Source organism: Scyliorhinus torazame, chromosome 3 (genome assembly GCF_047496885.1).
Source record: "Scyliorhinus torazame isolate Kashiwa2021f chromosome 3, sScyTor2.1, whole genome shotgun sequence".
In the NCBI taxonomy this organism is placed as follows: domain Eukaryota; kingdom Metazoa; phylum Chordata; class Chondrichthyes; order Carcharhiniformes; family Scyliorhinidae; genus Scyliorhinus; species Scyliorhinus torazame.
This window is the reverse complement of record NC_092709.1, coordinates 347,481,183-347,623,573: the sequence shown is the minus strand read 5'-3', so window position 1 is coordinate 347,623,573 and position 142,391 is coordinate 347,481,183. Positions and strand designations below refer to the sequence as shown.

Genomic DNA, 142,391 nt, shown 5'->3' with positions numbered 1-142,391 from the left:
GGGAGTGTTGCACTGTCAGAGGGGCAGTGCTGAGGGGGCGCTGCACTGTCAGAGGGTCAGTACGGAGGGAGTGCTGCACTGTCAGAGGGTCAGTACTGAGGGAGTGCTGCACTGTCAGAGGGGCAGTGCTGAGGGAGTGCTGCACTGTCAGAGGGTCAGTACTGAGGGAGTGCCACACTGTCAGAGGGTCAGTACTGAGGGAGTGCTGCACTGTCAGAGGGTCAGTACTGAAGTAGTGCTGCACTGTCAGAGGGTCAGTACTGAGGGAGTGCCGCACTGTCAGAGGGTTAGTACTGAGGGAGTGCTGCACTGTCAGAGGGTCAGTACTGAGGGAGTGCCGCACTGTCAGAGGGTTAGTACTGAGGGAGTGCTGCACTGTCAGAGGGTCAGTACTGAGGGAGTGCCGCACTGTCAGAGGGTCAGTACTGAGGGAGTGCTGCACTGTAGAGGGTTAGTACTGACGGAGTGCCGCACTGTCAGAGGGTCAGTACTGAGGGAGTGCTGCACTGTCAGAGGGTTAGTACTGAGGGAGTGCCGCACTGTCAGAGGGTCAGTACTGAGGGAGTGCCGAACTGTCAGAGGGTCAGTACTGAGGGAGTGCCACACTGTCAGAGGGTCAGTACTGAGGGAGTGCTGCACTGTCAGAGGGTCAGTACTGAGGGATCGCTGCACTGTCAGAGGGTCAGTACTGAGGGAGTGCTGCACTGTCAGAGGGTCAGTACTGAGGGAGTGCCGCACTGTCAGATGGTCAGTGCTGAGGGAGTGCTGCACTGTCAGAGGGTCAGTACTGAGGGAGCGCTGCACTGTCAGAGGGTCGGTACTGAGGGAGTGCTGCACTGTCAGAGGGTCAGTGCAGAGGAAGTGCTGCACTGTCAGAGAGTCAGTACTGAGGGAGTGCTGCACTGTCTGAGGGTCAGTACTGAGGGAGTGCTGCACTGTCAAAGGGTCAGTACTGAGGGAGTGCTGCACTGTCAGAGGGTCAGTACTGAGGGAGTGCTGCATTGTCAGAGGGTCAGTACTGAGGGAGTGCTGCATTGTCAGAGGGTCAGTACTGAGGGAGTGCTGCACTGTCAGAGAGTCAGTACTGAGGGAGGGCTGCACTGTCAGAGGGTCAGTACTGAGGGAGTGCTGCTTTGTCAGAGGGTCAGTACTGAGGGAGTGCTGCGCTGTCAGAGGGTCAGTACTGAGGGAGGGCTGCACAGTCAGAGGGTCAGTACTGAGGGAGTGCTGCACTGTCATAGGGTCAGTACTGAGGGAGTGCTGCACTGTCAGAGGGTCAGTACTGAGGGAGGGCTGCACTGTCAGAGGGTCAGTACTGAGGGAGTGCTGCCCTGACAGAAGGTCAGTACTGAGGGAGTGCTGCACTGTCAGAGCGTCAGTACTGAGGGAGTGCTGCGCAGTCAGAGGGTCAGTACTGAGGGAGTGCTGCACTGTCAAGGGGTCAGTAATGAGGGAGTGCTGCACTGTCAGAGGGTCAGTACTGAGGGAGTGCTGCACTGTCAAGGGGTCAGTACTGAGGGAGTGCTGCACTGTCAGAGGGTCAGTACTGAGGGAGTGCTGCACTGTCAGAGAGTCAGTACTGAGGGAGTGCTGCACGGTCAGAGGGTCAGTACTGAGGGAATGCTGCACTTACAGAGGGTCAGTACTGAGGGAGTGCCGCACTGTCAGAGGGTCAGTACTGAGGGAGTGCTGAACTGTCAGAGGGTCAGTACTGAGGGAGTGCCGCACTGTCAGAGAGTCAGTACTGAGAGAGTGCCGCACTGTCAGAGGGTCAGTACTGAGGGAGTGCTGCACTATCAGAGGGTCAGTACTGAGGGAGTGCTGCATTGCCAGGGGGTCAGTACTGAGGGAGTGCCGCACTGTTAGAGGGTGAGTACTGAGGGAGTGCTGCACTGTCAGAGGGTGAGTCCTGAGGGAGTGCTGCACTATCAGAGGCTCAGTACTGAGAGAGTGCTGCACTGTCAGAGGGTCAGTACTGGGAGAGTTCTGCACTGTCAGAGGGTCAGTACTGAGGGAGTGCTGCACTATCAGAGGCTCAGTACTGAGAGAGTGCTGTTGTTTCAGATTCAGTAACGAGGGAGTGCTGCACTATCCGAGGGTGAGTACAGAGGGAGTGCTGCACTGTCAGAGGGTCAGTACTGACAAAGTGCTGCACTATCCGAGGGTCAGTACTGAGGGAGTGCTGTACTTTCCGAGGGTCAGTACTGAGGGCGTGCTGCACTGTCAGAGGGTCAGTACTAAGGGAGTGCTGCACTTCAGAGGGTCAGTACTGGGAGAGTGCTGCACTGTCAGAGGGTCAGTTCTGAGGGAGCGCTGCACTGTAAGAGGGTGAGTACTGAGGGATCGCTGCACTGTCAGAGGGTCTGTACTGAGGGAGTGCTGCACTGTCAGAGGGTCAGTACTGAGGGAGTGCTGCACTGTCAGAGGGTCAGAACTGAGGGAGTGCTGCACTGTCAGAGGGTCAGTACTGAGGGAGCGCTGCACTGTCAGAGGGTCTGTGCTGAGGGAGTGCTGCACTGTAAGAGTGTCAGTTCTGAGGGAGTGCTGCACTGTCAGAGGGTCAGTACTGAGGGAGTGCTGCGCTGTAAGAGGGTCAGAACTGAGGGAGTGCTGCACTGTCAGAGGGTCAGTACTGAGGGAGCGCTGCACTGTCAGAGGGTCAGTACTGAGGGAGTGCCGCACTGTCAGAGGGTCAGTACTGAGGGAGTGCTGCACTGTCTGAGGGTCAGTACTGAGGGAGTGCTGCACTGTCTGAGGGTCAGTACTGAGGGAGTGCTGCATTGTCAGAGGGTCAGTACTGAGGGACTGCTGCATTGTCAGAGGGTCAGTACTGAGGGAGTGCTGCACTGTCAGAGGGTCAGTACTGAGGGAGCGCTGCACTGTCAGAGGGTCAGTACTGAGGGAGTGCCGCACTGTCTGAGGGTCAGTACTGAGGGTGGGCTGCACTGTCTGAGGGTCAGTACTGAGGGAGCGCTGCACTGTCAGAGGGTCAGTACTGAGGGAGTGCCGCACTGTCTGAGGGTCAGTACTGAGGGAGTGCTGCACTGTCAGAGGGTCAGTACTGGGAGAGTGCTGCATTGTCAGAGGGTCAGTACTGAGGGAGTGCTGCACTGTCTGAGGGTCAGTACTGAGGGAGTGCTGCATTGTCAGAGAGTCAGTACTGAGGGAGTGCCGCACTGTCAGAGGGCCAGTACTGAGGGAGTGCTGCACTGTCTGAGGGTCAGTACTGAGGGAGTGCCGCACTGTCTGAGGGTCAGTACTGAGGGAGTGCTGCATTGTCAGAGAGTCAGTACTGAGGGAGTGCCGCACTGTCAGAGGGTCAGTACTGGGAAAGTGCTGCACTGTCCGAGGGTCAGCACCGAGGGAGTGCTACACTATCAGAAGTTCAGTACTGACAAAGTGCTGTACTTTCAGAGGGTCAGTACGGAGGGCGTGCTGCACTGTCAGAGGGTCAGTACTGAGAGAGTGCTGCACTGTCAGAGGGTCAGTACTGGGAGAGTGCTGCACTGTCAGAGGGTCAGTTCTGAGGGAGTGCTGCACTGTCAGAGGGTCTGTACTGAGGGAGTGCTGCACTATCAGAGGCTCAGTGCTGAGGGACTACTGCACTGTCCGAGGAACAGTAACGAGGGAGGGCTGCACTACCAGAGGGTCAGTACTGAGGGAGCGCTGCCCTGTCAGAGGGTCAGAACTGAGGGAGTGCTGCACTGTCAGAGGGTCAGTACTGAGGGAGCGCTGCACTGTCAGAGGGTCAGTACTGAGGGAGCGCTGCACTGTAAGAGTGTCAGTTCTGAGGGAGTGCTGCACTGTCAGAGGGTCAGTACTGACAAAGTGCTGCACTGTCAGAGGGTCAGTACTGAGGGAGTGCTGCACTGTCAGAGGGTCAGTACTGAGGGAGCGCTGCACTGTCCGAGGGTCAGTACCGAGGGAGTGCTACACTGTCAGAGGGTCAGTACTGAGGGAGTGCTGCACTGTCCGAGGGTCAGTACCGAGGGAGTGCTGCACTATCAGAAGTTCAGTACTGACAAAGTACTGTACTGTCAGAGGGTCAGTACTGAGGGTGTGCTGCACTGTCAGATGGTCAGTACTGAGGGAGTGCTGCACTGTCAGAGGGTCAGTACTGAGGGAGTGCTGACATGTTAGAGGGTCAGTACTGAGAGAGTGCTGCACTGTCCAAGGGTCAGTACTGAGGGAGTGCTGCACTGTCAGAGGCTTAGTACTGAGTGTGGCGCTGCACTGTCAGTGGGTCAGTACTGAGGGAGTGCTGCACTGTCAGAGGTTCAGTACTGAGGGAGTGCTGCACTGTCAGAGGGTCAGTACTGAGGGAGTGCTGCACTGTCAGAGGGTCAGTACTGAGGGAGTGCTGCACTATCAGAGGCTCAGTACTGAGGGAGTGCTGCACTGTCAGAGGGTCAGTACTGATGGTGTGCTACACTGTCAGAGGGTCAGTACTGAGGGAGTGCTGAACTGTTAGAGGGTCAGTACTGAGGGAGTGCTGCACTGTCCGAGGGTCAGTACTGAGGGAGTGCTGTACTGTCAGAGGGTAATACTGAGGGAGTGCTGCACTGTCCGAGGGTCAGTACTGAGGGAGTGCTGCACTGTCAGAGGGTCAGTACTGAGGGAGTGCTGCCCTGTCAGAAGGTCAGTTCTGAGGGAGTGCTGCACTGTCAGAGGGTCAGTACTGAGGGAGTGCTGCACGGTCAGAGGGTCAGTACTGAGGGAATGCTGCACTTACAGAGGGTCAGTACTGAGGGAGTGCCGCACTGTCAGAGGGCCAGTACTGAGGGAGTGCTGCACTGTCAGAGGGTCAGTACTGAGGGAGGGCTGCACTGTCAGAGGGTCAGTACTGAGGGAGTGCTGCCCTGACAGAAGGTCAGTACTGAGGGAGTGTTGCACTGTCAGAGCGTCAGTACTGAGGGAATGCTGCACTGTCAGGGGGTCAGTACTGAGGGAGTGCTGCACTGTCAGAGGGTCAGTACTGAGGGTGCGCTGCACTGTCAGAGAGTCAGTACTGAGGGAGTGCTGCACTGTCAGAGAGTCAGTACTGAGGGAGTGCTGCACGGTCAGAGGGTCAGTACTGAGGGAATGCTGCACTTACAGAGGGCCAGTACTGAGGGAATGCCGCACTGTCAGAGGGTCAGTACTGAGGGAGTGCTGAACTGTCAGAGGGTCAGTACTGAGGGAGTGCCGCACTGTCAGAGAGTCAGTACTGAGAGAGTGCCGCATTGTCAGAGGGTCAGTACTGAGGGAGTGCTGCACTATCAGAGGGTCAGTAGTGAGGGAGTGCTGCACTGTCAGACGGTCAGTACTGAGGGAGCGCTGCACTGTCAGAGGGTCAGTACTGAGGGAGTTCTGCACTGTTGAGGGTCAGTATTGAGGGTGTGCTGCACTATCAGAGAGTCAGTACTGAGGGAGCGCTGCACTGTTAGAGGGTGAGTACGGAGGGAGTGCTGCACTGTCCGAGGATCAGTAACGAGGGAGGGCTGCACTGTCAGAGGGTCAGTACTGAGGGTGCGCTGCACTGTTAGAGGGTGAGTACTGAGGGAGTGCTGTACTGTCAGAGGGTGAGTCCTGAGGGAGTGCTGCACTGTCAGAGGCTCAGTACTGAGGGAGTGCCGCACTGTCAGAGGGCCAGTACTGAGGGAGTGCTGAACTGTCAGAGGGTCAGTACTGAGGGAGTGCTGCACTGTCAGAGGGTCAGGACTGGGAGAGTTCTGCACTGTCAGAGGGTCAGTACTGAGGGAGTGCTGCACTGTCAGAGGGTCAGTACTGAGGGAGGGCTGCACTGTCAGAGGGTCAGTACTGAAGGTGCGCTGCACTGTCAGAGGGTCAGTACTGAGGGAGCGCTGCACTGTCAGAGGGTCAGTAACGAGGGAGGGCTGCACTGTCAGAGGGTCAGTACTGAGGGTGCGCTGCACTGTCAGAGGGTCAGTACTGAGGGAGCGCTGCACTGTCAGAGGGTCAATACTGACAACGTGCTGCACTGTCAGAGGGTCAGTACTGAGGGAGTGCTGCACTGTCAGAGGGTCAGTACTGGGAAAGTGCTGCACTGTCAGAGGGTCAGTACTGAGGGAGTGCTGCACTGTCAGAGGGTCAGTACTGAGGAAGTGCTGCACTGTCCGAGGGTCAGCACCGAGGGAGTGCTACACTATCAGAAGTTCAGTACTGACAAAGTGCTGTAATTTCAGAGGCTCAGTACTGAGGGCGTGCTGCACTGTCAGAGGGTCAGTACTGAGAGAGTGATGCACTGTCAGAGGGTCAGTACTGAGGGAGTGCTGCACTGTCAGAGGGTCAGTACTGAGGGCGTGCTGCACTGTCAGAGGGTCAGTACTGAGAGAGTGCTGCACTGTCAGAGGGTCAGTACTGGGAGAGTGCTGCACAGTCAGAGGGTCAGTTCTGAGGGAGTGCTGCACTGTCAGAGGGTCTGTACTGAGGGAGTGCTGCACTGTCAGAGGGTCAGTACTGAGGAAGTGCTGCACTATCAGAGGCTCAGTACTGAGGGACTACTGCACTGTCCGAGGATCAGTAACGAGGGAGGGCTGCACTACCACAGGGTCAGTACTGAGGGAGCGCTGCACTGTCAGAGTGTCAGTATTGACGGAGCGCTGCACTGTAAGAGGGTGAGTACTGAGGGAGCGCTGCCCTGTCAGAGGGTCAGTGCTGAGGGAGTGCTGTACTGTCAGAGAGTCAGTACTGAGGGAGTGCTGCACTGTCAGAGGGTCAGTACTGAGAGAGTGCTGCACTGTCAGAGGGTCAGTACTGAGGGAGTGCTGCACTGTCAGAGGGTCAGTACTGAGGGCGTGCTGCACTGTCAGAGGGTCAGTACTGAGAGAGTGCTGCACTGTCAGAGGGTCAGTACTGGGAGAGTGCTGCACTGTCAGAGGGTCAGTTCTGAGGGAGTGCTGCACTGTCAGAGGGTCTGTACTGAGGGAGTGCTGCACTGTCAGAGGGTCAGTACTGAGGAAGTGCTGCACTATCAGAGGCTCAGTACTGAGGGACTACTGCACTGTCCGAGGATCAGTAACGAGGGAGGGCTGCACTACCAGAGGGTCAGTACTGAGGGAGCGCTGCACTGTCAGAGTGTCAGTATTGACGGAGCGCTGCACTGTAAGAGGGTGAGTACTGAGGGAGCGCTGCACTGTCAGAGGGTCAGTACTGAGGGAGCGCTGCACTGTCAGAGGGTCAGAACTGAGGGAGTGCTGCACTGTCAGAGGGTCAGTACTGAGGGAGCGCTGCACTGTCAGAGGGTCTGTGCTGAGGGAGTGCTGCACTGTAAGAGTGTCAGTTCTGAGGGAGTGCTGCACTGTCAGAGGGTCAGTACTGAGGGAGTGCTGCACTGTAAGAGGGTCAGTACTGAGGGACCGCTGCCCTGTCAGAGGGTCAGTACTGAGGGAGCGCTGCACTGTAAGAGTGTCAGTTCTGAGGGAGAGCTGCACTATCAGAGGCTCAGTACTGAGGGAGTGCTGCACTGTCAGAGGGTCAGTACTGATGGTGTGCTACACTGTCAAAGGGTCAGTACCGAGGGATTGCTACACTGTCAGAGGGTCATTACTGAGGGAGTGCTGCACTGTCAGAGGGTCAGTACTGAGGGCGTGCTGCACTGTCAGAGGGTCAGTACTGAGGGAGTGCTGCACTGTCAGAGGGTCAGTACTGAGGGAGTGCTGCACTGTTAGAGGGTCAGTACTGAGAGAGTGCTGCACTGTTCGAGGGTCAGTACTGAGGGAATGCAGCACCGTCAGGGAGTCAGTACTGAGGGAGTGCTGCACTGTCAGAGGGTTAGTACTGAGGGTGGCGCTGCACTCTCAGTGGGTCAGTACTGAGGGAGTGCTTCACTGTCAGAGGGTCAGTACTGAGGGAGTGCTGCACTGTCAGAGGGTCAGTACTGAGGGAGTGCTGCACTGTCAGAGGGTCAGTACTGATGGTGTGCTACACTGTCAGAGGGTCAGTACTGATGGTGTGCTACACTGTCAGAGGGTCAGTACTGAGGGTGTGCTGCACTGTTAGAGGGTCAGTTCTGAGGGAGTGCTGCACTGTAAGAGGGTCAGTACTGAGGGAGTGCTGCACTGTCAGAGGGTCAGTACTGAGGGAGTGCCGCACTGTCAGATGGTCAGTACTGACAAAGTGCTGCACTGTCAGAGGGTCAGTACTGAGGGAGTGCCGCACTGTCAGAGGGTCAGTACTGAGGGAGTGCTGCACTGTCAGAGGGTCAGTACTGAGGGAGTGCTGCCCTGTCAGAGGGTCAGTACTGAGTGAGTGCTGCCCTGTCAGAGGGTCAGTACTGAAGGAGTGCTGCACTGTCAGAGGGTCAGTACTGAGGGAGTGCTGCCCTGTCAGAGGGTCAGTACTGAGTGAGTGCTGCCCTGTCAGAGGGTCAGTACTGAGGGAGTGCTGCCCTGTCAGAGGGCCAGTACTGAGGGAGTGCTGCACTGTCAGAGGGTCAGTACTGAGGGAGGGCTGCACTGTCAGAGGGTCAGTACTGAGGGAGTGCTGCCCTGACAGAAGGTCAGTACTGAGGGAGTGTTGCACTGTCAGAGCGTCAGTACTGAGGGAATGCTGCACTGTCAGGGGGTCAGTACTGAGGGAGTGCTGCACTGTCAGAGGGTCAGTACTGAGGGTGCGCTGCACTGTCAGAGAGTCAGTACTGAGGGAGTGCTGCACTGTCAGAGAGTCAGTACTGAGGGAGTGCTGCACGGTCAGAGGGTCAGTACTGAGGGAATGCTGCACTTACAGAGGGCCAGTACTGAGGGAATGCCGCACTGTCAGAGGGTCAGTACTGAGGGAGTGCTGAACTGTCAGAGGGTCAGTACTGAGGGAGTGCCGCACTGTCAGAGAGTCAGTACTGAGAGAGTGCCGCATTGTCAGAGGGTCAGTACTGAGGGAGTGCTGCACTATCAGAGGGTCAGTAGTGAGGGAGTGCTGCACTGTCAGACGGTCAGTACTGAGGGAGCGCTGCACTGTCAGAGGGTCAGTACTGAGGGAGTTCTGCACTGTTGAGGGTCAGTATTGAGGGTGTGCTGCACTATCAGAGAGTCAGTACTGAGGGAGCGCTGCACTGTTAGAGGGTGAGTACGGAGGGAGTGCTGCACTGTCCGAGGATCAGTAACGAGGGAGGGCTGCACTGTCAGAGGGTCAGTACTGAGGGTGCGCTGCACTGTTAGAGGGTGAGTACTGAGGGAGTGCTGTACTGTCAGAGGGTGAGTCCTGAGGGAGTGCTGCACTGTCAGAGGCTCAGTACTGAGGGAGTGCCGCACTGTCAGAGGGCCAGTACTGAGGGAGTGCTGAACTGTCAGAGGGTCAGTACTGAGGGAGTGCTGCACTGTCAGAGGGTCAGGACTGGGAGAGTTCTGCACTGTCAGAGGGTCAGTACTGAGGGAGTGCTGCACTGTCAGAGGGTCAGTACTGAGGGAGGGCTGCACTGTCAGAGGGTCAGTACTGAAGGTGCGCTGCACTGTCAGAGGGTCAGTACTGAGGGAGCGCTGCACTGTCAGAGGGTCAGTAACGAGGGAGGGCTGCACTGTCAGAGGGTCAGTACTGAGGGTGCGCTGCACTGTCAGAGGGTCAGTACTGAGGGAGCGCTGCACTGTCAGAGGGTCAATACTGACAACGTGCTGCACTGTCAGAGGGTCAGTACTGAGGGAGTGCTGCACTGTCAGAGGGTCAGTACTGGGAAAGTGCTGCACTGTCAGAGGGTCAGTACTGAGGGAGTGCTGCACTGTCAGAGGGTCAGTACTGAGGAAGTGCTGCACTGTCCGAGGGTCAGCACCGAGGGAGTGCTACACTATCAGAAGTTCAGTACTGACAAAGTGCTGTAATTTCAGAGGCTCAGTACTGAGGGCGTGCTGCACTGTCAGAGGGTCAGTACTGAGAGAGTGATGCACTGTCAGAGGGTCAGTACTGAGGGAGTGCTGCACTGTCAGAGGGTCAGTACTGAGGGCGTGCTGCACTGTCAGAGGGTCAGTACTGAGAGAGTGCTGCACTGTCAGAGGGTCAGTACTGGGAGAGTGCTGCACAGTCAGAGGGTCAGTTCTGAGGGAGTGCTGCACTGTCAGAGGGTCTGTACTGAGGGAGTGCTGCACTGTCAGAGGGTCAGTACTGAGGAAGTGCTGCACTATCAGAGGCTCAGTACTGAGGGACTACTGCACTGTCCGAGGATCAGTAACGAGGGAGGGCTGCACTACCACAGGGTCAGTACTGAGGGAGCGCTGCACTGTCAGAGTGTCAGTATTGACGGAGCGCTGCACTGTAAGAGGGTGAGTACTGAGGGAGCGCTGCCCTGTCAGAGGGTCAGTGCTGAGGGAGTGCTGTACTGTCAGAGAGTCAGTACTGAGGGAGTGCTGCACTGTCAGAGGGTCAGTACTGAGAGAGTGCTGCACTGTCAGAGGGTCAGTACTGAGGGAGTGCTGCACTGTCAGAGGGTCAGTACTGAGGGCGTGCTGCACTGTCAGAGGGTCAGTACTGAGAGAGTGCTGCACTGTCAGAGGGTCAGTACTGGGAGAGTGCTGCACTGTCAGAGGGTCAGTTCTGAGGGAGTGCTGCACTGTCAGAGGGTCTGTACTGAGGGAGTGCTGCACTGTCAGAGGGTCAGTACTGAGGAAGTGCTGCACTATCAGAGGCTCAGTACTGAGGGACTACTGCACTGTCCGAGGATCAGTAACGAGGGAGGGCTGCACTACCAGAGGGTCAGTACTGAGGGAGCGCTGCACTGTCAGAGTGTCAGTATTGACGGAGCGCTGCACTGTAAGAGGGTGAGTACTGAGGGAGCGCTGCACTGTCAGAGGGTCAGTACTGAGGGAGCGCTGCACTGTCAGAGGGTCAGAACTGAGGGAGTGCTGCACTGTCAGAGGGTCAGTACTGAGGGAGCGCTGCACTGTCAGAGGGTCTGTGCTGAGGGAGTGCTGCACTGTAAGAGTGTCAGTTCTGAGGGAGTGCTGCACTGTCAGAGGGTCAGTACTGAGGGAGTGCTGCACTGTAAGAGGGTCAGTACTGAGGGACCGCTGCCCTGTCAGAGGGTCAGTACTGAGGGAGCGCTGCACTGTAAGAGTGTCAGTTCTGAGGGAGAGCTGCACTATCAGAGGCTCAGTACTGAGGGAGTGCTGCACTGTCAGAGGGTCAGTACTGATGGTGTGCTACACTGTCAAAGGGTCAGTACCGAGGGATTGCTACACTGTCAGAGGGTCATTACTGAGGGAGTGCTGCACTGTCAGAGGGTCAGTACTGAGGGCGTGCTGCACTGTCAGAGGGTCAGTACTGAGGGAGTGCTGCACTGTCAGAGGGTCAGTACTGAGGGAGTGCTGCACTGTTAGAGGGTCAGTACTGAGAGAGTGCTGCACTGTTCGAGGGTCAGTACTGAGGGAATGCAGCACCGTCAGGGAGTCAGTACTGAGGGAGTGCTGCACTGTCAGAGGGTTAGTACTGAGGGTGGCGCTGCACTCTCAGTGGGTCAGTACTGAGGGAGTGCTTCACTGTCAGAGGGTCAGTACTGAGGGAGTGCTGCACTGTCAGAGGGTCAGTACTGAGGGAGTGCTGCACTGTCAGAGGGTCAGTACTGATGGTGTGCTACACTGTCAGAGGGTCAGTACTGATGGTGTGCTACACTGTCAGAGGGTCAGTACTGAGGGTGTGCTGCACTGTTAGAGGGTCAGTTCTGAGGGAGTGCTGCACTGTAAGAGGGTCAGTACTGAGGGAGTGCTGCACTGTCAGAGGGTCAGTACTGAGGGAGTGCCGCACTGTCAGATGGTCAGTACTGACAAAGTGCTGCACTGTCAGAGGGTCAGTACTGAGGGAGTGCCGCACTGTCAGAGGGTCAGTACTGAGGGAGTGCTGCACTGTCAGAGGGTCAGTACTGAGGGAGTGCTGCCCTGTCAGAGGGTCAGTACTGAGTGAGTGCTGCCCTGTCAGAGGGTCAGTACTGAAGGAGTGCTGCACTGTCAGAGGGTCAGTACTGAGGGAGTGCTGCCCTGTCAGAGGGTCAGTACTGAGTGAGTGCTGCCCTGTCAGAGGGTCAGTACTGAGGGAGTGCTGCCCTGTCAGAGAGTCAGTACTGAGGAGTGCTGCACTGTCAGAGGGTCAGTACTGAGGGAGTGCTGCCCTGTCAGAGGGTCAGTACTGAGGGAGTGCTGTACTGTCAGAGAGTCAGTACTGAGGGAGTGCTGCACTGTCAGAGGGTCAGTACTGAGGGAGTGCTGCACTGTCAGAGGGTCAGTACTGAGGGAGTGCTGCACTGTCAGAGGGTCAGTACTGAGGGAGTGCTGCACTGTCAGAGGGTCAGTACTGAGGGAGTGCTGCACTGTTGAGGGTCAGTATTGAGGGAGTGCTGCACTGTCAGAGGGTCAGTACTGAGGGAGTGCCGCACTGTCAGAGGGTCAGTCCTGAGGGGGTGCTGCACTATCAGAGAGTCAGTACTGAGGGAGTGCTACACTGTCAGAGGGTCAGTACTGAGGGAGTGCTGAACTGTTAGAGGGTCAGTAATGAGGGAGTGCTGCACTGTCCGAGGGTCAGTACTGAGGGAGTGCTGTACTGTCAGAGGGTAATACTGAGGGAGTGCTGCACTGTCCGAGGGTCAGTACTGAGGGAGTGCTGTACTGTCAGAGGGTCAGTTCTGAGGGAGTGCTGCCCTGTCAGAAGGTCAGTTCTGAGGGAGTGCTGCACTGTCAGAGGGTCAGTACTGAGGGTGTGCTGCACTGTCAGAGAGTCAGTACTGAGGGAGTGCTGCACTGTCAGAGAGTCAGTACTGAGGGACTGCTGCACGGTCAGAGGGTCAGTACTGAAGGAGTGCTGCACTGTCAGAGGGTCAGTACTGAGGGAGTGCTGCACTGTCAGAGGGTCAGTACTGAGGGAGGGCTGCACTGTCAGAGGGTTAGTACTGAGGGAGTGCTGCCCTGACAGAAGGTCAATACTGAGGGAGTGCTGCACTGTTAGAGCGTCAGTACTGAGGGAATGCTGCACTGTCAGGGGGTCAGTACTGAGGGAGTGCTGCACTGTCAGAGGGTCAGTACTGAGGGTGCGCTGCACTGTCAGAGAGTCAGTACTGAGGGAGTGCTGCACTGTCAGAGAGTCAGTACTGAGGGAGTGCTGCACGGTCAGAGGGTCAGTACTGAGGGAATGCTGCACTTACAGAGGGTCAGTACTGAGGGAGTGCCGCACTGTCAGAGGGTCAGTACTGAGGGAGTGCTGAACTGTCAGAGGGTCAGTACTGAGGGAGTGCCGCACTGTCAGAGAGCCAGTACTGAGAGAGTGCTGCACTGTCCGAGGGTCAGTACTGAGGGAGTTCTGCACTGTTGAGGGTCAGTATTGAGGGTGTGCTGCACTATCAGAGAGTCAGTACTGAGGGAGCGCTGCACTGTTAGAGGGTGAGTACGGAGGGAGTGCTGCACTGTCCGAGGATCAGTAACGAGGGAGGGCTGCACTGTCAGAGGGTCAGTACTGAGGGTGCGCTGCACTGTTAGAGGGTGAGTACTGAGGGAGTGCTGTACTGTCAGAGGGTGAGTCCTGAGGGAGTGCTGCACTGTCAGAGGCTCAGTACTGAGGGAGTGCCGCACTGTCAGAGGGCCAGTACTGAGGGAGTGCTGAACTGTCAGAGGGTCAGTACTGAGGGAGTGCTGCACTGTCAGAGGGTCAGGACTGGGAGAGTTCTGCACTGTCAGAGGGTCAGTACTGAGGGAGTGCTGCACTGTCAGAGGGTCAGTACTGAGGGAGGGCTGCACTGTCAGAGGGTCAGTACTGAAGGTGCGCTGCACTGTCAGAGGGTCAGTACTGAGGGAGCGCTGCACTGTCAGAGGGTCAGTAACGAGGGAGGGCTGCACTGTCAGAGGGTCAGTACTGAGGGTGCGCTGCACTGTCAGAGGGTCAGTACTGAGGGAGCGCTGCACTGTCAGAGGGTCAATACTGACAACGTGCTGCACTGTCAGAGGGTCAGTACTGAGGGAGTGCTGCACTGTCAGAGGGTCAGTACTGGGAAAGTGCTGCACTGTCAGAGGGTCAGTACTGAGGGAGTGCTGCACTGTCAGAGGGTCAGTACTGAGGAAGTGCTGCACTGTCCGAGGGTCAGCACCGAGGGAGTGCTACACTATCAGAAGTTCAGTACTGACAAAGTGCTGTAATTTCAGAGGCTCAGTACTGAGGGCGTGCTGCACTGTCAGAGGGTCAGTACTGAGAGAGTGATGCACTGTCAGAGGGTCAGTACTGAGGGAGTGCTGCACTGTCAGAGGGTCAGTACTGAGGGCGTGCTGCACTGTCAGAGGGTCAGTACTGAGAGAGTGCTGCACTGTCAGAGGGTCAGTACTGGGAGAGTGCTGCACAGTCAGAGGGTCAGTTCTGAGGGAGTGCTGCACTGTCAGAGGGTCTGTACTGAGGGAGTGCTGCACTGTCAGAGGGTCAGTACTGAGGAAGTGCTGCACTATCAGAGGCTCAGTACTGAGGGACTACTGCACTGTCCGAGGATCAGTAACGAGGGAGGGCTGCACTACCACAGGGTCAGTACTGAGGGAGCGCTGCACTGTCAGAGTGTCAGTATTGACGGAGCGCTGCACTGTAAGAGGGTGAGTACTGAGGGAGCGCTGCCCTGTCAGAGGGTCAGTGCTGAGGGAGTGCTGTACTGTCAGAGAGTCAGTACTGAGGGAGTGCTGCACTGTCAGAGGGTCAGTACTGAGAGAGTGCTGCACTGTCAGAGGGTCAGTACTGAGGGAGTGCTGCACTGTCAGAGGGTCAGTACTGAGGGCGTGCTGCACTGTCAGAGGGTCAGTACTGAGAGAGTGCTGCACTGTCAGAGGGTCAGTACTGGGAGAGTGCTGCACTGTCAGAGGGTCAGTTCTGAGGGAGTGCTGCACTGTCAGAGGGTCTGTACTGAGGGAGTGCTGCACTGTCAGAGGGTCAGTACTGAGGAAGTGCTGCACTATCAGAGGCTCAGTACTGAGGGACTACTGCACTGTCCGAGGATCAGTAACGAGGGAGGGCTGCACTACCAGAGGGTCAGTACTGAGGGAGCGCTGCACTGTCAGAGTGTCAGTATTGACGGAGCGCTGCACTGTAAGAGGGTGAGTACTGAGGGAGCGCTGCACTGTCAGAGGGTCAGTACTGAGGGAGCGCTGCACTGTCAGAGGGTCAGAACTGAGGGAGTGCTGCACTGTCAGAGGGTCAGTACTGAGGGAGCGCTGCACTGTCAGAGGGTCTGTGCTGAGGGAGTGCTGCACTGTAAGAGTGTCAGTTCTGAGGGAGTGCTGCACTGTCAGAGGGTCAGTACTGAGGGAGTGCTGCACTGTAAGAGGGTCAGTACTGAGGGACCGCTGCCCTGTCAGAGGGTCAGTACTGAGGGAGCGCTGCACTGTAAGAGTGTCAGTTCTGAGGGAGAGCTGCACTATCAGAGGCTCAGTACTGAGGGAGTGCTGCACTGTCAGAGGGTCAGTACTGATGGTGTGCTACACTGTCAAAGGGTCAGTACCGAGGGATTGCTACACTGTCAGAGGGTCATTACTGAGGGAGTGCTGCACTGTCAGAGGGTCAGTACTGAGGGCGTGCTGCACTGTCAGAGGGTCAGTACTGAGGGAGTGCTGCACTGTCAGAGGGTCAGTACTGAGGGAGTGCTGCACTGTTAGAGGGTCAGTACTGAGAGAGTGCTGCACTGTTCGAGGGTCAGTACTGAGGGAATGCAGCACCGTCAGGGAGTCAGTACTGAGGGAGTGCTGCACTGTCAGAGGGTTAGTACTGAGGGTGGCGCTGCACTCTCAGTGGGTCAGTACTGAGGGAGTGCTTCACTGTCAGAGGGTCAGTACTGAGGGAGTGCTGCACTGTCAGAGGGTCAGTACTGAGGGAGTGCTGCACTGTCAGAGGGTCAGTACTGATGGTGTGCTACACTGTCAGAGGGTCAGTACTGATGGTGTGCTACACTGTCAGAGGGTCAGTACTGAGGGTGTGCTGCACTGTTAGAGGGTCAGTTCTGAGGGAGTGCTGCACTGTAAGAGGGTCAGTACTGAGGGAGTGCTGCACTGTCAGAGGGTCAGTACTGAGGGAGTGCCGCACTGTCAGATGGTCAGTACTGACAAAGTGCTGCACTGTCAGAGGGTCAGTACTGAGGGAGTGCCGCACTGTCAGAGGGTCAGTACTGAGGGAGTGCTGCACTGTCAGAGGGTCAGTACTGAGGGAGTGCTGCCCTGTCAGAGGGTCAGTACTGAGTGAGTGCTGCCCTGTCAGAGGGTCAGTACTGAAGGAGTGCTGCACTGTCAGAGGGTCAGTACTGAGGGAGTGCTGCCCTGTCAGAGGGTCAGTACTGAGTGAGTGCTGCCCTGTCAGAGGGTCAGTACTGAGGGAGTGCTGCCCTGTCAGAGAGTCAGTACTGAGGAGTGCTGCACTGTCAGAGGGTCAGTACTGAGGGAGTGCTGCCCTGTCAGAGGGTCAGTACTGAGGGAGTGCTGTACTGTCAGAGAGTCAGTACTGAGGGAGTGCTGCACTGTCAGAGGGTCAGTACTGAGGGAGTGCTGCACTGTCAGAGGGTCAGTACTGAGGGAGTGCTGCACTGTCAGAGGGTCAGTACTGAGGGAGTGCTGCACTGTCAGAGGGTCAGTACTGAGGGAGTGCTGCACTGTTGAGGGTCAGTATTGAGGGAGTGCTGCACTGTCAGAGGGTCAGTACTGAGGGAGTGCCGCACTGTCAGAGGGTCAGTCCTGAGGGGGTGCTGCACTATCAGAGAGTCAGTACTGAGGGAGTGCTACACTGTCAGAGGGTCAGTACTGAGGGAGTGCTGAACTGTTAGAGGGTCAGTAATGAGGGAGTGCTGCACTGTCCGAGGGTCAGTACTGAGGGAGTGCTGTACTGTCAGAGGGTAATACTGAGGGAGTGCTGCACTGTCCGAGGGTCAGTACTGAGGGAGTGCTGTACTGTCAGAGGGTCAGTTCTGAGGGAGTGCTGCCCTGTCAGAAGGTCAGTTCTGAGGGAGTGCTGCACTGTCAGAGGGTCAGTACTGAGGGTGTGCTGCACTGTCAGAGAGTCAGTACTGAGGGAGTGCTGCACTGTCAGAGAGTCAGTACTGAGGGACTGCTGCACGGTCAGAGGGTCAGTACTGAAGGAGTGCTGCACTGTCAGAGGGTCAGTACTGAGGGAGTGCTGCACTGTCAGAGGGTCAGTACTGAGGGAGGGCTGCACTGTCAGAGGGTTAGTACTGAGGGAGTGCTGCCCTGACAGAAGGTCAATACTGAGGGAGTGCTGCACTGTTAGAGCGTCAGTACTGAGGGAATGCTGCACTGTCAGGGGGTCAGTACTGAGGGAGTGCTGCACTGTCAGAGGGTCAGTACTGAGGGTGCGCTGCACTGTCAGAGAGTCAGTACTGAGGGAGTGCTGCACTGTCAGAGAGTCAGTACTGAGGGAGTGCTGCACGGTCAGAGGGTCAGTACTGAGGGAATGCTGCACTTACAGAGGGTCAGTACTGAGGGAGTGCCGCACTGTCAGAGGGTCAGTACTGAGGGAGTGCTGAACTGTCAGAGGGTCAGTACTGAGGGAGTGCCGCACTGTCAGAGAGCCAGTACTGAGAGAGTGCTGCACTGTCCGAGGGTCAGTACTGAGGGAATGCAGCACCGTCAGGGGGTCAGTACTGTGGGAGTGCTGCTCTGTCAGAGGGTTAGTACTGAGGGTGGCGCTGCACTGTCAGTGGGTCAGTACTGAGGGAGTGCTGCACTGTCAGAGGGTCAGTACTGAGGGAGTGCTGCACTGTCAGAGGGTCAGTACTGAGGGAGTGCTGCACTGTCAGAGGGTCAGTACTGAGGGAGTGCTGTACTGTCAGAGGGTCAGTACTGAGGGAGTGCTGCCCTGTCAGAAGGTCAGTTCTGAGGGAGTGCTGCACTGTCAGCGGGTCAGTACTGAGGGTGTGCTGCACTGTCAGAGAGTCAGTACTGAGGGAGTGCTGCACTGTCAGAGAGTCAGTACTGAGGGAGTGCTGCACGGTCAGAGGGTCAGTACTGAGGGAATGCTGCACTTACAGAGGGTCAGTACTGAGGGAGTGCCGCACTGTCAGAGGGCCAGTACTGAGGGAGTGCTGCACTGTCAGAGGGTCAGTACTGAGGGAGGGCTGCACTGTCAGAGGGTCAGTACTGAGGGAGTGCTGCCCTGACAGAAGGTCAATACTGAGGGAGTGCTGCACTGTCAGAGCGTCAGTACTGAGGGAATGCTGCACTGTCAGGGGGTCAGTACTGAGGGAGTGCTGCACTGTCAGAGGGTCAGTACTGAGGGTGCGCTGCACTGTCAGAGAGTCAGTACTGAGGGAGTGCTGCACTGTCAGAGAGTCAGTACTGAGGGAGTGCTGCACGGTCAGAGGGTCAGTACTGAGGGAATGCTGCACTTGCAGAGGGTCAGTACTGAGGGAGTGCTGCACTGTCAGAGGGTCAGTACTGAGAGAGTGCTGCACTGTCAGAGGGTCAGTACTGAGGGAGTGCTGCACTGTCAGAGGGTCAGTACTGAGGGCGTGCTGCACTGTCAGAGGGTCAGTACTGAGAGAGTGCTGCACTGTCAGAGGGTCAGTACTGGGAGAGTGCTGCACTGTCAGAGGGTCAGTTCTGAGGGAGTGCTGCACTGTCAGAGGGTCTGTACTGAGGGAGTGCTGCACTGTCAGAGGGTCAGTACTGAGGAAGTGCTGCACTATCAGAGGCTCAGTACTGAGGGACTACTGCACTGTCCGAGGATCAGTAACGAGGGAGGGCTGCACTACCAGAGGGTCAGTACTGAGGGAGCGCTGCACTGTCAGAGTGTCAGTACTGAGGGAGTGCTGCACTGTCAGAGGGTCAGTACTGAGGGCGTGCTGCACTGTCAGAGGGTCAGTACTGAGGGAGTGCTGCACTGTCAGAGGGTCAGTACTGAGGGCGTGCTGCACTGTCAGAGGGTCAGTACTGAGGGAGCGCTGCACTGTCAGAGTGTCAGTATTGACGGAGCGCTGCACTGTAAGAGGGTGAGTACTGAGGGAGCGCTGCACTGTCAGAGGGTCAGTACTGAGGGAGCGCTGCACTGTCAGAGGGTCAGAACTGAGGGAGTGCTGCACTGTCAGAGGGTCAGTACTGAGGGAGCGCTGCACTGTCAGAGGGTCAGAACTGAGGGAGTGCTGCACTGTCAGAGGGTCAGTACTGAGGGAGCGCTGCACTGTCAGAGGGTCTGTGCTGAGGGAGTGCTGCACTGTAAGAGTGTCAGTTCTGAGGGAGTGCTGCACTGTCAGAGGGTCAGTACTGAGGGAGTGCTGCACTGTAAGAGGGTCAGTACTGAGGGACCGCTGCCCTGTCAGAGGGTCAGTACTGAGGGAGCGCTGCACTGTAAGAGTGTCAGTTCTGAGGGAGAGCTGCACTATCAGAGGCTCAGTACTGAGGGAGTGCTGCACTGTCAGAGGGTCAGTACTGATGGTGTGCTACACTGTCAGAGGGTCAGTACCGAGGGAGTGCTACACTGTCAGAGGGTCATTACTGAGGGAGTGCTGCACTGTCCGAGGGTCAGTACCGAGGGAGTGCTACACTATCAGAAGGTCAGTACTGACAAAGTACTGTACTGTCAGAGGGTCAGTACTGAGGGCGTGCTGCACTGTCAGAGGGTCAGTACTGAGGGAGTGCTGCACTGTCAGAGGGTCAGTACTGAGGGAGTGCTGCACTGTTAGAGGGTCAGTACTGAGAGAGTGCTGCACTGTCCGAGGGTCAGTACTGAGGGAATGCAGCACCGTCAGGGAGTCAGTACTGAGGGAGTGCTGCACTGTCAGAGGGTTAGTACTGAGGGTGGCGCTGCACTCTCAGTGGGTCAGTACTGAGGGAGTGCTTCACTGTCAGAGGGTCAGTACTGAGGGAGTGCTGCACTGTCAGAGGGTCAGTAATGAGGGAGTGCTGCACTGTCAGAGGGTCAGTACTGATGGTGTGCTACACTGTCAGAGGGTCAGTACTGATGGTGTGCTACACTGTCAGAGGGTCAGTACTGAGGGAGTGCTGCACAGTTAGAGGGTCAGTTCTGAGGGAGTGCTGCACTGTAAGAGGGTCAGTACTGAGGGAGTGCTGCACTGTCAGAGGGTCAGTACTGAGGGAGTGCCGCACTGTCAGAGGGTGAGTACTGAGGGAGCGCTGCACTGTCAGAGGGTCAGTACTGAGGGAGTGCTGCACTGTTAGAGGGTCAGTACTGAGGGAGTGCCGCACTGTCAGAGGGTCAGTACTGAGGGAGTGCTGCCCTGTCAGAGGGTCAGTACTGAGTGAGTGCTGCCCTGTCAGAGGGTCAGTACTGAGGGAGTGCTGCCCTGTCAGAGAGTCAGTACTGAGGAGTGCTGCGCTGTCAGAGGGTCAGTACTGAGGGAGTGCTGCCCTGTCAGAGGGTCAGTACTGAGGGAGTGCTGTACTGTCAGAGAGTCAGTACTGAGGGAGTGCTGCACTGTCAGAGGGTCAGTACTGAGGGAGTGCTGCCCTGTCAGAGGGTCAGTACTGAGGGAGTGCTGTACTGTCAGAGAGTCAGTACTGAGGGAGTGCTGCACTGTCAGAGGGTCAGTACTGAGGGAGTGCTGCACTGTCAGAGGGTCAGTACTGAGGGAGTGCTGCACTGTCAGAGGGTCAGTACTGAGGGAGTGCTGCACTGTTGAGGGTCAGTATTGAGGGAGTGCTGCACTGTCAGAGGGTCAGTACTGAGGGAGTGCCGCACTGTCAGAGGGTCAGTCCTGAGGGGGTGCTGCACTATCAGAGAGTCAGTACTGAGGGAGTGCTACACTGTCAGAGGGTCAGTACTGAGGGAGTGCTGAACTGTTAGAGGGTCAGTACTGAGGGAGTGCTGCACTGTCCGAGGGTCAGTACTGAGGGAGTGCTGTACTGTCAGAGGGTAATACTGAGGGAGTGTTGCACTGTCCGAGGGTCAGTACTGAGGGAGTGCTGTACTGTCAGAGGGTCAGTACTGAGGGAGTGCTGCCCTGTCAGAAGGTCAGTTCTGAGGGAGTGCTGCACTGTCAGAGGGTCAGTACTGAGGGTGTGCTGCACTGTCAGAGAGTCAGTACTGAGGGAGAGCTGCACTGTCAGAGAGTCAGTACTGAGGGAGTGCTGCACGGTCAGAGGGTCAGTACTGAAGGAATGCTGCACTTACAGAGGGTCAGTACTGAGGGAGTGCCGCACTGTCAGAGGGCCAGTACTGAGGGAGTGCTGCACTGTCAGAGGGTCAGTACTGAGGGAGTGCTGCACTGTAAGAGGGTCAGTACTGAGGGACCGCTGCCCTGTCAGAGGGTCAGTACTGAGGGAGCGCTGCACTGTAAGAGTGTCAGTTCTGAGGGAGAGCTGCACTATCAGAGGCTCAGTACTGAGGGAGTGCTGCACTGTCAGAGGGTCAGTACTGATGGTGTGCTACACTGTCAGAGGGTCAGTACCGAGGGAGTGCTACACTGTCAGAGGGTCATTACTGAGGGAGTGCTGCACTGTCCGAGGGTCAGTACCGAGGGAGTGCTACACTATCAGAAGGTCAGTACTGACAAAGTACTGTACTGTCAGAGGGTCAGTACTGAGGGCGTGCTGCACTGTCAAAGGGTCAGTACTGAGGGAGTGCTGCACTGTCAGAGGGTCAGTACTGAGGGAGTGCTGCACTGTTAGAGGGTCAGTACTGAGAGAGTGCTGCACTGTCCGAGGGTCAGTACTGAGGGAATGCAGCACCGTCAGGGAGTCAGTACTGAGGGAGTGCTGCACTGTCAGAGGGTTAGTACTGAGGGTGGCGCTGCACTCTCAGTGGGTCAGTACTGAGGGAGTGCTTCACTGTCAGAGGGTCAGTACTGAGGGAGTGCTGCACTGTCAGAGGGTCAGTACTGAGGGAGTGCTGCACTGTCAGAGGGTCAGTACTGATGGTGTGCTACACTGTCAGAGGGTCAGTACTGATGGTGTGCTACACTGTCAGAGGGTCAGTACTGAGGGAGTGCTGCACTGTTAGAGGGTCAGTTCTGAGGGAGTGCTGCACTGTAAGAGGGTCAGTACTGAGGGAGTGCTGCACTGTCAGAGGGTCAGTACTGAGGGAGTGCTGCCCTGTCAGAGGGTCAGTACTGAGTGAGTGCTGCCCTGTCAGAGGGTCAGTACTGAGGGAGTGCTGCCCTGTCAGAGAGTCAGTACTGAGGAGTGCTGCACTGTCAGAGGGTCAGTACTGAGGGAGTGCTGCCCTGTCAGAGGGTCAGTACTGAGGGAGTGCTGTACTGTCAGAGAGTCAGTACTGAGGGAGTGCTGCACTGTAAGAGGGTCAGTACTGAGGGACCGCTGCCCTGTCAGAGGGTCAGTACTGAGGGAGCGCTGCACTGTAAGAGTGTCAGTTCTGAGGGAGAGCTGCACTATCAGAGGCTCAGTACTGAGGGAGTGCTGCACTGTCAGAGGGTCAGTACTGATGGTGTGCTACACTGTCAGAGGGTCAGTACCGAGGGAGTGCTACACTGTCAGAGGGTCATTACTGAGGGAGTGCTGCACTGTCCGAGGGTCAGTACCGAGGGAGTGCTACACTATCAGAAGGTCAGTACTGACAAAGTACTGTACTGTCAGAGGGTCAGTACTGAGGGCGTGCTGCACTGTCAGAGGGTCAGTACTGAGGGAGTGCTGCACTGTCAGAGGGTCAGTACTGAGGGAGTGCTGCACTGTTAGAGGGTCAGTACTGAGAGAGTGCTGCACTGTCCGAGGGTCAGTACTGAGGGAATGCAGCACCGTCAGGGAGTCAGTACTGAGGGAGTGCTGCACTGTCAGAGGGTTAGTACTGAGGGTGGCGCTGCACTCTCAGTGGGTCAGTACTGAGGGAGTGCTTCACTGTCAGAGGGTCAGTACTGAGGGAGTGCTGCACTGTCAGAGGGTCAGTAATGAGGGAGTGCTGCACTGTCAGAGGGTCAGTACTGATGGTGTGCTACACTGTCAGAGGGTCAGTACTGATGGTGTGCTACACTGTCAGAGGGTCAGTACTGAGGGAGTGCTGCACAGTTAGAGGGTCAGTTCTGAGGGAGTGCTGCACTGTAAGAGGGTCAGTACTGAGGGAGTGCTGCACTGTCAGAGGGTCAGTACTGAGGGAGTGCCGCACTGTCAGAGGGTGAGTACTGAGGGAGCGCTGCACTGTCAGAGGGTCAGTACTGAGGGAGTGCTGCACTGTTAGAGGGTCAGTACTGAGGGAGTGCCGCACTGTCAGAGGGTCAGTACTGAGGGAGTGCTGCCCTGTCAGAGGGTCAGTACTGAGTGAGTGCTGCCCTGTCAGAGGGTCAGTACTGAGGGAGTGCTGCCCTGTCAGAGAGTCAGTACTGAGGAGTGCTGCGCTGTCAGAGGGTCAGTACTGAGGGAGTGCTGCCCTGTCAGAGGGTCAGTACTGAGGGAGTGCTGTACTGTCAGAGAGTCAGTACTGAGGGAGTGCTGCACTGTCAGAGGGTCAGTACTGAGGGAGTGCTGCCCTGTCAGAGGGTCAGTACTGAGGGAGTGCTGTACTGTCAGAGAGTCAGTACTGAGGGAGTGCTGCACTGTCAGAGGGTCAGTACTGAGGGAGTGCTGCACTGTCAGAGGGTCAGTACTGAGGGAGTGCTGCACTGTCAGAGGGTCAGTACTGAGGGAGTGCTGCACTGTTGAGGGTCAGTATTGAGGGAGTGCTGCACTGTCAGAGGGTCAGTACTGAGGGAGTGCCGCACTGTCAGAGGGTCAGTCCTGAGGGGGTGCTGCACTATCAGAGAGTCAGTACTGAGGGAGTGCTACACTGTCAGAGGGTCAGTACTGAGGGAGTGCTGAACTGTTAGAGGGTCAGTACTGAGGGAGTGCTGCACTGTCCGAGGGTCAGTACTGAGGGAGTGCTGTACTGTCAGAGGGTAATACTGAGGGAGTGTTGCACTGTCCGAGGGTCAGTACTGAGGGAGTGCTGTACTGTCAGAGGGTCAGTACTGAGGGAGTGCTGCCCTGTCAGAAGGTCAGTTCTGAGGGAGTGCTGCACTGTCAGAGGGTCAGTACTGAGGGTGTGCTGCACTGTCAGAGAGTCAGTACTGAGGGAGAGCTGCACTGTCAGAGAGTCAGTACTGAGGGAGTGCTGCACGGTCAGAGGGTCAGTACTGAAGGAATGCTGCACTTACAGAGGGTCAGTACTGAGGGAGTGCCGCACTGTCAGAGGGCCAGTACTGAGGGAGTGCTGCACTGTCAGAGGGTCAGTACTGAGGGAGTGCTGCACTGTAAGAGGGTCAGTACTGAGGGACCGCTGCCCTGTCAGAGGGTCAGTACTGAGGGAGCGCTGCACTGTAAGAGTGTCAGTTCTGAGGGAGAGCTGCACTATCAGAGGCTCAGTACTGAGGGAGTGCTGCACTGTCAGAGGGTCAGTACTGATGGTGTGCTACACTGTCAGAGGGTCAGTACCGAGGGAGTGCTACACTGTCAGAGGGTCATTACTGAGGGAGTGCTGCACTGTCCGAGGGTCAGTACCGAGGGAGTGCTACACTATCAGAAGGTCAGTACTGACAAAGTACTGTACTGTCAGAGGGTCAGTACTGAGGGCGTGCTGCACTGTCAAAGGGTCAGTACTGAGGGAGTGCTGCACTGTCAGAGGGTCAGTACTGAGGGAGTGCTGCACTGTTAGAGGGTCAGTACTGAGAGAGTGCTGCACTGTCCGAGGGTCAGTACTGAGGGAATGCAGCACCGTCAGGGAGTCAGTACTGAGGGAGTGCTGCACTGTCAGAGGGTTAGTACTGAGGGTGGCGCTGCACTCTCAGTGGGTCAGTACTGAGGGAGTGCTTCACTGTCAGAGGGTCAGTACTGAGGGAGTGCTGCACTGTCAGAGGGTCAGTACTGAGGGAGTGCTGCACTGTCAGAGGGTCAGTACTGATGGTGTGCTACACTGTCAGAGGGTCAGTACTGATGGTGTGCTACACTGTCAGAGGGTCAGTACTGAGGGAGTGCTGCACTGTTAGAGGGTCAGTTCTGAGGGAGTGCTGCACTGTAAGAGGGTCAGTACTGAGGGAGTGCTGCACTGTCAGAGGGTCAGTACTGAGGGAGTGCTGCCCTGTCAGAGGGTCAGTACTGAGTGAGTGCTGCCCTGTCAGAGGGTCAGTACTGAGGGAGTGCTGCCCTGTCAGAGAGTCAGTACTGAGGAGTGCTGCACTGTCAGAGGGTCAGTACTGAGGGAGTGCTGCCCTGTCAGAGGGTCAGTACTGAGGGAGTGCTGTACTGTCAGAGAGTCAGTACTGAGGGAGTGCTGCACTGTCAGAGGGTCAGTACTGAGGGAGTGCTGCACTGTCAGAGGGTCAGTACTGAGGGAGTGCTGCACTGTCAGAGGGTCAGTACTGAGGGAGTGCTGCACTGTCAGAGGGTCAGTACTGAGGGAGTGCTGCACTGTTGAGGGTCAGTATTGAGGGAGTGCTGCACTGTCAGAGGGTCAGTACTGAGGGAGTGCCGCACTGTCAGAGGGTCAGTCCTGAGGGGGTGCTGCACTATCAGAGAGTCAGTACTGAGGGAGTGCTACACTGTCAGAGGGTCAGTACTGAGGGAGTGCTGAACTGTTAGAGGGTCAGTACTGAGGGAGTGCTGCACTGTCCGAGGGTCAGTACTGAGGGAGTGCTGTACTGTCAGAGGGTAATACTGAGGGAGTGTTGCACTGTCCGAGGGTCAGTACTGAGGGAGTGCTGTACTGTCAGAGGGTCAGTACTGAGGGAGTGCTGCCCTGTCAGAAGGTCAGTTCTGAGGGAGTGCTGCACTGTCAGAGGGTCAGTACTGAGGGTGTGCTGCACTGTCAGAGAGTCAGTACTGAGGGAGAGCTGCACTGTCAGAGAGTCAGTACTGAGGGAGTGCTGCACGGTCAGAGGGTCAGTACTGAAGGAATGCTGCACTTACAGAGGGTCAGTACTGAGGGAGTGCCGCACTGTCAGAGGGCCAGTACTGAGGGAGTGCTGCACTGTCAGAGGATCAGTACTGAGGGAGGGCTGCACTGTCAGAGGGTTAGTACTGAGCGAGTGCTGCACTGTCAGAGGGTCAGTACTGAGGGAGTGCTGCCCTGACAGAAGGTCAATACTGAGGGAGTGCTGCACTGTCAGAGCGTCAGTACTGAGGGAATGCTGCACTGTCAGGGGGTCAGTACTGAGGGAGTGCTGCACTGTCAGAGGGTCAGTACTGAGGGTGCGCTGCACTGTCAGAGAGTCAGTACTGAGGGAGTGCTGCACCGTCAGAGAGTCAGTACTGAGGGAGTGCTGCACGGTCAGAGGGTCAGTACTGAGGGAATGCTGCACTTACAGAGGGTCAGTACTGAGGGAGTGCCGCACTGTCAGAGGGTCAGTACTGAGGGAGTGCTGAACTGTCAGAGGGTCAGTACTGAGGGAGTGCCGCACTGTCAGAGAGCCAGTACTGAGAGAGTGCTGCACTGTCCGAGTGTCAGTACTGAGGGAATGCAGCACCGTCAGGGGGTCAGTACTGGGAAAGTGCTGCACTGTCAGAGGGTCAGTACTGAGGGAGTGCTGCACGATCCGAGGGTGAGTACTGAGGGAGTGCTGCACTGTCAGAGGGTCAGTACTGAGGGAGTGCTGCCCTGTCAGAGGGTCAGTACTGAGGGAGTGCTGTACTGTCAGAGAGTCAGTACTGAGGGAGTGCTGCACTGTCAGAGGGTCAGTACTGAGGGAGTGCTGCACTGTCAGAGGGTCAGTACTGAAGGAGTGCTGCACTGTCAGAGTGTCAGTACTGAGGGAGTGCTGCACTGTCAGAGGGTCAGTACTGAGGGTGTGCTGCACTGTCAGAGGGTCAGTACTGAGGGAGTGCTGCACTGTCAGAGGGTCAGTACTGAGGAAGTGCTGCACTGTCAGAGGGTCAGTACTGAGGGAGTGCTGCACTGTTGAGGGTCAGTATTGAGGGAGTGCTGCACTGTCAGAGGGTCAGTACTGAGGGAGTGCCGCACTGTCAGAGGGTCAGTCCTGAGGGGGTGCTGCACTATCAGAGAGTCAGTACTGAGGGAGTGCTGAACTGTTAGAGAGTCAGTACTGAGGGAGTGCTGCACTGTCCGAGGGTCAGTACTGAGGGAGTGCTGTACTGTCAGAGGGTAATACTGAGGGAGTGCTGCACTGTCCGAGGGTCAGTACTGAGGGAGTGCTGTACTGTCAGAGAGTCAGTACTGAGGGAGTGCTGCCCTGTCAGAAGGTCAGTTCTGAGGGAGTGCTGCACTGTCAGCGGGTCAGTACTGAGGGGGTGCTGCACTGTCAGAGAGTCAGTACTGAGGGAGTGCTGCACTGTCAGAGAGTCAGTACTGAGGGAGTGCTGCACGGTCAGAGGGTCAGTACTGAGGGAATGCTGCACTTACAGAGGGTCAGTACTGAGGGAGTGCCGCACTGTCAGAGGGCCAGTACTGAAGGAGTGCTGCACTGTCAGAGGGTCAGTACTGAGGGAGGGCTGCACTGTCAGAGGGTCAGTACTGAGGGAGTGCTGCCCTGACAGAAGGTCAATACTGAGGGAGTGCTGCACTGTCAGAGCGTCAGTACTGAGGGAATGCTGCACTGTCAGGGGGTCAGTACTGAGGGAGTGCTGCACTGTCAGAGGGTCAGTACTGAGGGTGCGCTGCACTGTCAGAGAGTCAGTACTGAGGGAGTGCTGCACTGTCAGAGAGTCAGTACTGAGGGAGTGCTGCACGGTCAGAGGGTCAGTACTGAGGGAATGCTGCACTTGCAGAGGGTCAGTACTGAGGGAGTGCCGCACTGTCAGAGGGTCAGTACTGAGGGAGTGCTGAACTGTCAGAGGGTCAGTACTGAGGGAGTGCCGCACTGTCAGAGAGTCAGTACTGAGAGAGTGCTGCATTGTCAGAGGGTCAGCACTGAGGGAGAGCTACATTGTCAGAGGGTCAGTACTGAGGGTGCGCTGCACTGTCAGAGGGTCAGTACTGAGGGAGCGCTGCACTGTTAGAGGGTGAGTACTGAGGGAGTGCTGCACTGTCAGAGGGTCAGTACTGAGGGAGTGCTGCACTGTCAGAGGGTCAGTACTGAGGGAGTGCTCCACTGTCAGAGGGTCAGTACTGAGGGAGTGCTGCACTGTCAGAGGGTCAGTACTGAGGGAGTGCTGCACTATCAGAGGGTCAGTAGTGAGGGAGTGCTGCACTGTCAGAGGGTCAGTACTGAGGGAGCGCTGCACTGTCAGAGGATCAGTACTGAGGGAGTTCTGCACTGTTGAGGGTCAGTATTGAGGGTGTGCTGCACTATCAGAGAGTCAGTACTGAGGGAGTACTGCACTGTCAGAGGGTCAGTACTGAGGGAGTGCTGCACTGTCAGAGGGTCAGTACTGAGGGAGTGCTGCACTATCAGAGGCTCAGTACTGAGGAGGTGCTGCACTGTCCGAGGATCAGTAACGAGGGAGGGCTGCACTACCAGAGGGTCAGTACTGAGGGAGTGCTGCACTGTCAGAGTGTCAGTATTGACGGAGCGGTGCACTGTAAGAGGGTCAGTACTGAGGGAGCGCTGCCCTGTCAGAGGGTCAGTACTGAGGGAGCGCTGCACTGTAAGAGAATCAGTACTGTGGGAGTGCTGCATTGTTACAGAGTCAGTACTGAGAGAGTGCTGCACTGTCAGAGGGTCAGTACTGAGGGAATGCAGCACTGTCAGGAGGTCAGTACTGAGGGAGTGCTGCACCGTCAGAGAGTCAGTACTGAGGGAACGCTGTACTCTCAGAGGGTCAGTACTGAGGGAGTGCTTCACTGTCAGAGGGTCAGTACTGAGGGAGTGCTGCATTGTCAGAGGGTCAGTACTGAGGGAGTTCTGCACTGTTAGAGAGTCAGTGCTGAGGGAGTGCTGCATGATCAGAGTGTCAGTGCTGAGGGAGTGCTGCACTGTCCGAGGGTCAGTACAGAGGGAGTGCTGCACTGGTAGAGGGTCAGGACTGGGGAAATGCTGCACTCTCAGAGGGTCAGTACTGAGGGAGTGCTGCACTGTTGAGGGTCAGTATTGAGGGAGTGCTGCACTGTCAGAGGGTCAGTACTGAGGGAGTGCCGCACTGTCAGAGGGTCAGTCCTGAGGGGGTGCTGCACTATCAGAGAGTCAGTACTGAGGGAGTGCTACACTGTCAGAGGGTCAGTACTGAGGGAGTGCTCAACTGTTAGAGGGTCAGTACTGAGGGAGTGCTGCACTGTCCGAGGGTCAGTACTGAGGGAGTGCTGTACTGTCAGAGGGTAATACTGAGGGAGTGCTGCACTGTCCGAGGGTCAGTACTGAGGGAGTGCTGTACTGTCAGAGGGTCAGTACTGAGGGAGTGCTGCCCTGTGAGAAGGTCAGTTCTGAGGGAGTGCTGCACTGTCAGAGGGTCAGTACTGAGGGTGTGCTGCACTGTCAGAGAGTCAGTACTGAGGGAGTGCTGCACTGTCAGAGAGTCAGTACTGAGGGAGTGCTGCATGGTCAGAGGGTCAGTACTGAAGGAATGCTGCACTTACAGAGGGTCAGTACTGAGGGAGTGCCGCACTGTCAGAGGGCCAGTACTGAGGGAGTGCTGCACTGTCAGAGGGTCAGTACTGAGGGAGGGCTGCACTGTCAGAGGGTTAGTACTGAGGGAGTGCTGCCCTGACAGAAGGTCAATACTGAGGGAGTGCTGCACTGTCAGAGCGTCAGTACTGAGGGAATGCTGCACTGTCAGGGGGTCAGTACTGAGGGAGTGCTGCACTGTCAGAGGGTCAGTACTGAGGGTGCGCTGCACTGTCAGAGAGTCAGTACTGAGGGAGTGCTGCACTGTCAGAGAGTCAGTACTGAGGGAGTGCTGCACGGTCAGAGGGTCAGTACTGAGGGAATGCTGCACTTACAGAGGGTCAGTACTGAGGGAGTGCCGCACTGTCAGAGGGTCAGTACTGAGGGAGTGCTGAACTGTCAGAGGGTCAGTACTGAGGGAGTGCTGCACTGTCAGAGGGTCAGTACTGAGGGAGTGCTGCACTGTCAGAGAGTCAGTACTGAGAGAGTGCTGCACTGTCCGAGGGTCAGTACTGAGGGAATGCAGCACCGTCAGGGGGTCAGTACTGAGGGAGTGCTGCTCTGTCAGAGGGTTAGTACTGAGGGTGGCGCTGCACTGTCAGTGGGTCAGTACTGAGGGAGTGCTGCACTGTCAGAGGGTCAGTACTGAGGGAGTGCTGCACTGTCAGAGGGTCAGTACTGAGGGAGTGCTGCACTGTCAGAGGGTCAGTACTGAGGGAGTGCTGCACTATCAGAGGCTCAGTACTGAGGGAGTGCTGCACTGTCAGAGGGTCAGTACTGAGGGAGTGCTGCACTGTCAGAGGGTCAGGACTGAGGGAGTGCTGCACTGTCAGAGGGTCAGTACTGAGGGAGTGCTGCACTATCAGAGGGTCAGTACTGGGAAAGTGCTGCACTGTCAGAGGGTCAGTACTGAGGGAGTGCTGCACGATCCGAGGGTGAGTACTGAGGGAGTGCTGCACTGTCAGCGGGTCAGTACTGAGGGAGTGCTGCCCTGTCAGAGGGTCAGTACTGAGGGAGTGCTGTACTGTCAGAGAGTCAGTACTGAGGGAGTACTGCACTGTCAGAGGGTCAGTACTGAGGGAGTGCTGCACTGTCAGAGGGTCAGTACTGAGGGAGTGCTGCACTGTCAGAGTTCAGTACTGAGGGAGTGCTGCACTGTCAGAGGGTCAGTACTGAGGGAGTGCTGCACTGTTGAGGGTCAGTATTGAGGGAGTGCTGCACTGTCAGAGGGTCAGTACTGAGGGAGTGCCGCACTGTCAGAGGGTCAGTCCTGAGGGGGTGCTGCACTATCAGAGAGTCAGTACTGAGGGAGTGCTACACTGTCAGAGGGTCAGTAGTGAGGGAGTGCTGCACTGTCAGAGGGTCAGTACTGAGGGAGCGCTGCACTGTCAGAGGATCAGTACTGAGGGAGTTCTGCACTGTTGAGGGTCAGTATTGAGGGTGTGCTGCACTATCAGAGAGTCAGTACTGAGGGAGTGCTGCACTGTCAGAGGGTCAGTACTGAGGGAGTGCTGCACTGTCAGAGGGTCAGTACTGAGGGAGTGCTGCACTATCAGAGGCTCAGTACTGAGGAGGTGCTGCACTGTCCGAGGATCAGTAACGAGGGAGGGCTGCACTACCAGAGGGTCAGTACTGAGGGAGCGCTGCACTGTAAGAGGGTCAGTACTGAGGGAGCGCTGCCCTGTCAGAGGGTCAGTACTGAGGGAGCGCTGCACTGTAAGAGAATCAGTACTGTGGGAGTGCTGCATTGTTACAGAGTCAGTACTGAGAGAGTGCTGCACTGTCAGAGGGTCAGTACTGAGGGAATGCAGCACTGTCAGGAGGTCAGTACTGAGGGAGTGCTGCACCGTCAGAGAGTCAGTACTGAGGGAACGCTGTACTCTCAGAGGGTCAGTACTGAGGGAGTGCTTCACTGTCAGAGGGTCAGTACTGAGGGAGTGCTGCATTGTCAGAGGGTCAGTACTGAGGGAGTGCTGCACTGTTAGAGAGTCAGTGCTGAGGGAGTGCTGCATGATCAGAGTGTCAGTGCTGAGGGAGTGCTGCACTGTCCGAGGGTCAGTACAGAGGGAGTGCTGCACTGGTAGAGGGTCAGGACTGGGGAAATGCTGCACTCTCAGAGGGTCAGTACTGAGGGAGTGCTGCACTGTTGAGGGTCAGTATTGAGGGAGTGCTGCACTGTCAGAGGGTCAGTACTGAGGGAGTGCCGCACTGTCAGAGGGTCAGTCCTGAGGGGGTGCTGCACTATCAGAGAGTCAGTACTGAGGGAGTGCTACACTGTCAGAGGGTCAGTACTGAGGGAGTGCTGAACTGTTAGAGGGTCAGTACTGAGGGAGTGCTGCACTGTCCGAGGGCCAGTACTGAGGGAGTGCTGTACTGTCAGAGGGTAATACTGAGGGAGTGCTGCACTGTCCGAGGGTCAGTACTGAGGGAGTGCTGTACAGTCAGAGGGTCAGTACTGAGGGAGTGCTGCCCTGTGAGAAGGTCAGTTCTGAGGGAGTGCTGCACTGTCAGAGGGTCAGTACTGAGGGTGTGCTGCACTGTCAGAGAGTCAGTACTGAGGGAGTGCTGCACTGTCAGAGAGTCAGTACTGAGGGAGTGCTGCACGGTCAGAGGGTCAGTACTGAAGGAATGCTGCACTTACAGAGGGTCAGTACTGAGGGAGTGCCGCACTGTCAGAGGGCCAGTACTGAGGGAGTGCTGCACTGTCAGAGGGTCAGTACTGAGGGAGGGCTGCACTGTCAGAGGGTTAGTACTGAGGGAGTGCTGCCCTGACAGAAGGTCAATACTGAGGGAGTGCTGCACTGTCAGAGCGTCAGTACTGAGGGAATGCTGCACTGTCAGGGGGTCAGTACTGAGGGAGTGCTGCACTGTCAGAGGGTCAGTACTGAGGGTGCGCTGCACTGTCAGAGAGTCAGTACTGAGGGAGTGCTGCACGGTCAGAGGGTCAGTACTGAGGGAATGCTGCACTTACAGAGGGTCAGTACTGAGTGAGTGCCGCACTGTCAGAGGGTCAGTACTGAGGGAGTGCTGAACTGTCAGAGGGTCAGTACTGAGGGAGTGCCGCACTGTCAGAGAGTCAGTACTGAGAGAGTGCTGCACTGTCCGAGGGTCAGTACTGAGGGAATGCAGCACCGTCAGGGGGTCAGTACTGAGGGAGTGCTGCTCTGTCAGAGGGTTAGTACTGAGGGTGGCGCTGCACTGTCAGTGGGTCAGTACTGAGGGAGTGCTGCACTGTCAGAGGGTCAGTACTGAGGGAGTGCTGCACTGTCAGAGGGTCAGTACTGAGGGAGTGCTGCACTGTCAGAGGGTCAGTACTGAGGGAGTGCTGCACTATCAGAGGCTCAGTACTGAGGGAGTGCTGCACTGTCAGAGGGTCAGTACTGAGGGAGTGCTGCACTGTCAGAGGGTCAGTACTGAGGGAGTGCTGCACTGTTGAGGGTCAGTATTGAGGGAGTGCTGCACTGTCAGAGGGTCAGTACTGAGGGAGTGCCGCACTGTCAGAGGGTCAGTCCTGAGGGGGTGCTGCACTATCAGAGAGTCAGTACTGAGGGAGTGCTACACTGTCAGAGGGTCAGTACTGAGGGAGTGCTGAACTGTTAGAGGGTCAGTACTGAGGGAGTGCTGCACTGTCCGAGGGTCAGTACTGAGGGAGTGCTGTACTGACAGAGGGTAATACTGAGGGAGTGCTGCACTGTCCGAGGGTCAGTACTGAGGGAGTGCTGTACTGTCAGAGGGTCAGTACTGAGGGAGTGCTGCCCTCTCAGAAGGTCAGTTCTGAGGGAGTGCTGCACTGTCAGCGGGTCAGTACTGAGGGTGTGCTGCACTGTCAGAGAGTCAGTACTGAGGGAGTGCTGCACTGTCAGAGAGTCAGTACTGAGGGAGTGCTGCACTGTCAGAGGGCCAGTACTGAGGGAGTGCTGCACTGTCAGAGGGTCAGTACTGAGGGAGGGCTGCACTGTCAGAGGGTCAGTACTGAGGGAGTGCTGCCCTGACAGAAGGTCAATACTGAGGGAGTGCTGCACTGTCAGAGCGTCAGTACTGAGGGAATGCTGCACTGTCAGGGGGTCAGTACTGAGGGAGTGCTGCCCTGACAGAAGGTCAATACTGAGGGAGTGCTGCACTGTCAGAGCGTCAGTACTGAGGGAATGCTGCCCTGTCAGAAGGTCAGTACTGAGGGAGTGCTGCACTGTCAGAGGGTCAGTACTGAGGGTGCGCTGCACTGTCAGAGAGTCAGTACTGAGGGAGTGCTGCACTGTCAGAGAGTCAGTACTGAGGGAGTGCTGCACGGTCAGAGGGTCAGTACTGAGGGAATGCTGCACTTGCAGAGGGTCAGTACTGAGGGAGTGCCGCACTGTCAGAGGGTCAGTACTGAGGGAGTGCTGAACTGTCAGAGGGTCAGTACTGAGGGAGTGCTGCACTGTCAGAGGGTCAGTACTGAGGGAGTGCTGCACTATCAGAGGGTCAGTAGTGAGGGAGTGCTGCACTGTCAGAGGGTCAGTACTGAGGGAGCGCTGCACTGTCAGAGGATCAGTACTGAGGGAGTTCTGCACTGTTGAGGGTCAGTATTGAGGGTGTGCTGCACTATCAGAGAGTCAGTACTGAGGGAGTGCTGCACTGTCAGAGGGTCAGTACTGAGGGAGTGCTGCACTGTCAGAGGGTCAGTACTGAGGGAGTGCTGCACTATCAGAGGCTCAGTACTGAGGAGGTGCTGCACTGTCCGAGGATCAGTAACGAGGGAGGGCTGCACTACCAGAGGGTCAGTACTGAGGGAGCGCTGCACTGTCAGAGTGTCAGTATTGACGGAGCGGTGCACTGTAAGAGGGTCAGTACTGAGGGAGCGCTGCCCTGTCAGAGGGTCAGTACTGAGGGAGCGCTGCACTGTAAGAGAATCAGTACTGTGGGAGTGCTGCATTGTTACAGAGTCAGTACTGAGAGAGTGCTGCACTGTCAGAGGGTCAGTACTGAGGGAATGCAGCACTGTCAGGAGGTCAGTACTGAGGGAGTGCTGCACCGTCAGAGAGTCAGTACTGAGGGAACGCTGTACTCTCAGATGGTCAGTACTGAGGGAGTGCTTCACTGTCAGAGGGTCAGTACTGAGGGAGTGCTGCATTCTTACAGAGTCAGTACTGAGGGATTGCTGCACTGTCAGAGGGTCAGTACTGAGGGAGTGCTGCACTGTTAGAGAGTCAGTGCTGAGGGAGTGCTGCATGATCAGAGTGTCAGTGCTGAGGGAGTGCTGCACTGTCCGAGGGTCAGTACAGAGGGAGTGCTGCACTGGTAGAGGGTCAGGACTGGGGAAATGCTGCACTCTCAGAGGTTCAGTACTGAGGGAGTGCTGCATGATCAGAGGGTCAGTACTGAGGGAGTGCTGCACTGTCAGAGGGTCAGTACTGAGGGAGTGCTATATTGTCAGAGGGTCAGTACTGGGAAAGTGCTGCACTGTCAGAGGGTCAGTACTGAGTGAGTGCTGCACTATCAGAGCCTCAGTACTGAGGGAGTACTGCACTTTCCGAGGATCAATAACGAGGGAGGGCTGCACTACCAGAGGGTCAGTACTGAGGGAGCGCTGCACTGTCAGAGTGTCAGTATTGACGGAGCGCTGCACTGTAAGAGGGTCAGTACTGAGGGAGCGCTGCCCTGTCAGAGGGTCAGAACTGAGGGAGTGCTGCACTGTAAGAGAGTCAGTTCTGAGGGAGTGCTGCACTATCAGAGGGTCAGTACTGAGGGAGCACTGCACTGTCAGAGGGTCTGTACTGAGGGAGTGCTGCACTGTAAGAGTGTCAGTTCTGAGGGAGTGCTGCACTGTCAGAGGGTCAGGACTGAGGGAGTGCTATACTGTAAGAGGGTCAGTACTGAGGGAGCGCTGCCCTGTCAGAGGGTCAGTACTGTGGGAGCGCTGCACTGTAAGAGTGTCAGTTCTGAGGGAGTGCTGCACTGTCAGAGGGTCAGTACTGACAAAGTGCTGCACTGTCAGAGGGTCAGTGCTGAGGGAGTGCTGCACTGTCAGAGGGTCAGTACTGAGTGAGTGCTGCACTATCAGAGTCAGTACTGAGGGAGTGCCGCACTGTCAGAGGGTCAGTACTGAGTGAATGCTGTACTGTCAGAGGGTCAGTACTGAGTGAGTGCCGCACGGTCAGAGAGTCATTACTGAGGGGCGCTGCACTGTAAGAGTGTCAGTACTGAGGGAGTGCTGCACTGTCAGAGAATCAGTACTGAGGGAGTGCTGCCCTGACAGAAGGTCAATACTGAGGGAGTGCTGCACTGTCAGAGCGTCAGTACTGAGGGAATGCTGCACTGTCAGGGGGTCAGTACTGAGGGAGTGCTGCACTGTCAGAGGGTCAGTACTGAGGGTGCGCTGCACTGTCAGAGAGTCAGTACTGAGGGAGTGCTGCACTGTCAGAGAGTCAGTACTGAGGGAGTGCTGCACGGTCAGAGGGTCAGTACTGAGGGAATGCTGCACTTACAGAGGGTCAGTACTGAGGGAGTGCCGCACTGTCAGAGGGTCAGTACTGAGGGAGTGCTGAACTGTCAGAGGGTCAGTACTGAGGGAGTGCTGCACTGTCAGAGGGTCAGTACTGAGGGAGTGCTGCACTGTCAGAGAGTCAGTACTGAGAGAGTGCTGCACTGTCCGAGGGTCAGTACTGAGGGAATGCAGCACCGTCAGGGGGTCAGTACTGAGGGAGTGCTGCTCTGTCAGAGGGTTAGTACTGAGGGTGGCGCTGCACTGTCAGTGGGTCAGTACTGAGGGAGTGCTGCACTGTCAGAGGGTCAGTACTGAGGGAGTGCTGCACTGTCAGAGGGTCAGTACTGAGGGAGTGCTGCACTGTCAGAGGGTCAGTACTGAGGGAGTGCTGCACTATCAGAGGCTCAGTACTGAGGGAGTGCTGCACTGTCAGAGGGTCAGTACTGAGGGAGTGCTGCACTGTCAGAGGGTCAGGACTGAGGGAGTGCTGCACTGTCAGAGGGTCAGTACTGAGGGAGTGCTGCACTATCAGAGGGTCAGTACTGGGAAAGTGCTGCACTGTCAGAGGGTCAGTACTGAGGGAGTGCTGCACGATCCGAGGGTGAGTACTGAGGGAGTGCTGCACTGTCAGCGGGTCAGTACTGAGGGAGTGCTGCCCTGTCAGAGGGTCAGTACTGAGGGAGTGCTGTACTGTCAGAGAGTCAGTACTGAGGGAGTACTGCACTGTCAGAGGGTCAGTACTGAGGGAGTGCTGCACTGTCAGAGGGTCAGTACTGAGGGAGTGCTGCACTGTCAGAGTGTCAGTACTGAGGGAGTGCTGCACTGTCAGAGGGTCAGTACTGAGGGAGTGCTGCACTGTTGAGGGTCAGTATTGAGGGAGTGCTGCACTGTCAGAGGGTCAGTACTGAGGGAGTGCCGCACTGTCAGAGGGTCAGTCCTGAGGGGGTGCTGCACTATCAGAGAGTCAGTACTGAGGGAGTGCTACACTGTCAGAGGGTCAGTACTGAGGGAGTGCTGAACTGTTAGAGGGTCAGTACTGAGGGAGTGCTGCACTGTCCGAGGGTCAGTACTGAGGGAGTGCTGTACTGACAGAGGGTAATACTGAGGGAGTGCTGCACTGTCCGAGGGTCAGTACTGAGGGAGTGCTGTGCTGTCAGAGGGTCAGTACTGAGGGAGTGCTGCCCTCTCAGAAGGTCAGTTCTGAGGGAGTGCTGCACTGTCAGCGGGTCAGTACTGAGGGTGTGCTGCACTGTCAGAGAGTCAGTACTGAGGGAGTGCTGCACTGTCAGAGAGTCAGTACTGAGGGAGTGCTGCACTGTCAGAGGGCCAGTACTGAGGGAGTGCTGCACTGTCAGAGGGTCAGTACTGAGGGAGGGCTGCACTGTCAGAGGGTCAGTACTGAGGGAGTGCTGCCCTGACAGAAGGTCAATACTGAGGGAGTGCTGCACTGTCAGAGCGTCAGTACTGATGGAATGCTGCACTGTCAGGGGGTCAGTACTGAGGGTGTGCTGCACTGTCAGAGGTTCAGTACTGAGGGTGCGCTGCACTGTCAGAGAGTCAGTACTGAGGGAGTGCTGCACTGTCAGAGAGTCAGTACTGAGGGAGTGCTGCACGGTCAGAGGGTCAGTACTGAGGGAATGCTGCACTTGCAGAGGGTCAGTACTGAGGGAGTGCCGCACTGTCAGAGGGTCAGTACTGAGGGAGTGCTGAACTGTCAGAGGGTCAGTACTGAGGGAGTGCCGCACTGTCAGAGAGTCAGTACTGAGAGAGTGCTGCATTGTCAGAGGGTCAGTACTGAGGGAGAGCTGCATTGTCAGAGGGTCAGTACTGAGGGTGCGCTGCACTGTCAGAGGGTCAGTACTGAGGGAGCGCTGCACTGTTAGAGGGTGAGTACTGAGGGAGTGCTGCACTGTCAGAGGGTCAGTACTGAGGGAGTGCTGCACTGTCAGAGGGTCAGTACTGAGGGAGTGCTCCACTGTCAGAGGGTCAGTACTGAGGGAGTGCTGCACTGTCAGAGGGTCAGTACTGAGGGAGTGCTGCACTATCAGAGGGTCAGTAGTGAGGGAGTGCTGCACTGTCAGAGGGTCAGTACTGAGGGAGCGCTGCACTGTCAGAGGATCAGTACTGAGGGAGTTCTGCACTGTTGAGGGTCAGTATTGAGGGTGTGCTGCACTATCAGAGAGTCAGTACTGAGGGAGTGCTGCACTGTCAGAGGGTCAGTACTGAGGGAGTGCTGCACTGTCAGAGGGTCAGTACTGAGGGAGTGCTCCACTATCAGAGGCTCAGTACTGAGGAGGTGCTGCACTGTCCGAGGATCAGTAACGAGGGAGGGCTGCACTACCAGAGGGTCAGTACTGAGGGAGCGCTGCACTGTAAGAGGGTCAGTACTGAGGGAGCGCTGCCCTGTCAGAGGGTCAGTACTGAGGGAGCGCTGCACTGTAAGAGAATCAGTACTGTGGGAGTGCTGCATTGTTACAGAGTCAGTACTGAGAGAGTGCTGCACTGTCAGAGGGTCAGTACTGAGGGAATGCAGCACTGTCAGGAGGTCAGTACTGAGGGAGTGCTGCACCGTCAGAGAGTCAGTACTGAGGGAACGCTGTACTCTCAGAGGGTCAGTACTGAGGGAGTGCTTCACTGTCAGAGGGTCAGTACTGAGGGAGTGCTGCATTGTCAGAGGGTCAGTACTGAGGGAGTGCTGCACTGTTAGAGAGTCAGTGCTGAGGGAGTGCTGCATGATCAGAGTGTCAGTGCTGAGGGAGTGCTGCACTGTCCGAGGGTCAGTACAGAGGGAGTGCTGCACTGGTAGAGGGTCAGGACTGGGGAAATGCTGCACTCTCAGAGGGTCAGTACTGAGGGAGTGCTGCACTGTTGAGGGTCAGTATTGAGGGAGTGCTGCACTGTCAGAGGGTCAGTACTGAGGGAGTGCCGCACTGTCAGAGGGTCAGTCCTGAGGGGGTGCTGCACTATCAGAGAGTCAGTACTGAGGGAGTGCTACACTGTCAGAGGGTCAGTACTGAGGGAGTGCTGAACTGTTAGAGGGTCAGTACTGAGGGAGTGCTGCACTGTCCGAGGGCCAGTACTGAGGGAGTGCTGTACTGTCAGAGGGTAATACTGAGGGAGTGCTGCACTGTCCGAGGGTCAGTACTGAGGGAGTGATGTACAGTCAGAGGGTCAGTACTGAGGGAGTGCTGCCCTGTGAGAAGGTCAGTTCTGAGGGAGTGCTGCACTGTCAGAGGGTCAGTACTGAGGGTGTGCTGCACTGTCAGTGAGTCAGTACTGAGGGAGTGCTGCACTGTCAGAGAGTCAGTACTGAGGGAGTGCTGCACGGTCAGAGGGTCAGTACTGAAGGAATGCTGCACTTACAGAGGGTCAGTACTGAGGGAGTGCCGCACTGTCAGAGGGCCAGTACTGAGGGAGTGCTGCACTGTCAGAGGGTCAGTACTGAGGGAGGGCTGCACTGTCAGAGGGTTAGTACTGAGGGAGTGCTGCCCTGACAGAAGGTCAATACTGAGGGAGTGCTGCACTGTCAGAGCGTCAGTACTGAGGGAATGCTGCACTGTCAGGGGGTCAGTACTGAGGGAGTGCTGCACTGTCAGAGGGTCAGTACTGAGGGTGCGCTGCACTGTCAGAGAGTCAGTACTGAGGGAGTGCTGCACGGTCAGAGGGTCAGTACTGAGGGAATGCTGCACTTACAGAGGGTCAGTACTGAGTGAGTGCCGCACTGTCAGAGGGTCAGTACTGAGGGAGTGCTGAACTGTCAGAGGGTCAGTACTGAGGGAGTGCCGCACTGTCAGAGAGTCAGTACTGAGAGAGTGCTGCACTGTCCGAGGGTCAGTACTGAGGGAATGCAGCACCGTCAGGGGGTCAGTACTGAGGGAGTGCTGCTCTGTCAGAGGGTTAGTACTGAGGGTGGCGCTGCACTGTCAGTGGGTCAGTACTGAGGGAGTGCTGCACTGTCAGAGGGTCAGTACTGAGGGAGTGCTGCACTGTCAGAGGGTCAGTACTGAGGGAGTGCTGCACTGTCAGAGGGTCAGTACTGAGGGAGTGCTGCACTATCAGAGGCTCAGTACTGAGGGAGTGCTGCACTGTCAGAGGGTCAGTACTGAGGGAGTGCTGCACTGTCAGAGGGTCAGTACTGAGGGAGTGCTGCACTGTTGAGGGTCAGTATTGAGGGAGTGCTGCACTGTCAGAGGGTCAGTACTGAGGGAGTGCCGCACTGTCAGAGGGTCAGTCCTGAGGGGGTGCTGCACTATCAGAGAGTCAGTACTGAGGGAGTGCTACACTGTCAGAGGGTCAGTACTGAGGGAGTGCTCAACTGTTAGAGCCTCAGTACTGAGGGAGTACTGCACTTTCCGAGGATCAATAACGAGGGAGGGCTGCACTACCAGAGGGTCAGTACTGAGGGAGCGCTGCACTGTCAGAGTGTCAGTATTGACGGAGCGCTGGACTGTAAGAGGGTCAGTACTGAGGGAGCGCTGCCCTGTCAGAGGGTCAGAACTGAGGGAGTGCTGCACTGTAAGAGAGTCAGTTCTGAGGGAGTGCTGCACTATCAGAGGGTCAGTACTGAGGGAGCACTGCACTGTCAGAGGGTCTGTACTGAGGGAGTGCTGCACTGTAAGAGTGTCAGTTCTGAGGGAGTGCTGCACTGTCAGAGGGTCAGGACTGAGGGAGTGCTATACTGTAAGAGGGTCAGTACTGAGGGAGCGCTGCCCTGTCAGAGGGTCAGTACTGTGGGAGCGCTGCACTGTAAGAGTGTCAGTTCTGAGGGAGTGCTGCACTGTCAGAGGGTCAGTACTGACAAAGTGCTGCACTGTCAGAGGGTCAGTGCTGAGGGAGTGCTGCACTGTCAGAGGGTCAGTACTGAGTGAGTGCTGCACTATCAGAGTCAGTACTGAGGGAGTGCCGCACTGTCAGAGGGTCAGTACTGAGTGAATGCTGTACTGTCAGAGGGTCAGTACTGAGTGAGTGCCGCACGGTCAGAGAGTCATTACTGAGGGGCGCTGCACTGTAAGAGTGTCAGTACTGAGGGAGTGCTGCACTGTCAGAGAATCAGTACTGAGGGAGTGCTGCCCTATCAGAGTCAGCACTGAGGGAGTGCTGCACTATCTGAGGGTCAGTACTGAGGGAGTGCCGCACTGTCAGAGGGTCAGTACTGAGGGAGTGCTACGCTGTCAGAGGGTCACTACTGAGTGAGTGCTGCACTGTCAGAGGGTCAGTACTGAGGGAGTGCTGCACTGTTAGAGGGTCAGTACTGAGGGAGAGCTGCACTGTCAGAGGGTCAGTACTGAGGGAGTGCTGCGCTGTCAGAGGGTCAGTACTGAGGGACTGCTGCACTGTCAGAGGTTCAGTACTGAGGCGGTGCTGCACTGTCAGAGGGTCAGTAGTGAGGGAGTGCTGCACTGTCAGAGGGTCAGTACTGAGGGAGCGCTGCACTGTCAGAGGGTCAGTACTACAAAGAACAAAGAACAAAGAAATGTACAGCACAGGAACAGGCCCTTCGGCCCTCCAAGCCCGTGCCGACCATACTGCCCGACTAAACTACAATCTTCTACTCTTCCTGGGTCCGTATCCTTCTGTTCCCATCCTATTCATATATTTGTCAAGATGCCCCTTAAATGTCCCTATCGTCCCTGCCTCCACTACCTCCTCCGGTAGTGAGTTCCAGGCACCCACTACCCTCTGCGTAAAAAACTTGCCTCGTACATCTACTCTAAACTTTGCCCCTCTCACCTTAAACCTATGCCCCCTAGTAATTGACCCCTCTACCCTGGGGAAAAGCCTCTGACTATCCACTCTGTCTATGCCCCTCATAATTTTGTATACCTCTATCAGGTCGCCCCTCAACCTCCTTCGTTCCAGTGAGAACAAACCGAGTTTATTCAATCGCTCCTCATAGCTTATGCCCTCCATACCAGGCAACATTCTGGTAAATCTCTTCTGCACCCTCTCTAAAGCCTCCACATCCTTCTGGTAGTGTGGCGACCAGAATTGAACACTATACTCCAAGTGTGGCCTAACTAAGGTTCTATACAGCTGCAACATGACTTGCCAATTCTTATACTCAATGCCCCGGCCAATGAAGGCAAGCATGCCGTATGCCTTCTTGACTACCTTCTCCACCTGTGTAGCCCCTTTCAGTGATCTGTGGACCTGTACTCCTAGATCTCTTTGACTTTCAATACTCTTGAGGGTTCTACCATTCACTGTATATTCCCTACCTGCATTAGCCCTTCCAAAATGCATTACCTCACATTTGTCCAGGTTAAACTCCATCTGCCATCTCTCCGCCCAAGTCTCCAGACAATCTAAATCCTGCTGTATCCTCAGACAGTCCTCATCGCTATCCGCAATTCCACCAACCTTTGTGTCGTCTGCAAACTTACTAATCAGACCAGTTACATTTTCCTCCAAATCATTTATATATACTACAAAGAGCAAAGGTCCCAGCACTGATCCCTGTGGAACACCACTGGTCACAGCCCTCCAATTAGAAAAGCATCGCTCCATTGCTACCCTCTGCCTTCTATGGCCTAGCCAGTTCTGTATCCACCTTGCCAGTTCACCCCTGATCCCGTGTGACTTCACCTTTTGTACTAGTCTACCATGAGGGACCTTGTCAAAGGCCTTACTGAAGTCCATATAGACAACATCTACTGCCCTACCTGCATCAATCATCTTAGTGACCTCCTCGAAAAACTCTATCAAGTTAGTGAGACACGACCTCCCCTTCACAAAACCGTGCTGCCTCTCACTAATACGTCCATTTGCTTCCAAATGGGAGTAGATCCTGTCTCAAAGAATTCTCTCCAGTAATTTCCCTACCACTGAAGTAAGGCTCACCGGCCTGTAGTTCCCGGGATTATCCCTGCCACCCTTCTTAAACAGAGGAACAACATTGGCTATTCTCCAGTCCTCCGGGACATCCCCTGAAGACAGCGAGGATCCAAAGATTTCTGTCAAGGCCTCAGCAATTTCCTCTCCAGCCTCCTTCAGTATTCTGGGGTAGATCCCATCCGGCCCTGGGGACTTATCTACCTTAATATTTTTTAAGACACCCAACACCTCGTCTTTTTGGATCACAATGTGACCCAGGCTATCTACACCCCCTTCTCCAGACTCAACATCTACCAATTCCTTCTCTTTGGTGAATACTGATGCAAAGTATTCATTTAGTACCTCGCCCATTTCCTCTGGCTCCACACATAGATTCCCTTGCCTATCCTTCAGTGGGCCAACCCTTTCCCTGGCTACCCTCTTGCTTTTTATGTAAGTGTAAAAAGCCTTGGGATTTTCCTTAACCCTATTTGCCAATGACTTTTCATGACCCCTTCTAGCCCTCCTGACTCCCTGCTTAACTTCCTTCCTACTTTCCTTATATGCCACACAGGCTTCGTCTGTTCCCAGCCTTTTAGCCCTGACAAATGCCTCCTTTTTCTTTTTGACGAGGCCTACAATATCATTCGTCATCCAAGGTTCCCGAAAATTGCCGTATTTGTCTTTCTTCCTCACAGGAACATGCCTGTCCTGTATTCCTATCAACTGACACTTGAAAGCCTCCCACATGTCAGATGTTGATTTGCCCTCAAACATCCGCCCCCAATCTATGCTCTTCAGTTCCCGCCTAATATTGTTATAATTAGCCTTCCCCCAATTTAGCACATTCATCCTCGGACCACTCTTATCCTTGTCCACCAGTACTTTAAAACTTACTGAATTGTGGTCACTGTTACCGAAATGCTCCCCTACTGAAACATCTACCACCTGGCCGGGCTCATTCCCCAATACCAGGTCCAGTACCGCCTCTTCCCTAGTTGGACTGTTTACATATTGTTTTAAGAAGCCCTCCTGGATGCTCCTTACAAACTCTGCCCCGTCTAAGCCCCTGGCACTAAGTGAGTCCCAGTCAATATTGGGGAAGTTGAAGTCTCCCATCACCACAACCCTGTTGTTTTTACTCTTTTCCAAAATCTGTCTACCTATCTGCTCCTCTATCTCCCGCTGGCTGTTGGGAGGCCTGTAGTATACCCCCAACATTGTGACTGCACCCTTCTTATTCCTGATCTCTACCCATATAGCCTCACTGCCCTCTGAGGTGTCCTCTCGCTGTATAGCTGTGATACTCTCCTGAACAAGTAGCGCAACTCCGCCTCCCCTTTTACATCCCCCTCTATCCCGCCTGAAACATCTAAATCCTGGAACGTTTAGCTGCCAATCCTGCCCTTCCCTCAACCAGGTCTCTGTAATGGCAACAACATCATAGTTCCAAGTAGTAATCCAAGCTCTAAGTTCATCTGCCTTACCCGTAATGCTCCTTGCATTAAAACATATGCACTTCAGGCCACCAGACCCGCTGTGTTCAGCAACTTCTCCCCGTCTGCTCTGCCTCAGAGCCACACTGTCCATATTCCCTAGTTCTCCCTCAACGCTCTCACCTTCTGACCTATTGCTCCCGTGCCCACCCCCCCTGCCATACTAGTTTAAACCCTCCCGTGTGACACTAGCAAATCTCGCGGCCAGGATATTTATGCCTCTCCGGTTTAGATGCAACCCGTCCATCTTATACAGGTCACACCTGCCCCGGAAGAGCTCCCAGTGGTCCAGATAACCGAAACCCTCCCTCCTACACCAGCTGTTTAGCCACGTGTTTGTCTGCTCTATCTTCCTATTTCTAGCCTCACTGGCCTACTGAGGGAGTGCTGCACAGTCAGAGGGTCAGTAATGAGGGAATGCTGCACTGTCAGAGAATCAGTACTGAGGAAGTGCTGCACTGTCAGAGGGTCAGTACTGAGGGAGTGCTGCCCTGACAGAAGGTCAGTACTGAGGGAGTGCTGCACTGTCAGAGAGTCAGTACTGAGGGATTGCTGCACTGTCAGAGGGTCAGTACTGAGGGAGTGCTGCCCTGACAGAAGGTCAGTACTGAGGGAGTGCTGCACTGTCAGAGCGTCAGTACTGAGGGAATGCTGCACTGTCAGAGAGTCAGTACTGAGGGAGTGCTGCACTGTCAGAGAGTCAGTACTGAGGGAGTGCTGCACGGTCAGAGGGTCAGTACTGAGGGAATGCTGCACTGTCAGAGGGTCAGTACTGAGGGAGTGCTGCACTGTCAGAGGGTCAGTACTGAGGGCGTGCTGCACTGTCAGAGGGTCAGTACTGAGAGAGTGCTGCACTGTCAGATCAGTACTGGGAGAGTGCTGCACTGTCAGAGGGTCAGTTCTGAGGGAGTGCTGCACTGTCAGAGGGTCTGTACTGAGGGAGTGCAGCACTGTCAGAGGGTCAGTACTGAGGAAGTGCTGCACTATCAGAGGCTCAGTACTGAGGGAGCGCTGCACTGTCAGAGTGTCAGTATTGACGGAGCGCTGCACTGTAAGAGGGTCAGTACTGAGGGAGCGCTGCCCTGTCAGAGGGTCAGAACTGAGGGAGTGCTGCACTGTCAGAGGGTCAGTACTGAGGGAGCGCTGCACTGTCAGAGGGTCTGTGCTGAGGGAGTGCTGCACTGTAAGAGTGTCAGTTCTGAGGGAGTGCTGCACTGTCAGAGGGTCAGTACTGAGGGAGTGCTGCACTGTCAGAGCGTCAGTACTGTGGGAGTGCTGCACTGTCAGAGGGTCAGTACTGAGGGAGTGCTGCACTGTCAGAGGATCAGTACTGAGGGAGTGCTGCACTGTCAGAGGGTCAGTACTGAGGGAGTGCTGCACTGTCAGAGGGTCAGTACTGAGGGAGTGCTGCACTGTCAGAGGGTCAGTACGGAGGGATTGCTGCACTATCAGAGGCTCCGTACTGAGGGAGTGCTGCACTGTCAGAGGGTCAGTACTGAGGGGGTGCTGCACTGTCAGAGGGTCAGTACTGAGGGAATTGCTGCACTGTTAGAGGGTCAGTACTGAGGGAATGCCGCACTGTCAGAGGGTCAGCACTGAGGGAGTCCTGTACTGTCAGAGGGTCAGTACTGAGAGAGTACTGCACTGTCAGAGGGTCAGTACTGAGGGAGTGCTGCACTATCAGAGGCTCAGTACTGAGGAGGTACTGCACTGTCCGAGGATCAGTAACGAGGGAGGGCTGCACTACCAGAGGGTCAGTACTGAGGGAGCGCTAAACTGTCAGAGTGTCAGTATTGACGGAGCGCTGCACTGTAAGAGGGTCAGTACTGAGGGAGCGCTGCCCTGTCAGAGGGTCAGTACTGAGGGAGCGCTGCACTGTAAGAGAGTCAGTACTGTGGGAGTGCTGCATTGTTACAGAGTCAGTACTGAGAGAGTGCTGCACTGTCAGAGGGTCAGTACGGAGGGAGTGCTGCACTGTTGAGGGTCAGTATTGAGGGAGTGCTGCATTGTCAGAGGGTCAGTACTGAGGGAGTGCCGCACTGTCAGAGGGTCAGTACTGAGGGGGTGCTGCACTATCAGAGAGTCAGTACTGACGGAGTGCTGCACTGTCAGAGGGTCAGTACTGAGGGAGTGCTGCACTGTCAGAGGGTCAGTACGGAGGGAGTGCTGCACTATCAGAGGCTCCGTACTGAGGGAGTGCTGCACTGTCAGAGGGTCAGTACTAAGGGGGTGCTGCACTGTCAGAGGGTCAGTACTGAGGGAATTGCTGCACTGTTAGAGGGTCAGTACTGAGGGAGTGCCGCACTGTCAGAGGGTCAGCACTGAGGGAGCCTGCACTGTCAGAGGGTCAGTACTGAGAGAGTACTGCACTGTCAGAGGGTCAGTACTGAGGGAGTGCTGCACTATCAGAGGCTCAGTACTGAGGAGGTACTGCACTGTCCGAGGATCAGTAACGAGGGAGGGCTGCACTACCAGAGGGTCAGTACTGAGGGAGCGCTGCACTGTAAGAGGGTCAGTACTGAGGGAGCGCTGCCCTGTCAGGGTGTCAGTACTGAGGGAGCGCTGCACTGTAAGAGAATCAGTACTGTGGGAGTGCTGCATTGTTACAGAGTCAGTACTGAGAGAGTGCTGCACTGTCAGAGCGTCAGTCCTGAGGGAATGCAGCACTGTCAGGAGGTCAGTACTGAGGGAGTGCTGCACCGTCAGAGAGTCAGTACTGAGGGAATGCTGCACTTACAGAGGGTCAGTACTGAGGGAGTGCCGCACTGTCAGAGGGCCAGTACTGAGGGAGTGCTGTATTGTAAGAGGGTCAGTACTGGGAAAGTGCTGCACTGTCAGAGGGTCAGTACTGAGGGAGTGCTGCGCTGTCAGAGGGTCAGTACTGAGGGAGTGCTGCACTGTCAGAGGGTCAGTACTGAGGGAGTGCTGCACTGTCAGAGGGTCAGTACTGAGGGAGTGCTGCACTGTTGAGGGTCAGTATTGAGGGAGTGCTGCACTGTCAGAGGGTCACTACTGAGGGAGTGCCACACTGTCAGAGGGTCAGTACTGAGGGGGTGCTGCACTATCAGAGAGTCAGTACTGAGGGAGTGCTGCACTGTCAGAGGGTCAGTACTGAGGGAGTGCTGCACTGTCAGAGGGTCAGTACGGAGGGAGTGCTGCACTATCAGAGGCTCCGTACTGAGGGAGTGCTGCACTGTCAGAGGGTCAGTACTGAGGGGGTGCTGCACTGTCAGAGGCTCCGTACTGAGGGAGTGCTGCACTGTCAGAGGGTCAGTACTGAGGGAGTGCTGCACTGTCAGAGGGTCAGTACGGAGGGAGTGCTGCACTATCAGAGGCTCCGTACTGAGGGAGTGCTGCACTATCAGAGGGTCAGTACTGAGGGGGTGCTGCACTGTCAGAGGGTCAGTACGGAGGGAGTGCTGCACTGTCAGAGGGTCAGTATTGAGGGAGTGCTGCACTGTCAGAGGGTCAGTACTGATGGAGCACTGCACTGTCAGAGGGTCAGTACTGAGGGAATTGCTGCACTGTTAGAGGGTCAGTACTGAGGGAGTGCCGCACTGTCAGAGGGTCAGCACTGAGGGAGCCCTGCACTGTCAGAGGGCCAGTACTGAGAGAGTACTGCACTGTCAGAGGGTCAGTACTGAGGGAGTGCTGCACTATCAGAGGCTCAGTACTGAGGAGGTACTGCACTGTCCGAGGATCAGTAACGAGGGAGGGCTGCACTACCAGAGGGTCAGTACTGAGGGAGCGCTGCCCTGTCAGAGGGTCAGTACTGAGGGAGCGCTGCACTGTAAGAGAGTCAGTACTGTGGGAGTGCTGCATTGTTACAGAGTCAGTACTGAGAGAGTGCTGCACTGTCAGAGGGTCAGTACGGAGGGAGTGCTGCACTGTTGAGGGTCAGTATTGAGGGAGTGCTGCATTGTCAGAGGGTCAGTACTGAGGGAGTGCCGCACTGTCAGAGGGTCAGTACTGAGGGGGTGCTGCACTATCAGAGAGTCAGTACTGACGGAGTGCTGCACTGTCAGAGGGTCAGTACTGAGGGAGTGCTGCACTGTCAGAGGGTCAGTACGGAGGGAGTGCTGCACTATCAGAGGCTCCGTACTGAGGGAGTGCTGCACTGTCAGAGGGTCAGTACTGAGGGGGTGCTGCACTGTCAGAGGGTCAGTACTGAGGGAATTGCTGCACTGTTAGAGGGTCAGTACTGAGGGAGTGCCGCACTGTCAGAGGGTCAGCACTGAGGGAGTCCTGCACTGTCAGAGGGTCAGTACTGAGAGAGTACTGCACTGTCAGAGGGTCAGTACTGAGGGAGTGCTGCACTATCAGAGGCTCAGTACTGAGGAGGTACTGCACTGTCCGAGGATCAGTAACGAGGGAGGGCTGCACTACCAGAGGGTCAGTACTGAGGGAGCGCTGCACTGTCAGAGTGTCAGTATTGACGGAGCGCTGCACTGTAAGAGGGTCAGTACTGAGGGAGCGCTGCCCTGTCAGGGTGTCAGTACTGAGGGAGCGCTGCACTGTAAGAGAATCAGTACTGTGGGAGTGCTGCATTGTTACAGAGTCAGTACTGAGAGAGTGCTGCACTGTCAGAGGGTCAGTCCTGAGGGAATGCAGCACTGTCAGGAGGTCAGTACTGAGGGAGTGCTGCACCGTCAGAGAGTCAGTACTGAGGGAATGCTGCACTTACAGAGGGTCAGTACTGAGGGAGTGCCGCACTGTCAGAGGGCCAGTACTGAGGGAGTGCTGTATTGTAAGAGGGTCAGTACTGAGGGAGTGCTGCACTGTCAGAGGGTCAGTACTGAGGGAATGCTGTCCTATCAGAATCAGTACTGAGGGAGTGCTGCACTGTCAGAGGGTCAGTACTGGGAAAGTGCTGCACTGTCAGAGGGTCAGTACTGAGGGAGTGCTGCGCTGTCAGAGGGTCAGTACTGAGGGAGTGCTGCACTGTCAGAGGGTCAGTACTGAGGGAGTGCTGCACTGTCAGAGGGTCAGTACTGAGGGAGTGCTGCACTGTTGAGGGTCAGTATTGAGGGAGTGCTGCACTGTCAGAGGGTCACTACTGAGGGAGTGCCACACTGTCAGAGGGTCAGTACTGAGGGGGTGCTGCACTATCAGAGAGTCAGTACTGAGGGAGTGCTGCACTGTCAGAGGGTCAGTACTGAGGGAGTGCTGCACTGTCAGAGGGTCAGTACGGAGGGAGTGCTGCACTATCAGAGGCTCCGTACTGAGGGAGTGCTGCACTGTCAGAGGGTCAGTACTGAGGGGGTGCTGCACTGTCAGAGGCTCCGTACTGAGGGAGTGCTGCACTGTCAGAGGGTCAGTACTGAGGGAGTGCTGCACTGTCAGAGGGTCAGTACGGAGGGAGTGCTGCACTATCAGAGGCTCCGTACTGAGGGAGTGCTGCACTATCAGAGGGTCAGTACTGAGGGGGTGCTGCACTGTCAGAGGGTCAGTACGGAGGGAGTGCTGCACTGTCAGAGGGTCAGTATTGAGGGAGTGCTGCACTGTCAGAGGGTCAGTACTGATGGAGCACTGCACTGTCAGAGGGTCAGTACTGAGGGAGCGCTGCACTGTCAGAGTGTCAGTATTGACGGAGCGCTGCACTGTAAGAGGGTCAGCACTGTGGGAGCGCTGCCCTGTCAAAGGGTCAGTACTGAGGGAGCGCTGCACTGTAAGAGAATCAGTACTGTGGGAGTGCTGCATTGTTACAGAGTCAGTACTGAGAGAGTGCTGCACTGTCAGAGCGTCAGTCCTGAGGGAATGCAGCACTGTCAGGAGGTCAGTACTGAGGGAGTGCTGCACCGTCAGAGAGTCGGTACTGAGGGAACGCTGCACTCTCAGAGGGTCAGTACTGAGGGAGTGCTTCACTGTCAGAGGGTCAGTACTGAGGGAGTGCTGCATTGTTACAGAGTCAGTACTGAGGGATTGCTGCACTGTTAGAGAGTCAGTACTGAGGGAGTGCTGCACTGTCAGAGGGTCAGTACTGAGGGAGTGCTGCACTGTCAGACGGTCAGTACGGAGGGAATGCTGCACTGTCAGGGGGTCAGTACTGAGGGAGTGGTGCACTGTCAGAGGGTCAGTACTGAGTGAATGCTGCACTGTCAGAGGGTCAGTACTGAGGTAGCGCTGCACTGTAAGATGGTCAGTACTGAGGGAGTGCTGAACTGTCAGAGGGTCAGTACTGAGTGAGTGCTGCACTATCAGAGTCAGTACTGAGGGAGTGCTGCACTGTCCGAGGGTCAGTACAGAGGGAGTGCTGCACTGTTAGAGGGTCAGGACTGGGGAAGTGCTGCACTGTCAGAGGTTCAGTACTGAGGGAGTGCTGCATGATCAGAGGGTCAGTGCTGAGGGAATGCTGTCCTATCAGAATCAGTACTGAGGGTGTGCTGCACTATCCGAGGGTGAGTGCTGAGGGAGTGCTGCGCTGTCAGAAGGTCAGTACTGAGGGAGTGCTGCCCTGTCAGAGGGTCAGTATTGAGGGAGTGCTGCACTGTCAGAGGGTCAGTACTGAGGGAGTGCTGCACTGTCAGAGGGTCAGTACTGAGGGAGTGCTGCACTGTCAGAGGGTCAGTACTGAGGGAGTGCTGCACTGTCAGAGGGTCAGTACTGAGGGAGTGCTGCACTTTCAGAGGGTCAGTACTGAGGGAGTGCTGCACTGTTGAGGGTTAGTATTGAGGGAGTGCTGCACTGTCAGAGGGTCAGTACTGAGGGAGTGCCGCACTGTCAGAGGGTCAGTACTGAGGGGGTGCTGCACTATCAGAGAGTCAGTACTGAGGGAGTGCTGCACTGACAGAGGTTCAGTACTGAGGGAGTGCTGCCCTGTCAGAGGGTCAGTACGGAGGGAGTGCCGCACTGTCAGAGGGTCAGTACTGAGGGGGTGCTGCACTATCAGAGAGTCAGTACTGAGGGAGTGCTGCACTGTCAGAGGTTCAGTACTGAGGGAGTGCTGCACTGTCAGAGGGTCAGTACTGAGGGAATTGCTGCACTGTTTGAGGGTCAGTACTGAGGGAGTGCCGCACTGTCAGAGGGTCAGTACTGAGGGGGTGCTGCACTATCAGAGAGTCAGTACTGAGGGAGTGCTGCACTGTCAGAGGTTCAGTACTGAGGGAGTGCTGCACTGTCAGAGGGTCAGTACTGAGGGAATTGCTGCACTGTTTGAGGGTCAGTACTGAGGGAGTGCCGCACTGTCAGAGGGTCAGCACTGAGGGTGTCCTGCACTGTCAGAGGATCAGTACTGAGAGAGTACTGCACTGTCAGAGGGTCAGTACTGAGGGAGTGCTGCACTCTCAGAGGCTCAGTACTGAGAGAGTACTGCACTGTCAGAGGGTCAGTACTGAGAGAGTGCTGCACTGTCCGAGGATCAGTAACGAGGGAGGGCTGCACTACCAGAGGGTCAGTACTGAGGGAGTGCTGCACTGTCAGAGGGTCAGTACTGAGGGAGTGCTGCACTGTCAGAGTGTCAGTATTGATGGAGCGCTGCACTGTCAGAGGGTCAGTACTGTGGGAGCGCTGCCCTGTCAGAGCGTCAGTACTGAGGGAGCGCTGCACTGTAAGAGAATCAGTACTGTGGGAGTGCTGCATTGTTACAGAGTCAGTACTGAGAGAGTGCTGCACTGTCAGAGCGTCAGTACCGAGGGAATGCAGCACTGTCAGGAGGTCAGTACTGAGGGAGTGCTGCACCGTCAGAGAGTCAGTACTGAGGGAACGCTGCACTCTCAGAGGGTCAGTACTGAGGGAGTGCTTCACTGTCAGAGGGTCAGTACTGAGGGAGTGCTGCATTGTTACAGAGTCAGTACTGAGGGATTGCTGCACTGTTAGAGAGTCAGCACTGAAGGAGTGCTGCACTGTCAGACGGTCAGTACGGAGGGAATGCTGCACTGTCAGGGGGTCAGTACTGAGGGAGTGGTGCACTGTCAGAGGGTCAGTACTGAGTGAATGCTGCACTGTCAGAGGGTCAGTACTGAGGTAGCGCTGCACTGTAAGATGGTCAGTACTGAGGGAGTGCTGAACTGTCAGAGGGTCAGTACTGAGTGAGTGCTGCACTATCAGAGTCAGTACTGAGGGAGTGCTGCACTGTCCGAGGGTCAGTACAGAGGGAGCGCTGCACTGTTAGAGTGTCAGGACAGGTGAAGTGCTGCACTGTCAGAGGTTCAGTACTGAGGGAGTGCTGCATGATCAGAGGGTCAGTGCTGAGGGAGTGCTGCACTGTCCGAGGGTCAGTACAGAGGGAGTGCTGCACTGGTAGAGGGTCAGGACTGGGGAAGTGCTGCACTCTCAGAGGTTCAGTACTGAGGGAGTGCTGCATGATCAGAGGGTCAGTGCTAAGGGAGTGCTGCACTGTCAGAGGGTCAGTACTGAGGGAGTGCTATATTGTCAGAGGGTCAGCACTGGGAAAGTGCTGCACTGTCAGATGGTCAGTACTGAGGGAGTGCTGCACTGTCAGAGGGTCAGTACTGAGGGAGTACTGCACTGTCAGAGGGTCAGTACTGAGGAAGTGCTGCACTGTCCGCGGGTCAGCACCCAGGGGGTGCTACACTATCAGAAGTTCAGTACTGACAAAGTGCTGTACTTTCAGAGGGTCAGTATTGAGGGCGTGCTGCACTGTCAGAGGCTCAGTACTGAGAGAGTGCTGCACTGTCAGAGGGTCAGTACTGGGAGAGTGCTGCACTGTCAGAGGGTCAGTACTGAGGGAGTGCCGCACTGTCAGAGGGTCAGTACTGAGGGAGTGCTGCACTATCAGAGGCTCAGTACTGGCAGAGTGCTGCACTGTCAGAGGGTCAGTACTGAGGGAGTGCTGCACTATCAGAGGCTCAGTACTGAGGGAGGACTGCACTGTACGAGGATCAGTAACGAGGGAGGGCTGCACTGCCAGAGGGTCAGTACTGAGGGAGCGCTGCACTGTCAGAGTGTCAGTATTGATGGAGCGCTGCACTGTAAGAGGGTCAGTACTGAGGGAGCGCTGCCCTGTCAGAGGGTCAGAACTGAGGGAGTGCTGCATTGTAAGAGAGTCAGTTCTGAGGGAGTGCTGCACTATCAGAGGGTCAGTACTGAGGAAGCACTGCACTGTCAGAGGGTCTGTACTGAGGGAGTGCTGCTCTGTAAGAGTGTCAGTTCTGAGGGAGTGCTGCACTGTCAGAGGGTCAGTACTGAGGGAGTGCTGCACTATCAGAGTCAGTACTGAGGGAGTGCTGCACTGTCCGAGGGTCAGTACAGAGGGAGTGCTGCACTGTCAGAGGGTCAGTACTGAGTGAATGCTACACTGTTAGAGGGTCAGTACAGAGGTAGCGCTCCACTGTAAGAGGGTCAGTACTGAGGGAGTGCTGCACTGTCAGAGGGTCAGTACTGAGGGAGTGCTGCACTATCAGAGTTAGTACTGAGGGAGTGCTGCATTGTTACAGAGTCAGTACTGAGGGATTGCTGCACTGTCAGAGGGTCAGTACAGAGGGAGCGCTGCACTGTTAGAGAGTCAGTACTGAGGGAGTGCTGCACTGTCAAAGGGTCAGTACTGATGGTGCGCTGCACTGTCAGAGGGTCAGTATTGAGTGAATGCTGCACTGTCAGAGGGTCAGTACTGAGGGAGAGTTACACCATCAGAAGGTCAGTACTGAGGGAGTGCTGCACTGTCAGAGGGTCAGTACTGAGGGAGTGCTGCACTGTCAGAGTGTCAGTAGTGAGGGAGTGCTGCATTATTACACAGTCAGTACTGAGGGGGTTGCTGCACTGTCTGGGGGCAGTACTGTGGGAGTGCTGCATTGTTACAGAGTCAGTACTTTGAGAGTGCTGCACTGTCAGAGGGTCAGTACTGATGGAATGCAGCACTGTCAGGTGGTCAGTACTGAGGGAGTGCTGCACTGTCAGAGGGTCAGTAATGAGGGTGCGCTGCACTGTCAGAGGGTCAGTACTGAGGGAGTGCTGCACTGTCAGAGGGTCAGGACTGAGGGAGTGCTGCATTGTTACAGAGTCAGTACTGAGGGATTGCTGCACTGTCAGAGGGTCAGTACTGAGGGAGTGCTGCACTGTTAGAGAGCCAGTACTGAGGGAGTGCTGCACTGTCAGAGGGTCAGTACTGAGGGAGTGCTGCACTGTCAGAGGGTCAGTACTGAGGGAGTGCTGCACTATCAGTGTCAGTACTGAGGGAGTGCTGCACTGTCAGAGAGTCAGTACTGAGGGAGTGCTGCACTATCAGTGTCAGTACTGAGGGAGTGCTGCACTGACAAAAGGTCAGTACAGCGGTAGTGCTATACTGTTAGAGGGTCAGGACTGAGGGAGTGCTGCATGCTCAGAGGGTCAGTACTGAGGGAGTGTTACACTACCAGAAGGTCAGTACTGAGGGAGCCCTGCACTATCAGAGGGACAGTACTGGGAGAGTGCTGCACTGTCAGAGGGTCTGTACTGATGCCGTGCTGCATAGTCAGAAGGTCAGTACTGAGGGAGTGCTGCACTGTCAGAGAGTCAGTACTGAGGGAGTGCTGCACAGTCAGAGGGTCAGTACTGAGGGAATGCTGCACTGTCAGAGAGTCAGTACTGAGGAAGAGCTGCACTGTCAGAGGGTCAGTACTGAGGGAGTACTGCACTGTCAAAGGGTCAGTACTGAGGGAGGGCTGCACTGACAGAGGGTCAGTACTGAGGGATTACTGCACTGTCAGAGCGCCAGTACCGAGGGAATGCTGCACTGTCACGGGGTCAGTACTGAGGGAGTGCTGCACTGTCAGAGGGTCAGTACTGAGGGTGCGCTGCACTGTCAGAGAGTCAGTACTGAGTGAGTGCTGCACGGTCAGTGGGTCAGTACTGAGGGAATGCTGCACTTACAGAGGGTCAGTACTGAGGGAGTGCCGCACTGTCAGAGGGTCAGTACTGAGGGAGTGCTGCACTATCCGAGGGTGAGTACAGAGGGAGTGCTGCACTGTCAGAGGGTCAGTACTGACAAAGTGCTGCACTGTCAGAGGGTCAGTGCTGAGGGAGTGCTATATTGTCAGAGGGTCAGTACTGGGAAAGTTCTGCACTGTCAGAGGGTCAGTACTGAGGGAGTGCTGCACTGTCAGAGGGTCAGTACTGAGGGAGTGCTGCACTGTCAGAGGGTCAGTACTGAGGAAGTGCTGCACTGTCCGAGGGTCAGCACCGAGGGGGTGCTACACTATCAGAAGTTCAGTACTGACAAAGTGCTGTACTTTCAGAGGGTGAGTACTGAGGGCGTGCTGCACTGTCAGAGGGTCAGTACTGAGAGAGTGCTGCACTGTCAGAGGGTCAGTACTGGAAGAGTGCTGCACTGTCAGAGGGTCAGCACTGAGGGAGTGCTGCACTATCAGAGGCTCAGTACTGGGAGAGTGCTGCACTATCTCAGGCTCAGTACTGAGGGAGTACTGCACTGTCCGAGGATCAGTAACGAGGGAGGGCTGCACTACCAGAGGGTCAGTACTGAGAGAGCGTGCACTGTCAGAGTGTCAGTATTGACGGAGCGCTGCACTGTAAGAGGGTCAGTACTGAGGGAGCGCTGCCCTGTCAGAGGGTCAGAACTGAGGGAGTGCTGCACTGTAAGAGTGTGAGTTCTGAGGGAGTGCTGCACTGTCAGAGGGTCAGTACTGAAGGAGCACTGCACTGTCAGAGGGTCTGTACTGAGGAGCGCTGCCCTGTCAGAGGGTCAGTACTGAGGGAGCGCTGCACTGTAAGAGTGTCAGTTCTGAGGGAGTGCTGCACTGTCAGAGGGTCAGTACTGGGAAAGTGCTGCACTGTCAGAGGGTCAGTACTGAGGGAGTGCTGCACTGTCCGAGGGTCAGTATTGAGGGAGTGCTGCACTGTCAGAGGGTCAGTATTGAGGGAGTGCTGCACTGTCAGAGGGTCAGTACTGAGGGAGTGCTGCACTATCAGAGGGTCAGTACTGAGTGAGTGCCGCACTGTCAGAGAGTCAGTACTGAGGGTGCGCTGCACTGTAAGAGTGTCAGCACTGAGGGAGTGCTGCACTGTCAGAGAATCAGTACTGAGGGAGTGCTGCCCTATCAGAGTCAGTACTGAGGGAGTGCTGCACTATATGAGGGTCAGTACTGAGGGAGTGCCGCACTGTCAGAGGGTCAGTACTGAGGGAGTGCTGCGCTGTCAGAGGGGTCAGTACTGAGGGAGTGCTGCACTGTCAGAGGGTCAGTACTGAGGGAGTGCCGCACTGTCTGAGGGTCAGTACTGAGGGTGGGCTGCACTGTCTGAGGGTCAGTACTGAGGGAGCGCTGCACTGTAAGAGGGTCAGTACTGAGGGAGCGCTGCCCTGTCAGAGGGTCAGTACTGAGGGAGCGCTGCACTGTAAGAGTGTCAATTCTGAGGGAGTGCTGCACTGTCAGAGGGTCAGTACTGGGAAAGTGCTGCACTGTCAGAGGGTCAGTACTGAGGGAGTGCTGCACTGTCCGAGGGTCAGTACCGAGGGAGTGCTACTCTATCAGAAGGTCAGTACTGACAAAGTGCTGTACTGTCAGAGGGTCAGTACTGAGGGCGTGCTGCACTGTCAGAGGGTCAGTACTGAGGGCGTGCTGCGCTGTCAGAGGGTCAGTACTGAGGGAGTGCTGCGCTGTCAGAGGGTCAGTACTGACAAAGTGCTGCACTGTCAGAGGTTCAGTACTGAGGGAGTGCTGCACTGTCAGAGGGTCAGTACTGAGGGAATGCTGCACTGTCAGAGGGTCAGTACTGAGGGAGTGCTGCACTGTCAGAGGGTCAGTACTGAGTGAGTGCCGCACTGTCAGAGCGTCAGTACTGAGGGTGCGCTGCACTGTAAGAGTGTCAGCACTGAGGGAGTGCTGCACTGTCAGAGAATCAGTACTGAGGGAGTGCTGCCCTATCAGAGTCAGTACTGAGGGAGTGCTGCACTATATGAGGGTCAGTACTGAGGGAGTGCCGCACTGTCAGAGGGTCAGTACTGAGGGAGTGCTGCGCTGTCAGAGGGGTCTGTACTGAGGGAGTGCTGCACTGTTAGAGGGTCAGTACTGAGGGAGTGCTGCACCTACAGAGGGTCAGTACTGAGGGAGAGCTTCACTGTCAGAGGGTCAATACTGAGGGAGAGCTGCACTGTCAGAGGGTCAGTACTGAGGGAGTGCTACACTTTCAGAGGGCCAGTACTGAGGGAGTGCTGCGCTGTCAGAGGTTCAGTACTGAGGGAGTGCTGCACTGTCAGAGGGTCAGTACTGAGGGAGTGCTGCACTGTCAGAGGTTCAGTACTGAGGGAGTGCTGCACTGTCAGAGGTTCAGTACTGAGGTGGTGCTGCACTGTCAGAGGGTCAGTACTGAGGGAGTGCTGCATTATTACACAGTCAGTACTGAGGGAGTGCTGCACTGTCAGAGGGTCAGTAGTGAGGGAGTGCTGCATTATTACACAGTCAGTTCTGAGGGGGGTGCTGCCCTGTCAGGGGGTCAGTACTGTGGGAGTGCTGCATTGTTACAGAGTCAGTACTGAGAGAGTGCTGCACTGTCAGAGGGTTAGTACTGAGGGTGGCGCTGCACTGTCAGAGGGTCAGTATTGAGGGAGTGCTGCACTGTCAGAGGGTCAGTACTGAGGGAGTGCTGCACTGTCAGAGGGTCAGTACTGAGGGAGTGCTGCACTGTCAGAGGGTCACTACTGAGGGAGTGCTGCACTGTCAGAGGGTCAGTACTGAGGGAATGCAGCACTGTCAAAGGGTCAGTACTGAGGGAGTGCTGCACGGTTAGAGAGTCAGTACGGAGGGAATGCTGCACTGTCAGGGGGTCAGTACTGAGGGAGTGCTGCACTGTCAGAGGGTCAGTACGGAGGGAATGCTGCACTGTCAGGGGGTCAGTACTGAGGGAGTGCTGCACTGTCAGAGGGTCAGTCCTGAGGGAGTGCTGCACTGTCAGAGGGTCAGTACTGAGGTAGCGCTCCACTGTAAGAGGGTCAGTACTGAGGGAGTGCTGCACTGTCAGAGGGTCAGTACTGAGGGAGTGCTGCACTGTCCGAGGGTCAGTACAGAGGGAGTGCTGCACTGTCAGAGGGTCAGGACTGGTGAAGTGCTGCACTGTCAGAGGTTCAGTAGTGAGGGAGTGCTGAATGATCAGAGAGTCAGTACTGAGGGAGTGCTGTACTGTCAGGGGGTCAGTACTGATGGAGTGCTGCACTGTCAGAGCGTCAGTACTGAGTGAATGCTGCACTGTCAGAGGGTCAGTACTGAGGTAGCGCTGCACTGTAAGATGGTCAGTACTGAGGGAGTGCTGAACTGTCAGAGGGTCAGTACTGAGTGAGTGCTGCACTATCAGAGTCAGTACTGAGGGAGTGCTGCACTGTCCGAGGGTCAGTACAGAGGGAGTGCTGCACTGTTAGAGGGTCAGGACTGGGGAAGTGCTGCACTGTCAGAGGTTCAGTACTGAGGGAGTGCTGCATGATCAGAGGGTCAGTGCTGAGGGAATGCTGTCCTATCAGAATCAGTACTGAGGGAGTGCTGCACTATCCGAGGGTGAGTACTGAGGGAGTGCTGCGCTGTCAGAAGGTCAGTACTGAGGGAGTGCTGCCCTGTCAGAGGGTCAGTATTGAGGGAGTGCTGCACTGTCAGAGGGTCAGTACTGAGGGAGTGCTGCACTGTCAGAGGGTCAGTACTGAGGGAGTGCTGCACTGTCAGAGGGTCAGTACTGAGGGAGTGCTGCACTGTCAGAGGGTCAGTACTGAGGGAGTGCTGCACTTTCAGAGGGTCAGTACTGAGGGAGTGCTGCACTGTTGAGGGTTAGTATTGAGGGAGTGCTGCACTGTCAGAGGGTCAGTACTGAGGGAGTGCCGCACTGTCAGAGGGTCAGTACTGAGGGGGTGCTGCACTATCAGAGAGTCAGTACTGAGGGAGTGCTGCACTGACAGAGGTTCAGTACTGAGGGAGTGCTGCACTGTCAGAGGGTCAGTACGGAGGGAGTGCCGCACTGTCAGAGGGTCAGTACTGAGGGGGTGCTGCACTATCAGAGAGTCAGTACTGAGGGAGTGCTGCACTGTCAGAGGTTCAGTACTGAGGGAGTGCTGCACTGTCAGAGGGTCAGTACTGAGGGAATTGCTGCACTGTTTGAGGGTCAGTACTGAGGGAGTGCCGCACTGTCAGAGGGTCAGTACTGAGGGGGTGCTGCACTATCAGAGAGTCAGTACTGAGGGAGTGCTGCACTGTCAGAGGTTCAGTACTGAGGGAGTGCTGCACTGTCAGAGGGTCAGTACTGAGGGAATTGCTGCGCTGTCAGAGGGTCAGTACTGAGGGAGTGCTGCACTGTCAGAGCGTCAGTACCGAGGGAATGCAGCACTGTCAGGAGGTCAGTACTGAGGGAGTGCTGCACCGTCAGAGAGTCAGTACTGAGGCAACGCTGCACTCTCAGAGGGTCAGTACTGAGGGAGTGCTTCACTGTCAGAGGGTCAGTACTGAGGGAGTGCTGCATTGTTACAGAGTCAGTACTGAGGGATTGCTGCACTGTTAGAGAGTCAGTACTGAAGGAGTGCTGCACTGTCAGAGGGTCAGTACTGAGGGAGTGCCGCACTGTCAGACGGTCAGTACGGAGGGAATGCTGCCCTGTCAGGGGGTCAGTACTGAGGGAGTGGTGCACTGTCAGAGGGTCAGTACTGAGTGAATGCTGCACTGTCAGAGGGTCAGTACTGAGGTAGCGCTGCACTGTAAGATGGTCAGTACTGAGGGAGTGCTGAACTGTCTGAGGGTCAGTACTGAGTGAGTGCTGCACTATCAGAGTCAGTACTGAGGGAGTGCTGCACTGTCCGAGGGTCAGTACAGAGGGAGCGCTGCACTGTTAGAGTGTCAGGACAGGGGAAGTGCTGCACTGTCAGAGGTTCAGTACTGAGGGAGTGCTGCATGATCAGAGGGTCAGTGCTGAGGGAATGCTGCACTGTCCGAGGGTCAGTACAGAGGGAGTGCTGCACTGGTAGAGGGTCAGGACTGGGGAAGTGCTGCACTCTCAGAGGTTCAGTACTGAGGGAGTGCTGCATGATCAGAGGGTCAGTACTAAGGGAGTGCTGCACTGTCAGAGGGTCAGTACTGAGGGAGTGCTATATTGTCAGAGGGTCAGCACTGGGAAAGTGCTGCACTGTCAGATGGTCAGTACTGAGGGAGTGCTGCACTGTCAGAGGGTCAGTACTGAGGGAGTACTGCACTGTCAAAGGGTCAGTACTGAGGAAGTGCTGCACTGTCCGCGGGTCAGCACCCAGGGGGTGCTACACTATCAGAAGTTCAGTACTGACAAAGTGCTGTACTTTCAGAGGGTCAGTATTGAGGGCGTGCTGCACTGTCAGAGGCTCAGTACTGAGAGAGTGCTGCACTGTCAGAGGGTCAGTACTGGGAGAGTGCTGCACTGTCAGAGGGTCAGTACTGAGGGAGTGCCGCACTGTCAGAGGGTCAGTACTGAGGGAGTGCTGCACTATCAGAGGCTCAGTACTGGCAGAGTGCTGCACTGTCAGAGGGTCAGTACTGAGGGAGTGCTGCACTATCAGAGGCTCAGTACTGAGGGAGGACTGCACTGTACGAGGATCAGTAACGAGGGAGGGCTGCACTGCCAGAGGGTCAGTACTGAGGGAGCGCTGCACTGTCAGAGTGTCAGTATTGATGGAGCGCTGCACTGTAAGAGGGTCAGTACTGAGGGAGCGCTGCCCTGTCAGAGGGTCAGAACTGAGGGAGTGCTGCATTGTAAGAGAGTCAGTTCTGAGGGAGTGCTGCACTATCAGAGGGTCAGTACTGAGGGAGCACTGCACTGTCAGAGGGTCTGTACTGAGGGAGTGCTGCTCTGTAAGAGTGTCAGTTCTGAGGGAGTGCTGCACTGTCAGAGGGTCAGTACTGAGGGAGTGCTGCACTATCAGAGTCAGTACTGAGGGAGTGCTGCACTGTCCGAGGGTCAGTACAGAGGGAGTGCTGCACTGTCAGAGGGTCAGTACTGAGTGAATGCTACACTGTTAGAGGGTCAGTACAGAGGTAGCGCTCCACTGTAAGAGGGTCAGTACTGAGGGAGTGCTGCACTGTCAGAGGGTCAGTACTGAGGGAGTGCTGCACTATCAGAGTTAGTACTGAGGGAGTGCTGCATTGTTACAGAGTCAGTACTGAGGGAGTGCTGCATTGTTACAGAGTCAGTACTGAGGGATTGCTGCACTGTCAGAGGGTCAGTACAGAGGGAGCGCTGCACTGTTAGAGAGTCAGTACTGAGGGAGTGCCGCACTGTCAAAGGGTCAGTACTGATGGTGCGCTGCACTGTCAGAGGGTCAGTATTGAGTGAATGCTGCACTGTCAGAGGGTCAGTACTGAGGGAGAGTTACACTGTCAGAGGGTCAGTACTGAGGGAGTGCTGCACTGTCAGAGTGTCAGTAGTGAGGGAGTGCTGCATTATTACACAGTCAGTACTGAGGGGGTTGCTGCACTGTCTGGGGGCAGTACTGTGGGAGTGCTGCACTGTCAGAGGGTCAGTACTGATAGAATGCAGCACTGTCAGGTGGTCAGTACTGTGGGAGTGCTGCATTGTTACAGAGTCAGTACTTTGAGAGTGCTGCACTGTCAGAGGGTCAGTACTGATGGAATGCAGCACTGTCAGGTGGTCAGTACTGAGGGAGTGCTGCACAGTCAGAGGGTCAGTACTGAGGGAATGCTGCACTGTCAGAGGGTCAGTACGGAGGGAGTGCTGCATTGTTACAGAGTCAGTACTGAGGGATTGCTGCACTGTCAGAGGGTCAGTACGGAGGGAATGCTGCACTGTCAATGGGTCAGTACTGAGGGAGTGCTGCACTGTCAGAGGGTCAGTACTGAGGGTGCGCTGCACTGTCAGAGGGTCAGTACTGAGGGAGTGCTGCACTGTCAGAGGGTCAGTACTGAGGGAGTGCTGCACTATCAGTGTCAGTACTGAGGGAGTGCTGCACTGTCAGAGAGTCAGTACTGAGGGAGTGCTGCACTATCAGTGTCAGTACTGAGGGAGTGCTGCACTGACAAAAGGTCAGTACAGCGGTAGTGCTATACTGTTAGAGGGTCAGGACTGAGGGAGTGCTGCATGCTCAGAGGGTCAGTACTGAGGGAGTGTTACACTACCAGAAGGTCAGTACTGAGGGAGCCCTGCACTATCAGAGGGACAGTACTGGGAGAGTGCTGCACTGTCAGAGGGTCTGTACTGATGCCGTGCTGCATAGTCAGAAGGTCAGTACTGAGGGAGTGCTGCACTGTCAGAGTGTCAGTACTGAGGGAGTGCTGCACAGTCAGAGGGTCAGTACTGAGGGAATGCTGCACTGTCAGAGAGTCAGTACTGAGGAAGAGCTGCACTGTCAGAGGGTCAGTACTGAGGGAGTACTGCACTGTCAGAGGGTCAGTACTGAGGGAGGGCTGCACTGACAGAGGGTCAGTACTGAGGGATTACTGCACTGTCAGAGCGCCAGTACCGAGGGAATGCTGCACTGTCACGGGGTCAGTACTGAGGGAGTGCTGCACTGTCAGAGGGTCAGTACTGAGGGTGCGCTGCACTGTCAGAGAGTCAGTACTGAGTGAGTGCTGCACGGTCAGTGGGTCAGTACTGAGGGAATGCTGCACTTACAGAGGGTCAGTACTGAGGGAGTGCCGCACTGACAGAGGGTCAGTACTGAGGGAGTGCTGCACTATCCGAGGGTGAGTACAGAGGGAGTGCTGCACTGTCAGAGGGTCAGTACTGACAAAGTGCTGCACTGTCAGAGGGTCAGTGCTGAGGGAGTGCTATATTGTCAGAGGGTCAGTACTGGGAAAGTTCTGCACTGTCAGAGGGTCAGTACTGAGGGAGTGCTGCACTGTCAGAGGGTCAGTACTGGGAGAGTGCTGCACTATCTGAGGCTCAGTACTGAGGGAGTACTGCACTGTCCGAGGATCAGTAACGAGGGAGGGCTGCACTACCAGAGGGTCAGTACTGAGAGAGCGTGCACTGTCAGAGTGTCAGTATTGACGGAGCGCTGCACTGTAAGAGGGTCAGTACTGAGGGAGCGCTGCCCTGTCAGAGGGTCAGAACTGAGGGAGTGCTGCACTGTAAGAGTGTGAGTTCTGAGGGAGTGCTGCACTGTCAGAGGGTCAGTACTGAAGGAGCACTGCACTGTCAGAGGGTCTGTACTGAGGGAGTGATGCACTGTAAGAGTGTCAGTTCTGAGGGAGTGCTGCACTGTCAGAGGGTCAGTACTGAGGGAGTGCTGCACTGTAAGAGGGTCAGTACTGAGGAGCGCTGCCCTGTCAGAGGGTCAGTACTGAGGGAGCGCTGCACTGTAAGAGTGTCAGTTCTGAGGGAGTGCTGCACTGTCAGAGGGTCAGTACTGGGAAAGTGCTGCACTGTCAGAGGGTCAGTAATGAGGGAGTGCTGCACTGTCCGAGGGTCAGTATTGAGGGAGTGCTGCACTGTCAGAGGGTCAGTATTGAGGGAGTGCTGCACTGTCAGAGGGTCAGTACTGAGGGAGTGCTGCACTGTCAGAGGGTCAGTACTGAGTGAGTGCCGCACTGTCAGAGAGTCAGTACTGAGGGTGCGCTGCACTGTAAGAGTGTCAGCACTGAGGGAGTGCTGCACTGTCAGAGAATCAGTACTGAGGGAGTGCTGCCCTATCAGAGTCAGTACTGAGGGAGTGCTGCACTATATGAGGGTCAGTACTGAGGGAGTGCCGCACTGTCAGAGGGTCAGTACTGAGGGAGTGCTGCGCTGTCAGAGGGGTCAGTACTGAGGGAGCGCTGCACTGTCAGAGGGTCAGTACTGAGGGAGTGCCGCACTGTCTGAGGGTCAGTACTGAGGGTGGGCTGCACTGTCTGAGGGTCAGTACTGAGGGAGCGCTGCACTGTAAGAGGGTCAGTACTGAGGGAGCGCTGCCCTGTCAGAGGGTCAGTACTGAGGGAGCGCTGCACTGTAAGAGTGTCAATTCTGAGGGAGTGCTGCACTGTCAGAGGGTCAGTACTGGGAAAGTGCTGCACTGTCAGAGGGTCAGTACTGAGGGAGTGCTGCACTGTCCGAGGGTCAGTACCGAGGGAGTGCTACTCTATCAGAAGGTCAGTACTGACAAAGTGCTGTACTGTCCGAGGGTCAGTACTGAGGGCGTGCTGCACTGTCAGAGGGTCAGTACTGAGGGCGTGCTGCGCTGTCAGAGGGTCAGTACTGAGGGAGTGCTGCACTGTCAGAGGGTCAGTACTGACAAAGTGCTGCACTGTCAGAGGTTCAGTACTGAGGGAGTGCTGCACTGTCAGAGGGTCAGTACTGAGGGAATGCTGCACTGTCAGAGGGTCAGTACTGAGGGAGTGCTGCACTGTCAGAGGGTCAGTACTGAGTGAGTGCCGCACTGTCAGAGCGTCAGTACTGAGGGTGCGCTGCACTGTAAGAGTGTCAGCACTGAGGGAGTGCTGCACTGTCAGAGAATCAGTACTGAGGGAGTGCTGCCCTATCAGAGTCAGTACTGAGGGAGTGCTGCACTATATGAGGGTCAGTACTGAGGGAGTGCCGCACTGTCAGAGGGTCAGTACTGAGGGAGTGCTGCGCTGTCAGAGGGGTATGTACTGAGGGAGTGCTGCACTGTTAGAGGGTCAGTACTGAGGGAGTGCTGCACTTACAGAGGGTCAGTACTGAGGGAGAGCTTCACTGTCAGAGGGTCAATACTGAGGGAGAGCTGCACTGTCAGAGGGTCAGTACTGAGGGAGTGCTACACTTTCAGAGGGCCAGTACTGAGGGAGTGCTGCGCTGTCAGAGGTTCAGTACTGAGGGAGTGCTGCACTGTCAGAGGTTCAGTACTGAGGCGGTGCTGCACTGTCAGAGGGTCAGTACTGAGGGAGTGCTGCATTATTACACAGTCAGTACTGAGGGAGTGCTGCACTGTCAGAGGGTCAGTAGTGAGGGAGTGCTGCATTATTACACAGTCAGTTCTGAGGGGGGTGCTGCCCTGTCAGGGGGTCAGTACTGTGGGAGTGCTGCATTGTTACAGAGTCAGTACTGAGAGAGTGCTGCACTGTCAGAGGGTTAGTACTGAGGGTGGCGCTGCACTGTCAGAGGGTCAGTATTGAGGGAGTGCTGCACTGTCAGAGGGTCAGTACTGAGGGAGTGCTGCACTGTCAGAGGGTCAGTACTGAGGGAGTGCTGCACTGTCAGAGGGTCACTACTGAGGGATTGCTGCACTGTCAGAGGGTCAGTACTGAGGGAATGCAGCACTGTCAAAGGGTCAGTACTGAGGGAGTGCTGCACGGTTAGAGAGTCAGTACGGAGGGAATGCTGCACTGTCAGGGGGTCAGTACTGAGGGAGTGCTGCACTGTCAGAGGGTCAGTACGGAGGGAATGCTGCACTGTCAGGGGGTCAGTACTGAGGGAGTGCCGCACTGTCAGAGGGTCAGTACTGAGGGAGAGCTGCACTGTCAGAGGGTCAGTACTGAGGGAGTGCTGCACTGTCAGAGGGTCAGTACTGAGGGAGTGCTGCACTGTCAGAGGGTCAGTACTGAGGGAGTGCTGCACTGTAAGAGGGTCAGTACTGAGGGAGTGCTGCACTGTCAGAGGGTCAGTACTGAGGGAGTGCTGCACTGTCAGAGGGTCAGTCCTGAGGGAGTGCTGCACTGTCAGAGGGTCAGTACTGAGGTAGCGCTCCACTGTAAGAGGGTCAGTACTGAGGGAGTGCTGCACTGTCAGAGGGTCAGTACTGAGGGAGTGCTGCACTGTCCGACGGTCAGTACAGAGGGAGTGCTGCACTGTCAGAGGGTCAGGACTGGTGAAGTGCTGCACTGTCAGAGGTTCAGTAGTGAGGGAGTGCTGAATGATCAGAGAGTCAGTACTGAGGGAGTGCTGTACTGTCAGGGGGTCAGTACTGAGGGAGTGCTGCACTGTCAGAGGGTCAGTACGGAGGGAATGCTGCACTGTCAGGGGGTCAGTACTGAGGGAGTGCTGCACTGTCAGAGGGTCAGTACTGAGTGAATGCTGCACTGTCAGAGGGTCAGTACTGAGGTAGCGCTCCACTGTAAGAGGGTCAGTACTGAGGGAGTGCTGCACTGTCAGAGGGTCAGTACTGAGGGAGTGCTGCACTGTCAGAGGGTCAGTCCTGAGGGAGTGCTGCACTGTCAGAGGGTCAGTACTGAGGTAGCGCTCGACTGTAGGAGGGTCAGTACTGAGGGAGTGCTGCACTGTCAGAGGGTCAGTACTGAGGGAGTGCTGCACTATCAGAGTCAGTACTGAGGGAGTGCTGCACTGTCCGAGGATCAGTACAGAGGGAGTGCTGCACTGTCAGAGGGTCAGGACTGGTGAAGTGCTGCACTGTCAGAGGTTCAGTAGTGAGGGAGTGCTGAATGATTAGAGAGTCAGTACTGAGGGAGTGCTGTACTGTCAGGGGGTCAGTACTGTGGGAGTGCTCCACTGTCCGAGGGTCAGTACTGTGGGAGTGCTGCACTGTCAGGGGGTCAGTACTGTGGGAGTGCTGCATTGTTACAGAGTCAGTACTGAGAGAGTGCTGCACTGTCAGAGGGTCAGTACTGAGGCAATGCAGCACTGTCAAAGGGTCAGTACTGAGGGAGTGCCGCACTGTCAGAGGGTCAGTATTGAGGCAGTGCTGTACTGTCAGAGGGTCAGTACTGATGAAGTGCTGCGCTATCAGAGGGACAGTACTGTGAGAGTGCTGCACTGTCTGAGGGTCAGTACTGAGGGAGTGCTGCACTGTCAGAGGGTCAGTACTGAGGGAGTGCTGCACTGTCAGAGGGTCAGTACTGAGCGAGTGCTGCATTGTTACAGAGTCAGTACTGAGAGAGTGCTGCACTGTCAGAGGGTCAGTACTGAGGGAGTGCTGCACTGTCAGAGGGTCAGTACTGAGGGAGTGCTGCACTATCAGAGGCTCAGTACTGAGGGAGTGCTGCACTGTGAGAGGGTCAGTACTGAGGGAGTGCTGCACTGTTAGAGAGTCAGTACTGTGGGAGCGCTGCACTGTCAGAGGGTCAGTATTGAAGGAGCGCTGCACTGTTAGAGGGTCAGTACTGAGGGAGTGCTGCACTGTCAGAGGGTCAGTACTGTGGGAGTGCTGCACTGTAAGAGAGTCAGTACTGAGGGAGTGCTGCACTGTCAGAGGGTCAGTACTGAGGGAGTGCTGCCCCGTCAGAGGGTCAGTACTGAGCGAGCGCTGCACTGTAAGAGGGTCAGTACTGCGGGAGTGTTGCATTGTCAGATGCTCAGTACTGAGGGAGTGCTGCACTGTTAGAGGGTCAGTACTGAGGGAGTGCTGCACTGTCAGAGGGTCAGTACTGAGGGAGTGCTGCACTGTAAGAGTGTCAGTACTGTGGGAGTGCTGCACTATCAGAGGCTCAGTACTGAGGGAGTACTGCACTGTCCGAGGATCAGTAACGAGGGAGGGCTGCACTGCCAGAGGGTCAGTACTGAGGGAGTGCTGCATTGTCAGAGTGTCAGTATTGATGGAGCGCTGCACTTTAAGAGTGTCAGTACTGAGCGAGCGCTGCCCCGTCAGAGGGTCAGTACTGAGCGAGCGCTGCACTGTAAGAGGGTCAGTACTGAGGGAGTGCTGCACTGTTAGAGAGTCAGTACTGAGGGAGTGTTGCATTGTCAGATGCTCAGTACTGAGGGAGTGCTGCACTGTCAGAGGGTCAGTACTGTGGGTGCGCTGCACTGTTAGAGGTTCAGTACTGAAGTAGTGTTGCACTGATAGAGGGTCAGTACTGAGGGAACGTTGCACTGTAAGTGTGTCAGTACTGAGGGAGTGCTGCACTGTCAGAGGGTCAGTACTGAGGGAGTGCTGCACTATCAGAGTCAGTACTGAGGGAATGCTGCACTATCTGTGGGTCCAAAACGGCACCAATCAGACGGGCATCGCGCCGCCCCAAAGGTGCGGAATGCTCCTCATCTTTGGGGGCCGAGCCCCAACATTGAGGGGCTAGGCCGACGCCGGAGGGATTTCCGCCCCGCCAGCTGGCGGAAACGGCCTTTGTTGCCCCACCAGCTGGCGCGGAAATGACATATAGGGGCGGCGCATGCGCGGGAGCGGCAGCGGCCGTTGACAGTTTCCCGCGCATGCGCAGTGGGGAGAGTCTCTTCCGCCTCCGCCATGGTGGAGACCGTGGCGGTGGCGGAAGGGAAAGAGTGCCCCCACGGCACAGGCCCGCCCGCGGATCGGTGGGCCCTGATCGTGTGCCATGCCACCTTGGGGGCACCCCCCGGGGCCAGATCACCCCGCGCACCCCCCAGGATCCGGGAGCCCGCCCACGCCGCCTTGTCCCGCCGTTCAAATGGTGGTTTAATCCACGCCGGCGGGACAGGCATTTTATCGGCGGGACTTCGGCCCATCCGGGCCGGAGAATCCAGCGGGGGGGGGGGCCGGCCAACCGGCGCGGCCCGATACCCGCCCCCGCCGAATATCCGGTACCGGAGACTTCGGCAACCGGCGGGGGCGGGATTCACGACAGCCCCCGGCGATTCTCCAACCCGGCGGGGAGTCGGCGAATGACGTCTACAGATAACCAGGGTGTATGTTGCCTCCTTGGTGCTTGGGTCAAGGATGTCTCGGAGCAGCCACAGGATGGAGGGGAAGGGTGAACAGCTAGTGGTCGTGATACACATCGGTACCAACGACATAGGTCGAAAAAAGGGACGAGGTCCAAAAAGCATAATATCGGGAGTTAGGAAGGAAGTTGAGAAGTCAGGCCTCAAAGGTAGTGATTTCAGGATTGTTATCAGTGCCGTATGCTCATCAGAGTAGAAATAAGATGTATCGAATAAATACGATGGTGTGAGGGGGAGTGTTTCTGATTCCTGAATTGGGACCAGTTCGGGGCCAGTACAAACTAGATGAATTACACCTGGACAGGAATGGGACTGATGTCCTAGGGGGAGTATTCGCTAGAGTGGCTGGGTAAGGTTTAAACTGCAATGACAGGGAGATGGTAACCTTTGTAAGGAGTCAGAATAAGAGGAAACAAGGGCAAAAACAAAAGACAGAAACGGGGATAAGAAAAGTGATAGGCAGCTAAAATCAGGGGCAGATTCAAAGAGGGCCACAATGAAACATATTAGGAGCGAGACAAATAATGTTAAAAAGACAAGACATTCTCCCCGTGTCTGCGTGGCTATCGCCCCCACAACCCAAAGATGTGCAGGGTAGGTGGATTGGCCACGCTAAATTGCCCATTAATTGGAAAAAAATGAATTGGGTACTCTAAATTAAAAATTAAAGACAAGCCTTAAGGCTTTGTGCCTTAACACCCGGAGCATTCGCAATAAAGCAGATGAACTAATTGCATCAATAGATGTGAATGGGTATGCTGTAGTCCCTGGGGAATTGCCAGTCTTCAATCCCATCAATTTCCCCATTATAGGTAAGCATAGCTGGAGTATTACAGATGATTATTGGTGCAGTATTATGGATGAATATAGGTGGAGTACGAGAGACGAGTATAGGTGGAGTATTAAAGATGAGTACAGGTGGAGTATTATAGATGAGTGTAGATGGAGTGATTATAGATGAGTGTAAGTAGAGTATTATAGATGAGTGTAGGTAGAGTATTTTAGATGAGTGTAGATGGATAATTATAGATGGGTGTAGATGGAGTATTAGAGATGAGTATAGGTAGAGTATTTTAGATGAGTGTAGATGGATAATTATAGATGAGTGTAGATGGATAATTTTAGATGGGTGTAGATGGAGTATTAGAGATGAGTATAGGTAGAGTATTTTAGATGAGTATAGGTAGAGTATTTTAGATGAGTGTAGATGGATAATTATAGATGGGTGTAGATGGAGCATTAGAGATGAGTATAAGTGGAGTATTATAGATGAGTATAGATGGAGTGATTATAGATGAGTTTAGGTCGAGTATTATAGATGAGTATAGGTAGAGTATTATGGATGAGTATACGTAGAGTATTTTAGATGAGTGTAGATGGATAATTATTGATGGGTGTAGATGGAGCATTAGAGATGAGTATAGGTAGAGTATTTTAGATGAGTATACGTAGAGTATTTTAGATGAGTGTAGATGGATAATTATAGATGGGTGTAGATGGAGTATTAGAGATGAGTCTAGGTAGAGTATTTTAGATGAGTGTAGATGGATAATTATAGATGAGTGTAGATGGATAATTTTAGATGGGTGTAGATGGAGTATTAGAGATGAGTATAGGTAGAGTATTTTAGATGAGTATAGGTAGAGTATTTTAGATGAGTGTAGATGGATAATTATAGATGGGTGTAGATGGAGCATTAGAGATGAGTATACGTAGAGTATTATAGATGAGTATAGGTAGAGTATTTTAGATGAGTGTGGATGGAGTGATTATAGATGAGTGTAGGTCGAGTATTATAGATGAGTATAGGTAGAGTATTTTAGATGAGTGTAGATGGATAATTATAGATGGGTGTAGATGGAGTATTAGAGATGAGTATAGGTAGAGTATTATAGATGAGTGTAGATGGAGTGATTATAAATGAGTATAGGTCGAGTATTATAGATGAGTATAGGTCGAGTATTTTAGATGAGTGTAGATGGATAATTATAGATGGGTGTAGATGGAGTATTAGAGATGAGTATAGGTAGAGTATTTTAGATGAGTATAGGTAGAGTATTTTAGATGAGTGTAGATGGATAATTATAAATGGGTGTAGATGGAGCATTAGAGATGAGTATAGGTGGAGTATTATAGATGAGTATAGGTAGAGTATTTTAGATGAGTGTAGATGGATAATTATAGATGGGTGTAGATGAAGTATTATAGATGAGTATAGGTAGAGTATTTTAGATGAGTGTAGATGGAGTGATTATAGATGAGTATAGGTTGAGTATTATAGATGAGTATAGGTAGAGCATTTTAGATAAGTGTAGATGGATAATTATAGATGGGTGTAGATGGAGCATTAGAGATGAGTATAGGTAGAGTATTTTAGATGAGTGTAGATGGATAATTATAGATGGGTGTAGATGGAGCATTCGAGATGAGTATAGGTAGAGTATTTTAGGTGAGTATACGTAGAGTATTTTAGATGAGTGTAGATGGATAATTATAGATGGGTGTAGATGGAGCATTCGAGATGAGTGTAGGTGGAGTATTATAGATGAGTATACGTAGAGTATTTTAGATGAGTGTAGATGGATAATTATAGATGGGTGTAGATGGAGCATTAGAGATGAGTATAAGTGGAGTATTATAGATGAGTATAGATGGAGTGATTATAGATGAGTTTAGGTCGAGTATTATAGATGAGTATAGGTAGAGTATTATAGATGAGTATACGTAGAGTATTTTAGATGAGTGTAGATGGATAATTATTGATGGGTGTAGATGGAGCATTAGAGATGAGTATAGGTAGAGTATTTTAGATGAGTATACGTAGAGTATTTTAGATGAGTGTAGATGGATAATTATAGATGGGTGTAGATGGAGCATTTGAGATGAGTATAGGTGGAGTATTATAGATGAGTATACGTAGAGTATTTTAGATGAGTGTAGATGGATAATTATAGATGGGTGTAGATGGAGCATTAGAGATGAGTATAAGTGGAGTATTATAGATGAATATAGATGGAGTGATTATAGATGAGTATAGGTCGAGTATTATAGATGAGTATAGGTAGAGTATTATAGATGAGTATACGTAGAGTATGTTAGATGAGTGTAGATGGATAATTATAGATGGGTGTAGATGGAGTATTAGAGATGAGTATGACGAATGTGATATAAAATAACTGTTTTAGAGATATTAGTTACTGTAATGTAGAGATCGGCCAGTATCATTCTGGTGAGTTCACAGACAAAGGATTTCAGAACGCATGGCAAAGCAAGGGGGAGGAGTTTCCAGCAAAGGAGGAGAAAAGGATGCTGGGTCATAGGGGGCCAGAGGAAGGGATGAGAAGTGAGCCAATTAGGATGTATGGCCAGGTCAGGAGGGGTATAGGATGACCTATGGGAATCGTGTATGTGAAACTTGGTGCCATTTGAATGTATTTGCAGAAATCCCTTTGTCTCCTTCATTCGTTTTCCAAGGGTCTAGGAGACTAGTTCTATGCCCTGTGCCTCTGTGAAATGAATCAGGCTTGCAAGGCAAATAAAATAACTAATGCTGTACCTGCAAATCCATCTCGATTTTTATTGAGGCCAGACTGACGGGTAAAGAAATTTATATTTGTCATTTGGTGCCGGAAACCCGGGATTTCTCAAGATGGTCATTGGCCTGCTGCGAACTCAGAATTAGACTGATTATGGACGGAGGGAGAGTGGAAAAAGGGGCCCACAATGTAAAGCTGGAAAATGACCGCGCATTGCTTTTTCCCCTCTTCTTACCGTCTGATTGGTCTGGTCACTCGCGGTTGGTACGGAAAGATCGTCTCGACGAAATCAAAGGTCAGTCTGGGGATTAGAAATTTAATTGATGGGATTTCATATTGTTGATTCGGCTTGGGTTAGGTTTTGGGTTGATGCAACATCTAAACAGAGATGATTCAATTCCATGTGTGAGTTCTGATTCGGCTTGGGTTAGGTTTTGGGTTGATGCAACATCTAAACAAAGATGATTCAATTCCATATGTGAGTGTTTTGAATAACTGATGTGACCTCAGGATGAGGGTTCAGTTCAATGAGTGTTTTTAAATCTGAAGATGATTCAATTCCATGTGCGCGTGTTTTAAATCTATAGTTGATTAAGCTAAAATTGTACCCTTGGACTGTAGTGGCGAAAAACACAGTTTTGAGGACTAGTTGAGATTATGGGGAATTGCTTGGATAACACAAATGATCCAGGCATGCCACTGCAAATATTATGCGATATTTATCCGGATAAAGCAAAAGATTTCAGGAAAATGTCAGCAACGTTAAGGAGCAAATTGGGTGATGAATGGCCACTAGGGGGCACCAAATACCTAGAAATCATTAAGAAAATTCAGGGACACATCTGGAAAAAGAGTCAAAGTATGAAAGCAAAAGAATTAATTGGATTATGGAGACAATATTGTCAAGAGGAAAGAGATAAGATCATGTTATCGAGTTGGCAGGACAATGCCCTTAAAATGGGAATTCCAATTAGTGAAGGGGGTAACAAAAAAAAAAACATTACAGGTCTTGAAAAAGGAATGTGCATTCAAAAAACGCGCAAGTAAAGACAGGGAAGGCTCGGGTCAAACAAAAGATGGGCTACGTAGTTCAATGGCTGGCCTTGAATTGACAGAATATGACGAATTGGACGATTTGATTATGTCGGCAAGGGTTCCGACTGCACCTGTAGCACAGTCTGCACTAAATCCAGAACCACCAGAGCATAATAATTTATATCCAGTCACTGCTCCCCAGATTCAAACCATGCCAGCCCCTCCAGCCCCTTTGGTACCATCTTCACTGTCTGAGAGAGAAGGGGGGCTCTGTTCCACAAGCCCAATTAGCTCTAGGACCCGATCTCGGACAGTGAGAGAAGGGCCTGATCCTAACCAGAAACAATCAAGCATACCACCTAAATCCCTTCAGACCGATAAGGGGGAACTGCAAACTCCGAGAACAAAGGGAGAGGAAAGGGATGGTTCTGAAGAGAAAGAGCTCCCTCTAGTGACAGGGAGGGACGTCGAAGTCTTTGAAGAGCCAGAGGAAATAGCTAGAGTGCCCCCTGGTGAGACTCGGAGACAGTTGCCGATTAGAAAGATACCAAACCCTGACGCAGTGACGGCCGGGTCCCAGCCCACGATAGACGTTTATTTCCCATGGAGACCCAGTGAGATGATGGCTATTATGGCTACAATCCCAGATAGGAAAAAATCTCCTGCTGCTTTCGTGGATTCCCTGAGAACTACCATCTCAATTTATCAAGCTGATTCTAGGGACCTCTGGGCCCTAGTCCAGCAGGTTTTAACCCCAGTAGAGTACCGCAATCATCTTAATCACTTGAATTATGCTAGCTACGCCGCACTTCAGCAAGCCCATTGGACGACGATAGACGGACACAAATCCTGAATGCGTTGAATAGCACATTTCAAAAGCCCATAAATATTTCTGCTATCTTAGACCTCAAACCTAAAAAGATTGAAGAGCCAGAGGAATTTCTGGAACGTTTTAATGAAATCTACCGTGGGCAGTCAGGCAACTTGCCATATCAAAATGGTCAGAATTCCCCTCAATATTGTGCTATGTTAATGCATTGCCTACCACCTTCCGTGGCTACTGCTGTGAAATGTAATAACATGAATTGGACAGAGAACGACCCTTCCCAGATGGCAAGGGCAGTCATATTTTATTGAAAGGAGGGTGTAGGCCAGGAAGGAGGCTCAGTTACAAAGATTAAGACTGAGTATGTAATGAAAAAGGATGATCTGAGACCCCCAACAAGCGGCAGAAACGGTGGCTTACCAGCTGGAACCCCAATATTGTGACTTTGGGTGGGTGGATCAGCAAGGGGGAGGATATCAAACCCACCCAAATGGACCCTCAGCTCCTCTTTATGGCCCACCGTAAGTACCAACAGCTTTACAACCGCCGCCCCCTCTGAGGGGCCATTGGTCTACTGGGAGAAGAGGACGGGGCAGACAGAGGGAACAATTCATGTTTTAATTGCGGCCATGCAGATCACTGGCAACAGGAATGCCCCTTTAAAAGACAAGTAGCAGAAGGAGACTACCAGACCCAAAGGAGGGGGTACCCACCAAGAGGAGGACAGATTAGGTACACTGACTTCTCCCAGGCAAACCCTTTCCCAACACAGGATTTACTAACTAATTTAGTCATAAGGACTCTCCAATCGGACAGGGAACCTATTATCTCTCTGCAGATAAGAGATCAACATCACTCATTTGTAATCGACACTGGAGCAGCCATGTCTTCAGTGCAATCAGAACTTCGACTACCACTATCCGACCACACCCAGCATTTGTCGGGGTTCCAAGGACAGGTGTGTGAGTATCCTATTTCTGAAACTGTGACAATCACTTACGAGAATAAGTCTGCAGATCATCAGTTTGTAGTGACTACTGGATTGGACTGTAACTTGTTGGCCCGAGATTTACTGTGTATCTTCCAGCTACAGCTAGAGTGCGGAGACGAAGGGGTAACGGTTCAATCATGGAGGATGAGACAACAGTGCTATATTTCTATCACCCCCCAGTGGTGGACGTTAGACATTGAACATTCACTGCATCACGTTACCCTGGCCTATGATAGAACCGGACAAAACAGGGAGTTGGAGGACAAATACCGGCCATTAATTGGGACCGAATGGCCAGTCAAAGTAACAGCCACAGTCACGGGAAAAGAAGGTACAGCCGATTTTGTTACAATACCACCACATTTATGGGCACAGTCAGCTTCGGTAAGCCCTCATATTACACGTCAGGTCCACGACCAGTACCATGCCAGGGATCTGGGGCCTATGGTAAGGAGGGCAGTGGATCATTCAGATCCAACAGAGTACGCACTTCAAGTCATGCTGGACGGCACTTCCATAAAATATTTTGAGGTCCCTGAAACGATTAACACTCGACTGCAGCATCACAGGGGACATGATGTTTTGGAATATGTCAATCCACAGGTCTGGGCGGAATACCCATCACAAGTGGGAAAGACAAATGATATATTGTCGGCAGTGGATACCAAACATCGCTGTCTATACAAAGCTGCTGACGCCTTATACTAGTGAAAGGGGAATTTTACTCTCACCACCGAGGCACTCGAAGCCTTCCGTTGCCTGAAGCAGGCCTTTTACAAGCACCGGCCCTCGGGAGGCCCTTGTACGACCGACCGTTCCAGATATACTGTACTGTTCTGGAAGGATGTTCAACAGCGATACTCACCCAGCAACATGGGGACAAGCACCGGCCCGTAGCATATTACTCTTCCAAACTCGACCCAGTGGCGTTGGGCCACACTGTTTGCACCCAGATCTTGTCAGCGATATACAATAGATTGCAGGCTGCTGCCAATATCACTCTCCAACAGGATATTACGGTGTATAGCTCCCACTCGGTAATCGCACTATTGGGGCAACTGCAGACTCAGCATCTTACCGCAGCTCGTCAGAACAGGTATGAAATATACCTTCTGAACAATCCACATCTGACATTTAAACACTGTACCACTATCAATCCAGCCTGTTTTCTTAGCGGTCCCCCTGTCCATGAGGACGCACCTGGTCACGACTGTTTAGCCTTGATTCAGGAAACTACCACAATAAGGGACGATTTGAGTGATATTTCATCAGAACAACCTGACATGATTATGCGTGGTCAAATATCCCACCGGGGTTTACTTAATGACCTACTACAGGCCCTCCTTATGCCCGCGCAGATTTCTGTCATTAAATGCGCTGCCCATACAAACGGTAAGACCCCAGTTGATGTTGGTAATGAACGAGCAGATTGTGCAGCGCGGACAGCCGCACAAATTCAGCAAGTGATGGTGCCTAAAATGTTAAGTCAGACGAAACAATCTACTATAAATATGTCTGCTTCTGACAAGCCAATGCCAACCATCCAAGACGTCATAAGGTTACAGGAGGACGCTCCTGAGAGTGATAAACAAATGTGGAAACGGTTAGGTTGTACATATGATTCTGTTTCCTCTTTATGGACCACGCCAGCACATCAGACTTGTATGTCTGATGTACTGGCTTTATGGGTCACTGAATGTGTACACTTTGCAACTCATTGTGGGGCTCGGGGGACTAGTGATTAGTTGCTGGACACTTGGTGGCACCCTAAAATGCAGGGGTTGGCTCAGAGTATCAGCACTTGGTGTTTGATTTGTCAGCAATATAACACCGGCAAAGGTATCCCTTGTGGTATGAGGCAAACCCCGTTGCCCACTGGTCCCTTTGAGATGTTCCAGGTGGATTACATTGAGTTGGAAAGGTGTCAATGTTGTCAATATTATAAATATGTTTTGGTCATTGTGGATGTGTTCAGTAGATGGTTCGAGGTGTATCCGACTACCGATAATAACGCTGCTACTGTGGTTAAAGTTCTGACATGGGAAATCATTCCCCGGTACAGAAAACCAGCTCAGTTGAGTTCTGATAACGGGCCTCATTTTCTTGGATAGATTAACCTGCCTCCCTTCCCCAGCGCTATTTTACAGGTGTGGAGCATGATGGGGTGGCTACCACAGGCACCGCCTGTGTAATCTTCGGCCTCACCTCGCTTGGAGTGACATCGGCGACGGACATGGAAAAGGGAAATATTATCTACATTTGTAACCCCAACCAAACTACAAGGACATTTCGGTTATGCAGAGGTGATGTTCTTCGCTGCCCCCTATACAAAGACATGGTATCGACTCAGGGAAGGTCATCAGGCTAACGGACAATGCAGGACTCATGAAGCAATTGCACCGGTCCCGGCGATGGGAAGGGAACATTTCATGGACATTGCCTTGTTTTTGGAGTACATGTAAATTTGATTTTGGATGTGTTAAGCTTGGTGCGATAAAGGTAAAATCAGACCGTCAGGAGAGCGTAGGAAGAGGCTGTGAGAGAGAGAGGGGGACTAGAGAGAGGACGGGGCGTGTGAGAAGGGAAGTACAGCTAGAACGTAGGTTATCAGGAGATACACTTAATTTAGTTAAAGGCCAAACTGAGGAAAACCCGGGTAGTATGAATCTCTTCTACCAGATTTACCACCGCTTGTATGGCCACGGACGGGTTGTCTGCTACCCGAACCCCGCAGCGGTGTCTAGGTTATTTTCTGTTTCACCGCTTTGGGGCACTCCCCAAATGGTGGTTCATTGTCAGCGTTCCGAGCCACCGCCCGAGCAAGTCACTCTTCCTTACGATCCGGGTTCAGCACCACCGGCTATTTGCCTTCCCCTTCCTCGGGATAATTCCCACTCACAGTATGATAGGCTGCAATGGTGGAGGGCGTACATACCTAGCCACTTCGCTCCCAATAGGGATTCCCGGTCGTACGAGAATTGTTTCAGCAGTGAAGGATACGGCTGTTTGCTGGTAGAGGTGGAAACGAATATAACATGTCTGTTCCCCACCTGTACGGACAGGAGGTGTCATATCACCCAGGCGTCTGGCCAAGGCGTTTGTTATAACACCACCTGCGTTCCATTGAACGTGGCTTCCAGCTCCTTTGTGGCTGGGCGAATGTCTCTCATATCACTGTTGGGACTAGGGCTTTCCGCATTGCTAGGCGGCCCGAATGGACATTTCAAAACTGGATAAACTGGGCTACTGGGGGATCCCTACGCAACCGATATACTGATTGTGATGCTAGCCTGCACACGGAGCAAGGATATTACTTTTTATTTAATGACACAGCGACCAATGTTTTGTCACCCCCATTTCCCCGCCAAATTGCTATTGGGACTCTAGTCCCTACCACAGTCCCCTGCCCCTCGGCGTGGATGCTGCATACTCAGTTAACCCGCCGGGCAGTCTCAGCTGAATTCTGCGAGAACTGGAAAAAACCTCAGGTTCTCGCACCCAACCAGGGCCACTCAGCCGGGTGGGGGAATTCTGAGCGTCTTGTAGCTGCGGTTGTTTGCAATGCAGAACCGGTATGCTCTTGACTATCTTCTGGTCCATAATCGACTATGATCTCGCAGGGTTGGTCTGCAAAGAGTTGTTCCGGGCACTGCTGGAAAACCTCACTGCCGGTGGAGGTGTCATATGGCACATGCAGAAAACTGTATCTGCCTACTGCAGACGTGACTGTAGTCAGTTTTGAAGATGCCAAATCCAGCAGGATTGGCCAAAATCCGTGTTTTGCATCAAGCACACTGCATATCTTCACTCGTGCCTGGTCTTTTTTTAAAGCTTTTTCTTAAGATTTTGCATTCGAGAAGCAGACACAACAAAGTTCCAAAATAGTGTTGCTAACTTTCCAGTTGGTTCAATTGCTCTGTTTCATTACCTATGGTCTCGAGTCGCCAGGTATCTTTATGATGCCGCCACGAGGTTCAAGTCCAAGTAATGATCAATAACTCAATACACCGATTAGTAAGATTCAAATCAAAGCACATTTATTATACACAGTAATCGCTATTCATGCACAAATTCTACGTCTAAGCTACTTCTACAACTAACAGGCCTATACTTAACTTCGGACCGGCCCACCAGGTCAGGGGAACAAATGGCCTTTCGTTCGGGTTCTGAGCCTGCGGGATTCGAAGTTGGTACGGATTGGTAGCTAGGAGCGCCTATCTCGTAGCGAGCGTTGACTTAAGACTTACTTCTTTCGGTGGTCACTGCACCGGTCACGGTCAATGTTGGTTCGTGTTGCTGGGTGACCCGGGCAGGACGAAAAGGTGAAGCGAGCGATTTGAACTTGGGGCTTAATTCTTAAAGTCCCCAGGGGCTTCCCGCCTTTCGGGGCGGACCCTGTAACTGGTTCTAGGTGATTGGACTTTGTTCCAATCGCTTGGTTCGATTTCTCCAATACTGGAGCGGTTCCCTGATCGATGGGTGGTCTTGAGGTGTTGGTCAACCTCTTTTGTGTTGGCTCCTGCTGGCGCCGGGGAGTCTGGCTTTGCTTTGTGTGTCCCAAATGTTACTTATTGTTCCCGGGGATTGCTCATCAGTATGTAGATGGCTGCTACATTGTTATGCTGATGGTCGCTGGTATCGATGTTGTCTGGCCTTTTGCAGAGTTAAATACACAGCAAACCTGCACCTGCTGGTTTCTGTCTGTGTTGGCTGACTTTCCCATCAGCCTTTGCCGTTCGCCATTTTAAATCGGGAGCTGGCCAATTTAGGTGGCTACACACCCTCCTTGTGATCCTAACGCAAAGCGTGAAGGATCACATAACTACGTTGCTTTCATTCCCTGACCCGGTGAGCACTTCTTTCATGGCCTCTACACTGACCATAACTATGCAAAAAAATGTTAACTGACAATTCTAAGGGGCGCTATGTGAAACAGGGACATGCATTACAAAACAAGAAAATGGGAACCTCTAACTATCCTTAATACACTACACTCACTTAAACATTTTATCACTCTAACTTCCTCAACCATACAAACAAAATCATAGCAGTATTATACACATTTTTCCTGGCTTGGCAGTCAAGCTCAGGATAGTACAATTGCTCATGAACATTTCTTTATTTACAACAAAAACGCAAACGAATGCTCGTTATTATAGATCGCGGGGGTCGGTGGTCTGGTCGTATCCGAAAATGAGGGATCTAATCCTATATACCGGGGTGCGAGCGCGGTAGGCTCTCCTTCTCCATTTTCTCAGACACATAGTCTGCACGATGCAGCAGAGTATCGCCAATACCAATAGGGATTCTATCAAGTAGGACAGGGAGTACCAGGTTATAAACCTGTCACACCAAGATGGTGTGGTGTTGCTTGTGACCGGCCTCTGGGTACTGTGGGGAAGTGAATCATTAACAGCTGGAGGGTTTGAGGTCATGGGGTTCGCGTTCACGCGCAACCAAATGTCCATTATCACGATGAACAATCCGGAGGATGTCCTCATGGTTCTTCTTTCACTTCTCTTCTCTTCTCTTCTCTTCTCCAGTCCTGGAGCTTCTGGGGTTCTGTGGAAACAAGCATAGTATCTGTTACTATCTTGGTTTAACATCTCGTATGATAGCCTGTCTGTCCTTTAGTGCCAATTACTCCCTTTATAATTGGTCACTTTGTGTGACTCCCTCATTTTTTTTCAAAAACCGAATTTTAGGACAAGACACACTTTCAAATGATGAACCAGTGCGAGCCGTCTCGCAGACTGTGCGGTTTACCATCCAAATGTTTCAGGGTGTAAATAGCATGTGGTTGGCAACCTAAGGGTTACCTGAAACAAAACAAAACTTTTTGAACTAAAACTTTCCAAAATGAGGTGCGGATGGGCCGCGACGGGTAAGAGTTGTGTGGAGTCCCCGGGTAGGACGGCAACCGATGCCGTGTCTCCCCTACCCGAGCGTAGCTGATCAGAGGGGGGGGGGTTCCCAGGCAGGGCGGGTCTCAAGCCGTTTCTCCACTGCCTGAGCAACCGACAAGAATGGGCAAGAAACGTAGTCATCGTGGTGGGGCTGCCGTAGTGGTTTTACCTTCGAACCAGAAGGGCAGTTACGAACGGGGGGGTGGTATCTGTCGACAGACGAGTTCTGCTGAACTGACGTCTGGGACATTAACAAGTCTCTGCAGACAAACTAGTTCCTCTGAACTGGTGTCTGGCCAATAGCAAGTCTCTGTGGGCAAGTCCTCAGAGGTTTCGGCCGAAAAGGCGTGAGGCCGTGAAAAAAAAAATTCCGGTCTGACATACAACATTTAACAAAACAGTACAAACAACATAAAACATGCTGCAGGTTCCATCAGAAAGGACACCGTTTCTCCCAAGCGGTTCCTTTAAAACATCATCTGGACACCTCAGTTATCAGTTGCGAACAGGGTCGCAAAGGGGTTCTCGTTTTGGGAGTCAGACTCAAAGTCGTCCTCTTCTCCCGGATGCCAAAGTCTTGAGTGTTTCAGGGCTGAAAGGGCTGCTTGGTATGATTTCGGATCGCTCTCGTCATTCCGGACGAGTCTGAATGAGTTGTCTCTGTGCCAATAGGTGGTGTCTAGTTGTGTGGGGACGGAATCGGGGTCGTCATTGTGGGTCGGTGGTGTGGTTTGTTTAGGAAAGTGATCATGAAGGGATCACTCAAATCGTGGTCAGATTCGCTGGGTGTGGGTCCTGTTGCATGGGGATAGTAGGGAGGCGTGCTGTGGCTATCGTCCGAGTCACAGTCGCTGTCTCTGCTGCTGCAGTCGGTGGGTGTTCCGGGGCGGAGTGTATATTTAGGGGGTGGAGTCGAGATCAAGTCCGTGGCTGGGCTGGACGTGTTGGGGGAGGGTAGGGTTACGTTGGCTGTGGGCGGGGTGTGGTCTGCTGCGTCGAGCATGATGTGGTGTGCGTGGTTAGACCGTGTTCCACATGCCTTCAGCTGGTTGATATGGAACCACGCAGTCTTTCCGCTGGGATACTTTATCTTGTAGACGGAAGGGCTTACTTTGTTCGCAATGGAGTACGGACCCGAGTACTTTGGTGACAGGAATGTGCTGGGGTTGTATACGGAGAGCATGACTTGCTGTCCTACATTGAACTCAGTCGCATGCACTGTCTTGTCGAAACAAGCCTTGCTCTGTTTCTTTCTGGTGCCCAATTTTACTGCGGCTGCTAGCTGAGCCGTTTTAACATCTTCCACTAATTGTTCCACGGCTTTCTCGTGTGTGAGGGCCGTCACTTCGGGGCTGGTCAAGTCCAAACCTAACAAATATTCTGTGCCTTTCATGGGGCGTCCGGTCATGAGAGTGTGTGGGGTGTAACCTGTGGAAGTAGAAATTGTGTTACACAAGAACATCACGCAAAAGGGAGGACTGAGTCCCAAGTGGTGTTGTTCTGCTGGACCATTTTTCTGAGGGTGGATTTTAGGGTCAGATTCATGCGCTCCACGATACCATTCGACTGTGGGTGGTATGCAATGTGGAATTTTTGGGTGATGCCAAATATCGTGAGGACGTTCTTCATGACGCGTCCTGTAAAATGGGAGCCTTGGTCGGATTCAATGCTGCGGGGGAGTCCCCATCTTGTAAAGATGTGGTGGGTGGGTCAAAATTTTGGCTGTGGTTTTTGCAGTGTTTGTGTGGGCTGGGAATGCTTCCACCCATTTTGTAAACGTGTCTATCACCACGAGTACATATTTATAACCATTCCTGCAAGTGGGCAATGGACCTATAAAATCAATCTGGAGGTTAGTCCAGGGGCCATTAACGGGTCGGGTGTGACTAAGCTCAGCCTTTTTGGCATATCTGTCCGGATTATTCTGGGCACAGATAAGACAATTCTCGATGCAGTGATTTACATCATCCTTTAAATTCGGCCACCAACAAAGCTGCCTAAGGTGGGCTGTAGTGGGATCGATTCCCTGATGTCCATGACCGTCATGGAACAAACAAATCAGTTGATTCCTGTCCTGTTCAGGAACCACATAAAGGGTGTCTTTTAACACCACACCATCACATGTGGTCAGTGTATTCTTAAACCTCTCGTAGGGTGCTGGATAGTTTCCTTTTAAAATCTCCCCGAGATTGCTGTCCTGCTTCTGGGCCTGCACTAGATCCTCGATCCTAGTCTGTGAGACCTGAACTGCATTCACTGGTGCGCTTTCGGGGGGTGTCCGAAGGTATCCATGCCTGGAACTTGCTTTAGCCAGTGCGTCGGCTTTTACATTTCCAGGGGGGGAGGAACGATGGTGACTTCGAACTTTGACTATCCCAAAAATCCTGTTCTGTGCTCTCTCTAAAATGTGACGGAGCAATGGGGCTGAGGGGAGGGGTTTTCCGTCTGCGGAAACAAATCCTCTTGTTTTCCACAGGGGCAGGAATTCCGTAAGGCTGTTGCAGACATAGAGGCTGTCCGATTATATGTCTGCTGGGCTGGGGAAGGAATCTGGGTGTTCCAGAATATATGCGAAGGCACGCTGGCAGCAGAGCTTGCGGCCAAAGTGGCCTGGCAGTTTTATTGCTATTTCTTCTAGGGCGCGTCCCTGCGCGTCCTCGACATATACACCGCAACCTGTTATGCGCTTCCCATCCAATACTGTGGAAGATCCATCCACATATATCTTTATGGGCTCGCACGTGTCTGTGTGCTGGGGGCTCTGGGTTGAAGTACCTATCTTTCTGGGGGGTGTTTTAGTAATAAAGGGGCCTGTGTTGTGGTGTGGAGAGATAATTTCACATTCATTGGGGGTTCCGGGGTACTGTACGTTATAGGCTAAAAAAGTGTGGGTCTTTGTCCGTTTAACAGTGATGTCCCGTCCCTGCAAGAGCAGGGTCCATCTGGCTGCTCTTATTTGACTGACTGTACCGTCCTTGAGTTGTCCGTCCAGTAAAAGTTGTGTTGGGGTGTGTTCTGTGAGGATTGTGATGGGGTTCAGTCCGGTAATGTACGAAAAATACTGAACTGCCCAAAATACTGTGAGCAGGTGCCTCTCACAGGCTGAAAATCCCTGCTCCACAGCATCTAAAATTCTGGAGGCGTAAGCTACGGGCCTTAACTGGTCGTGCCGTTCCTGCAGGAGCACGGCCGAAAGGGTGCGGTCTGTGGTTGCTACCTCTATGGTGTAAGGGGAAAGCGGGTCTGGAACTTGGAGTGCGGGGGCTGCTATGAGTGCCTGTTTTAAAGAGTCCACAGCATCTGTATGCTGCGGAAGCCATTCCCAGGGGGCTCCTTTCTTTACGAGGGTTGCTGCCTTGCTGGCGAAACCGTCAATGTGGTTTTGGCAGTAGCCAACCAGTCCTAAAAACGACCGGAGGGCTGAAACGTTCTGGGGAAGGGGCAATTTAGCGATCGAGTCAATTCTTTTATGCTCGATCTCGCGTTTACCGTGCATGATAATTGTTCCCAAATATATCACCTTGTCTTCCAAAATCTGGGCCTTTTTGGGAGACTAGAGGACTGGGAAGTCTTTAGGGCACAACAGAAAGCTACTAAAAAAGCCATAAAGAAGAGTAAGGTAGACTATGAAAGTAAACTGGCTCAGAACATAAAAGCAGATAGTAAAAGCTTCTACAAATATATAAGACAAAAAAGAGTGGCTAAGGTAAATATTGGTCCTTTGGAAGATGAGAAGGGAGATTTAATAATAGGAGACGGGGAAATGGCTGAGGAGCTGAACAGGTTTTTTGGGTCAGTCTTCACAGTGGAGGACACAAATAACATGCCAGTGACTGATGGAAATAGATATGATAGGTGAGGACCTTGAGATGATTGTAATCACTAAGGAGGCAATATTGGGCAAGCTAATGGGGCTAAAGGTAGACAAGTCTCCTGGCCCTGATGGGATGCATCCCAGAGTGTTAAAAGAGATGGCTAGGGAAATTGTAAACGCACTAGTGATAATTTATCAAAATTCACTAGACTCTGGGGTGGTCCCAGAGGATTGGAAAGTAGCAAACATGACACTACTGTTTAAAAAAGGAGGTCGGCAGAAAGCGGGTAGTTATAGGACGGTAAGCTTAACTTTGGTTGTAGGGAAAATGCTGGAATCTATCATTAAGGAGGAAGTAGCAGGGCACCTGGAGGGAAATTGTCCCATTGGGCAGACGCAGCATGGGTTCATAAAGGGTAGGTCGTGTCTGACTAATTTGGTAGAATTCTTTGAGGACGTTACCAGTGCAGTAGATAACGGGGAGCCAATGGATGTGGTATATCTGGATTTCCAGAAAGCTTTTGACAAGGTGCCACACAAAAGGTTGCTGCATGAACTAAAGATGCATGGCATTGAGGGTAAAGTGGTAGCATGGGTAGAGGATTGGTTAACTAACAGAAAGCAGAGAGTGGGGATAAATGGGTGATTCTCTGGTTAGCAACCTGTAACTAGTGGGGTCCCTCAAGGATCAGTGTTGGGCCCGCAGTTGTTCACAATTTACATAGATGATTTGGAGTTGGGGACCAAGTGCAATGTGGCAAAGTTTGCAGACGACACTAAGATGAGTGGTAAAGCAAAAAGGGCAGAGGATACCGGAAGTCTGCAGAAGGATATGGATGGGTTAGGTGAATGGGCTAGGGTCTGGCAGATGGAATTCAATGTTGCCATGTGTGAGACTATCCATTTTGGGAGGAATAACAGCAGAATGGATTATTATTAAACGGTAAGATATTAAAACATGCTGCTGTGCAGAGGGACCTGGGTGTGCTGGTGCACGAGTCGCAAAAAGTTGGTGTGCAGGTGCAACAGGTGATTAAGAAGGCTAATCGAGTTTTGTCTTTCATTGCTAGAGGGATGGAGTTCAAGACTAGGGAGGTTATGTTCCTGTTCCTGTGCTGTACATTTCTTTGTTCTTTGTTTGTTGTTCTTTGTTATGCTGCAATTGTATGAGGTGAGGCCACATCTGGAGTATTGTGTTCAGTTTTGGTCTCCTTACCTGAGAAAGGACATATTGGCACTGGAGGGAGTGCAGAGGAGATTCACTAGGTTGATCCCAGAGTTGAGGGGATTAGATTATGACGAGAGGTTGAGTAGACTGGGACTATACTCATTGGAGTTTAGAAGGATGCGGGGGGATCTTATTGAAACATATAAAATTATGAAGGGAATAGATAGGATAGATGCGGGCAGGTTGTTTCCACTGGTCGGGGAAAGCAGAACTAGGGGGCATAGCCTCAAAATAAGGGGAAGTAGATTTAGGACTGAGTTTAGGAGGAACTTCTTCACTCAAAGGGCTGTGAATCTCTGGAATTCCTTGCCCAGGGAAGCAGTTGAGGCTCCTTCTTTAAACGTTTTTAAGAAAAAGATAGATACCTTTCTAAAGAATAAAGGGATTCGGGGATATGGTGTACGGGCCGGAGAGTGGAGCTGAGTCCACAAAGATCAGCCATGATCTCATTGAATGGCGGAGCAGGCTCGAGGGGCCAGATGGCCTCCTCCTGTTCCTAGTTCTTATGTTCTGATGTTAACTTTACAACCAATTGAATGTCAGAGTTCCAGGAGTTTGGACAGAAGCTCAATGTGCTCTTCCTTGGTGTCTGTCTGCAGTAGTAGGTCGTCTACGTACTGGACCAGACATTTGGGGCGAGAGAATTTGGCTAAACCATTTGCCAGCTGTATGCGGGAAATGGAGGGGGAGTTGTGGAATCCTTGTGGCAGGCATGTCCACGTGTACTGTTGTGCTTTAAAGGTGAAGGCAAATTTGTACTGGCACGCCTTTGCCAATGGAATGGACCAGAATCCATTACTGACATCCAAAACCGTAAAGAATTGAGTCCCTGCTTGAGCATGGTCTCGGGACTTGTGGCTACTGTGGGGGCTGCTGCGGGGGTGATTCTGTTGAGTTCCCGGTAATCGATGGTCAGTCGCCATGATCCATCGGGCTTTCTCACTGGCCAAATCGGGGCATTATTAGTGGAGGCTACTGATCTGAGTGCCCCCTGCTCTAATAAGCTTTCAATTACTTTTGCGATTTCTCACTCTGCCTCTTGGGGAAATCTATACTGCTTTTGGGGTCTAGGGTCAGGTTCTGTGATCTGTACGGAACCAGTCATCCGTCCACAGTCGTGTTTGTGGGTCGCGAATGCTGTCCTGTTCTTTTGCAGAACTGCCCTCACCTGCTTATCCGTGCTAAGCGTGGTCGGGTTGAACCAAAATTCGCCGACTGCGCTAATTTTGTTCGCGTATTCTCCTATGTTGAGCGTTGCGGGGGATCTTGCGGACTTTGCCATTTTCCAGACACGCTGGTTGACTGGATCAAATGAGAAGTTGTGGGAATTCATGAAGTCTATTCCCAGAATGTGTTCTGCTGTGTGGGACAGACCGACTAAGACTACGGGGCGCTTGGTGGTGATGTTGCCGATTTGAATGGGTACAGGGGCTGTGATGTGTCCCTGTTGTGAGTGGCCTGTAAAGCCGCTGAGGGTGATAGTGGCTGTAGTGGGCCACGTGTCCTTTTGGAACATGGTGGAGGAATTTATTGTGGTGCGGACCCTCCTTTGTCCCAGAGAAACTCAATGGGCTGTCCCCGAATTTTCGCTGCAACTACCGGTCGTCTGGACCTATCCCAAAGGGTGTCGCAGACGCAACTGGGGGAGCCCGTACACCGTCAGTCCGTTCCGGACAGGTCCGTCTGATCTGAACGGGCGCTAACACTATGAATCGGCTCTGTCTTCTTCTTACTCAAAGTGCCCGTCTGCTGGGCTCTCTGTGGCTTTTTAGGGGCATTGCACTCTCTTGCAAAGTGTCCCAACTGTCCACAGTTGTAACACTCCTGTGACTTAGAACATAAGAACGAGGAGCAGGAGTAGGCCATCTGGCCCCTCGAGCCTGCTCCGCCATTCAATGAGATCATGGCTGATCTTTTGTGGACTCAGCTCCACTTTCCGGCCCGAACACCATAACCCTTAATCCCTTTATTCTTCAAAAAACTATCTATCTTTATCTCAAAAACATTTAATGAAGGAACCTCTACTGCTTCACTGGGCAAGGAATTCCATAGATTCACAACCCTTTGGGTGAAGAAGTTTCTCCTAAACTCAGTCCTAAATCTACTTCCCCTTATTTTGAGACTATGCCCCCTAGTTCTGCTTTCACCCGCCAGTGGAAACAACCTGCCCGCATCTATCCTGAATATTCCCTTCATAATCTTATATGTTTCTATAAGATCCCCCCTCATCCTTCTAAATTCCAACGAGTACAGTCCCAGTCTACTCAACCTCTCCTCGTAATCCAACCCCTTCAGCTCTGGGATTAACCTAGTGAATCTCCTCTGCACACCTTCCAGTGCCAGTACGTCCTTTCTCAAGTAAGGAGACCAAAACTGAACACAATACTCCAGGTATGGCCTCACTAACACCTTATACAATTGCAACAGAACCTCCCTCGTCTTAAACTCCATCCCTCTAGCAATGAAGGACAAAATTCCATTTGCCTTCTTAATCACCTGTTGCACCTGTAAACCAACTTTTTGTGACTCATGCACTAGCACACCCAGGTCTCTCTGCACAGCAGCATGTTTTAATATTTTATCATTTAAACAATAATCCCTTTTGCTGTTATTCCTACCAAAATGGATAACCTCACATTTGTCAACATTGTATTCCATCTGCCAGACCCTAGCCCATTCACTTAGCCTATCCAAATCCCTCTGCAGACTTCCAGTATCCTCTGCACTTTTTGCTTTACCACTTATCTTAGTGTCGTCTGCAAACTTGGACACATTGCCCTTGGTCCCCAACTCCAAATCATCTATGTAAATTGTGAACAGTTGTGGGCCCAACACTGATCCCTGAGGGACACCACTAGCTACTGATTGCCAACCAGAGAAACACCCATTAATCCCCACTCTTTGCTTTCTATTAATTAACCAATCCTCTATCCATGCTACTACTTTCCCCTTCATGCCATGCATCTTTATCTTATGCAGCAACCTTTTGTGTGTCACCTTGTCAAAGGCTTTCTGGAAATCCAGATATACCACATCCATTGACTCCCCGTTATCTACCGCAGTGTTAATGTCCTCAACAAATTCCACTAAATTAGTTAGGCATGACCTGCCCTTTATGAACCCATGCTGCGTCTGCCCAATGGGACAATTTCCATCCAGATGCCTCGCTATTTCTTCCTTGATGATAGATTCCAGCATCTTCCCTACTACCGAAGTTAAGCTCACTGGCCTATAATTACCCGCTTTCTGCCTACCTCCTTTTTTAAAGAGTGGTGTCACGTTTGCTAATTTCCAATCCGCCGGGACCACCCCAGAGTCTAGTGAATTTTGGTAAATTATCACTAGTGCATTTGCAATTTCCCTCGCCATCTCTTTTAGCACTCTGGGATGCATTCCATCAGGTCCAGGAGACTTGTCTACCTTTAGCCCCATTAGCTTGCCCATCACTACCTCCTTGGTGATAACAATCCTCTCAAGGTCCTCACCTGTCATAGCCTCATTTCCATCAGTCACTGGCATGTTATTTGTGTCTTCCACTGTGAAGACCGACCCAAAAAACCTGTTCAGTTCCTCAGCCACTTCCTCATCTAGCATTATTAAATCTCCCTGCACATCCTCTAAAGGACCAATATTTACCTTAGCCACTCTTTTTTGCTTTATGTATTTGTGGAAACTTTTACTATCTGTTTTTCTATTCTGAGCAAGTTTACTCTCATAATCTATCTTATTCTTCTTTATAGCTTTTTTAGTAGCTTGCTGTTGCCCCCTAAAGATTTCCCAGTCCTCTAGTGTCCCACTGATCTTTGCTACTTTGTATGTTTTTTCCTTCAATTTGATACTCTCCCTTATTTCCTTAGATATCCACGGCCGATTTTCCCTCTTTTTACCGTCCTTCCTTTTTGTTGGTATAAACCTTTGCTGAGCACTGTGAAAAATCACTTGGAAGGTTCTCCACTGTTCCTCAACTGTTTCACCATAAAGTCTTTGCTCCCAGTCTACCTTAGCTAGTTCTTCTCTCATCCCATTGTAATCTCCTTTGTTTAAGCACAAAACACTAGTGCTTGATTTTACCTTCTCACCCTCCACCTGCATTTTAAATTCCACCATATTGTGATTGCTCCTTCCGAGAGGATCCCTAACTATGAGATCCTGAATCAATCCTGTCTCATTACACAGGACCAGATCTAGGACCGCTTGTTCCCTTGTAGGTTCCATTACATACTGTTCTAGGAAACTATTGCAGATACATTCTATAAACTGCTTCTCAAGGCTGCCTTGACCAACCTGGTTAAACCAATCAACATGTAGATTAAAATCCCCCATGATAACTGCTGTACCATTTCTACATGCATCAGTTATTTCTTTGTTTATTGCCTGCCCCACCATAATGTACTATTTGGTGGCCTATAGATTACTCCTATCAGTGACTTTTTCGCCTTACTATTCCTGATTTCCACCCAAATGGATTCAACCTTATCCTCCATAGCATCGATGTCATCCCTTACTGTTGCCCGGATGTCATCCTTAAACAACAAAGCTACACCACCGCCCTTACCATCCACTCTGTCCTTCCGAAAAGTTTGATACCCTCGGATATTCGGTGGGGGGCTGTTCTTTCCTTCATTCGCCCATGTGGGGTTCTGGTGTGTTGTAACTGCCTGTATATCTGCATCGGCCTGCTTTTCCTCGGGATTTTTAACTGCGGGTTTGCTTTGTACAGACTGCTCCCAGGCGCGGGACACTCTTTTTACTACCCACTTTTCGCTCTCGTTATGAGCCTCCTCTGAGGGATCATAATTGGCGCAAGCTTTTTGTCCTGTTTCTGTGGCATGGGAGATAAGGGTGCGGGTCCATTTGGCCATGTCGTCTGGGGACAAATGGGCACGGTCTAAGTCTCCAAAGACTGCTGCAAAGTGGATCCACAGGCGTCCAGCAAATGCTGTGGGGTGCTCAGATTTCTTTTGCCTACATTTGTTGAGGTTGGGAAGGGCTGCTACGACTGAAGGGTCTAAACTTAAAACTGTGAGCTTCACATGCTCTCGCTCATCCAGGCCGTACATGATCGCCTGATGCTTAACTGTGACAAAGAAATGGTGGGGGTCTGAGGTGGGGAGGAACGGTGTGACTTTCTCGCACGCGTCCCGTAATTGGGTCACTGTTAAGGGGGTGGTATGCAAAAATTCCACGTCGTCCACTGTGGCTGTGCGGTGGATGGTGACTGGGTTCATTGGAGCCTGAACTATCTGCTCTGTGGGGGGTTGGGGCGTTTTTCTCTTTTGGGGCTTTCCCTGCGCACATGTTCCCTGAACATGTCTCTGTGCTGTCTCATTTAACTCTTCCCAATCAGGGCCGTCTTCCTCATTTAACTTTGCTCCAAAGGTTTCCTGGAATCCTTTTTGGACTGAAAGCAGCGATTGCAGTTCTGCAACCTGCTTCCGGCACTTTGCGTGGTCTAGTGAGCTTTGTCTTTGTTCTGTGGTGGCAGCATGGAGTTCCCTTAACGCTGCCTTCAGGTCAGCACACTGTCTCTGCAATGCTACCTGCTTCTCTGTTTCTTCACGTACCAGGACTGCACGTTGCGTGTCCTGATAGGCCTTTTCATATTGGGACTGGAAGCTGCTTAAGTGCGCCAGACAAGACTGGTGAGCCCCCTTGGCATCATCCACCTCTCCGTCTGTTGCTGCCAACTTCTTCCTTAACTCTAAATTCTCTCTTTCTATCTCGCTTACATCGACCTTACTCATTCGATGTATGCCTTCTACTTCTTTCCGGACGTCCTAACGACCTTCTCTGTGCCTCGCAACTGTGCCAAGCAGGACACGATTGCCATTGGCTTGCGAGCTTTCCCTAAGCTCTTCTTGTGGATCTCGCTCAGGGTCTCCCACCAAGTATGTCCTATACTCCTGGGGCCTGATTACTCGTTGTCACAGAATTCGCACCAAAGGGGCCTTTGAGGTACTTCCTGATTTCTTCCTCCCAAATGGGACATTGTCCCACTCTAGTGCTGCTGGTCGCCGTGACCGCAAATTCCTCGGGGCTCATGAGGCGTTGCATTGCCATCTTTCCCATCCGAATGCTGCTCTTCAAATTTGGGACGGGGGTATTAAGGCGGTGCTGTAAATACGGGTACGGCTTTCGCTACTTTCCGAAATACAAACTCCCGACAGTTTTGTCGCAACAAAAAATCTATCAGTTTTACCTTATCGCCCTGTTAGTTATGCATGCATACACACACTTCCGAATTATGAGAATTGATCAGAACTGCTTGAACGCTTGTGGTTTTCTGTTCCCAATTGGATCTCTAATTCAAATTCTGGGTTCTGCCGGAGTGGTTATGCCACTTCTAGATCGGGTCCCGTCAGATGTCACCAAATAATGTTGCTAACATTCCGGTTGGTTCAATTGCTCTGTTTTATTACCTTTGCTCTCGGGTCGCCAGGTATCTTTATGATACCGTCACGACGTTCAAGTCCAAGTAATGATCAATAACTCAATACACCGATTAATAGGATTCAAATCAAAGCACATTTATTATACACAGTAATCGCTACTCATGCACAAATTCTACGTCGAAGCTACTTCTACAACTAACAGGCCTATACTTAACTTCGGACCGGCCCACCAGGTCAGGAGAACAAATGGCCTTTCGTTCGGGTTCTGAGTCTGCGGGATTCAAAGTTGGTACGGATTGGTAGCTAGGAGCGCCTATCTCGTAGCGAGCGTCGAATTAAGACTTACTTTGTTCGGTGGTCACGGTCAATGTTGGTTCGTGTTGCTGGGTGACCCGGGCAGGGCGAAGAGATGAAGAGAACGATTTGAGCTTGGGGCTTAATTCTTATAGTCCCCAGGGGCTTCCCGCCTTTCGGGGCGGATCCTGGACCTGGTTCTCGGTGATTGGACTTTGTTCCAATCGCTTGGTTCGATTTCTCCAATACTGGAGCGGTTCCCTGATCGATGGGCGGTCTTGAGGTGTTCGTCAACCTCTTTTGTGTTGGCTCCTGCTGGCGCCGGGGAGTCTGGCTTTGCTTTGTGTGTCCCAAATGTTACTTATTGTTCCCGGGGATTGCTCATCAGTATGCAGATGGCTGCTACATTGTTATGCTGATGGTCGTTGGTATCGATGTTGTCTGGCCTTTTGCAGAGTTAAATACACAGCAAACCTGCACCTGCTGGTTTCTGTCTGTGTTGGCTGACTTTCCCATCAGCCTTTGCCGTTCGCCATTTTAAATCGGGAGCTGGCCAATTTAGGTGGCTACAATAGTAACGTGCATGAGGAGAGCGCAAAAACAGGCTCAACATACATGGGCACAGAATGGAACGGGAGAACGACAAGCGGCTCAGGATAACCAATGGTACAGATCATCACACCCATAACACACAGCCTCTGTAGGTAAAAAGACAGAATACTACTTCTCTAGTCAAGGTATTTAATTGCTCCCCCCGTATTCTTTAGTAAGAATGGGATGTTCAAAGTTGCTTCCCTGGTCACAGGGAGGAAGCAAACGCCATGGATAATGCAGAATCAACGCCTCGGTGGTGATTGTCTGTCCCACATAAGACTGATGCAAAATATCTGTTAAATTCCTCTGCCATTTCCTTGTCTCCCATAGCTATCTCCCCAGATTCATTTTCTAAGGGGTCTATGTTCGCTTTCACCTCTCACTTCCTTTTTATATATTAAAAGCTCTTATTGTCAGTTTTTACCCCACCGCCTTCAGGCCTCTCGCACCCCAACCTGCACATGACAATGCCTATACAGTCCACCATGGCCGGGTGCCCTGAACACAGGCACCGACTGACCTGATCTCTTCACACATCTTCTCTACTGAGTAGTTCTACACTCCTGTATGCTTCACCTGATGCCTGTGTCTGTGTATTTACATTGTGTATTTATGTTTGTCCTATTATGTATTTGCTTTTCCTATACGGAATGACTGTCTGAACTCTACTCAGAACAATACTTTTCACTGTACTCTGGTACAAGTGACAATAAACAAACCCATCCAACAACATGATGACCAGGGTGTAATGTTCCAGACAACAGATGGGTTGCAGGCAGTCCTCAGGATAAAGACACTTCCCTGGTCACAGGGAGAAAGCAAACGCCATGGATAATGCAGAATCAACGCCTCGGTGGTGATTGTCTGTCCCACATAAGCCACAAAGTCAGACTGCTGGCCAGGATCTGGTATCGCATCTAAGTCTGTCTCATAGAACATAGAACATAGAACAATACAGCGCAGTACAGGCCCTTCGGCCCACGATGTTGCACCAAAACAAAAGCCATCTAACCTACACTATGCCATTATCATCCATATGTTTATCCAATAAACTTTTAAATGCCCTCAATGTTGGCGCGTTCACTACTGTAGCAGGTAGGGCATTCCACGGCCTCACTACTCTTTGCGTAAAGAACCTACCTCTGACCTCTGTCCTATATCTATTACCCCTCAGTTTAAAGTTATGTCCCCTCGTGCCAGCCATATCCATCCGTGGGAGAAGGCTCTCACTGTCCACCCTATCCAACCCCCTGATCATTTTGTATGCCTCTATTAAGTCTCCTCTTAACCTTCTTCTCTCCAACGAAAACAACCTCAAGTCCATCAGCCTTTCCTCATAAGATTTTCCCTCCATACCAGGCAACATCCTGGTAAATCTCCTCTGCACCCGCTCCAAAGCCTCCACGTCCTTCCTATAATGCGGTGACCAGAACTGTACGCAATACTCCAAATGCGGCCGTACCAGAGTTCTGTACAGCTGCAACATGACCTCCCGACTCCGGAACTCAATCCCTCTACCAATAAAGGCCAACACTCCATAGGCCTTCTTCACAACCCTATCAACCTGGGTGGCAACTTTCAGGGATCTATGTACATGGACACCTAGATCCCTCTGCTCATCCACACTTTCAAGAACTTTACCATTAGCCAAATATTCCGCATTCCTGTTATTCCTTCCAAAGTGACCTGCTACATCCTTCCACACTATCGACAACACCACCGACTTTAGTATCGTCTGAAATTTACTCACCCACCCTTCTGCGCCTTCCTCTAGGTCATTGATAAAAATGACAAACAGCAACGGCCCCAGAATAGATCCTTGTGGTACTCCACTTGTGACTGTACTCCATTCTGAACATTTCCCATCAACCACCACCCTCTGTCTTCTTTCAGCTAGCCAATTTCTGATCCACATCTCTAAATCACCCTCAATCCCCAGCCTCCGTATTTTTTGCAATAGCCTACCGTGGGGAACCTTATCAAACGCTTTGCTGAAATCCATATACACCACACCAACTGCTCTACCCTCGTCTACCTGTTCAGTCACCTTCTCAAAGAACTCAATAAGGTTTGTGAGGCATGACCTACCCGTCACAAAGCCATGCTGACTATCCCTGATCATATTATTCCTATCTAGATGATTATAAATCTTGTCTCTTATAATCCCCTCCAAGACTTTACCCACTACAGACGTGAGGCTCACCGGTCTATAGTTGCCGGGGTTGTCTCTGCTCCCCTTTTTGAACAAAGGGACCACATTTGCTGTCCTCCAGGCCTCTGGCACTATTCCTGTAGCCAGTGATGACATAAAAATCAAAGCCAAAGGTCCAGCAATCTCTTCCCTGGCCTCCCAGAGAATCCTAGGATAAATCCCATCAGGTCCCGGGGACTTATCTATTTTCAGCCTGTCCAGAATTCCCAACACCTCTTCCCAACGTACCTCAATGCCATCTATTCTATTAGCCTGGGGCTCGGCATTCTCCTCCACAACATTATCTTTTTCCTGAGTGAATACTGACGAAAAATATTCATTCAGTATCTCGCCTATCTCTTCAGACTCCACACACAATTTCCCATCCCTGTCCTTGACTGGTCCTACTCTTTCCCTAGTCATTCGCTTATTCCTGACATACCTATAGAAAGCTTTTGGGTTTTCCTTGATCCTTCCTGCCAAATACTTCTCATGTCCCCTCCTTGCTCGTCTTAGCTCTCTCTTTAGATCCTTCCTCGCTACCTTGTAACTATCCATCGCCCCAACCGAAACTTCACACTTCATCTTCACATAGGCCTCCTTCTTCCTCTTAACAAGAGATTCCACTTCCTTGGTAAACCACGGTTCCCTCGCTCGACGCCTTCCTCCCTGTCTGACCGGTACATACTTATCAAGAACACGCAGTAGCTGATCCTTGAACAAGCCCCACTTATCCAGTGTGCCCAACACTTGCAGCCTACTTCTCCACCTTATCCCCCCCAAGTCAAGTCTAATGGCATCATAATTGCCCTTCCCCCAGCTATAACTCTTGCCCTGCGGTGTATACTTATCCCTTTCCATCATTAACGCAAACGTCACCGAATTGTGGTCACTGTCCCCAAAGTGCTCTCCTACCTCCAAATCCAACACCTGGCCTGGTTCATTACCCAAAACCAAATCCAACGTGGCCTCGCCTCTTGTTGGCCTGTCAACATATTGTTTCAGGAAACCCTCCTGCACACACAGTACAAAAAACGACCCATCTATTGTACTCGAACTATATCTTTTCCAGTCAATATTTGGAAAGTTAAAGTCTCCCATAATAACTACCCTGTTACTTTCGCTCATATCCAGAATCATCTTCGCCATCCTTTCCTCTACATCCCTAGAACTATTAGGAGGCCTATAAAAAACTCCCAACAGGGTGACCTCTCCTTTCCTGTTTCTAACTTCAGCCCATACTACCTCGGAAGAAGAGTCCCCATCTAGCATCCTCTCCGCCACCGTAATACTGCTCTTGACTAGCAGCGCCACACCTCCCCCTCTTTTGCCTCCTTCTCTGAGCTTACTAAAACACCTAAACCCCGGAACCTGCAACATCTATTCCTGTCCCTGCTCTATCCATGTCTCCGAAATGGCCACAACATCGAAGTCCCAGGTACCAACCCATGCTGCCAGTTCCCCTACCTTGTTTCGTATACTCCTGGCATTGAAGTAGACACACTTCAAACCACCTACCTGAACACTGGCCCCCTCCTGCGACGTCAAATCTGTGCTCCTGACCTCTATACTCTCATTCTCCCTTACCCTAAAACTACAATCCAGGTTCCCATGCCCCTGCTGCATTAGTTTAAACCCCCCCAAAGAGCACTAACAAATCTCCCCCCCAGGATATTTGTGCCCCTCAGGTTCAGATGTAGACCATCCTGTCTGTAGAGGTCCCACCTTCCCCAGAAAGAGCCCCAGTTATCCAGAAATCTGAATCCCTCCCGCCTGCACCATCCCTGTAGCCACGTGTTTAATTGCTCTCTCTCCCTATTCCTCATCTCACTATCACGTGGCACGGGCAACGACCCAGAGATAACAACTCTGTTTGTTCTAGTTCTGAGCTTCCATCCTAGCTCCCTGAAAGCCTCCTGTAGTTTGTAGCTAGACAGTGCATTACACTTTGCTTTGGCATCGATCTTTACTCTAGTCTGGCATCACTAGAAAGTACACAGTCAGCGCAATGAATAACTCACTCTCTTCCGTGACAGATTCCACACTTTCACAATACAATGTTGATATTGGTGTTAACGTTGCTGATGCTGGTTCCGTTACCGTACTGCTTGGGCTGAATTGTAATTCATTGATCTTACTAATGCACCTAGCCCTTGGAGATCAATTAGCAACGGCGCTGCTGTTAACAGAAAAAGGGCTGATGTTGCTTGGTAGCACGGTAGCATTGTGGTTAGCACAATTGCTTCACAGCTCCAGGGTCCCAGGTTCGATTCCCGGCTTGGGTCACTGTCTGTGTGGAGTCTGCACGTCCTCCCCGTGTCTGCGTGGGTTTCCTCCGGGTGCTCCGGTTTCCTCCCACAGTCCAAAGATGTGCAGGTTAGGTGGATTGGCCATGATAAATTGTCCATAGTGTCCAAAATTGCCCTTAGTGTTGGGTGGGGTTACTGGGTTATGGGGATAGGGTGGAGGTGTGGGCTTGGGTGCGGTGCTCTTTCCAAGCGCCGGTGCAGACTCGATGGGCCGAATGGCCTCCTCTGCACTGTAAATTCTATGATTCTATTTAGTAAAGTGGTTTCTCTTAACACATCGGTTCCGTTTCTGATTGGGCACTCTGATTGGGGAGTGCTGGCTGCTGCAGATGGTGCAGGGCTCCCCCTGCACTCAAAAAACTCATTGTCCCATCCCAACTGCGTCGCTTCCTGCCTAAATTCTCTGCTCTGATATCTCAGGTTGTCTGTTAAGCAAACACATCCCCACTGCAGACTAACATTAAAACTACTTGCCACAGTAATTGTTTCCGACCGCATCGCTGTTTTCTCCAACCAACCAACTGACCCTGAAAAAAGTCAGCTGTAAAATTTCCAAACGTGCATTTTGTTGCTAAATTTTTCCAAGTGGCAACAAAAGATTCAATAGACTCCCGTGTTTTGGGTTGGTGGAATGAAAATGTGGCAATCGAGAATTACGTTCTGTGGTAGTCACCACTGATGTATATATTGTATAAAGTTGTAAGACTTTGTACTGAGCTCACCCCAGTCCAACGCCAGCATCTCCACATCATATTTATTGTATATATAGGATATTGATATAGGTGCTTTACGGTAAGGTACTACAGGTACGGGGGTAGTTCCCTGCCTGCTGGCTCTGCCCAGTAGGCGGAGTATAAATATGTGTGCTCCTCGTACAGCAGCCATTTCGCCAGCAGCTGTAGGAGGCCACACATCTTCGTGTAATAAAGCCTCGATTGCATCCAACTCTCGTCTTTGTGTCATTGATCGTGCATCAGGTTCTTAACCGGAAGGCTTCGAATTTGTTCAAGATTATCTTTTCTAGTCATCGGATTGGGAGGTAAGGGATCGGAATTTTGCTACCACTTCGGGACCCGCTGAATACAGCAAAGTGCACACCTGCACCTTTTTCGACTCGTCATAAAGCACTGCACCACAGAATATGAGCCACTCCTGTTTAAACTTCTCCCAGTTGTCTGCCATATTTTCATCCAGATTGAATGGGTTCATAGTTTGAAGTCCTTGGGAATGCTGCCAGCGATGACACCATGTAATGTTCTGTCGTTTGCTGAATCCCTAACTGCAACAAGGACTGTAATAATAAGTTTATTTAACCAGCTCTGTGACTATAAGAAACCTGTGATCTGCCTGAGATCCTGGGGAAATCAATTTTTAAAATAATTTTCGAGGACCCAATTCTTTTTTTCCGATTAAAGGGCAATTTAGCGTGGCCAATGCACCTACCCTGCATATCTTTGGGTTGTGGGGGCGAAACCCACGCAAACACGGGGAGAATGCGCAAACTACACACGGACAGTGACCCGGGGCCGGGAACGTACCTGGGACCTCGGCGCCGTGAGGCAACAGGGCTAATCCACTGCGCCACCATGCTGCCCCGGTCCCGGGGGAAATCTGACGTGCTCCCGCACTGTGACGCTAGGCGCTGCCACGTCATCGCATAGTCATGTGACGACCCGGCCTATACCATGGAAGAGAATGTCACGGACGGAGGACCCTTTGAGCAACAAAAAAAAAATCTCCTCCTCTCCGCAGTAAATCTTATAACACCAGGTTAAAGTCCAACAGGTTTGGAGCAGTGCTCCGAAAGCTAGTGATTCGAAACAAGCCTGTTGGACTTTAACCTGGTGTTGTAAGACTTCTTACTGTGCTCAGCCCAGTCCAACGCCGGCATCTCCACATCATGGCTTCCGTCTTAAACGGTAGACGCCTTATTCTCAAACGGCGTTTCCTGGTTTTCCTGAAAGAGGCTGTGGGAATGGAATAACAACAGAAAGTGCTGGATAAAGCCTGCAGGGTCTGGCAGCGCCTGTGGGGAGAGGGAAAAGGGGCCAGAATTCTCCAGCCATTGCTGGTTAATGCTAATAAGAATGAAGGAGTGGCCAGGGGCGTCAGCTGGCTGCAAATGTGGTTCAGGAAGCAAAGTTTGCGGGCTGGAGTCGGATCTGATGTAAGAGGAAGCGTTGGCAGGATGGATGGAGGGTTGCAAGCGGCAGAGGTGCTGCCGGGCAAGTGGCTGTGCATCATCACGGGCAGCTCCCGGGGGCTGGGGAGGTCGCTGGCCATGGTGCTGGCCCCCAGGCTGCCGCCCGCCTCTCGCCTGGTGCTGGTGGCCAGGGACGCCGGCTGCTTGCTGCGGTTGGAGCGGCAGCTCCCGGCCGGCCGGCTCCGGGTGAGCCGGGTCCAGGCTGACCTGAGCGGGGAAGAGGGACAGCGGCGACTCCTCAGCGCGGTGAGCAGCGCCCAGGAGCTGGATGAACCTCCGGACAGACTGCTGCTCATCAACAACGCGGGTGAGGACACACAGCCCCTTCCCAGCACCTTTTCAACACGCCAGACAACCTTCCTTTCTGTGAGTTAGACAGAGGCCACTGGGTAGCAACAGGACACAGCTCCACAAATGTACTTTGATCAGCAGAGGCTGACCTAACCGAGCAGATTGATTTGTGACTGTGGTCTATTTAGTTTAGGACTGACCACTAGGTCAAACACCTTGGGCTGAATTCTCCCTAAATGGGACTACGTCCCCACGCCGGTGTGAGAAACACTGGCGTTTTACTCTGAAGATTCCTGGGAAAAAGTGGAGCCGATTCACTGACCTGCATGGGGCTGGCAGATTCACTGACCTGCATGGGGCTAGCAGATTCACTGACCTGCATGGGGCTAGCAGATTCACTGACCTGCATGGGGCTAGCAGATTCACTGACCTGCATGGGGCTAGCAGATTCACTGACCTGCATGGGGCAGGCAGATTCACTGACCTGAATGGGGCTGGCAGATTCACTGACCTGCATGGGGCTGGCAGATTCACTGACCTGCATGGGGCTAGCAGATTCACTGACCTGCGTGGGGCTAGCAGATTCACTGACCTGCATGGGGCTAGCAGGGTCACTGACCTGCATGGGGCTAGCAGATTCACTGACCTGCATGGGGCTAGCAGATTCACTGACCTGCATGGGGCTGGCAGATTCACTGACCTGCATGGGGCTAGCAGATTCACTGACCTGCATGGGGCTAGCAGATTCACTGACCTGCATGGGGCTAGCAGATTCACTGACCTGCATGGGGCTAGCAGATTCACTGACCTGCATGGGGCTGGCAGATTCACTGACCTGCACGGGGCTGGCAGATTCACTGACCTGCATGGGGCTGGCAGATTCACTGACCTGCATGGGGCTAGCAGATTCACTGACCTGCATGGGGCTGGCAGATTCACTGACCTGCATGGGGCTAGCAGATTCACTGACCTGCATGGGGCTAGCAGATTCACTGACCTGCATGGGGCTAGATATTCACTGACCTGCATGGGGCTAGCAGGGTCACTGACCTGCATGGGGCTGGCAGATTCACTGACCTGCATGGGGCTGGCAGATTCACTGACCTGCATGGGGCTGGCAGATTCACTGACCTGCATGGAGCTAGCAGATTCACTGACCTGCATGGGGCTGGCAGATTCACTGACCTGCGTGGGGCTGGCAGATTCACTGACCTGCATGGGGCTAGCAGATTCACTGACCTGCGTGGGGCTGGCAGATTCACTGACCTGCATGGGGCTAGCAGATTCACTGACCTGCGTGGGGCTAGCAGATTCACTGACCTGCATGGGGCTAGCAGATTCACTGACCTGCATGGGGCTGGCAGATTCACTGACCTGCATGGGGCTGGCAGATTCACTGACCTGCATGGGGCTAGCAGATTCACTGACCTGCGTGGGGCTAGCAGATTCACTGACCTGCATGGGGCTAGCAGGGTCACTGACCTGCATGGGGCTAGCAGATTCACTGACCTGCATGGGGCTAGCAGATTCACTGACCTGCATGGGGCTGGCAGATTCACTGACCTGCATGGGGCTAGCAGATTCACTGACCTGCATGGGGCTAGCAGATTCACTGACCTGCATGGGGCTAGCAGATTCACTGACCTGCATGGGGCTAGCAGATTCACTGACCTGCATGGGGCTGGCAGATTCACTGACCTGCACGGGGCTGGCAGATTCACTGACCTGCATGGGGCTAGCAGATTCACTGACCTGCATGGGGCTAGATATTCACTGACCTGCATGGGGCTAGCAGGGTCACTGACCTGCATGGGGCTGGCAGATTCACTGACCTGCATGGGGCTGGCAGATTCACTGACCTGCATGGGGCTGGCAGATTCACTGACCTGCATGGAGCTAGCAGATTCACTGACCTGCATGGGGCTGGCAGATTCACTGACCTGCATGGGGCTGGCAGATTCACTGACCTGCATGGGGCTAGCAGATTCACTGACCTGCATGGGGCTAGCAGATTCACTGACCTGCATGGGGCTAGATATTCACTGACCTGCATGGGGCTAGCAGGGTCACTGACCTGCATGGGGCTGGCAGATTCACTGACCTGCATGGGGCTGGCAGATTCACTGACCTGCATGGGGCTGGCAGATTCACTGACCTGCATGGAGCTAGCAGATTCACTGACCTGCATGGGGCTGGCAGATTCACTGACCTGCATGGGGCTAGCAGATTCACTGACCTGCATGGGGCTGGCAGATTCACTGACCTGCATGGGGCTGGCAGGGTCACTGACCTGCATGGGGCTAGCAGATTCACGGACCTGCATGGGGCTGGCAGATTCACTGACCTGCATGGGGCTAGCAGATTCACTGACATGCATGGGGCTAGCAGATTCACGGACCTGCATGGGGCTGGCAGATTCACTGACCTGCATGGGGCTAGCAGATTCACTGACCTGCATGGGGCTAGCAGATTCACTGACCTGCATGGGGCTAGCAGATTTACTGACCTGCATGGGGCTAGCAGATTCACTGACCTGCATGGGGCTAGCAGATTCACTGAATTGCATGGGGCTAGCAGATTCACTGACCTGCATGGGGCTGGCAGATTCACTGACCTGCATGGGGCTAGCAGATTCACTGACCTGCGTGGGGCCAGCAGATTCACTGACCTGCATGGGGCTAGCAGATTCACTGACCTGCATGGGGCTAGCAGATTCACTGACCTGCATGGGGCTAGCAGGGTCACTGACCAGCATGAGGCTGGCAGATTCACTGACCTGCATGGGGCTGGCAGATTCACTGACCTGCATGGGGCTAGCAGGGTCACTGACCTGCGTGGGGCTAGCAGATTCACTGACCTGCATGGGGCTAGCAGATTCACTGACCTGCATGGGGCTAGCAGATTCACTGACCTGCATTGGGCTGGCAGATTCACTGACCTGCATGGGGCTGGCAGGGTCACTGACCTGCATGGGGCTAGCAGATTCACTGTCCTGCATGGGGCTAGCAGATTCACTGTCCTGCATGGGGCTAGCAGATTCACTGACCTGCATGGGGCTAGCAGATTCACTGACATGCATGGGGCTAGCAGATTCAGTGACCTGCATGGGACTAGCAGGGTCACTGACCTGCATGGGGCTAGCAGATTCACTGTCCTGCATGGGGCTAGCAGATTCACTGTCCTGCATGGGGCTAGCAGATTCACTGACCTGCATGGGGCTGGCAGGGTCACTGACCTGCATGGGGCTGGCTGATTCACTGACCTGCATGGGGCTAGCAGATTCACTGACCTGCATGGGACTAGCAGATTCACTGACCTGTATGGGGCTGGCAGATTCACTGACCTGCACGGGGCTGGCAGATTCACTGACCTGCATGGGGCTAGCAGATTCACTGACCTGCATGGGACTAGCAGATTCACTGTCCTGCATGGGGCTAGCAGATTCACTGACCTGCATGGGGCTGGCAGATTCACTGACCTGCATGGGGCTAGCTGATTCACTGACCTGCATGGGGCTAGCAGATTCACTGACCTGCATGGGACTAGCAGATTCACTGTCCTGCATGGGGCTAGCAGATTCACTGACCTGCATGGGGCTGGCAGGGTCACTGACCTGCATGGGGCTGGCAGATTCACTGACCTGCATGGGGCTGGCTGATTCACTGACCTGCATGGGGCTAGCAGATTCACTGACCTGCATGGGACTAGCAGATTCACTGACCTGTATGGGGCTGGCAGATTCACTGACCTGCACGGGGCTGGCAGATTCACTGACCTGCGTGGGGCTAGCAGATTCACTGACCTGCGTGGGGCTAGCAGATTCACTGACCTGCATGGGGCTGGCAGATTCACTGACCTGCATGGGGCTAGCAGATTCACTGACCTGCGTGGGGCTAGCAGATTCACTGACCTGCATGGGGCAGGCAGATTCACTGACCTGCATGGGGCTGGCAGATTCACTGACCTGCATGGGGCTGGCAGATTCACTGACCTGCATGGGGCTAGATATTCACTGACCTGCATGGGGCTAGCGGATTCACTGACCTGCATGGGGCTGGCAGATTCACTGACCTGCACGGGGCTGGCAGATTCACTGACCTGCGTGGGGCTAGCAGATTCACTGACCTGCGTGGGGCTAGCAGATTCACTGACCTGCGTGGGGCTAGCAGGGTCACTGACCAGCATGGGGCTGGCAGGGTCACTGACCTGCATGGGGCTGGCTGATTCACTGACCTGCATGGGGCTAGCAGATTCACTGACCTGCATGGGACTAGCAGATTCACTGACCTGTATGGGGCTGGCAGATTCACTGACCTGCGTGGGGCTGGCAGATTCACTGACCTGCATGGGGCTAGCAGATTCACTGACCTGCGTGGGGCTAGCAGATTCACTGACCTGCGTGGGGCTAGCAGATTCACTGACCTGCATGGGGCTGGCAGATTCACTGACCTGCATGGGGCTAGCAGATTCACTGACCTGCATGGGGCTAGCAGATTCACTGACCTGCATGGGGCTAGCAGATTCACTGACCTGCGTGGGGCTGGCAGATTCACTGACCTGCATGGGGCAGGCAGATTCACTGACCTGCATGGGGCTGGCAGATTCACTGACCTGCATGGGGCTGGCAGATTCACTGATCTGCATGGGGCTAGCAGATTCACTGACCTGCATGGGGCTAGCAGATTCACTGACCTGCGTGGGGCTAGCAGATTCACTGACCTGCATGGGGCTAGCAGATTCACTGACCTGCATGGGGCTGGCAGATTCACTGATCTGCATGGGGCTAGCAGATTCACTGACCTGCATGGGGCTGGCAGATTCACTGACCTGCATGGGGCTAGATATTCACTGACCTGCATGGAGCTAGCAGATTCACTGACCTGCGTGGGGCTAGCAGATTCACTGACCTGCATGGGGCTAGCAGATTCACTGACCTGCATGGGGCTGGCAGATTCACTGACCTGCATGGGGCTAGCAGATTCACTGACCTGCATGGGGCTGGCAGATTCGCTGACCTGCATGGGGCTAGCAGATTCACTGACCTGCATGGGTCTCGCAGATTCACTGACCTGAATGGGGCTAGCAGATTTACTGACCTGCATGGGGCTAGCAGATTCACTGACCTGCATGGGGCTGGCAGATTCACTGACCTGCATGGGGCTGGCAGATTCACTGACCTGCATGGGGCTGGCAGATTCACTGACCTGCATGGGGCTAGCAGATTCACTGACCTGCATGGGGCTAGCAGATTCACTGACCTGCATGGGGCTCGCAGATTCACTGACCTGCATGGGGCTGGCAGATTCACTGACCTGCATGGGGCTAGCAGATTCACTGACCTGCATGGGGCTCGCAGATTCACTGACCTGCATGGGGCTAGCAGATTCACTGACCTGCATGGGGCTCGCAGATTCACTGACCTGCATGGGGCTAGCAGATTCACTGACCTGCATGGGGCTCGCAGATTCACTGACCTGCATGGGGCTAGCAGATTCACTGACCTGCATGGGGCTAGCGGATTCACTGACCTGCATGGGGCTGGCAGATTCACTGACCTGCATGGGGCTCGCAGATTCACTGACCTGCATGGGGCTAGCAGATTCACTGACCTGCATGGGGCTAGCGGATTCACTGACCTGCATGGGGCTGGCAGATTCACTGACCTGCATGGAGCTGGCAGATTCACTGACCTGCATGGGGCTAGCAGGGTCACTGACCTGCATGGGGCTAGCAGGGTCACTGACCTGCATGGGGCTGGCAGATTCACTGACCTGCATGGGGCTAGCAGATTCACTGACCTGCATGGGGCTGGCAGATTCGCTGACCTGCATGGGGCTAGCAGATTCACTGACCTGCATGGGGCTCGCAGATTCACTGACCTGAATGGGGCTAGCAGATTTACTGACCTGCATGGGGCTAGCAGATTCACTGACCTGCATGGGGCTGGCAGATTCACTGACCTGCATGGGGCTGGCAGATTCACTGACCTGCATGGGGCTAGCAGATTCACTGACCTGCATGGGGCTCGCAGATTCACTGACCTGAATGGGGCTAGCAGATTTACTGACCTGCATGGGGCTAGCAGATTCACTGACCTGAATGGGGCTAGCAGATTTACTGACCTGCATGGGGCTGGCAGATTCACTGACCTGCATGGGGCTGGCAGATTCACTGACCTGCATGGGGCTAGCAGATTCACTGACCTGCATGGGGCAGGCAGATTCACTGACCTGCATGGGGCAGGCAGATTCACTGACCTGCATGGGGCTGGCAGATTCACTGACCTGCATGGGGCTGGCAGATTCACTGACCTGCATGGGGCTAGATATTCACTGACCTGCATGGGGCTAGCAGATTCACTGACCTGCATGGGGCTGGCAGATTCACTGATCTGCACGGGGCTGGCAGATTCACTGACCTGCATGGGGCTGGCAGATTCTCTGACCTGCATGGGGCTAGCAGATTCACTGACCTGCATGGGGCTAGCAGATTCACTGACCTGCATGGGGCTAGCAGATTCACTGACCTGCATGGGGCTGGCAGATTCACTGACCTGCATGGGGCTAGCAGATTCACTGACCTGCATGGGGCTAGATATTCACTGACCTGCATGGGGCTAGCAGATTCACTGACCTGCATGGGGCTAGCAGATTCACTGACCTGCATGGGGCTGGCAGATTCACTGACCTGCTTGGGGCTAGCAGATTCACTGACCTGCTTGGGGCTAGCAGATTCACTGACCTGCATGGGACTAGCGGATTCACTGACCTGCATGGGGCTGGCAGATTCACTGACCTGCATGGGGCTGGCAGATTCACTGACCTGCTTGGGGCTAGCAGATTCACTGACCTGCATGGGGCTAGCAGATTCACTGACCTGCATGGGGCTGGCAGATTCACTGACCTGCATGGGGCTGGCAGATTCACTGACCTGCATGGAGCTAGCAGATTCACTGACCTGCATGGGGCAGGCAGATTCACTGACCTGCATGGGGCTAGCAGATTCACTGACCTGCATGGGGCTGGCAGATTCACTGACCTGCGTGGGGCTAGCAGATTCACTGACCTGCATGGGGCTGGCAGATTCACTGACCTGCATGGGGCTAGCAGATTTACTGACCTGCATGGGGCTGGCAGATTCACTGACCTGCTTGGGGCTAGCAGATTCACTGACCTGCATGGGGCTAGCAGATTCACTGACCTGCACGGGGCTGGCAGATTCACTGACCTGCATGGGGCTAGCAGATTTACTGACCTGCATGGGGCTAGCAGATTCGCTGACCTGCATGGGGCTGGCAGATTCACTGACCTGCTTGGGGCTAGCAGATTCACTGACCTGCATGGGGCTGGCAGATTCACTGACCTGAATGGGGCTAGCAGATTTACTGACCTGCATGGGGCTAGCAGATTCACTGACCTGCATGGGGCTAGCAGATTCACTGACCTGCATGGGGCTAGCAGATTCACTGACCTGCGTGGGGCCAGCAGATTCACTGACCTGCATGGGGCTAGCAGATTCACTGACCTGCATGGGGCTAGCAGATTCACTGACCTGCATGGGGCTAGCAGATTCACTGACCTGCATGGGGCTAGCGGATTCACTGACCTGCATGGGGCTGGCAGATTCACTGACCTGCATGGGGCTGGCAGATTCACTGACCTGCATGGGGCTAGCAGATTCACTGACCTGCTTGGGGCTAGCAGATTCACTGACCTGCATGGGGCTGGCAGATTCACTGACCTGCATGGGGCTAGCAGATTCACTGACCTGCATGGGGCTGGCAGATTCACTGACCTGCATGGGGCTAGCAGATTCACTGACCTGCATGGGGCTGGCAGATTCACTGACCTGCATGGGGCTGGCAGATTCACTGACCTGCATGGGGCTAGCGGATTCACTGACCTGCATGGGGCTAGCAGATTCACTGACCTGCATGGGGCTAGCAGATTCACTGACCTGCACGGGGCTGGCAGATTCACTGACCTGCATGGGGCTGGCAGATTCACTGACCTGCGTGGGGCCAGCAGATTCACTGACCTGCATGGGTCTCGCAGATTCACTGACCTGCATGGGGCTAGATATTCACTGACCTGCATGGGGCTAGCAGATTCACTGACCTGCATGGGGCTGGCAGATTCACTGACCTGCATGGGGCTAGATATTCACTGACCTGCATGGGGCTAGCAGATTCACTGACCTGCATGGGGCTGGCAGATTCACTGACCTGCATGGGGCTAGATATTCACTGACCTGCATGGGGCTAGATATTCACTGACCTGCATGGGGCTGGCAGATTCACTGACCTGCACGGGGCTGGCAGATTCACTGACCTGCATGGGGCTAGCAGATTCACTGACCTGCATGGGGCTGGCAGATTCACTGACCTGCATGGGGCTGGCAGATTCACTGACCTGCATGGGGCTAGCAGATTCACTGACCTGCGTGGGGCCAGCAGATTCACTGACCTGCATGGGGCTAGCAGATTCACTGACCTGCATGGGGCTAGCAGATTCACTGACCTGCATGGGGCTAGCGGATTCACTGACCTGCATGGGGCTGGCAGATTCACTGACCTGCATGGGGCTGGCAGATTCACTGACCTGCATGGGGCTAGCAGATTCACTGACCTGCTTGGGGCTAGCAGATTCACTGACCTGCATGGGGCTGGCAGATTCACTGACCTGCATGGGGCTAGCAGATTCACTGACCAGCATGGGGCTGGCAGATTCACTGACCTGCATGGGGCTAGCGGATTCACTGACCTGCATGGGGCTAGCAGATTCACTGACCTGCATGGGGCTAGCAGATTCACTGACCTGCACGGGGCTGGCAGATTCACTGACCTGCATGGAGCTAGCAGATTCACTGACCTGCATGGGGCTAGCAGATTCACTGACCTGCATGGGGCTGGCAGATTCACTGACCTGCATGGGGCTGGCAGATTCGCTGACCTGCATGGGGCTAGATATTCACTGACCTGCATGGGGCTAGATATTCACTGACCTGCATGGGGCTGGCAGATTCACTGACCTGCATGGGGCTAGCAGATTCACTGACCTGCATGGGGCTAGCAGATTCACTGACCTGCATGGGGCTAGCAGATTCACTGACCTGCATGGGGCTAGCAGATTCACTGACCTGCATGGGGCTGGCAGATTCACTGACCTGCATGGGGCTAGCAGATTCACTGACCTGCATGGGGTTAGCAGATTCACTGACCTGCATGGGGCTGGCAGATTCACTGACCTGCATGGGGCTGGCAGATTCACTGACCTGCATGGGGCTGGCAGATTCACTGACCTGCACGGGGCTGGCAGATTCACTGACCTGCATGGGGCTAGCAGATTCACTGACCTGCATGGGGCTGGCAGATTCACTGACCTGCATGGGGCTGGCAGATTCACTGACCTGCATGGGGCTAGCAGGGTCACTGACCTGCATGGGGCTAGCAGGGTCACTGACCTGCATGGGGCTAGCAGGGTCACTGACCTGAATGGGGCTGGCAGATTCACTGACCTGCATGGGGCTGGCAGATTCACTGACCTGCATGGGGCTGGCAGATTCACTGACCTGCATGGGGCTGGCAGGGTCACTGACCTGCATGGGGCTCGCAGATTCACTGACCTGCATGGGGCTGGCAGGGTCACTGACCTGCATGGGGCTCGCAGATTCACTGACCTGCATGGGGCTAGCAGATTCACTGACCTGCATGGGGCAGGCAGATTCACTGACCTGCATGGGGCTAGCAGATTCACTGACCTGCATGGGGCTGGCAGGGTCACTGACCTGCATGGGGCTCGCAGATTCACTGACCTGCATGGGGCTGGCAGGGTCACTGACCTGCATGGGGCTCGCAGATTCACTGACCTGCATGGGGCTAGCAGATTCACTGACCTGCATGGGGCAAGCAGATTCACTGACCTGCATGGGGCTGGCAGATTCGCTGACCTGCATGGGGCTAGCAGATTCACTGACCTGCATGGGGCTGGCAGATTCACTGACCTGAATGGGGCTGGCAGATTCACTGACCTGCATGGGGCTCGCAGATTCACTGACCTGCATGGGGCTAGCAGGGTCACTGACCTGCATGGGGCTGGCAGATTCACTGACCTGCATGGGGCAAGCAGATTCACTGACCTGCATGGGGCTCGCAGATTCACTGACCTGCATGGGGCTGGCAGATTCGCTGACCTGCATGGGGCTAGCAGATTCACTGACCTGCATGGGGCTAGCAGATTCACTGACCTGCATGGGGCTAGCAGGGTCACTGACCTGCATGGGGCTAGCAGATTCACTGACCTGCATGGGGCTAGCAGATTCGCTGACCTGCATGGGACTAGCAGATTCACTGACCTGCATGGGGCTGGCAGATTCACTGACCTGCATGGGGCTAGCAGATTCACTGACCTGCATGGGGCTAGCAGGGTCACTGACCTGCATGGGACGAGCAGATTCACTGACCTGCATGGGGCTAGCAGATTCACTGACCTGCATGGGGCTGGCAGATTCACTGACCTGCATGGGGCTAGCAGATTCACTGACCTGCTTGGGGCTAGCAGATTCACTGACCTGCATGGGGCTGGCAGATTCACTGACCTGCATGGGGCTAGCAGATTCACTGACCTGCATGGGGCTGGCAGATTCACTGACCTGCATGGGACGAGCAGATTCACTGACCTGCTTGGGGCTAGCAGATTCACTGACCTGCATGGGGCTGGCAGATTCACTGACCTGCATGGGGCTAGCAGATTCACTGACCTGCATGGGGCTGGCAGATTCACTGACCTGCATGGGACGAGCAGATTCACTGACCTGCTTGGGGCTAGCAGATTCACTGACCTGCATGGGGCTGGCAGATTCACTGACCTGCATGGGGCTAGCAGATTCACTGACCTGCATGGGGCTAGCAGATTCACTGACCTGCATGGGGCTGGCAGATTCACTGACCTGCATGGGGCTAGATATTCACTGACCTGCATGGGGCTAGCAGATTCACTGACCTGCATGGGGCTGGCAGATTCACTGACCTGAATGGGGCTGGCAGATTCACTGACCTGCATGGGGCTGGCAGATTCACTGACCTGCATGGGGCTAGCAGATTCACTGACCTGCATGGGGCTGGCAGATTCACTGACCTGCATGGGGCTCGCAGATTCACTGACCTGCATGGGGCAAGCAGATTCACTGACCTGCATGGGGCTCGCAGATTCACTGACCTGCATGGGGCTGGCAGATTCACTGACCTGCATGGGGCTAGCAGATTCACTGACCTGCATGGGGCTAGCAGATTCACTGACCTGCATGGGGCTGGCAGATTCGCTGACCTGCATGGGGCTAGCAGATTCACTGACCTGCATGGGGCTAGCAGATTCACTGACCTGCATGGGGCTGGCAGATTCGCTGACCTGCATGGGGCTAGCAGATTCACTGACCTGCATGGGGCTAGCAGATTCACTGACCTGCATGGGGCTGGCAGATTCGCTGACCTGCATGGGGCTAGCAGATTCACTGACCTGCATGGGGCTAGCAGATTCACTGACCTGCATGGGGCTGGCAGATTCGCTGACCTGCATGGGACTAGCAGACTCACTGACCAGCATGGGGCTAGCAGATTCACTGACCTGCATGGGGCTAGCAGGGTCACTGACCTGCATGGGACGAGCAGATTCACTGACCTGCATGGGGCTAGCAGATTCACTGACCTGCATGGGGCTGGCAGATTCACTGACCTGCATGGGGCTGGCAGATTCACTGACCTGCATGGGGTTAGCAGATTCACTGACCTGCATGGGGCTAGCAGGGTCACTGACCTGCATGGGGCTCGCAGATTCACTGACCTGCAAGGGGCTAGCAGATTCACTGACCTGCATGGGGCTGGCAGATTCACTGACCTGCATGGGGCTAGCAGATTCACTGACCTGCATGGGGCTGGCAGATTCACTGACCTGCATGGGGCAGGCAGATTCACTGACCTGCATGGGGCTAGCAGATTCACTGACCTGCATGGGGCTGGCAGATTCACTGACCTGCATGGGGCTAGCAGATTCACTGACCTGCATGGGGCTAGCAGATTCACTGACCTGCATGGGGCTGGCAGATTCACTGACCTGCATGGGGCTAGCAGGGTCACTGACCTGCATGGGGCTAGCAGATTCACTGACCTGCATGGGGCTAGCAGATTCACTGACCTGCATGGGGCTGGCAGATTCACTGACCTGCATGGGGCTAGCAGATTCACTGACCTGCATGGGGCTGGCAGATTCACTGACCTGCATGGGGCAGGCAGATTCACTGACCTGCATGGGGCTAGCAGATTCACTGACCTGCATGGGGCTGGCAGATTCACTGACCTGCATGGGGCTAGCAGATTCACTGACCTGCATGGGGCTAGCAGATTCACTGACCTGCATGGGGCTAGATATTCACTGACCTGCATGGGGCTAGCAGATTCACTGACCTGCTTGGGGCTAGCAGATTCACTGACCTGCATGGGGCTCGCAGATTCACTGACCTGCATGGGGCTGGCAGATTCACTGACCTGCATGGGGCTAGCAGATTCACTGACCTGCATGGGGCTAGCAGATTCACTGACCTGCATGGGGCTAGCAGATTCACTGACCTGCATGGGGCTAGCAGATTCACTGTCCTGCATGGGGCTGGCAGATTCACTGACCTGCATGGGGCTAGCAGATTCACTGACCTGCATGGGGCTAGCAGATTCACTGACCTGCATGGGGCTAGCAGGGTCACTGACCTGCATGGGGCTGGTAGGGACTCAGAATAGTTCATGCAGCATTAGCTGCGGGTATGGGCCCCTGCACCTCAGGTTCCGAGTCCGCGCATGCGGAAACCGGCGGTATCCCGCGGCCACGCCGAGCGCCCTGGCAGACTCGGACCGCGGAGGCCGATTGAAACTGTGGAGCACCCCGATCGGCAACGCGTCCGAAGATCCGACCACGCCGATCTGTCCACCGGCCGCCTGGTAGGCCCCTCCTTCCCGGTGTCCCGAGTCTGCAGCCGCCAGCCGAGTTTCCCAAGCGTCGATAGGTGGCTAGAACCACGCCTTTGGGAACTTAGCCGGCCGGGAGCGGAGGATCTCTGGGCGGGCCTCTGTCAATGGGCCGCGCGGAGTACTCCGCGATCACGCCGATTCTCGGGTGCAGGAGAATCGGCAGGCCGGCGCCGGGCCCGATTTCGGCATGAAATTGGATTCTCTGCCCCCGCGCTGAACGCGATTCCGACGCAGGTCTGCGGAGAATCCAGACCCTTCTCTTTGTCTCACCTATTTAACTCTTTCGTAATCTTAAAGAACTCTCTCAGGCCTCTCTTAGAAATCTTTCGCCGTTCCTTCGCTGGCGCTGGGTCAAAATCCTGGAGCTCCCTCCCTATCAGCACAGTGGGTGTAACTACACCTCCTAGACTGCAGCGGTTCCAGAAGGCAGCTCACCACCACCTTCTCGAGGGTAATCGGGGTTGGGCAACAAACGCCGGTCTGGCCAGCAACAACCACATCCCAAGAACAAATACGAAAAACTTTAATGGGGTTGATAAATGTTTGTCTGATCTTTGTTTGAGATAGGAGATAAATGCATTGGAAGCAGTTCTGTGAAGGTTCACCCCATTCATTTGGGGTGAAGGGGTTGTCTGATGAGGAAGGGTTGGACGGTTGGGCTAGTACCCAATGGAGTTTAGGAGAATGAGAGGTGATCTTATTGAAACGTCGAATATCCTGAGGGGGGTTTGACAAGTTGGATGCTGGTAAGATATTTCCACGTTGTGGGGGAGTCTGGAGCCAGGGGACACAGCTTAAAGGTTCTGCCCCATCCCACCCCTCCCATTATGTGCATATAAAATTATGGGGGGGGGGGGGGGGGTGAAGAGATAGAGTGTTCAGGATAAAAAAAATTCCCTTGGTGGAGAATTCTAGAATCAGGGGACGTAGATTCAAGACAAGTGGCAGAAGGTGCAGAGGGGACACGAGGAAGAACCTTTTGACACAGAGGGTAGCGGGAGTCTGGAATTCGCTGCCCGAGTTGGTGGTGGAGGCAGAGACCCTGAACTCTTTTCAAATGGACTTGGATCTGCACCATAAGTGCTGAACACTATAGGGCCATGTGCAGGTAGATGGGCTTAGAAGGGGTGGCATTGGCACAGTGGTTTTGCCGCTGGGCTAGTAATCCAGGGACCCAGGGTTTGAACCCTACCAGAGCAGTTGGTGGAATATGAATTCAATATTTTTTTTAAAATCTGGAATTAAAAGTCTAAAGGTGGCCATGAAACCATTGTCGTAAAAACCCACCTTGTTCACTAATATCCTGTAGGTAAGGAAATCTGTCATCCTTACCTGGTCTGGCCTACGTGTGACTCTGAAATGACCACAGGGATGGGCAATAAATACTGGCCCAGCCAGCAATGCCCACATCCCATGAATGAATAAGAAAACAGAAGGACACCTGGGTGTCCTCGGGCTGGCCGAGGATGGGCCGAATGGTCTCCTTCTGTGCTGTAACTTTTCGATGGTTCTATAATTCATATGGTTCTATATATTTCCGTCCCCTTTTCAGTCCCCTAGCAGGATTGGGGGCTGGATTCTCCGCCTCGACTCGCTGGCGGGTTTCTCCGTTACGCCGGCCGGTTTCCCGTTTTGGGGCAGCCCCACGCCGTCGGGAATACCCCAGGCGCCGGAGAATCCCGCCGGTGGAGAATCCAGCCCTTTCTCTACGGAAGGTGCCAGACCGGCTGCGTTTTTGTAGCATTTTCTGTTTTTATGACCCAGTTTGGAAATTGGGGATTTTGCATTTATGACAGAGATGAAGGGAATTCTTTTCTCTCAGAGGGTTGTTAGTTTGTGGAATTCTCTTCCTCACAGAGCAGTGGAGCCTGCGTCTTTGAATGCATTCAAGGCTGAGTTAGACAGGTTTCTGATTGACTTGAGAGTCAGGGAGGAAAGTAGAGTGAAGGACACAATCATACCTGGAGGTGTTGACCTTGGGTAGGGTGCTCTTTCCAAGAGCCGGTGCAGACCGATGGGCCGAATGGCCTCCTTCTGCACTGTAAATGCTATGAAATCTCTATATCAGCCATGATATAATAGGCAGAGCAGGACTGATGGACTGAATGGCCCATACTTAATATTTGTGTCTTAGAGTATACATCCAGGGCGCGATTCTCCCAGCCCCTCGCCAGGCCAGAGAATCGCCGCAACCGCGCCACACCGCCCCCATGCCGGCGCCGATTCTGCGAGGTGCGGAGAATCGGTGCCATTTGCGCGGGCGTGTTTGGCGCGGCGCCGGTCGCGGGCCGCTGTACGAGGCCGGGCCGCCAATTCTCCGGCCAGGATGGGCCGAGCGGCCGCGCGGAAAAAGCAGAGTCTCGCCGGCGCCGTCCACACCTGGTCGCTGCCGGCGGGAACTCTGCGCGAAGGGTCGGGGGGGGCGGGCAGTGGGGGCGGGGGGTAAGGGGGGCTCCGTCCCCAGCGGGGGCCACCGATGGGGTCTGGCCCGCGATCGGGGCCCACCGATCGGCGGGGCCTCACCCACCCTGAGCTTACTTTGTTGCGCGTCCGGCCCCAGAACCCCCCCCGCGCCATGTTGCGTCGGGGCCGGCGTGTTCCGTAAGGCCACTGCGCATGCGCGGGTTGGCGTGGCCCCCAGTTGGCGCAAAATGTTTGTAGATGACACAAAGATTGGCCGAGTGGTTAACAGTGAGGATGAGCACTTGGGTTACAGGAAGATACAGACGGGATGGTCGAATGGACAGAAAAGTGGCAGGTGGAATTTAGCCCTGAAAAGTGCGAGGTGTTACACTTTGGAAGGAGCAATTTGACAAGGAAGTATGCAATGAAAGGTCTGACATCGGGAAGTCCTGAGGAACAAAGAGACCTTGGAGTGTCTGTAAGTGGGGCTCTGAAGGCAGAAGAGCAGGTTAATGGGGTGGTGACAAAGGCATATGGGACACTCGCTTTTATCAATCGAGGCGTAGATAAGAAAAGGCAGGTCATGTTGGAGTTGTATCGAACTTTGGTGAGGCCACAGCTGGAGTATGTGTGCAGTTCTGGTCACCACATTATAGGAAGGATGTGATTGCACTGGAGGGGGTGCAGAGGAGATTCACCAGGACGTTGCCTGGGATGGAGCATTTAAATTATAAAGAAAGGTTGGATAGGCTCGGGTTGTTTTCACTGGAACAGACAAGACTGAGGGGCGACCTGATCGAGGTGCACAAGATTATGAGGGGCATGGACAGGGTGGATAGGGAGCAGCTGTTCCCCTTAGTTGAAGGGTCTGTACGAGGGGGGCACAAGTTCAAGGTGAGGGGTGCGAGATTTAGGGGGATTTGAGGAAAAACCTTTTTACTCAGAGGGTGGTGAGGGTCTGGAACGCCCTGCCTGGGAGGGTGGTAGAGGCGGGTTGCCTCACACCCTTTAAAAAGTATCTGGATGAGCGCTTGGCCGTCTTAACATTCCAGGCTATGGGCCAAGTGCTGGACAATGGGGTTAGGATTGACAGATCAGGTCCCTTTCATGCGACGGTGCAAACTCGATGGGCCGAAGGGCCTTTTCTGCACTGGATTTTTCTGTGATTCTGTTTATATTTATATATTGAGGGAAATATACCGAATCTACATGACTTTGCCAAGAAGGAAACCAGAACGGAGAATTGTGCTCCAACCAAGGTTCTGCACACATTTAGCACAACATCTAATTTTAAAGTTTGCCACAGCACATTGTCTCCCTCTGCAGAAAATGCCTGAGTGGGTCTCCTGAGCCACACCCAGCGATGCTGACCACATAGTTGACCACCACGTCATAAACCAGCGCCTTATGAGTTGTGGACGGCTGCCACAGATGTAAGATTATTTCCAAGATGTCAGTGAATATTTATAAACAGAGGGAGTGCAGTAGATTGCTGACCAGGTATGAAGTTTCTTTATTTTTTCATGGGTTGTGGGTGTCGCTGGCAAGTCCAGCATTTATTGCCCATTCCCTAACTGCCCTTAAAATGAATGGTTTACTGGGGCCTTTCAGGGGGCAGCTGAGAGACAGCCACATGATCTTTGCTTGTTGGCGTGTATGAGTGTTGATTTATTGAAGTAATGTGCATCTCACTGCAAAGTGGTTAACTCAGCACCCGTGACCTCGCAAGGGTCAGTGTCACGCAAGGGTCAGTGCTGTGTCCACTTTAGTTTTCAGTACTGTTTCTATAAAGGAAAGATTCATATCTCTGCAGTGCCTCTCGCAACTTCAGGACAAACTTTGGGCAGCCTCTGACCTGCTCTTGTTGCCACAGGATTTATATGGCTGGTCCAGTTCAGTTTCTGGTCAAAGCGAATCTGCAACCTAGCTTCACATACCTGGCTCTGTCCTGCACCCGTGAATCTGCTTTTGGAATGCGGGCGTCGCCGGCTCGGATAATTTTTATTGCCCATTCCTCTTTGCCCTTGAGAAGACGGTGGTGAGCTGACTACAACTGAAATGAAATGAAATGAAAATCGCTTATTGTCACAAGTCGGCTTCAATGAAGTTACTGTGAAAAGCCCCTAGTCGCCACATTCCGGCGCCTGTTCGGGGAGGTTGTTACGGGAATTGAACCGTGCTGCTGGCCTGCCTCGGTCTGCTTTCAAAGCCAGCCATTTAGCCCTGTGCTAAACAGCCCCTGCAGTCCATGTGGTGTAGGAACACCCACAGTGCTAATAGAGAGGATATTAACCCAGCGACAGTGAAGGAACGGTGATATATTTCCAAGTCAGGATGGTGAGTGACTTGAAGGGGGACCTCCAGGTGGTGGGGTTCCCAGGTACCTGCTGCTCTTGTCCTTCTAGATGGTAGTGGTCGCAGGTTTGAAAGGGGCTGTGTAAGGAGCCTTGCGACAGTGAATCTTGTACATGATACACAGTGTTGTCCCTGTGCGTCGATGGAGGGAATGAATGTTTAAAATGGTGGATTGGATCAAGTGGGCTGCTTTGTCCTGGATGGTGTTGAGCTTCTTGAGTGTTGTTAGACTCGTCCAGGCACGTGGAGACTATTCCATTGCACTCCTGACTTGTGCCTAGTAGATGGTGGACAGGCTTTGGGGGGGTCAGGAGGTGAGATACTTGCCATAAGATTGCCAGCCTTTGACCTGCCCTGGTAGCCACAGTATTAATGTGGCTAGTCCAGTTCAGTTTCTGATCAATGGTAACCCCCAGGATGTTGATGGTTTGGAATTCAACGATGGTAATGCTGTTACTTGGCACTTGTGTGATAGGAATGTAACTTCCAATCACTCCAACCAGCGGAGAGTTTTACTCCTGATTCTCATTGACCAGTTCTGCTGGGATTCCTTGATGCGACATTTAGTCAAATGCTGCCATGACGTCAAGGGCAGTCTCTCAAATTGGTTGGACAGTGGCTGCAATGAGTTCTGGAGCTGGGTGGCCCTGGCGGAGTCCAGCGTGGGCATTGGACAGCAGGTTACTGTTCAGAATTTCCATTTTCAGACCCCTTCCATCACTTCACTGTTGATGGAGAGCAGACTGACAGGGCGGTAATTGGCTGGGTTGGATTTGTCCCGCTTTTTGTGCACAGGACACACCTGGGCAATTTTCCACATTGCTGGGTAGATGCCAGTGTTGTAGATGTACTGGAACACCTTGGCTAGGGGCGCGGTAAGTTCTGGAGCGAAAGTCTTCCGATCTATTGCCGGAATTTTGTCACAGCCTACAGCCTTTGCCTTCAGTCATTTCTTGATATCAAATTGGTTGAAGACTGGAATCTGTGATCTGCTTTTCCTCAAATCCCCTCCAAACCTCCTGCCCATTGCCTTAAATCTCTGCCCCCTGCTTATCGACCCCTTTACTGAGGGGAAAGATTTCTTCCGATCCACCCTATCTATGTCCTAATTTTATACACCTCATTAGTGTATAATGTACCTGAGCCTTCTCTGCTCTAAGGGAAACACCCTATCCAGATTCTCTTGACAGCTGAAATGTTCCAGCAATGGCAAAATCCTGGTGAAACTCCTCTCCAGTGCAATCACATCCTTCCTATAATGTGGTGACCAGAACTGCACACAGTTCTCTGGCTGTGGCCTCACCAGTGTTTTGTACAGATCCATCATAACCTCCCTGCTCTTATATTCTATTCCTCTGCTAATAAAGGCAACTATCGCATGTGCCTTCTTAACCACCTTATCCTGAAGTCCTGCTGGCTTTAGGGATCTTTGGACCTGTGCCCCAAGGTCTCTGTGATCCTCTGTACGTCCTCGCGCTTTACTGTTCACTGTGTATTCCCTTGCCTTGTTAGATGTCCCAAAATGCATCACCTCACACTTTTCTGGGTTAAATTCCATTTGCCACTGTTTTGCCCATCCGACCAGCCCGGCTATATCATCTTGTAATTGAAGACTTTCCTCCTCACTGTTTATCACACCACCAATTTTCGTGCCACCTGAAAAATTACTGATCACACCCCACATATTCCTGTTAGATCATTCATGGACACGACAAACAGCAAGGGACCCAGCCTCGATCCCTGTGGTACACCACTGGGCACAGGCTTCAAGTCGTAAAAACAACCTTCGACCAACACCCACTGCCTCCGACCACTAAACCATTTGTGGATCCGGTTTTCCAAATTGCCCTGGACAGACTTCGACAGATTTCAAACAGAACTTGCAACTCAATACCAGGAGCCCATGAGGCAGCAGCAGAATTGTATTCATATTCCCCCCACTCTACCATTACCACCCAGCCAGGGGATCAACCCTGGTTCAATGAAGAGTGCAGGAGGGCATGTCAGGAGCAACATCAGGCATACCGGAAAATGAGGTGTCAACCCGGTGATGCTATATTTGTGTGCCAAACAGCCGGTGGGGGTGGCATGGTAGCACTGTTGTTTCACAGCTCCAGGGTTTGATTTCTCGAGGAATTAAGGGCTATGGAGAGAGAGCGGGTAAATGGAGTTGAAATCAGCCATGATTGAATGGCGGAGTGGACTCGATGGGCCGAATGGCCTTACTTCCGCTCCTATGTCTTATGGTCTTATAAGACAGAAGTTGATAAATTCTTATGGTCCCAGATTCGATTCCCGGCTTGGGTCATTGTGTGGAGTCTGCACCTTCTCCCCGTGTCTGCGCGGGTTTCCTCCGGGTGCTCCGGTTTCCTCCCCCAAGTCCCGAAAGAGGTGCTGTTAGATAATTTGGACATTCTGAATTCTCCCTCTGTGTATCTGAACAGGCTTCGGAGTGTGGCGACGAGGGGTTTTTCACAGTTACTACATTGCAGTGTTAATGTTTGCCCACTTGTGACAATAAAGATTATTATTAAAATAATCAGCAAGTGATAGAGCTATGCGATCTCACAACCAACGGGACAGAGCTAAGCTCTGCAGTCCTGCCACATCCAGCTGTGAATGGTGGTGGAAAACTAAACAACCCACTGGAGGAGGAGGCTCCACAAATATCTACATCCTCAATGATGGAGGAGCCCAGGCCATATGTGCAAAAGACAAGGCTGAGGTATTTGCAACAATCTTCAGCCAGAAGTACCGAGTGGATGATCCATCTCGGTCTCCTCTCGAGGTGCCCAGCATCACAGATTAGACTCTTCAGGCAATGCGATTCACTCCACGTGATATCCCCAAGAAACAGCTAAAGCCACTGGATACAGGACAATTCCAACCCAGCCAATAACGGCTCCATCAGTCTACTCTTGATTATCAGCAAAGCAATAGAATGAGCTGTCAGTAGTGCTATCAAGCCACACATACTTAGCAATAACCTCGCAAATGCTCAATTTGAATTCTCCCAGGGCCTCTCATCTCCTGACTGACTGCCACTGACAAGCTCGGGCAGCACGGTAGCACAAGTGGATAGCACTGTGGCTTCACAGCGCCAGGGTCCCAGGTTCGCTTCCCCGCTGGGTCACTGTCTATGCGGAGTCTGCACGTTCTCCCCGTGTCTGTGTGGGTTTCCTCCGGGTGCTCCGGTTTCCTCCCACAGTCCAAAGACGTGCTGTTGCTGCTAACTTTAGCTTTAGTTTAATTGCTCTGTTCTATCACCTTTGCTCTTGAGTCGCCAGGTATCTTTCTGATACCGCCACGTGGTTCAAGTCCGAGTAATGATCAATAATCCAACACACCGTAAGAGTTAAATCAACGCACATTTATTATATACAGTAATCAATACTTATGCATGAATTCTACTTCTAAGCTACTTCCTACAACTAACAGGCCAATACTTAACTTGGAAATGGCCCACCAGGTCAGGGAAACGAATGGCCTTTCGTTTGGGTTCTGAGCCTGCGGGATTCGAAGCTGGGACAGATCGATAGCTAGGAGCGTCTATCTCGTAGCGAGCATTAAAGTAAGACTTAGGATTTGAGTGGGTGTTGCAGAAGGCTAGCAGAAGGGTCACAGGAGGGTGCAGAGGGGTAGCAGAAGGGAGAAGGGCCGATTTGAACTTGGATTCTATTGTTATAGTCCCCAGGGGCTTCCCGCCTTTCGGGGCGGACCCTGTACCTGGTTCCAAGTGATTGAACTTTGCCCCAATCACTTGGTTCGATATTCTCCAATGCTGGAGTGATTCCTTGATCGATGGGCGGTCTTGGGGTGATCGTTCACCTCCCTTTGTGTAGGCTCCTGTTGGCGCCGAAAAGTCTAGGTTGGCTTTGTGTGTCTAAATTGTTGCACATTGTTCCCGGGGATTGCTGATTAGTATTCAGATGGCTGGTGTTTTGTTATGCTGATGGCTGCAGGTATCGATCTTGTCTGGCCTTCCCAGAGGCGAATACACAGTTTTACCTGCAGCTGCTTGTTTTAGTCCTGTTGGCTGATTTTCCCATCAGCCTTTTCCGTTCGCCATCTTAAATCGGGGTTAGCCATTCTAAATCGGGAGTTAGCCATTTTAACTGGCTACATTTCCTCCTTGTGATCCTAACGTGAAGCGTGAAGGATCACATCACTATGTTGCTTTCCAATCCCTGACCTGGGAGGGAGGGGGGACACACTTCCTTCATGGCCTCTGCACTGACCATAGCTATGCAAAAATTTTTACTAACAATTCTAAAACAATAAACTGGGAATCTCTAACTTATTCTTAATATACTACATTCGCTTAAACATTCCATCATCCTACCTTCCTCAACCATACAATAAAATCATAGCATTTCATACAGTCTTTCCTGGCTTGGCAGGCAAGCTCAGGATCTTACAATTTGCTCATGAAAAAGTTCTTTACAGTTCTTTACTTACAATAACAATAAACGCAAGTGAATGTACTTTATTATAGATCGCGGGGGTCTGGTCGTAACCGAACATAGGGATCTGATCCTATATACCGGGGTTCGAGCGCGGTAGGCTCTCCTTCTCCATTTCCGTAGACGCATAGTCTGCACAATACAGCAGAGTATCGCTAATGCTAGTAAAGTTTCTATTACATAGGACAGGGAGTACCAGGTTATAAACCTGGCACACCAGGATGATGTGGTGTCACTGGTGACTGGTCTCTGGGTACTGCGGGGAAGTGAAACATTAACGGCTGGGGGGCTTGATGTCATGGGGTTTGCGTTCACGCGCAACCAAAAGTCCATAAACATTGTGCTGATCCATATGAAGGAAGTCCTCATGGCTGTTCTCTTTCCTTTTCTTTCTTTGTTTTCTCCGGTCCTGGAGCTTCTGGAGTTCTGTAGAAACAAGCATAGTGTCTGTAACTATCTTTGCTTAATATCTTGTACGCTAGTGTGTCTGTCCTTTGGTGCCAATTACTCCCTTTATAATTGGTCACTATGTGTGACTCCCTCATTTTTTTTTCAAAACAAATTTTTAGGACACGACACACTTCCCAATAATGAACCAGTTCTGATTTAGCATCCAAATGTTCCAGGATGTAAATAGCAGATGGCCGGCCACCTAAAGGTTACCTAAACAAACAAAACGTTTTGAACTGAAAAATGCCAAATGAGGTGCGTATGGGCCGCGACGGGTAAGAGTTGGATGGAGTCCCCGGGTAGGACGGCTACCAATGCCGTATCTCCCCTGCCCAAGCGTAGTTAACCAGCGGGGGGTTCCCAGGCAGGGCGGGTCTCAAGCCCTTTCTCCACTGCCTGAGCAACCGACAAAAACGGGCAAAAATGTAGTCATCGTGGTGGGGCTGCCGTAGTGGTTCTATCCTTCGAACCAGAAGGGCAGTTACGAGCGGGCGTCTGGTACCCGAACAAGTGTCTGCAGACAAGCTAGTTCCTCTGAACTAGTGTCTGGCCACAGTGAGTCTCTGTAGGCAAGTCCTCAGAGGTTTCGGCCGAATAGGCGTGGGGCAGTGAGAAGAAAATTCTCCTGTCGGACATACAACATTTAACAAACTTACAAACAACATAAAACATTCTGCAGGGTCCATCAGAAAGGACAACACTTCTCCCAAGCAGTTCCTTTAAAACATCATCTGGACACCTCAGTTCTCGGTTGCGACAGGGTCGCAAAGGGGTTCTTGGTTTGGGAGTCAGACCCGAGGTCGTCCTCTTCTCCCGGGTGCCAAACTCCCGAGTGTATCAGGGCTGAAAGGGCTGCATGGTGTGAGGTGGGGTCGCTCTCGTCGTTGCGGACGAGTCGGTATGAGTTGTCACAGTGCCAATAATTGGTGTCTAGTTGTGTGGGGACAAAATCGGGGTCGTCAGTGTCGTTCGGTGGTCAGTGGTGGGGTTTGTTCAGGAAAGTGATCAGGAAGGGATCACTTGGATCATAGTCGGAATTGCTGGGTGTGGGGCCTATTGCATGGGGATAGTAGGGTGGCGTGCTGTGGCTATCGCCCGAGTCACAGTCGCTGTCTCTGCTGCTGCAGTCTATGGGCGTTCCGGGGCGGAGTGTATATTTCGGGGGTGGAGTCGAGGTCGAGTCCGTGGCTGGGCTGGACGTGTTGGGGGTTGGGAGGGTTACATTGGCTGTGGGCGGGGCATGGTGTGCTGCGTCGAGCATGACGTGGTGTGCGTGGTTCGACTGTGTTCCATAAGCCTTTAGCTGGTTGATATGGAACCACGCAGTCTTACCATTGGGGTTCTTTATTTTATAAACAGAAGGGCTTACTTTATCCGCAATGGAATATGGACCCGAGTATTTTGGTGACAGGAATGTGCTGGGGTATATACAGAAAGCATCACTTGCTGTCCGATACTATACTCAGTCGCATGCACAGTCTTGTCGAAACAAGCCTTGCTCTGTTTCTTTCTGGTGCCCAATTTTACTGCGGCTGCTAACTGAGCCGTTTTAACATTTGCAACTAATTGCTCCACGGCTTTCTCATGTGTGAGGGCCGTCACTTCGGGGCTGATCAAGTCCAAACCTAATAAATATTCTGTGCCTTTCATGGGGTGTCCGGTCATGAGAGTGTGTGGGGTGTAACCTGTGGAGGTAGAAATTGTATTACGCAAAAACATCACGCAAAAGGAAGGACTGAGTCCCAAGTGGTGGGGTTCTGCTGGACCATTTTTCTGAGGGTGGTTTTTAGGGTCTGATTCATGCGCTCCACGATACCACTCGACTGTGGGTGGTATGCTATGTGGAATTTTTGGGTGATGCCAAATATCGTGAGGACGTTCTGCATGACACGTCCCGTAAAATGGGAACCTTGGTCGGATTCAATGCTGCGGGGGAGCCCCCATCTTGTAAAGATGTGGTGGGTCAAAATCTTGGCTGTGGTTTTTGCAGTGTTTGTGCGGGCTGGGAATGCTTCCACCCATTTTGTAAATGTGTCTATGACCACCAGTACATACTTATAGCCATTCCTGCAAGGGGGCAATGGTCCTGTAAAGTCAATCTGGAGGTTAGTCCAGGGGCCATTAACGGATCGGGTGTGGCTGAGTTGAGCCTTTTTGGCATATCTGTCCGGATTATTCTGCGCACAGATAAGACAGTTTTCTACGTAATGATTTACATCTTCCTTTAAATTCGGCCACCAACAAAGCTGCTTGAGATGGGCTGTAGTGGGATCGATTCCCTGATGTCCATGACCGTCATGGAACAAGCAAATCAATTGGTTCCTGTCCTGTTCAGGAACCACATAAAGGGTGTCCTTTAACACCACACCGTCATGGGTGGTCAGTGTATTTCTAAATTACTCATAGGATGCTGGATAGTTCCCTTTTACAATCTCCGTGAGATTGCTGTCCTGCTTCTGGGCCTCCACTAGATCCTCGATCTTTGTCTGTGAGACCTGAACTGCACTCACTGGTGCGCCTTCGGGGGGGAGTCCAACAATATCCATGTCTGGAACCTGCTTTAGCCAGTGCGTCGGCTTTTACATTTCCAGGGGGGGAGGAGCGATGGTGACTGCGGACTTTGATGATCCCAAAAGTCCTGTTCTGTGCTCTTTCTAAAATATGGCGGAGCAATGGGGCTGAGGGGAGGAGTTTTCCATCTGCGGAAACAAATCCTCTTGCTTTCCACAGGGGCAGGAATTCCGTGAGGCTGTTGCAGACATAGACGCTGTCCGAGTATATGTCTGCTGGGCTGGGGAAGGAATCTGGGTGTTCCACTATATATGCGATGGCCGCGAGCTCTGCTGCCTGTGCGCCTAAGTGTCCGGGTAGTTTCAACGATATTTCCTCGAGGGCGCGTCCCTGTGCGTCCTCGACATATATACCGCAACCTGTTATGCGCTTCCCATCCAAGACTGTGGAAGATCCATCCATCTTTATGGGCTCACACGTGTCCGTGTGCTGGGGGCTCTGGGTTGAATTACCTATCTTTCTGGCGATAAAGGGGCCTGTGTTGTGGCGTGGAGAGATAATCTCATATTCATGGCGGGTTCCGGGGTACTGTAAATTGTCGGCTAAATAGGTGTGTGTCTTTGTCCTTTTCACAGTGATGTCCCACCCCTGCAAGAGAAGGGTCCATCGAGCTGCTCGAATCTGACTAACTGTACCGTCCTTGAGTCGTCCGTCCAGTAAAAGTTGGGTGGGGGGGTGTTTGGTGAGAATTGTGATGGGGTTCAGTCCGGTAATATACAAAAAGTACTGGACTGCCCAGAAAACTGCGAGCAGGTGCCTCTCACAGGCTGAAAATCCCTGCTCCACAGCATCTAAATGTCTGGAGGCGTAAGCTACGGGCTTTAACTGTTCGTGCCGTTCCTGGAGGAGCACGGCCGAAAGGGTGCGGTCTGTGGTCGCTACCTCTATGGCGTAAGGGGAAAGCGGGTCTGGAACTTGTAGTGCGGGGGCTGCTATGAGTGTCTGTTTTAAAGAGTCCACAGCATCCGTATGCTGCGGAAGCCATTCCTAGGGGGCTCCTTTCTTTAGAAGGTCTGAGAGGGTTGCTGCCTTGCTGGCGAAACCGTCAATGTGGTTTCGGCAGTAGCCAACCAGTCCTAAAAACGACCGGAGGGCTGAAACGTTCTGGGGAAGGGGCAATTTAGCAATCGAGTCAATCCTTTTATGCTCGATCCCGCGTTTACCGTGCATGATAATTGTTCCCAAATATATCACCTTGTCTTCCAAAATCTTGGGGTTGACTTTACAACCAATTGAGTGTAAGAGTTCCAGGAGTTCGGACAGAAGCTCAATGTGCTCTTCCTTGATGTCTGTTTGCAGTAGTAGGTCGTCTACATACTGTACCAGACATTCGGGGCGAGAGAATTTTGCTCAACCATTTGCCAGCTGTCGGTGGAAAATGGAGGGGGAGTTGTGGAAGCCTTGTGGCAGGCATGTCCACGTGTACTGCTGTGCTTTAAAGGTGAAGGCAAATTTGTACTGGCACGCCTTTGCCAAAGGAATGGACCAGAATCCATTACTGACGTCCAAAACCGTAAAGTATCGGGAATTGAGTCCCTGTTTGAGCATGGTCTCGGGACTTGTGGCTACAGTGGGGGCTGCTGCGGGGGTGACTTTGTTGAGTTCCCGGTAATCGATGGTCAGTCGCCATGATCCATCGGGCTTTCTCACTGGCCAAATCGGGGCATTATTAGTGGAGGCTACTGATCGAAGTACGCCCTCCTCTAATAAGCTTTCTATTACCTTGGAGATTTTTCCCTCAGCCTCTTGGGGAAATCCGTACTGTTTTTGGGGTCTAGGGTCAGGTCCTGTGATCTGTACGGAACCAGTCATCCGTCCACAGTCGTGCTTGTGGGTCGCGAATGCTGCCCTGTTCTTTTGCAGAACTGCCCTAACCTGCTTGTCCGTACTAATTGTGGTCGGGTTGAACCAAAATTCGCCTACGGCGCTAATTTTGTTCATATACTCTCCTATTTTGAGCGTTGCGGGGGCTCTTGCGGATTTTGCCATCTTCCAGACACACTGGTTGACTGGATCGAATGAAAGGTGGTGGGAATTCATGAAATCAATTCCCAGATTGTGTTCTGCTGTGTGGGGCAGGTCAACTAAAACTACGGGGTGCTTGGTGGTGATGTTACCGATTTGAATGGGTACAGGGGCTGTGATGTGTCCCTGCTGTGAGTGACCTGTAAAGTCGCTGAGGGTGATAGTGGCTGTAGTGGGCCACGTGTCTTTTTGGAACATGATGGAGGAATTTATTGTGGTGCGGGGCCCTCCTGTGTCCCAGAGAAATTTGATCGGCTGTCCCCAAATTTTTGCTGCAACAACCGGTCATCCTGACCTATCCCAAAGGGTGTCGCAGACCCAACTGGGGGAGCCCGTACACCGTCAGTCCGTTCCGGTCAAGTCCGTCTGATCTGATCGGGCGCTAACGCTATGAATGGGCTCTGTCTTTTTCCTAATCAGAGTGCCCGTCTGCCGGGCTCTCTCTGGCTTTTTAGGGGCATTGCACTCTTTTGCGAAGTGTCCCAACTGTCCGCAGTTGTAACACTCCTGTGACTTGGGTGGGGGGCTGTTCTTTCTCTCATTCACCCATGCGGGGTTCTGGTGTGTTTTTACTGCCTGCATATCTGCGCCGGCCTGCTTTTCCTCGCTATTCTTAACGGCGGGTTAACTTTGAACAGATTGTTCCCAAACGCGGGACAATCTCTTCACTACCCACTTCTCGTTATGGACCTCCTCTGAGGGATCATAACTCGTACAAGCTTTCTGTCCTGTTTCTGTGGCATGGGAGATAAGGGTGCGGGTCTATTTGGCCATGTTGTCTGGGGACAAATGGGCGCGGTCTACATCTCCAAAGACTGCTGCGAAGTGGATCCACAGGCGCCCAGCGAACGCTGTGGGGTGCTCAGATTTCCTCTGCCTACATTTGTTGAGGCCATCTACAGGGTAACCCCGGTTATACCCGATCGCATCCAGGATCGCGGTATGCATTTCTGCAAGGGTGCCTCCTCCTACATTCTGTGGGTCGGGAAGCGCTGCTGCTACCGACGGATCTAAACTTAAAACTGTGAGCTTTACGTGCTCTCGCTCATCCAGGCCGTACATGTGCGCCTGATGTCTAACTGTGGCACAGAAATGGTGGGGGTCTGAGGTGGGGAGGAATGGTGTGATCTTCTCGCACGCGTCCCGTAATTGGGTCACTGTTAAGGGGGTGGAATATAGATATTCCGCATCGTCCGGTGTGGCTGTGCAGTGGGTGGTTATTGGGTTCATTGGAGCCTGAACTATTTGCTCTGTGGGGGGTTGGGGCTCTTTTCTCTTCTGTGGCTTTCCCTGCGCACATGTTCCCTGAACATATCTCTGCGCTGTTTCGTTTAACTCTTCCCAATCAGGGCCGTCTTCCTGATCTAACTTTTCCCCAAAGGTTTCCTGAAAACCTTTTTGAACAGAAAGCAGCGATTGCAGCTCTGCAATCTGCTTCCGGCACTTTGCGTGATCTAACATGCTTTGTCTTTGTTCTGTGGTGGCAGCATGGAGTGCTCTTAATGCTGCCTTGAGATCACTACACTGTTTCTGTAATGTCTCTACCTGTTTTTCTGTCTCCTCTCGTACCAGGACTGCACGTTGCGTGTCCTGATAGGCCTTTTCGTATTGAGACTGGAAGCTGCTTAAATGCGCCAGACAAGACTGGTGAGCCCGTTTGGCGTCATCCACCTCTCCATCCTTTGCTGCCAATTTCCTCCTCAATTCCATATTCTCTCTTTCAACTTCGCTCACATCGACCTTACTCATCCGATGTATGCCCTCAACCTCTTTGCGGAGCGTCTTAACGACCTCCTCTGTGCCTCGCAATTGTGCCAAACAGGACACGATTGCCATCGGCTTGCGAGCTTGTCCCAAGCTCTTTTTGTGGATCTCGCTCAGGGTCTCCCACCAAGTATGTCCTATACTCCCGGGACCTGATTCCTCGTTATCACAGAAATCATTCCAAAGGGGCCATCCTTTCCCTTTGAGATATTTCCTGATTTCTTCCTCCCAAATGGGACATTGTCCCACTCTACTGCTGCTGGTCGCTGCGACCGCACATTCCTCAGGGTTCATGAGGCGCTGCATTGCCATCTTGCCTATCCGAATGCCTCTTCTTTAAAATTTGGAACAGGGGGCTAAGGCAGTGTTGTAAATACGGGTATGGCTTTCGCTACTTTCCGATATACAAACTTCCGACAGCTTTGACGCAACAAAAATCTATCCGTTTTACCTTATAGCCCTGTTAGTTACGCCTATCTCGTAGCGAGCGTTGAAGTAAGACTTACGATTTGAGCGGCTGTTGCAGAAGGCTAGCAGAAGGGTCGCAGGAGGGTGCAGAAGGGGTAGCAGAAGGGAGAAGGGCAGATTTGAACTTGGACTCTATTCTTATAGTCCCCAGGGGCTTCCCGCCTTTCGGGGCGGACCCTGTACCTGGTTCCAAGTGATTGGACTTTGTCCCAATCACTTGGTTCGATATTCTCCAATGCTGGAGCGATTCCTTGATCGATGGGTGGTCTTGGGGTGATCGTTCACCTCCCTTTGTGTAGGCTCCTGTTGGCGCCGAAAAGTCTGGGTTGGCTTTGTGTGTCTATATTGTTGCACATTGTTCCTGGGGATTGCTCATTAGTATTCAGATGGCTGGTGTTTTGTTATGATGGCTGCAGGTATCGATCCTGTCTGGCCTCCCCAGAGGCGAATACACAGTTTTACCTGCAGCTGCTTGTTTTAGTCCTGTTGGCTGATTTTCCCATCTGCCTTTTCCGTTCGCCATTTTAAATCGGGGTTAGCCATTCTAAATCGGGAGTTAGCCATTTTAACTGGCTACAGTGCACGTTAGGTGGATTGGCCATGATAAATTGCCCTTAGTGACCAAGAAGGTTAGGAGGGGCTGTTGGGTTATGGGGATAGGGTGGAAGAGAGGGCTCAAGTGGATCGGTGCAGACTCGATGGGCTGAATGGCCTCCTTCTGCACTGTATGTTCTATTTGACCGAGTTTGGCATCAAGGAGCCCTCGCTAAACTGGAGTCAATGGGGATCAGGGGGAAACTCTCCGCTGGTTGGGGTCATACCCGGCACAAAGAAAGATGGTTGTGGTGGTTGGAGGTCAATCATCTCAGCTCCAGGACATCACTGCAGGAGCTCCTCAGGATGGTGTCCTGGACCCAACCATCTTCAGCTGCTTCATCAATGACCTTTTGGTCACAAAAACACGTGTTAACAATAATTCTTAGTTACCTACCATTGAGCCAATTTTATTTCCAGCTTGATACATTGCCTGGATCTAATGGAATTTTACTTTTTTAACCAGTCTACCATGTTTGTCAAAATCTTTCCTAAAACCACATCCACTGCACTACCCTCATCAAGCCTCCTTGTTACTTCCTCAAAAAATGCAATCCAGTGAGTCAGACATGTCCTTTCCTTAACTAATCCAAGCTGACTGTCCTTCATTAATCCAGTAATTTTCCCACTACAGTGGTTAAGCTGACTGGCTTACAATTGTTCAGTCTATCCCTCGCTCTTTTTAAACAAAGGTAAAATGTTAGCAGAGCTCCAGTCCCCTGGCACCTCACCTGTACGCAATGAGGATTGGAAAATGGAGGTCGCAGCTTATGCCATATTATACCATTTCCTCCCTGGCTTCTTTTAATAGTCTGGAGGACATTTAATCCATCCCTGGTAACTTTTTCACTTTAAAGGATGCTTATGCCCTGAAAGACCCCACACTCCCCATGTTTATCACTCAATACTCCTCCTTAACTACAGTGTCTGCATCGTCCCCCTTTTTTGTGAAGACAGCTGCAAAGTACTCATTAAGAGCCAAACCAATATCTTCCACCTTGACACATAGGTTACCTATGTTACCTTGGTGTTTTATGGGCCTGACTCTTTTCTTCGTTATCCTCTTAATGTATTGATAAAACGTCTTTGCGTTCTCCTTGATTATGCCTGCCAATATTCTTTCAGGCTCTCTTTTTTAAGGTTGTTAAAAAATAAATGCAGACTCCCCAATTCTTTCTATCCAATTAAGGGGCAATTTAGCGTGGCTAATCCACCTACCCTGCACATCTTTGGGTTGTGGGGGAGAGACCCACGCAGACACGGGGAGAATGTGCAAACTCCACACGGACAGTGACCCATGGTCGGGATCGATCCCGGGTCCTCGGCGCCGTGAGGCAGCAGTGCTAACCACTGCGCCACCGTGCCGGCCTTTTCAGACTCTCTCTTTGCTTTCCTAATTTTGCTTTTGATTCCACCATCTCTGTCTGCCCCTCAGCTTTCTGTAGTATTGCGTTCTGGGTATCTGACATACATTTTTCTTTTCTGTCTTATCGTATGTTCCCTGACACCTGGGGAACTCTAGATTTGGTGCTAAGCCGAAGGCTGACGCACAAGCACTTGCGAGCAATAGTTCGCTCCGCGATATGTTTTCTTGGCATCTTAAAGGAAACGAGGAAGAGGCAGAGAGGTGAGGGATAGAATTCCAAAGTTTGGGCCTGAGGCTGCTGAAGGAATGAGGCCAGGATTAGAGGACTGTAGACATCTTGGAGGATTCTGGGCTTGGAGAACGTTACGTAGGCAGGGAGGACCGAAGCCACGCAGGGCTTTGGAAACCAAGGTGAGAATTTAAAAACCGACAGATTGCTCAAGCGGGAGCCAACGCCAGTCAATGAGCTCAGGGACGATTGGGGTTGCTGGCCCTCCAGGATTGGCCTGGGGTCTCCAGGAATTGAAGACCCATCTCCGCAACACAGCTGTGTGCAACCCTGGGCGGAAACCATCGGGATGTTATAAAAGATCTTTTTTTTTAAAGAGGTTTTCTTTTGAGCATTTCCCAATATTTGTCAATGTTTTTATATCCGGCGAAAAGAGAATGGGGTAATGAGTGTTATTGCTGTCCGACTGGTGTGGGAATAACTCACAGGACAACGGCGGCGTGGGAGGGCTGACTAGGCTGTATCAACCTCAACATTGAATCATCTTTCTCCAGACGCTGAACAGTCGGGTAGAATCGCCATAATCCCAGATGACCGTAGGCTGCTTTCCACTTTGAGGGGGGGGTTAAGGTTAGCTGATGATTTAACCTGACTGGTGATGATTTAACCTGAGGATCATCGCACCCTCAGGCGAGGGGCAAGGTTGAGAAGGTGGGACCTTCATAAATAACCTGAGCCGGTACGGGAATTGAACCCACGCAGTTGGCTTCGTTGTGCATTCTGAACCAGCCGCCTAGCCAACTGAGCTAAACCAGACTCTCAATACAGCAACAGTTAAAACACAGAACATACAGTGCAGAAGGAGGCCATTCGGCCCATCGAGTCTGCACCGACCCACTTAAGCCGTCACTTCCACCCTATCCCCGGAACCCAATATCCCCTCCTAACCTTTTTTGGTCACTGGGGGCAATTTAGTGCGGCCAATCCACCTAAGGGCAATCTTTGTACTGTGGGAGGAAACCGGGGCACCCGGAGGAAACGCACGGCAGACAAGGGGAGAACCTGCAGACTCCGCACAGACAGTGACCCAGCAGGGAATCAAACCTGGGACCCCGGTGTTGTGAAGCCACAGTGCTATCCACTTTGCTACCGTGCTGCCAGTGTCAGTTTCAAATGCTGGGGATGAAGATTTGTGTGGCATGGTGTGGGTTTGGATGATGGCAGCAAGGTTTTCTGGAGTTTGAGGCTTACGGAGTGGCGTGGGCTGCCAACACGGACAGCGTTAAAACAGTCAGGTCGGAGAACAAATGTTAGTTTCTTTCTCTCTCCCCTCAGGTTCTCTGGGAGATGTCTCGAAGTTTGTCGTGGACTTTACCGAGCCCTCAGAGATCAACAGTTACTTCGCCTTCAACTTCACATCCCCGGTGTGCCTTACTGCTTCCCTGCTGAAAGCTTTTCCAAAGCGAGAGAACTTTCACAGGACAGTGGTCAATATCAGCTCGCTGTGTGCAAGACAGCCTTTCAAATCCTGGTCACTGTACTGCTCAGCAAAGGCTGCGCGGGCCATGATGTTCAGAGTCCTGGCAGCAGAGGAGCCGGATGTCAGGGTTCTAAGCTATTCTCCAGGTAACAGAGACAGGATTACTCACAAAGTCACACAGGGAGGATTACTCTCGGGGTAACACAGTGAGGATTACTCTTGTGGTAACACAGTGAGGATTACTCTCGGGGTAACACAGTGAGGATTACTCTCGGGGTAACACAGTGAGGATTACTGTCGGGGTAACACAGTGAGGATTACTCTCGGGGTAACACAGTGAGGATTACTCTCGGGGTAACACAGTGAGGATTACTCTCGGGGTAACACAGTGAGGATTACTCTCAGGGTAACACAGTGAGGATTACTCTCGGGGTAACACAGTGAGGATTACTCTCGGGGTAACACAGTGAGGATTACTCTCGGGGTAACACAGTGAGGATTACTGTCGGGGTAACACAGTGAGGATTACTCTCGGGGTAACACAGGGAGGATTAATCTCGGGGTAACACAGTGAGGATTACTCTCGGGGTAACACAGTGAGGATTACTCTCGGGGTAACACAGTGAGGATTACTCTCGGGGTAACACAGTGAGGATTACTCTCGGGGTAACACAGTGAGGATTACTCTCGGGGTAACACAGTGAGGATTACGCTCGGGGTAACACAGGGAGGAATACTCTCAGGGTAACACAGTGAGGATTACTCTCGGGGTAACACAGTGAGGATTACGCTCGGGGTAACACAGTGATGATTACTCTTGGGGTGACACAGTGAGAATTACTCTCAGGGTAACACAGTGAGGATTACGCTCGGGGAAACACAGTGAGGATTACGCTCGGGGTAACACAGTGATGATTACTCTTGGGGTGACACAGTGAGGATTACGCTCGGGGTAACACAGTGAGGATTACTGTCGGGGTAACACAGTGAGGATTACTCTTGTGGTGACACAGTGAGGATTACTCTTGGGGTAACACAGTGAGGATTACTCTCAGGGTAACACAGTGAGGATTACTCTCGGGGTAACACAGTGAGGATTACTCTCCGGGTAACACAGGGAGGATTACTCTCGGGGTAACACAGTGAGGATTACTCTTGTGGTAACACAGTGAGGATTACTCTCGGGGTAACACAGTGAGGATTACTCTCGGGGTAACACAGGGAGGATTAATCTCGGGGTAACACAGTGAGGATTACTGTCGGGGTAACACAGTGAGGATTACTCTCAGGGTAACACAGTGAGGATTACTCTCGGGGTAACACAGTGAGGATTACTCTCGGGGTAACACAGTGAGGATTACTCTCGGGGTAACACAGGGAGGATTAATCTCGGGGTAACACAGTGAGGATTACTCTCGGGGTAACACAGTGAGGATTACTCTCGGGGTAACACAGTGAGGATTACTCTCGGGGTAACACAGTGAGGATTACGCTCGGGGTAACACAGGGAGGAATACTCTCAGGGTAACACAGTGAGGATTACTCTCGGGGTAACACAGTGAGGATTACGCTCGGGGTAACACAGTGATGCTTACTCTTGGGGTGACACAGTGAGAATTACTCTCAGGGTAACACAGTGAGGATTACGCTCGGGGAAACACAGTGAGGATTACGCTCGGGGTAACACAGTGATGATTACTCTTGGGGTGACACAGTGAGGATTACGCTCGGGGTAACACAGTGAGGATTACTGTCGGGGTAACACAGTGAGGATTACTCTTGTGGTGACACAGTGAGGATTACTCTTGGGGTAACACAGTGAGGATTACTCTCAGGGTAACACAGTGAGGATTACTCTCGGGGTAACACAGTGAGGATTACTCTCGGGGTAACACAGGGAGGATTACTCTCGGGGTAACACAGTGAGGATTACTCTCGGGGTAACACAGTGAGGATTACTCTCGGGGTAACACAGTGAGGATTACTCTCGGGGTAACACAGTGAGGAATACTCTCAGGGTAACACAGTGAGGATTACTCTCGGGGTAACACAGTGAGGATTACGCTCGGGGTAACACAGTGAGGAATACTCTCAGGCTAACACAGTGAGGATTACGCTCGGGGTAACACAGTGATGATTACTCTTGGGGTGACACAGTGATGATTACTCTCGGGGTAACACAGTGAGGATTACTCTCAGGGTAACACAGTGAGGATTACTCTTGGGGTAATACAGTGAGGATTACTCTCGGGGTAACACAGTGAGGATTACTCTCAGTGTAACACAGTGAGGATTACTCTCGGGGTAACACAGGGAGGATTACTCTCGGGGTAACACAGTGAGGATTACTCTCGGGGTAACACAGTGAGGATTACTCTCGGGGTAACACAGTGAGGATTACTCTCGGGATAACACAGTGAGGATTACGCTCGGGGTAACACAGTGAGGAATACTCTCAGGGTAACACAGTGAGGATTACTCTCAGGGTAACACAGTGAGGATTACGCTCGGGGTAACACAGTGAGGATTACTGTCGGGGTAACACAGTGAGGATTACGCTCGGGGTAACACAGTGAGGATTACTCTCGGGGTAACAGAGTGAGGATTACTCTCAGTAATTACTCTCAGATTACTCTGAGTTTTTTGAGGGAGTGACCAAGAAGGTAGATGAGGGTAGTGCAGTAGACGTTGTCTACATGGACTTTAGCAAAGCCTTTGACAAGGTACCGCATGGTAGGTTGTTGCAGAAGGTTAAAGCTCACGGGATCCAGGGTGAGGTTGCCAATTGGATTCAAAATTGGCTGGACGACAGAAGGCAGAGGGTGGTTGTAGAGGGTTGTTTTTCAAACTGGAGGCCTGTGACCAGTGGTGTGCCTCAGGGATCGGTGCTGGGTCCACTGTTATTTGAGATTTATATTAATGATTTGGATGAGAATTTAGGAGGCATGGTTAGTAAGTTTGCAGATGACACCAAGATTGGTGGCACAGTGGATAGTGAAGAAGGTTATCTAGGATTGCAAAGGGATCTTGATCAATTAGGCCAGTGGGCCGACGAATGGCAGATGGAGTTTAATTTAGATAAATGTGAGGTGATGCATTTTGGCAGATCGAATCAGGCCAGGACCTACTCAGTTAATGGTATGGCGTTGGGGAGAGTTATAGAACAAAGAGATCTAGGAGTACAGGTTCATAGCTCCTTGAAGGTGGAGTCGCAGGTGGACAGGGTGGTGAAGAAGGCATTCGGCATGCTTGGTTTCATTGGTCAGAACATTGAATATAGGAGTTGGGACGTCTTGTTGAAGTTGTACAAGACATTGGTACGGCCACACTTGGAATACTGTGTGCAGTTCTGGTCACCCTATTATAGAAAGGATATTATTAAACTAGAAAGAGTGCAGAAAAGATTTACTAGGATGTTGCCGGGACTTGATGGTTTGAGTTATAAGGAGAGGCTGGATAGACTGGGACTTTTTTCCCTGGAGCGTAGGAGGCTTAGGGGTGATCTTATAGAGGTCTATAAAATAATGAGGGGCATAGATAAGGTAGATAGTCAACATCTTTTCCCAAAGGTAGGGGAGTCTAAAACTAGAGGGCATAGGTTTAAGGTGAGAGGGGAGAGATTCAGAAGGGCCCAGAGGGGCAATTTCTTCACTCAGAGGGTAGTGAGTGTCTGGAATGGGCTGCCAGAGGTAGTAGTAGAAGCGGGTACAATTGTGTCTTTCAAAAAGCATTTAGATGGTTACATGGGTAAGATGGGTATAGAGGGTTATGGGCCAAGTGCGGGCAACTGGGACTAGCTTAATGGTAAAAAACTGGGCGGCATGGACTGGTTGGGCCGAAGGGCCTGTTTCCATGCTGTAAACTTCTATGATTCTATGAACACAGTGAGGATTACTCTCAGGGTAACACAGTGAGGATTACTGTCGGGGTAACACAGTGAGGATTACTCTCGGGGTGACACAGTGAGGATTACTCTTGGGGTGACACAGTGAGGATTACTCTCAGGGTAACACAGTGAGGATTACTCTCGGGAGAACAGAGTGAGGATTACTCTCTGGGTAACAGAGTGAGGATTACTCTCGGGGTAACAGAGTGAGGATTACTCTCGGGGTAACAGAGTGAGGATTACTCTCAGGGTAACACAGTGAGGATTACTCTCAGGGTAACACAGTGAGGATTACTCTCGGGGTAACAGAGTGAGGATTACTCTTGGGGTAACAGAGTGAGGATTACTCTTGGGGTAACAGAGTGAGGATTACTCTCGGGGTAACAGAGTGAGGATTACTCTCGGGGTAACAGAGTGAGGATTACTCTCAGGGTAACACAGTGAGGATTACTCTCGGGGTAACAGAGTGAGGATTACTCTCGGGGTAACAGAGTGAGCATTACTCTCGGGGTAACAGAGTGAGGATTACTCTCGGGGTAACAGAGTGAGGATTACTCTCAGGGTAACACAGTGAGGATTACTCACAGGGTAACACAGTGAGGATTACTCTCAGGGTAACACAGTGAGGATTACTCTCGGGGTAACACAGTGAGGATTACTCTCGGGGTAACACAGTGAAGATTACTCTCAGGGTAACACAGTGAGGATTACTCTCGGGGTAACACAGGGAGGATTACTCTCGGGGTAACACTGAGGATTACTCTCAGGGTAACACAGTGAGCATTACTCTCAGGGTAACACTGTGAGGATTATTCTCAGGGTAACACAGTGAGGATTACTCTCGGGGTAACACTGAGGATTACTCTCAGGGTAACACAGTGAGGATTACTCTCAGGGTAACACTGTGAGGATTACTCTCAGGGTAACACAGTGAGGGTTACTCTCAGGGTAACACAGTGAGGGTTACTCTCAGGGTAACACAGTGAGGATTACTCTCGGGGTAACACAGTGAGGGTTACTCTCAGGGTAACACAGTGAGGATTACTCTCGTGGTGACACAGTGAAGATTATTTTTGAGCTCAGACTGTGAGGCTCAATGACTAAAGCGCAAAAATTGCTTCATCTGTGTGCAGTGCTTTGTGATGTCCGCAGATGGTTAAAAGCTCTATAAATTACAAGTTCTTTCTTGATGTGAAGGGTGTTCATGATGATTAAACCCCAGTTGAATTCATGCTTTCCCTGGACAGGGCCCCTGGACACTGAGATGCAGAAGACAGCTCGGTCAGAGACTGCAGACCCGGAGTTGCGTCAGACCTTCACTGACATGCATCGGGACGGACGGCTCATTGATTGCCAGGAATCGGCCAGGAAGCTGGTGAACATCCTAGTTCGCGATGAATTTCAGTCTGGCGCTCACATCGATTACTATGACCAGTAAGCACGAGCGTGCCCGCTGCTGGCAAGACTGACAGCGCGACATAGCAACATAGGACTTTGGAGAAGGAGTAGGCCACTTGGCCACTTGACCCTCCTACACTGTTCAATTAGTCTGATCCTGTCTGTCCCTCATAGCCCATGACTCTCTAGTCTATCAGAAATCTACCTAACTGAGTCTTCACCACGTTCAATGACTCAGCGCCCACTAGAGAATTCCATAGCTGACAAATCTCTGAGAGACAGAAAAATCTCCTTATTGCTGTCTTGTTCTTATTCGGTGTCCTGTAGTTCTTGTCCCCTGCCACAGGGGGAAGCATCCTCCCTGCATCCACCCTCACAATTCTGCTCTGGTGATGCTGGTTGGTGTGAGTCAGATCAGTGTTTGTACTTCTCTCCAAACAAGGACCCAAAGGGATCATGACCTCATTGTTGATGCATGCGGGGTAAATTCAACTCTCCCTTCACCCTCCACGCTCGGCAGTCACTCTCTCAGTAAATTCACAACCGACCAGTTAACTCAATAATGCACAATAGGGCAGCGCGACAGCACAGTGGTTAGCACAGTTGCTTCGCAGCTCTAGGTTCGATTCCTGGCTTGGGTCTCTGTCTGTGCGGAGTCTGCACGTCCTCCCCGTGTCTGCGTGGGTTTCCTCCGGCTGCTCCGGTTTCCTCCCACAGTCTGACGATGTGCGGGTGAGGTGGATTGGCCATGATAAATTGCCCTTCGTGTCCAAAAAGGTTAAGTGGGGTCACTGGGTTACGGGGATAGGGTGGAGGTGTGGGCTTGGGTGGGGGGCTCTTTCCGGAGGCCAGTGCGGATGGGCCGAATGGCCTCCTTCAGCACTGTAAATTCCATGATTCTCTCCTGCTGTGTGGGAGTTTTAACAAACAGCGCCTCTCTATTTCTCAAAAAACATCTTCAATATCACTTTGTGTCCCTGTGCTTGTCTAAGTACTGTGTGCGTACTGTCTCCAGATATTGATTGTGTGTGTGTGTCTCTCTCTCTCTCTGCCTCACCCAGTGTTTGTGTCTCTCTCTCTGCCTCACCCAGTGTTTGTGTCTCTCTCTCTCTCTCTGCCTCACCCAGTGTTTGTCTCTCTCTCTCTGCCTCACCCAGTGTTTGTCTCTCTCTCTCTGCCTCACCCAGTGTTTGTGTCTCTCTCTCTGCCTCACCCAGTGTTTGTGTCTCTCTCTCTCTCTCTGCCTCACCCAGTGTTTGTCTCTCTCTCTCTGCCTCACCCAGTGTTTGTCTCTCTCTCTCTGCCTCACCCAGTGTTTGTGTCTCTCTCTCTGCCTCACCCAGTGTTTGTGTGTCTCTCTCTCTCTCTCTCTGCCTCACCCAGTGTTTGTGATTCTCTCTCTCTCTGTTGACCTTTCTTTATCTCACAGGACGTCTATTTTTCCAGTTCTCTCTCACTCTGTGTTTCTCTTACTCTATTTCTATCCTCTTCTTTCTCTTTCAGTGTCTTTCCATTCTTAGGCAGCTCTTTCTGACGAGATCACTTTTTTCTCTCACTGTGTGTGTGTGCGTGTGTGTGTGAGTCAGGTGAATGATAAAGATATCATAACACTATTTCAAAGAAGACAAGGGGAGGGGTTTGGCCCAGTTTTCCTGGGCCTATATTTACCTCAACCGGCATCACTGAAACAGATTGTCTGGTCATGGTCACGTTGCAAAATGGCTGCTGCAGTCTGTCCATCGCAACACTCAACAGCACTTCAAAAAGTACTTCACTGATTGTAAACTTCTTTGGGTCGACCAGCGGGGGTGAAAGGCACTTGAAAATTCAAGTCTTTCTTTGGGCAGCACGGTAGCATAGTGGTTAGCACAATTGCTTCACAGCTCCTGGCTCCCTGTCTGTGCAGAGTCTGCACATCCTCCCCGTGTGTGCGTGGGTTTCCTCCGGGTGCTCCGGTTTCCTCCCACAGTCCAAAGATGTGCGGGTTAGGCGGATTGGCCGTGATAAATTGCCCTTAGTGTCCAAACATTGCCCTGAGTGCTGGGTGGGGTTACTGGGTGATGGGGATAGGGTGGAGGTGTTGACCTTGGGTAGGGTGCTCTTTCCAAGAGCCGGTGCGGACTCGATGGGCCGAAAGGCCTCCTTCTGCACTGTAAATTCTATGATAATCTGTGATAATTGTACCTCTGTCATGTGTCAGTTGCCGTGGTCAAATGCTGTTTTAAAATATTAAATCTGGGACTGCTATCTGACGTGACACGTGTTGTCCCTATTGTGAGCCTGAGGTTGGGGATGGGACCAATGATAAAGAGAATGAGACAGAAGTTGGAGTAAAATCTAAGAGTCAATTTGTTCTCAATTCATTTATGGGATGTGGGTGTGAACGGTGGTGGGCAAATAAGCAGCTCAGTGGAGGGTGGGCTCCACAAATAGCCCCATCCTCAATGACTGCCAATGGGGAGCCCAGCACATCAAGGCTGAAGCATTTGAAACAATTTATAGCCACAATGCCGATTGGATGCCAGGGGTCCCCAGCATCACAGATGTCAGTCTTCAGCCAAGGCGATTCACTCCACGTGATATCAGGAAATGGCTGAAGGCACTGGGCACTGCAAAGGCTCTGGGCCCTGACAATATTCCAGCAATAGTGCTGAAGACTTGTGCTCCAGAACTTGCTGCACCCCCAGCCAAGCTGTTCCAGTTCAGCTACATCACTGGCACCTACCCGGCAAGGTGGAACATTGCCCAGGTGTGCCCTGTACACAAGAAACAGGACAAATCCAACCCAGCCAATTACCGCCCTGTCAGTCAACTCTCCATCATCAGCAAAGTGATGGAAGGAGTCATCAACAGTGCTATCAAGCGGCACTTACTCAGCAATAACCTGCTCACAGACGCTCAGTTTGGGTTCCGCCAGGGTCACTCAGCGCCTGTCCTCATTACAGCCTTGGTTCAAACATGGACAAAAGAGCTGAATGCCAGAGGTGAGGTGGCATTGGCTGCCCTTAACATCAGATCCACAATTGACCGAGGATTGCATGTCTTTAGGACAGAGATAGATAGGTTCTTGATTAATAAAGGGATCAGGGGTTATGGGGAGAAGGCAGGAGAATGGGGATGAGAAATTATCAGCCATGATTGAATGGCGGAGCAGACTCGATGGGCCGAGTGGCCTAATTCTGCTCCTATGTCCTATGGTCTTGTGCATCAAGGAACCCAAACTAAACTGGAGTCAATGGGAATCAGGGGGGAACCTTTCCGCTGGTTGGAGTCATACCCGGCACAAAGGACGATGGTTGTGGTGGTTGGAAGTCAATCATCTCAGCTCCAGGACATCACGCAGGAGTCCCGCAGGGTGGTGTCCTCGGCCCAATCATCTTCAGCTGCTTCATCAATGACCTTCCTTCCAGCATAAGGTCAGAAGTGGGGATATTCCCTGATGACTGCACAATATTCAGCACCATTCACAACTCCCTGTTGATATCAATGATTTGGTTAAGTGGGCAGAGAGTGGCAAACGGAATTCAATCTGGAAAAGTGTGGGGTAAATGCATTTTGGGGAGGATAAACAGAGCAAGGGAATACTCGATAAACGGGAAGATATTGAGGGGGTTTGAGGAAGTGAGAGACCTGGGAATGCATGTCCACAGGTTCATCAATGTGGCAGGACATGTGGACAAGATGCTCACGAAAACATGGATTATTGGGTGAAGAATTTAATAGAAAAGCAGGGAGGTAA

The 142,391-nt window shown here is 52.7% G+C and overlaps 1 protein-coding gene across 1 annotated transcript; it reads left to right on the top strand.

Annotated features, from left to right (window-relative positions):
- The first annotated feature begins 99,636 nt into the window (after positions 1-99,636).
- LOC140409328 (sepiapterin reductase-like) lies at positions 99,637-140,904 on the top strand. Its single transcript, XM_072497741.1, has 3 exons — positions 99,637-100,204; positions 133,224-133,514; positions 138,502-140,904. The coding sequence occupies exons 1-3, from the start codon at positions 99,817-99,819 to the stop codon at positions 138,690-138,692; spliced, it is 870 nt and encodes a 289-aa protein (XP_072353842.1). The 5' UTR covers positions 99,637-99,816; the 3' UTR covers positions 138,693-140,904.
- The last annotated feature ends 1,487 nt before the right edge of the window (positions 140,905-142,391 follow it).

Bases quoted from the DNA above. Each gene is read 5' to 3' on its own strand.
- LOC140409328 (XM_072497741.1), top strand. From the start codon at position 99,817: ATGTGGTTCAGGAAGCAAAGTTTGCGGGCTGGAGTCGGATCTGATGTA. The intron at 100,205-133,223 runs GTGAGGACACAC...CTCTCCCCTCAG, and splicing joins GCTGCTCATCAACAACGCGG to GTTCTCTGGGAGATGTCTCG. The intron at 133,515-138,501 runs GTAACAGAGACA...TTCCCTGGACAG, and splicing joins GGTTCTAAGCTATTCTCCAG to GGCCCCTGGACACTGAGATG.